This window comes from Emys orbicularis, chromosome 15 (genome assembly GCF_028017835.1).
Source record: "Emys orbicularis isolate rEmyOrb1 chromosome 15, rEmyOrb1.hap1, whole genome shotgun sequence".
Lineage (NCBI taxonomy): Eukaryota > Metazoa > Chordata > Testudines > Emydidae > Emys > Emys orbicularis.
In genome coordinates this window covers 30,808,855-30,949,092 of record NC_088697.1, presented here as the reverse complement: position 1 = coordinate 30,949,092, position 140,238 = coordinate 30,808,855, and the positions used below count along the sequence as shown (strand labels likewise).

At 50.9% G+C, this 140,238-nt stretch overlaps 7 protein-coding genes and 2 pseudogenes across 7 annotated transcripts in view; 5 read left to right on the top strand and 4 right to left on the bottom strand.

Annotated features, from left to right (window-relative positions):
* Positions 1–7,152: 7,152 nt before the first annotated feature.
* Positions 7,153–7,845, bottom strand: LOC135889440 (claudin-22-like). Its single transcript, XM_065417313.1, has one exon. It carries the CDS (start codon positions 7,843–7,845, stop codon positions 7,153–7,155), a length of 693 nt encoding a protein of 230 aa, XP_065273385.1.
* A 23,028-nt stretch (positions 7,846–30,873) lies between these two features.
* LOC135889278 (G protein-activated inward rectifier potassium channel 4-like) lies at positions 30,874–38,332 on the top strand. Its single transcript, XM_065417116.1, has 3 exons — positions 30,874–31,089; positions 32,768–34,022; positions 37,965–38,332. Exons 1-3 carry the CDS (start codon positions 30,874–30,876, stop codon positions 38,330–38,332), a joined length of 1,839 nt encoding a protein of 612 aa, XP_065273188.1.
* Positions 38,333–44,146: 5,814 nt separating this feature from the next.
* On the top strand, positions 44,147–46,825 carry LOC135889585 (centromere/kinetochore protein zw10 homolog). The gene is made up of 3 exons (XM_065417451.1): positions 44,147–44,176; positions 45,010–45,144; positions 46,631–46,825. The coding sequence occupies exons 2-3, from the start codon at positions 45,025–45,027 to the stop codon at positions 46,805–46,807; spliced, it is 297 nt and encodes a 98-aa protein (XP_065273523.1). The 5' UTR covers positions 44,147–44,176; positions 45,010–45,024; the 3' UTR covers positions 46,808–46,825.
* Positions 46,826–62,677: 15,852 nt separating this feature from the next.
* On the top strand, positions 62,678–79,747 carry LOC135889234 (transmembrane protease serine 5-like; annotated as a pseudogene).
* Positions 79,748–79,837: 90 nt separating this feature from the next.
* Positions 79,838–82,774, top strand: LOC135889233 (centromere/kinetochore protein zw10 homolog). The gene is made up of 3 exons (XM_065417062.1): positions 79,838–79,859; positions 80,694–80,828; positions 82,577–82,774. Exons 2-3 carry the CDS (start codon positions 80,709–80,711, stop codon positions 82,772–82,774), a joined length of 318 nt encoding a protein of 105 aa, XP_065273134.1. The 5' UTR covers positions 79,838–79,859; positions 80,694–80,708.
* Positions 82,775–89,592: 6,818 nt separating this feature from the next.
* LOC135889232 (centromere/kinetochore protein zw10 homolog) lies at positions 89,593–92,526 on the bottom strand. The gene is made up of 3 exons (XM_065417061.1): positions 92,505–92,526; positions 91,538–91,672; positions 89,593–89,790 (listed from the first exon to the last, which is right to left on the bottom strand). The coding sequence occupies exons 2-3, from the start codon at positions 91,655–91,657 to the stop codon at positions 89,593–89,595; spliced, it is 318 nt and encodes a 105-aa protein (XP_065273133.1). The 5' UTR covers positions 91,658–91,672; positions 92,505–92,526.
* A 1,034-nt stretch (positions 92,527–93,560) lies between these two features.
* Positions 93,561–113,530, bottom strand: LOC135889231 (transmembrane protease serine 5-like; annotated as a pseudogene).
* On the top strand, positions 113,529–130,884 carry ZW10 (zw10 kinetochore protein). The gene is made up of 16 exons (XM_065416949.1): positions 113,529–113,645; positions 114,425–114,559; positions 116,054–116,155; positions 117,060–117,137; positions 117,291–117,450; positions 119,078–119,227; positions 120,342–120,533; positions 121,510–121,673; positions 122,822–123,004; positions 123,543–123,781; positions 124,304–124,375; positions 125,476–125,645; positions 126,880–127,010; positions 127,542–127,673; positions 129,164–129,366; positions 130,696–130,884. Exons 1-16 carry the CDS (start codon positions 113,529–113,531, stop codon positions 130,814–130,816), a joined length of 2,349 nt encoding a protein of 782 aa, XP_065273021.1. The 3' UTR covers positions 130,817–130,884.
* Positions 130,885–137,898: 7,014 nt separating this feature from the next.
* TMPRSS5 (transmembrane serine protease 5) overlaps positions 137,899–140,238 on the bottom strand; it is an 18,299-nt gene continuing 15,959 nt past the window's right edge. Inside the window, 2 exon segments of the mRNA XM_065417060.1 lie at positions 137,899–138,193; positions 138,773–138,874. Of these exon segments, the coding sequence (XP_065273132.1) occupies positions 138,185–138,193; positions 138,773–138,874 (111 nt within the window). The 3' untranslated portion in view covers positions 137,899–138,184.

The window sequence follows — 140,238 nt, the reverse complement described above, 5'->3', positions numbered from 1 at the left end:
ATCTCCACAACAACAAAAAATGCACTGTCTCTCCGTTCCTTGCCCCTTTCTAAAATGTCCCTCAGGCAAGATACTTGGGACAGTGACAACAGCCGCACAAGAGAATGGTTCATTGACAAATCAGTGACACTTATTAGCTTGGTTCTGGCAAACACATCCACACCTTTCTAAATTCTTAGCTGAAAGAGCTTATAAATCCAGATCTTGGCAAAGTACGGCTGGCAGGAGTCTGAGTCGGGAGACTGAGAGACAGTGAGGATTGATGGCACACTGTGTATGTAAGACAGGCAGGCAGTCATGTGTGCAGCTACATATTTTAGTTGATTGAAGTCAAACAGGAAGTTAAGTTGCCTCTTGTTTTTTTAACAGTCAAACAAATATGTCTTGTTTTGAGACAGACAAAAGCAAATAGTGACAGTGTACACAATATCACTGTGCTAATAATTAGTAACTGGTTAAAGAAAACAAAATCCCCAAAGAGAATTCCCCTCCTGGATCTGAAAATATTTCCTCCTCCACCAAGGTTATTGATGAGAAAATTGAGCATTGGACACTAAGGTTAGCGTAAAAGCAGGGCCGGCTTTAGGCCAATTCAACCAATTCCCCTGAATCGGGCCCCGCGCCCAAGCCCCGGTACGGCGTACCGGCAAGAGCCAGTGTGCTGTACCCGGGCGGCCCGGCTTCCCCAGGGGGCAATTTAAAGGGCCCGGGGCTCCCAGCAGGGGCTGGAGCCCCCGGCCCTTTAAATTGCCACCAGAGCCCCCCTGCTGGAGCCCGGGGGTGGGGCTGTGGGGCTCTGGGGGCTATTGAAAAAGTCCGGGGCTCCCGCTGCCTCTACCGCCCCGGCCCTTTAACTAGCCGCTGGAGCCCCACCGCTTCCCCAGGGCTCCCGCGGCTATTTAAAGGGCCGGGGCGGTGGAAGCAGGGGAGCCCCGGGCCCTTTAAATAGCCCCCGAGCCCCGGGCTGCTGCTGCTACCCCGGTGGGGGAGGGAGGGAGGAGGAGGGGGCACTTACTGTACATGGTGGGCTGTACCTGCACCCTCTGCCTGCACCAGCCCCGCACCAGCCCCTGTCTCCAGCAAGCCCCGCACCCCCTGCCCTGCCTGCAGCCAGCCCCTGTCTCCAGCCAGCCCCACACCCCCTGCCCGCACCAGCCCTGCACCCCCTGCCCTGCCCGCACCAGCCTTGCACCCCCGTCCTGTCCGCAGCCAGCCCCACACCCCCTGCCCTGCCGCTGCCCGCAGCCAGCCCCGCACCCCCTGCCCTGCCGCTGCCCGCAGCCAGCCCCACACCCCCTGCCCGCAGCCAGCCCCACACCCCCTGCCCGCAGCCAGCCCCACACCCCCTGCCCGCAGCCAGCCCCACACCCCCTGCCCTGCCGCTGCCCGCAGCCAGCCCCACACCCCCTGCCCGCAGCCAGCCCCGCACCCCCTGCCCGCAGCCAGCCCCGCACCCCCTGCCCTGCCGCTGCCCGCAGCCAGCCCCACACCCCCTGCCCGCAGCCAGCCCCGCACCCCCTGCCCGCAGCCAACCCCTGCCGCACTCCCTGCCCAAAGCCAGCCCCTGCCGCACCCCCTGCCCTGTCTCCAGCCAACCCTTGCCGCACCCCCTGCCCTGTCTCCAGCCAACCCCTGCCGCACCCCCCTGCGGCCCTGCCCGAAGCCAGCCAGCCCCACACACACCCCTGCCCGCCCCAGCCCTGCACCCCCTGCCCTGCCTGTACCCAGCCCTGCACCCCCTGCCCTGTCTCCAGCCAACCCCTGCCGCACCCCCCTGCCTGAAGCCAGCCAGTCCCGCACTCCTCTGTCTCCAGCCCTGCCAACCCATGCCGCACCCCCCCGTCTCCCTGCCTGAAGCCAGCCAGCCCACCCCACACACCCCTGTCTTCAGCCAGCCCCGCACCCCTTGCCCTGCCTGCAGCCAGACCCTACCTCCAGTCAGCCCCTGCCCTGCCTCCAGCCAGCCCCATGTCCAGTGGTGCCCTGCAGTTCCCAGGGCAGTAACCCTGCACACCTGCTTCAATGAGGGGGGCAGGGAGCAGCTGGGACCCAAACATGTGCACACCCTAGGGTGACCAGACAGCAAGTGTGAAAAATTGGGACAGGGGGTTGGGGTAATAGGATCCTATATAAGAAAAAGACCCCAAAATCGGGACTGTCCCTATAAAATCAAGACATCTGGTCACCCTAGCACACCCCCAGGGAGTGGTGGGGACCCACACATGTGAAAAGGAGCTCATTTCTAGTTCAGGCCCATGTTTTTAAAAAAGAACTTTAGGTAGGGTTAACATACATCCGTATTTTCCCGAAATCGCCATCCGGGACGTATGGTAACCCTATTGGTACAAAAAATACATACTGTGGCACATCCCTTAAATCAGAACTTTTTATAGGGAACCGGTTGCTAAGAAATGAAAGGCTTTTTTTTTACATTTTTTTTTTTTTTTAGTCATCCCTGCCGGGGCCCCGCCGAAAATGTTTGAATTGGGCCCTGCACTTCCTAAAGCCGGCCCTGCGTAAAAGCATGTATATTTGTATTTTTTTTGTAAAAATGTACTGGGGGAATGAGGGGAAGAACCACAGTTGGACACTTTTTAAGGGCAGTCTGTGTTTTATTTGAATAGACAAAATTGTTTAAACCAAAATGTTCTGAATAAATGGGGAAGAGAATTCCTATTTGATAGGACTATGCAGGTTTTATAAATGTGCAATAAAAACATTTGTTTTATTTTAGAGTGAAATTGCTCCCTCTCTGTTTTATTTTCCTTTGCTGTCAAGTTTTAAAACACTTCTATGTCTTGGAAAGAACAGAAGAAATGAGAACATTGGCCCACAAGATCATTTTAAACTTTCTTAAATTACAAAGATCGGAACTTCAAGAAAGTTTTGAGGCTGACATACCAAACCTGTGCTAGTTCCTCAATGAAGAAAGAATGACACCTAGTGGCAGAGAGGTTTCTGTGCTTTGTTTTTTGCTGGGTGGTGTGTTGGGGATTTTCTCTCTCTCTCTCTCTCTCTCTCTCTCTCTCTCTGTGTATGTCTGTGTGTAAGAAGAGAGAGAAAATGGTTCTGTACAGTTTCTATCGTTAGACAAAGGTGGTACTGTTGTTTCAACCCATCATTCATCAACATTTAACAAATCTGTCACTAAAGACTTGGCAACACTATAGTTTGTAATCGCATATTAACATGCTGTAAATTGTAGTGTAGATAAAGAAAAAAATATGGTACAAGTCACGTTCTATCCTAGGGTTAAAAATGGCTAGCAACAAACCTAGGGTTTAAAAACAACTAGCATAAACATTTATTGTTTGTCTGCACTACAGTTTTCAATCTTGTTTAACGTGTTAAAAAATGATTACAAGTTACAGTGTAGCTGAATCTTTAGTGTATCAGAGTCTCTTGAGTTCTCTTAAATGTAAGTTAAATAAGGGTGGAGCTAGCTGTAGTTTTTGAGTAGCTTTGAGCTGTAGTTTTTCTCCTGACTTACTTTGTGTCCAGGTGTTGTGGGGTTTTTTTACTTCAAGATAAATAGTATAAGTGTAGTTGCACATTCCCTTTTGCTCTGAATTAGCTTTTCAGTAGGAGACAAATTTCAATAGGAGACAAATCCTTCCTGGTGGTTGTACTCTTTGTCCAGACGTACATCAGCCCATCTAGCAAGAATTGAGGTCTAGACAAATGGAGCCACTTGTAGAGAAGCTTTTTGTATCTTACTTCTGGGTGAAGTTCACCCACCTTGAGTACTGGGTCACCTAAGGCTCTTTCACCCGCCTGTCCTCCGCTGTACATATTCCAGAGACTTTGACACGCAGGTTGCTTATTTTGACAGGCCACCCAAGAGAAATTCCTTTAGAGAGCCCCACTTTGAACCCCTTTCTATTTCGAGTCGTTCTGCAGTTGGCTCTCTATATGCAGAATGCCTTCAGGAAACAGCCATTTCCAAGCACACAGCAGTGAGTAATTCACTTGGATTAAATTAGCAAAGAGGAGGGAGAAACACTGTAAGCTCCTGCAGCCAAACTGTTTATTCATTTGGGATTGAAATGTTTGAGTTTCATATTCAGTTGCTCACATAAATCTGCATTATCGCAGAACCATTACCCTTTTTATAGTTAAGCTTCTGTTAGCATTTCCCTAGCAAAACACAGATTTATTCCAACAGTTCAAAACACAGCTGTAAAAATAAAATAAAATACCTTCCAGATGGGGACTCGATGGGCAAATGGAAGATAGACATTTATAGGGCTGGGTTAAGAGTGCAAAATAGTAATAATTGGTGGAGTTCTGTTTGAATGCAGACAGGTGAGGATTAGTTGTCAATGACAGGGGTGACTCACTTTGCCTGTTTAACCCTCACCTGGTTATTTAACTTTGGAGTTGGGGTTCACCCTCTTTTTCCCCAGTTAACATAGAGTCAAAACTGAAAACACTCTTAAAGAAACCACCCTACCACTGTGCAGAGATAGTTACATACCATTACCTTTTTCAGGGGTGATGGTGGAGCCAAGGGCCTTTGATATTTCAACTTTGTGGCCTTATTTGTGTTTCATATTGTCCTAAATGGCTTGCTTTTGCAAGGTGGGATGGTGGTGATTCTCTTGTTTCCTGGCTACTCTCTGTTATCATCTAGTACCAAAACACTCAAGAGACCTCCGTTTTTGGTAGTTTCAAGTCTGGCTTGTTGGAGGAGTGGTGCATGGGGTTCTGAGATATCCCTAACGCTTTGTCTTCCCTGTCCCCGAAGTGCCTATCTGTTTTGCCATATAGGTAATTTCTCATCAAGTCTTTACTCCATGACCCTGCTAACAATATTTGCTGTTCACCGCCACTCTAGACTCCCTCATGTCCACTGTGCTATGTTGAGAGTTTAGTAGAGGGTGTGTAATTTTAAAGACCCCTCTGTGCAAGAACTAAACCAGTCATACCCCTGCAAAAAGCCAGTTTGGCTGCGACCGAATAGGATGTGATTGGGGGAAATCCTAATGTACACAGAGTGCCATTGTTCGTACAGTCATGGGGATATTTGTCCCATTAAACTACTACCAAAAATATATGAACAATAGACCTCCAACTCCACACACAGCAAAAACCAAATATTAGGAAATTAAAGGACTTGTTTACTGTAACACTAATCTGCTTGAAGAGCCCAATCCAGTGTCCAGTGAATTCCATTGAAATCTTTCCATTGACATTGGATCAGGCCTTAAAGCCACAAACGCATAAAGCGAGCCTACTGACGCTAAAAAATCTGGGCTGTCACCACAATTCTCTTCTCTCCCCCCTCACTCCCTATGTTGATTTCCCCAGGGTGCGGATGACAGTGACAGCCAACACCTAAGAGTCTCTTTTGCCTTTGGGGGTTTGTCAGGCCCCTGGAAAGCAGCGAACAGTTTGTGTAGAGCTTTGAAAAGCACATTCCACCAGCCAAGAATGTTGCCCTCCTGCCCCTGCGTTTTGCATCTCTTGATCCTTGTTACAGAAATCGGACTCTTGGCTGCTGCTCTTTACAGTTCCTAAACTGTCTGTCATCGACTAATTTCCACAGCAAGCAGCTGTGTTGCCACAAATACGGGATTTTGACTTGGTGTGGGGCAGCGGGAGAGAAAGGGGGAAGCTATTGGGAGGTGAAGGCAGCAGCAGCAACAAGCATTTTTTCGCACATACTTAACGGACAACTGGGAGCAGCAGAATTGGCTGAAGAAGAATGTCGTTCCGAATTTTCGGTGGGTTCCTTTCAGTTCTTTTTAACATGAATTTTAAGGTTCTAATATGTATGCACTTGGGACCTGATCCAAACCTATTAGAGAAAATGGGGAGACCTTCTGTTGACTTGGATCAGGCTGTGAGACCACATCCTGAATTATCCATACAAGCAAAGTTCCCATTCATGAAAGAAATACGTGCATCATTTCAAGTAGCGATTGGGAGATTTGAAAGGCTGATGGAGGATGGATTGTTCAGGAAGCTCGGGCGGGCTCCCTAAAGTTCATTTTTTGGCCTGTCCGCAAAGTTTCTAAAATGTCCTGGGTTCAGCCAGGCTAGGAAAATCTCTGCGAATAACCTTGCTCTCTGCATATTGGTATCTATGCTGGGACGAAGAGCAAATTGCAAAACCAAACTTTTTAAACCAAAAGTGAACTACTTTGATTCTCAAAAGAATTCTGGTTTTGGATGGGGGCTTCCTTGGATTGATCTCACTGTCACAGACATTGTAAGCAAAGGTTTTAAAAATAACAAAACAGAGTTGTTAAATAGTACTGTAGCATCAGATTTACTCCTGATCAGGCTAAAATGAGTATTTAACAGGTTTCTTATATATAACTCTATTAGTAGTAACAGTAAGTGAATACAAGCATTTTTTTGGGTAGCCAAATGAAAATTTAGGAGATCTTTAGAGGAACAGTTACATTCTAATTGTTATACACAAGTGATCTAAAAAAGAATTAAATTGGATAACATTCTAATTGGGTCTGATATTTTTATGATTTCACTGACTAATAAATATATGCCTCTGATTTTGCACCTTTCATGGATGTGGAAAATGCATTTTTTGTATAAACTGACTTTCTATAAGAAAATTTCGCTAGATGAACAAAAATACTGCAGCGTTGCTCTTTGTAGTTAAAATCCTGCATCCCCATCTTCTCCTTTTATGCTGTTCAAGATGCAGTTACTTTTTGAGAGCACAGAAACATGTTGCCATCAAATTGAATAATTTATGTGGTGGAATTTATCTCTGTGTATAGATAGATATTTCCTCACCCACCTTGTCTCCCTACAATGGACAGTTAAGGAGCGATAACCTTCAGAATTGTGTACAGATGTTACTATCCTATCAGAAATTTCCAAAGATGCTCAAATAGAATAATCAATAACATGCTGCATTTAAAATGTTGCTAGAAATATGAAGTGCTATTTAGTTTTCTGTGTTCACCTCACTGATTTTATAGTGCCAGGCTCAGTTTGCAAGAGTCTCAGAAAAAGCTTTTGCTCTTTAAAACTTACAAACACACAGGAAGACAAAACAAATAGCAAGACTTAATAATTTCTTATGGACAAAAAAGTAGCTAATCATCCTGTAAATCATTATGGGAATTGTCTCAAAATCTGAAAAGCTAGGGAGCAGTACAGAATTCTGTGCCGGAAGTCTTAGATTACCAGGTCAGCGTTTTTGGGGTGTGAACGTTGGCTCCAGTGTCGCATTGCTAATGGACCTTGCACCTGTGTTGGTTCACGGCAAGCTGCTAAAGGCATTGTTGGCATTTCCGTCCCTTTCAAACAGGCTGAGCAGATGGTGAGCAGCCCGCCTACTACAAGGAAAAATCCAGCAAACCAGCCCAGGAACATTGCTTCCCCAAATTCCCATCTAGGTACAATTTCTGGGACAGTTTCATCCCAGAATTCATTTACGGTGTTATAGGCGAGCCAGGAAACTGGAATGAGGGTCATAATTCCTGAGATGCCAAAAATCACTCCTCCGCAAAGCGTTAGTTGTTTCTTTAGAGCCGTTTTTTCTTCCCAGGCCTTGCAACAGTCCAGCCCACAACTGGAGATCAAGAATCCAAGAAGTCCCGATCCATTAGAGAGGAACATCAAAATCCTGGACACCCTGAGGTCAAATGGCAGAGCCAAGAAAGACTCATAGCTTTTACACTCCATAATACCTTCCTCTTGCATTACGCAGACTTGCCAAAGCCCCATGGTCCAGATCTCCATTTCATTCAAGTCCAGGTTGAGATTCTTCCAGAGTGGCACAAAAGTCGCAACGCAGGATGAGACCCATCCAAAGAATGAGAGAAATATTCCTCCCAGGTGAACCTTTGTGTTACAGCTCCAAGCCATGCTGATGCTGTGTGAGTGAGCCGTGTGCCGGTCAAGATGAATTTGGGTGTTTGAGCAGAAGCTTTTGGTATTAACTCTTTTGAAGCTGTGCTATAGAGTTGGTTTCCATGAATATGTTCTTTCAGTTGACGGGCTGTTGACTGAGAGCTATTATTTGTTTCTAGCATTCAGAGGAGTAGCGTGGGGGAAATTCAAGCTTATACCACTAATTCCTGGGTGTGGCAACAATTATTTTCATGTTTTGTTGGTTTTACTGGATTAAAAAAAAAAAATTCTGGCAGGAGTGTCTTCTAGCAGTCCAGCCAATTCAGTGCTGTGCAGTAGGGCATCAAATGATCAGCCCCTACCACAGTACGTAAGCATACACGAAAACAGCAGCTGTGGGACCCAGCCCAGTTCAGCACTTCGAGGCAGATTCAGCTGCTGCCAACAGGCTGGGAGGGTCTCCTGATAACTGCCGCTGAGATTCCAACATGCAAGTGGGTGTCCACAGTGCATTCAGCTACTGAGGGATGGACGTTGTGGTACTCGGATCAAATCTGGTCTTATGCTTGGTCATCAAGTGTTTTCTCTCCAGTCATTTAGTGCTCCTCACTTGGTGGTCATCTGGCATGGCTGGCCAGGCTTTTTAAGGTTAAAGTCAGTTCTATGAGCAATACTTAAAAGGCCCTCTGTTGACTTTTCTATCTGTACTACCTATTCAGTTGATCCTGCCATGAATCAACTCCTCCAGAAGCCAGGTGGAGTGAGCAACCCAAGTGCATTTCACCATTGATGAAAAGGGGGAGAGAGGGAAGCAGAGTAAAGGAAGAAGCAGGACAGAGAACTGGGAGAGCAGATGTGGGAAGGGGGAAGAAGGGGAATGTGGAGAGGAGGAGGCAGAGGAATTAGGGGGTCTGTGCCGGGTGGAGATCAGGATGGTAACGCAGAGAGGAAGAATGGAACTGGTGCAGTCAGATTGGTCTCAGACAACACATCTGAGAGGAGTTTTCCCTAAAAAAAGGTTCGGTGGGGAGAGGAGGGTCTGGCTGTCTGTGCAGACTGTGTCACAGTGCGCTAAAGTCTACCTAACTACAACGGGCAGCCAGTCCCATTTTGTTCTGGCCACCACTCCATACGCAAGACGGTTTAGCAAAAGACTGACTAACCCGCCCCCACCAGGCCTCAGAAACCCTGCAGTGAGAGGCTTGGCAGAGAAAGTAGCTCTGGACAAATGGTAGCTCCAAGAACGACTGGGATGGGGTGTTGAGAAGAACCCTTGAACAGCTAGAGAAGATGTGGAATACTTGAGCCAAACACCTTCCCCCCCCGCCCCCGTTAATGACTCCAGCCTGATGAATGACTCTTTATCCCATTCTCAGAGGCTTTTTAAAGTGTTGGCCATTATTCAATCATTAAATAAATATCAAAGGAGCTTGGTGTGCCACAGCAAGGAATCAATTGTGGGCAGGCCTTCACGAGAAATCCCGGCATCTGCATCTCCCGGGGCTCACTTGGCATGCAGAGGGGAAATGCAACCTGTTTGCTCAAGGCGGGGGTTGGAAAGGCTGCCGGCCGGGCAGCACTTTCGTAATAAGCGTAATGACAGCGATCAGTTCAACTGAAGTACTTTACCTTCAAGGAGCTCGAGGCCATTTACAAACTCTGGTGAATTACACCTTTTAATCTGCTCTAGTGGGAGATGGGGAGCACGTTCTGGGATCTGATGCCAGGGTGCTGGGCATGATGCAAGGAACAGCCGGCTGCCTTACCCGGACAGGGGAATGAAGGCAGAACGAAGCGAACTCACTTGCCTGAGGTCGCACCCCATGTCAATGACAGCTGTACATTCAGGAGTCCCAACTCCCCGTCCTGCTGCTTTAACCACTAGGGAAACTTCCTTTGATACATATACTTGAAAACAACTGTTTGAATTCATCTCTTTGTCTCGCCGGTGTCGTGGTTTTTGTAACCAGGCAGCGCCAGAGGGAGGGAGCCCATGGTCTGAGATCATTTAAGGTGAATGGGAACCGGCTCCCAATCAGAAAAATGTATCTGTTTGTTTTTGCATTACTCTATTATTGAGCCAGGCCCATTGGTCCCACCAGGTCCACCCTCCCCTACCCAGCAACGACTCCAGCCTGACGAATGACTGGTTAGCAATGGTCATTACCTGATGCTTCCAAGGAAGGTAAAACATCCGTCACACTGGTGGCCAACTTCTTCCTGCCCCCAGCTGATGAACGGCTTCTGGCTTGATGCTGTGTCCAAGGAGATGGTGGAACTCCATCATCTATGGTGGAACCCTTCCCCACTCTTCCTCCAGAGGCTGCAGAATCTGCCCTGCCACCGGAAACACTTGTCCATGTCCTATTCATAGGGTCCCAAAGAGCCAGCTTTTTGCCTTTGAAATACCTCAGGTAGCAGCAAATGTCGGGCAATCTAGAAGGGGAGACCACAGTGTTGTGGAGCCCCAACCTTCCCTTCTTTCTCAGTGGGATCCCAGAAGGTTCTGTGAATTGCAACCACATCTTTGGACTTAAACCCTAATGGCACGCCACATCCTCAGGAAATGATTTGCAAGCATTGATCCTCACGACAACCCAGTGACTGGTCCATGTTGTCATACCCATTTAAGGGACAGAACAACTGAGACACAGATTGGTGCAAATCTATCCCGGGAGTTGGTGGCAAAGCTGGGATTAGAATTGAGGAACTCCTAGATACAGGACATGTTTTGAGGCTGAAATAAAATACCCTGTTGTTTAAAAAATAAATGATGGAATACGTCATAGGGAAGGTCTTAAGTTTCCGTTTGCACTCACTCCCCATCTGTCCTTCCGTGCACAGACATATAAAGGGAACACAATGTCCAGCTTTTAGAATTCTGTCTTTATTGGGGGATTAGTGACTCTAATCTCTCACTCATCTGCCTCCTTTGTTATCGAGAAGGATATTAAGGGCCAAGGCTGGTAAATTACTGCGTCTCCCTCATTGTGGTGTTGGGGATACTGTGGTCTTCCAACTCCAATTGAAGGATTTAGTCCCAGATCCTCTGCCGCAGGCCTGCACAACATGCGGCCCGCGGGGGCTCACTGTGCGGCCTGCGGGCAAGTGGTGGGGGGAGCTGCCGGCTTCACCCCCTGCCCGGGGGCAGATCCGACCTCACAGCCCCGCCCGCTCATACCGCGCTCCGGCCGCTGAGAAGCGCGGCTGCCAGGTTTGCCCCCTGCCAGGGGGAGGGGAGGGGAGGGGGCCGACCTCACAGCCCCGCGCGTGCGCACCGCGCTCCGACCGGCCAGCCGGCGAGAAGCGCGGCTGCCGGGTTCGCCCCCTGCCGGGGGGAGGGGAAGGCCAACCTCACAGCCCCGCGCGTGAACGCCGCGCTCTGGCCGGCCGGCCGGCCGGTCAGAAGCGCGGCTGCAAGGTTCGCCCCCTGCCGGCGGGGGGGGGGAGCAGCAACCTCACAGCCCCGGCCGGTGAGAAGCGCGGCTGCTGGCTTCGTCCCCTGTCTGGGGGGGGCCAACCTCACAGCCCCGCATGCGCGTGCCGCGCTCCGACCGCCCGGACGGTCAGAAGCGCGCTCTAACCGCCCGAATGGCCAGAAGCGCGCACATGCGTGCACGTGTCTCCATCTACCGCTCCCCCTGCCTGGCGTACAGCGGGTGCGTCACTTCCGGGGCCTGCTGAGGCGGGAAGCGCTGGGCACGAGGCAGAGCCGGTAAGTGCGAGCGAGGGGAGGGGCGCCCGGCCTGGGCTCGAGCCGCAGCTGGGGGGGACTGGGCCGAGACCCCCCCCCCAAACCCCCTCTTCGGTTGGGGGTGGGGTGGCTACTGCACTGGTTGCTCCCAGGGCGGCCTCCGTAGTGATGGGGGGGGTTTGAACTGTCTGTGGGCAGCCGGGAAAACCCGGGGGGGAGGAGGGAGAGAGAGAGTGTGTGTGTGTGCGCGCAGGGACGGATTTAGGCTGATTCAACCGAGTCCCCTGAATCGGGCCCCACGCCCAAGCCCCGGTACAGCGTACCGGGGTGGCCCGGCTTCCCCAGGGGGCAATTTAAAGGGCCTGGGGCTTTGGAGCCCCAGGCCCTTTAAATAGCCCCCAGAGCCCTGGGATAGCGGGGGGCTCAGGGGCTATTTAAAGGGCCGGGGCTCCAGCTGCCTCTACTGCACCCCCTGCCCACACCACCCCGCACCCCCTGCCCTGCCCGCAGCCAGCCAGCCCCACACATGCCCCAGCCCCGCACCCCCTGCCCTGCCTGCAGCCAGACCCTACCTCCAGCCAGCCCCTGCCCTGCCTCCAGCCAGCCCCATGTCCACTGGTGCCCTGGAGTTCCCAGGGCAGTAACCCTGCACACCTGCTTCAATGAGGGGGGCAGGGAGCAGCTGGGACCCACACATGTGCACACCACTAGGGTGACCAGACAGCAAGTGTGAAAAACCAGAACAGGGGTGGGGGGTAATAGGAGCCTATATAAGAAAAAGACCCCAAAATTGGGACTGTCCCTATAAAATCGGGACATCTGGTCACCCTAGGACACCCCCAGGGAGTGGCGGGGACCCACACATGTGAAATGGAGCTCATTAATAACCGATCAACAGCATATATAACACAATGTACATAATATATAATTTTATTATTTATATAGTTATGGAAAGTAAATAATACATGGAAGAAATGAAAGGCTTTTTTTTACATGTTTTTTTTTCTTCTAGTCATCCCTGCTGGGGCCCCGCCGAAAATGTTCGAATTGGGCCCCGCACTTCCTAAAGCCGGCCCTGTGTGTGTGTGTGTTTTGCACCTGCCCTGCCCTGACTGCTGCCCCCTTCCCTGGTCCAGGGACCTTATCCCTTCCCGGCCCCTATCACACTGCCGCCCACCCCGGGCTCCCTGCGGCCCCTGTGCTTGTGTGTGGGACAGTCACATCCAATCCCTTCACACTGCTCCCCTTCCCCCTCCCCGGCTTAGTTCATACCCCCAGAAAATCTCTTCAAACTGTCCCCCTTTTCCCCTCCCCTTATTTCATGGGGGGATGATGAACCGAGCGGGCGGGCGGGTGGGCAGGTAGTGGCGGCGAGGCTTTATACTTGGGGGGAGGTGAGGAGGCGAGCGGCGAGTCGGTGGTTGGAAGGAGGCATCCATTTTCAGTATTTTAATTTTTGGTACTGCTGTGTGCAGTAATATAGTGACCCCTGGGGGTTAAAGAGGGGTGTAATGGTGGGGCCGAGCAGGGAGGGGGTGGGTCCTATTTTACTGCTGTGATCTGGTTACCCTATGCGCCCCGTTTCTTTCCCCCTCTACAGGCTTCCACAGACTGTCAGTGCCTTGCTAGTGTGCCACGCGCCGTGAGAGATCTCTTCTCTTTGTGTGTGACTGAGTGTTTCCCTTGTGTGTGAATTTATTCAACAAAATCTTGAGCTTCATAATGGATACCATGAGTGAAAAGAAAAAGAGAAAAATAGAATCAGATCACAGAGTTTTCAACACTGAATGGACAAATAAATACTTATGTACTGTTTCCAAAGACAAAATACTGTGCCTTGTGTGTCGCGAAACGTTAGCCGTTCCGAAAGAATACAACCTTCGGCAGCACTTTGAAACTAAACATCCCAATCTCGCCAAATTGAACCCAAATGAAAAAATAATTAAAGCAGCCAGTTTAGTGAAAAACCTTAGTGGAGAACAGCAAATTTTCAAGAAAGTGAGCACTGAGAATGATACAGTTACTAAAGTAAGCTTTCAAATTTCTAAGGAAATTGCTGCTGCTGGGAAATGCTTCACAGAAGGCGAGTTATTAAAAAAGTGTATGTTGATTGCTGTATCTGAGTTATGTCCAGAAAAGAGGGGAATATTTGAGAATGTCAGTCTATCACGCATGACTGTACAGAGAAGAATAGCTGACATTTCTACTAATCTAAGTGATCAGTTAAAGCAGAGAGTCAGTGAATTCTGCTTTTACTCCCTAGCTATGGATGAAAGCACCGATTTAAAAGACACCGCCCAACTTCTTATTTTTATTAGAGGTATTGATAAAAACTTTGAAATTACTGAAGAACTTGTTGGCATGTGCTCCATGACGGGTCACACAACCGGAAAAGAAATCTCCAGTGAAGTGATAAAGTGCATGAAGGATAAATTGGGATTAGATTTCGCAAACTTGGTGGCCATTTGTACTGATGGTGCTCCAGCTATGTGCGGAAATAATGTTGGAGCAGTTACTCTTCTTGAAGAATTTATCGGGAGACAAATAACCAAACATCACTGCATTATGCATCAGCAGGTTTTGTGTAGCAAAGTCTTAAAATTTGAGCATGTAATGTCAGTGGTAGTTTCCATTGTAAACCTCATCCGTTCTAGAGGACTAAAACATAGGACATTTCGAGCCTTTCTTGAAGGGGTAGACACCGAGTGCAATGACTTAATCTACCATACAGAAGTGAGGTGGTTGAGTCGAGGAAGAGTGCTCCAGCGTTTCGTTGCTTTGAAAGAGGAGATAGCAAAATTCCTAGAAAATGGGCCAATAAAATTCCCGGAGCTTGAAAATGAGTCCTGGAATCAAGATCTCTTTTTCTTTTGTGATATTACAGCACACCTGAATGATCTCAACATTCAACTTCAGGGAAAAAATCAACTTATATTTCAAATGTGTGCAGCAGTGAAAGCTTTCAAAATGAAATTGAAACTTTTCAGAAATCAGCTGTCAAAAGGTGAAATGTGTCACTTTCCCACTTGTGCACAGCGTATCCCTCAGCACAAAGTGGAGTAGAAAAGCTGAGCTGATTGGGGAAGCCGCTGCATCTGGGCCATGCCCCAATCAGGCCCCAGCTGGCCTGTATAAAAAGGCTGTGAGCCAGAGGAAGTCTCTCTCTGCTTGTAGAGAGAGAAGGGCCTGGCTGCTAGGGAGTTGAGCAGGGTACTGGGAGTGGAGCAGGGCTGGGGAAGGCTAGAGGAGCTGGGGAACTCCAGCCTGGAAAACCCCCAAGCTGCGGACCTAGCTAAGGGCCTAAGACCAGTACCAGGGCTGCAGAGGGGCAGCCCAGCTATAGAGGGAGGCAGCAGGTCCAAACCCAACCTTGCCTGTGATGAGTGGCTGATATACTGCAGTCTACCCCAGGGCGCGGGGGCTAGTTGGTGACTGGCAGTAGCCTTATACTGAGGTGAGGTGGGGATTAGAGGATTGGGGGTTCCCCAGAGAGAGGAGACCAAGAGCCAGAGTGTGGGGGTATTGCCAGGGGGCAGCACCCCAGATCAAAGGGCACCAGGGTCCAGGAGGGACACAGAGCCAGCGGCAGTGGGACACGGGCCTGCAGAGGTTGCTCCAACAGCTGGATGAGCTAATTCCCGAGAAGACCAGCAGGAGGCGCCGCCGGGGTGAGTCCTGCTTGCTTACACGGGGGCTGGGCGGCGCTGGGGGGGGACGGGGTTCGGCGGGGCTGGGTGGCGCTGATGGGGGGGGGGGGGCGTGTTTCAGCATGGCCGGGGGGTTTCGGCCCTCAGCTATTTTCTTTGGAGTAATATGGCCCTCGCCGCTTTACGAGTTGTGCAGGCCTGCTCTACCGCTTGGATTTACAAGTTGTGTCAGTGTTTCATGTCTGGTTCTCCCTCCAGTACCTTTGTTTTTAGGTGTGGATGGTGGGAAGTTATCTCAGCACTGAAAATCCACTTGTGACTGGAAGTTAGCCAGTGGAACTGAAGCTCCCGGACTGGCTCCCATGTTGTGTTTGGCACACTGAAGCCATTGGGCCTGCCTTTGTGAGGTGTTGGGGGCCCTTTGCGGGTTGAAGAGCACGCAGCATCTTGCAGGCTCAAGCCTTTGTGCTGCAGAAATTCCGAAGGGAAAACTCAGCTAGCTTAGCTGCCGCTTTGCGTTGGATTTTCAAGGGCTCAGCAACCACCACTGGGGCCAGGTTCTCTAAGGTGCTCAGTCCCCAGCAGCGCCCAGCGTCTGAAGAGTTCAGCACCCAGCGCGCCGAGCTCCTTAGACAATCTGGCCACTTACGTAGGAGCCTAAATGGGAGCTAAGCTCTTTTTGAAAGTCTGGCTCCAAGCGCTCTTGTCCTTCGGCTGGTACCGGTGGCTGCTATTTGGTAACTGCCAGGTGAATTTGGCATTGGTGCAAGCAGCTTGAAGGGGCCATGCCAACGGGGTGGTGAGGACTGATGCACCCTTCCCAATCAAAGGCACTGCCCTCATGCTCCAGATCCCTGTGCTGGAGCCATGGGAACCCCCACAGTAACAAACCCTTGAGCTGACAACTGAACCTCTCCGGCAAAGTATGGAGCACTTTAAAAAAATGTGTCAAGTATCAGAGGGGTAGCCGTGTTAGTCTGAATCTGTAAAAAGCAACAGAGGGACCTGTGGCACCTTTAAGACTAACAGAAGTATTGGGAGCATAAGCTTTCGTGGGTAAGAACCTCACTTCTTCAGATGCAAGTACTGGAAATCTCCAGAGGCAGGTATAAATCAGTATGGAGATAACGAGGTTAGTTCAATCAGGGAGGGTGAGGTGCTCTGCTAACAGTTGAGGTGTGAACACCAAGGGAGGAGAAACTGCTTCTGTAGTTGGATAGCCATTCACAGTCTTTGTTTAATCCTGATCTGATGGTGTCAAATTTGCAAATGAACTGGAGCTCAGCAGTTTCTCTTTGGAGTCTGGTCCTGAAGTTTTTTGCTGTAAGATGGCTACCTTTACATCTGCTATTGTATGGCCAGGGCGGTTGAAGTGTTCTCCTACAGGTTTTTGTATATTGCCATTCCTGATATCTGACTTGTCCATTTATCCTCTTGCGTAGTGACTGTCCAGTTTGGCCAATGTACATAGCAGAGGGGCATTGCTGGCACATGATGGCATATATAACATTGGTGGACGTGCAGGTGAATGAGCCGGTGATGTTGTAGCTGATCTGGTTAGGTCCTGTGATGGTGTTGCTGGTGTAGATATGTGGGCAGAGTTGGCATCGAGGTTTGTTGCATGGGTTGGTTCCTGAGTTAGAGTTGTTATGGTGCGGTGCGTGGTTGCTGGTGAGAATATGCTTAAGGTTGGCGGGTTGTCTGTGGGCGAGGACTAGCCTGCCTCCCAAGGTCTGTGAAAGTGAGGGATCATTGTCCAGGATGGGTTGTAGATCACTGATGATGCATTGGAGAGGTTTAAGCTGAGGACTGTAGGTGATGGCCAGTGGAGTTCTGTTGGTTTCTTTTTTGGGCCTGTCTTGTAGCAGGAGGCTTCTGGGTACACGTCTGGCTCTGTTGATTTGTTTCTTTATTTCCTTGTGTGGGTATCGTAGTTTTGAGAATGCTTGGTGAAGATCTTGTAGGTGTTGGTCTCTGTCTGAGGGGTTGGAGCAGATGCGGTTGTACCTCAGCGCTTGGCTGTAGACAATGGATCGTGTGGTGTGTCCGGGGTGGAAGCTGGAGGCATGAAGGTAGGCATAGCGGTCGGTGGGTTTTCGGTATAGGGTGGTGTTAACGTGGCCATCGCTTATTTGTACTGTGGTGTCTAGAAAGTGGACCTCCCATGTAGATTGGTCCAGGCTGAGGTTGATGGTGGGGTGGAAGCTGTTGAAATCATGGTGGAATTCTTCCAGGGTCTCCTTCCCATGGGTCCAGATGATGAAGATGTCATCAATGTAGCGTAGGTAGAAAAGGGGCGTGAGTGGACGAGAGCTGAGGAAGCGTTGTTCCAGGTCAGCCATAAAAATGTTGGCATATTGTGGGGCCATGCGGGTGCCCATAGCGGTGCCACTGGTCTGGAGGTATATATTGTCACCAAATTTGAAATAATTGTGCGTGAGGATAAAGTCACAGAGCTCAGCAATAAGTTGTGCTGTGTCATCATCAGGGATACTGTTCCTGACAGCTTGTATTCCATCTGTGTGTGGGATGTTTGTGTAGAGAGCCTCTACATCCATGGTGGCTAGGATGGTGTTTTCTGGGAGGTCACCAATGCATTGTAGTTTTCTCAGGAAATCTGTGGTGTCACGGAGATAGCTGGGAGTGCTGGTGGCGTAGGGTCTGAGTGGGGAGTCCACATATCCAGACAGTCCTTCAGTGAGAGTGCCAATGCCCGAGATGATGGGGCGTCCAGGATTTCCAGGTTTGTGGATCTTGGGTAGTAGATAGAATAACCCCGGTCGGGGCTCTAAGGGTATGTTGATTTGTTCCTGTGTTAGTGTAGGGAGTGTCCTGAGTAGATGGTGCAGTTTCTTAGTGTATTCCTCAGTGGTCAGACTACCAGAAGGAGGTTGCCAGACAACTCTCCAATACCAAATTCTACAGGCCACTTTCCTCAGATCCCACTGAGGAATACACTAAGAAACTGCACCATCTACTCAGGACACTCCCTACACTAACACAGGAACAAATCAACATACCCTTCAGCCCCTTAGGAAAGCTCAACTTTTGTCACTGTCAGGGTTCAATTTGTGGGGAACAAAAGGCCAGGCACAGCTGGGATTGGAGAGGGGGTACAGGTCTCTGCAGAGATTCCTCCCCCAGCTCATGGGCACACACGTGGCAGGTGTTTTGGGGGGAGTAAAATCCCCGCAGGACTTCTCAGAGTCAGGCCAGAGTGAAGCTGCCCAGCTGGGATGTCATTAAGTGCAGCTGAGCTCAGTGAAGATCAGAACCGCCTAGAGCATTGGGGGAAGGTGTGGAGGAGCTGCTGCCTAGAAGCTGATGCACTGTATTTGCTATTGAAGCATTTACACAAAAAGTCTCTTGTATTCTTTGCATGACAGAGCAAAGGCACCAGAACAATGAAGCTCCCAAGCAAATCCTCCATACCGATGCATTGGGCGTTGTCTTCTACTCCACTTGTGATCACAAGAAAGTCGTCAGAGAGATGGGCTCCAGGTGCATCTCCCCCCGGCCACGGGGAGAGGTAAAGGGGACTGGCCCGGTGCACGTACCCCAGTGACGTGTAAGTGCCATTGAACATGCATGGCGCACGAGAAGCCTGTTTCTCTTCATTTTTCAGTTCCTGCTGCCTGTCACTTCATTTGCAGCGTTGACATTTTGGCTCTTTGTCTCGCTCACCCGCCCACGCCTGCAGAGAGGGGCTGGCTCAGCCTCTTGGGGCTGTACTATTGCTGAAGAATGAAGAGAAGCAGGCTTCTCATCCTCCATGAGTGTTCCATGGCACCTCACTTGTCACTGGGGTGCACCCCCTCCTCAGTGCATGTAAAACCCCCCCACCATTCTGAGCTCAGGGGCAGCCCTGGGCCACTGGGACCCGGGGAGAAGAGGGGAATTGTTGGCCAGGGCGACAAAACCAACCCAACTATCTCCCTCCTCCAAAAGGCTCCTTCAGCGTTCACCTGGGACAGCTATAAGGGACCTGGCCTGGTGTTCCCCCGGGGATGGCACTGCACACCGTGGCCCTCTTTAGCTCCTTGCTGCACTGTCAGCGTTGGGTCTGTGCCCAATTTGTGGTGTGTGACTTGGCATCTCACTAATCCCAAGGGGAGGAAATTCTGCATTCTCTTCTGGCACAGGGACATGGGGCCTGGGCTTGGCAGCTGTTTGGTTAGAGCAAATGTCCTAAGGCCCAGAGTGTGCGTGGGGGGAGCGGTTTCTCCTGATCTCTGCAAGAGACTCCTGCTGCTCTTTGTCAGGGCTTGTCGAAGGGGAAGCAACCCCCAAGTTGTCACTGGACTACATCTGAGAGCAACCTGGGAGTCACTCTCTGCCACTGACATCACAGCGTGGGTCGCTCCAGTGCTACTGGAAGGGGGCGGACCAGGAGACTGAATCCCTCGGCACCCGTGGGACAGTTCCAGCACAGGCAACAGCAGTGCAAGCTCCCACCCCCTCTTCCTTCCCCCTGCCCCTTGCTATCCCTAACCCGAAGGCATCCCTCTGGTGCGAGATCTGTCTCCCTGGCCCCTTCTGTCCTCAGGGCCCCCAGCCATGCCACGGTGTTTGGGATGTGGACATGTGCTCTTTGGAACTGGATTTCACTTCACACAGGCTGCTGAGCAGCCAGCAGACGGCGGTGGCGACTTCCAGTTGCTACTGACCTGGGACGAATTTGACATACTGAACATTGAATCCAGCCGATACATCCCAGGCCCAATCCCTTGAGGCAGAACACTCGGGATTGTCACTTACTAGGAAACATGTTACCCAGGACTGTTTTGTTTATTTCCATGGCCTCCTTCATCCCCATGATCCCAAAGTGCATGCAGGTCTCCGTACTGTTGTTTGGGAGGGTAGGTTTAAACATACCAGCAAGGTATTAACCGGGGGGGAATTGTATTGTTTTCCAAACTGACCTGTAAATTAAGAATGAATTTGATGTCTTCAGACATCGTTTACCTGAACTCTGACTGCAAGTTACTAAGAGAGATTAAACTACTGTATTAATAACCCTCGAGCCGTTTAAGGCACTGGCTAAGCAGTTATTTATAACCGGGATGCTACCTGTGCTATGTTTAACTTTCTCTCTGTAGGGAACTAGGTTTAAATGTAGCATGTGGCTGCTTTTAACAGCCCCGGTAGCTTACGCTGCACTGAGGAGGTATTGATAGGCTGCAAGCTGTTAGTTACCAGTACCAGACAACACAACACGGTGGTGTTAGATCCTGAATCATTAGCAGAGTCGCTGGACAGGCCTATGCTATGTAATCACATGGTTGAATGAAACAGTCACAAAATGTCAGTTCTTTGTTTATGGACCTGATGAGAGCTGGCATTGTGGGGGGAATTGAGGGGTTGTGTTTCCTAGCAACAGCTGACCCCTCCCACCCAAAGATAGAGAGGGAATATAGTCCCTGATGGGTGGCATCATGAATGTTAGAGCAGGGAAAAATCCCCCTCGCAGAACTCCTTATTAGAGCTGGGAATGCCTTCTAGTCCTTGCCCTGCGGGCCAGGGGCCCGTCCGAGCTATGCTTTTGGTTAGACCACGTACTAGCACAGCCATTGCCCCGCGACCCCCCTCTGACTGCGGCTTGTTACTCACCTGCTGCATCTTGTTTTTAACTGAACTGGGAGCTCTTTGGGGCAGGGACCGTGTCCTCCTCTGGGTGGCGGAGGCGCCCATTCTGGCCAGGGCTTCTGGGTGCTAGACAGTACATAGTGCTCCCTTCAGGGAACGCAAGAGCTGTGTTGGGGAATCCCAGAGCAGGAAGGGGCTGAGCCTACAAGCCCTTCTCAGGAGTGGGTGACTGGGGCTACCCGCCATGCTGTGACCCCGTTTGATCCCCTATTAGAAACCGAAGAACGGTTCTTTCCCCAGCACTCCTTGTCTCAGTCCTTTCCCCTTTCTAGCACCGTACAGCGTCACAGGTAGGAGTGCGCGGAGCTCTGCGGTCCTGCTCGGAGGTAGGTGTTATCCCACAGTTCACATATGGGGAAATGCGGGGTAGGCTCTTCCCAAGGGTTTGTGCAGCACCTAGCACAGTGGGGTCCTGGTCCAGGAATGGGGCTAGTAGGTGCTACCACAGTACAAACAATAAATAACTGCTAATGTCTCAGAAGTAGAACTGAGGAGTCCTGTCTCACAGTGCTTTAGCCAGAACTATCTGTCGGCTGTCTGTCAGTGCGGTGCTGGGCAGAGCCGGGCTCGGGTCCTTGGGCGGGGGGTTAGCTAACGTTTTGCTCCAAGCCGGGGGAAGGGGAAGCCCCCTTCTGTGTGCTGCACACGCTGGAGCAGAAGCCCTGGGAGATTAACCCTGCAGGCTCCAGCATCCCCCAGGCAGCATGTCTCCTCCTTGCCCAAGCCTTCCTGATTAAATCATCTTGAGGTAATTCTGCGTGTCATTGAGACAGATTAACGGGTGACCTTCTTCTCCCAGAATGGGATTGGAAGCTGACGCCGAGCTCCCTTACTCTGCGCGCTGTGAGAGGATTTGCATCCAGAACTGATGGGAAGATGCGTGGAGGCGGATGGGATTCCAAACCTTAGGCTGGCCCCAGCCCAGTGACGAGGGTCCAGATTGCGTCGGGAAGGTCGGTGGGAGAGTCGGCTGGAAGGAGAGGGGTTGTACACCTTGGGCTCACCTGTTCCTGCCCTGGCAGGGCACTCAGTTGGAAAGATGAGGTAGGTGCATTGCTTCCCAGGAAGTCTGCAGGCTGTGGGCTTTGAGCTGCTATTGCATGGTTACCGTAGGGGTCCTCTTGGCTAACACCAATCTGGGGGGATTTGTCCCAAGGAGAAGGTGCCAGGACGAATGCCTGAGCCGACCTCTGTTAGGAAAACTCAAGCAGATCTGTAACATGAGTCTGTTCTACAATGGGAGTCTGGGGAAGGGAGCTGCACAAAGCATTCGGGGCGCTAAGTGTCGGCCAGAGGAAGATGATGCATGGAAGTGGGGTCCGCTAGGCAAGACAGAGTGGTTTGCATGGCCCTGTGCAGCAGGGATGTTGTTAAGCCGACAGCATCACCCTGGGAGACACTTACACAAAAGGCTTGTCAGACACCAGTCTCTCCAGTGTCAGCCAGTCTGGCCTCTCTGCAGTGCTGGAGGGAACGTGGATTGTCTCTAACTGATGGGCAGCTAGACTAAACTGCAGCTGGCTGCTGCCTGGAGGGAGATCAGAGGCAGAGTCATTTATCTGAACCCCAGCCCTGCAATCTGGGGCCCAAACTGCCCTAACTCAAAACCACATCGAGGAGCAAAACCAAAAATTCCCCCGTTTGGCCATTTCCACCTGCAGCACTGCATCCCTTGACTGTCTGAGTGACCAGTGAGTGCCTGGCTTCCGTGGGGTGCAGTGCGGGGACACCTCCCCTATAATCCCAGCTGATTCTCTGCCAGGTAGAGGCTATAGGACCCAGGTCATAGGCAGCATTGATTCAAGATATGCTGTTGGAGCTTAGGGGCTGGCCTTGTGGGCTCTGAAATACTCCGCAGGTTGGTGAACTTGGCTTGGTCCCAAGCAACTTGTAGCTCACCACTTAGTTTAGTATATAGTGGGCAAGACCAAGGGCTGAACAGAGCCTGCTGCTTCTGTCCTGCCAGGACAGGTGGATACTAGGCAATTGCATTAGTGGCAGTAGTTAGAACCTGGGTGCAATTCCCTGGCACTTCCCTAAATAGCAGCTTAAAGTACAGACTGAGTTCGTGTGGCAAGTTTCTTCCTTTCTTACGAAGTTTGAAATGTGTCTCATGGCCCATGTTATGTGTGGCCTAGAATCCTTCCCCAAATATATATTTGGGCCCAGTCCATCCACATTGGAATGACAGAACATGGCTGGAGGGAAAACAACCCCAGCTCCCTACCAACCTTGGGTTTCCACCAGTGGGGTGACTCTGACCCTTGGAAGAATTTTAAATAGCAACTCAAAGTAAATCTGCCCCTAGCTGGGATAGAAATGTACAGGGGCTATCAATCCTCATGCTTCAGGGCATAAACTGATCAGCATCTCAGAGGAATTGGAAGGGTGCTAGCCTGGGACTCAGCAGATCCAGGTTCAATTGTCTGCCCTGCCACAGACTTCCTGTGTCATCTTGGGCAAGTCACTTAGCCTCTCTCTGCCTCAGTTTCCCATCTGTAAAATGGGGGTGATAGCACTTCCCTACCACAGAAGGGTGTTGTGATATATTAATGATTGTGACGTATCCAGATCTTAATGAGGGCTAGATATTTACTTTAGACAGTCAGCACCTGGGAACAGGAAAGCGTTTCTCCCCGGGGTCTGCTGGTACTGGCCACTGTTGAGACAAGACAGAGCTAGATGGACCATTTTCTGGTTTCGAACGCCTCGCTAAATTACTGTATGTAGAACCCAACAGCACTCTAGCCAAGCAGCAGTGGGGAAGGACTTTCATTAGTAGCCAGGAGCCAGGCTAATCGTGTGGAGAGGAGACAGGCTGGCTGCTCTGCCAGACGATGACAGTAGCTGTTTAAAGTGTGGCGGGCATTTTCCAAATCCCAAAGAAGACCCACTCCCTGCGTACAGTCTAAAGAAAATGACCAATGATGACAGCCCTGTCTGCCCATTACTTTGCTGGAGTGTCCTTGGCTTTGGAGGTGGCTGGGGGGCTCTGTCTCCTTTCAGAGACCCCATGAATAAGCTTGCAAGTCCCTGAACACTTGGTAACTCAGGCCCATACAGAGCTCTCCTTCAGCTCTGTCTCAGCTTGAAAGCTTGTCTCTTTCACCAACAGAAGTTGGTCCAGTAAAAGATATGAGCTACCTTGTCTCTCCGAGATCCTGGGACCAACACGGCAAAGAGCCAGAGGGGACATTCTAACAGCCAGACGCACAGCTGCTCTGTATGTGAGTCTGAGCAAAAGGGCTCTGTCCCTTTTCACGCTGCAAGTCCAGTGCCGGTTCCCCTCTTTGTGTCTGAAGCTGATCACGATAGTAACTGGTTTGGGGCACTATAGAGAAACCAGCTAATGCTGGGGGTACAGCCGAGCCCTTCTCCCACCTGAGCACGGCTTGGCGTTTTGCTGCCTCACTTTCCAGGGCGGATTTCCAGGAACTTGGCATTTGGTAATATCTGCCTTGCTGGGATTAAACCTGAAACAGCTGAGCTGACTGTGAAAGAGAGGAGCTCAAAGCTGATTGGTGCCGAGTGGGACGGGTTGGATTTGAAGCACAATGCTGAGATGACAATTCTCAGCAAGGAGATGTGGCGGGGAGGGTGTTGGGACTCCAACTTGCCTTCTCAAGCGTAAGCAGGGGACGGTGAATCTTGTGAATGTTACTTTACAGCCAGGAGTGACTGATGGGGCAGGGAAACTGAGCTGAGTTCTTCCTTCATTGAGTGAGTGGGGCAAAGAGCAAGTCCTAGATGAGGCTAGCACAGCCAGGCTCCCAGGATCTTGGCCGAGGGGAAGCCGCTCCCAACCCAGCCCAGTTCTTTAACGCTAGCTGGTAAATGTTCAGAGGCTGAGGTGCTGTTTGGAGCTGGGCCTGGGCCTGCCCAGGCTTGCGGTGATAGGAACAAGGAAGCTGGGTGCTGCTGAGGTCTCCCTTTGCCACAGCAGAGAACACAACAGTCCGTGGGTCAAGCCAATTGTTCGCCAGTGCTGCCTGGCTGCTGGCAGGGTGGGAGAGCAGATGCCTGTGCCCTCACCGTGAGGTGTCCCTTCCCATCTGGCATTGCCAACCTGGGATGTTTCTCCCCTCACACCGCTTTGCTGTTTGGAGATGCCCGCCACATAAACCTCCCGTGTAGGTAGAATTTTCTCCTGATCCCCTCTCAGCCCTTTTGCTGCCTTTGGCCTTTTCTTAACCCACAGCCTTTAGCTCCTGTGCCTGTGACTCTCAGGAGATCTGCACAGCTTTGCCACAGACTGCCTGTGGGACCTCGGACAAGTCACTTAGCCTCTCTGTGCCTCGGTTCCCCATCCAAACCATGCAGATAATAGCCCTGTCCTACTTCGCAGGGGCCTTGGGGGGATGAATGCATGAATGATTGCAAGGAGCTAAGGCCCTACAAGGAAATGGGCTCATGTCAGGCCCTAGACACACAGGTAGTTATGGCCTCCATGTTCTCTGCCCTCTGGCTTGGTTTGAATTTCCCTGTGGGCTCGCTGGTTCTCTGGCCGGCAGGACTGGTATCACCATGTGGCATGACAGAGTAGGAGCCTCTGCTCCAGACGGGGCTAAGCTACCATGCCAGTGAGTCTGTGCCCTGACCTGCAACCTCCACTGCCAGGCACAGTTCCCTGCCACCAGCGTTTGGGCCAGGGGCTCTCGCAAAGCATTCCCCCTCAGCCTGGGACAAGCCCCCGTCCCATGAGGGGAGTGTGTTCCAGAAGGGAGCTCAGGGGCCTCCACTCAAACAGGAGGAGGCAGCGCCTCTCACCAAAGGGATTTATAGTCAGGATCCATTTTGCTGGACATGTTTATATCTTCCTCTGGGAAAATACCTTGAGTCTAGAGACTGCGTGGTCCAGGAAGGGTAGCAGGCTACTGCCATCATAGTGGGATCAGCACTTCTCCCACCAGGGAATTTCTTATTAACCCCCTGACATGCGGTGCAAACTCTGGGTCATTCCAGCTTAGTCCTGCCCAGCATGGGTGATCCAGCCAGGGAGAGGGTGATCCGATCAGAGGCAGGGAAATCACCTTGCCCTGGGCCCCCTCCCGCCCAGTATGGAGACCCAAGGTTACGATGGCCTCTGGCTCTCTGGGTGGGTAGAGACCAGGAGCTCAGTGAGATCAGTCCCTGGTAGGTAACACATCAGTGTGAATCAGGAGACCCACATCGACCAGTGTTTCATGGCCTCAGTAATGGGGTGTATCTGGGAGGTTAAGCTGGGTTTGGCCTGGTGCTCAGAGCTCTGTTGGGGACGTGGTGGACTCCCTCAAGGGAGGCAACACAGGTCTGTCTAGTTCAGAGCATCTACTGTGTTCTACAGGTCATTGACCTAGTTGCGTGCACAAGTGAAATTTAAAACTGGTAATACTGTGTTAGCTGTAATCCTCTGCTACACGTTAGAGCTGGATGGGCAGTATCGCTTGAACAGTTAGTGCGCCGCAAGCTGGGTGTCAATGTGAAGTGCTCTAGCCTGCCGCGCACTGTCTGTGTGGACCCTGCTGCCACACACTAACAGTCCCCTAGTGTGCATTGACCTACTCCCTTTTCAAAGCGGGAACTATTAGTGTGCGGTGGCAGGGTTCACGTGAACTGCTAGCATGCAATAGGCCAGTGCACTGCAGATTTACATCCTAGCTTACCACGCACTGACTGTTTGTCCAGACAAGCCCTTGGATTACAGCAGCACCTCAAAGCACTGATGAGCTAGATGTTGTACAAAACAGATTGCCAGGTCTAAAGAGCTTACTGTCTAAATAGACTAATGGAGGCAGGGGAAACAGAGGCACAAAGAGGTGAAGTGATTGGTCCAAGATCACACAGTCAGTCAGTGGCAGGATTAGAAGTGAGGTCTCCTGACTCCCAGTCCAGTGCTCTGTCTACTAGGCCATGCTGCCTTCTCTGACAGCCCTAGAAGGTGAATTTTCTACAAGAAAATTACCTCCTTGGCAGTGCAGGCTGTTGCCACTCTGACCCCTAGAGCGTGACCTTTCCAAGCAGGAGAGGCACATTTCCAAGTGATGTGTGTGCCACGCTTGCACATGTCTGTTCTCAGCTGGCCACTGCGGCCTGGAAGAGGGGAATAGTTAAGGCCGATAATTATTTCTGAGGTAAACTATCCACCCCAAAGCCTGAGAGACTTCCTCCCACCCACGTCCAGAGATGGGCAAACAGTGAGAGAGAGAAAGGACTCGGGGATATTTGTTGGCCATGTCTTTCACATCAGGAGCTTGCTTATTAAGCCGTGCTCCTCGCCGTTTTACCTGCACCCAGCCCTGTCTAGCGTGGTTTGCGTGTCAGTGCCCATCACTGCAGGATGGGAGTGCTCTGCTTTGAGGCCTGTGCCTACAAACATCACGTGAATTAGTTTACGGACTAGAATCAAAGCAGGGCAAAGCCTGGGCCAAACTACCCACTGCCAGACTCTGCCCACTCTCCGCCTCCCACAGACCCGAGAGCAGCTCCTGGGGAAGGCCAGCTTGCCTCGGCGGGACAGTAAGCACCCAGGGAGGCAGTCGCCTCCTGCTTTGATAGCTTGTGCCATGCTGTTATGTCACATAATTGGCTTAGCCATCTGGTATTGCACTGAAACCCCCCAGCCTCTCACCCCAAACTCTGTGCCCCAGCTCTGCCTTAAATCCATTATCTTAACACACTTTGCTGGCGGGGGTGGGGGGGATCCCCAACCCAAGGTTCAAAGCCAGACCCAAATCCCCAGAGCCACCTGGGGGCCAGACTCTCACGTCTGTTCTTCGGTGCCTTTGAACTGAGGCTCCCTTGGCAGTGCTGCTGGTGGGATGGAGCCCTGAAGAGCTAAGAATGGGGGATTTGCGGCTCCTGGGGAGGTGGTTGGCCCTGGCCCTTGGTGAATGTTTGCCAGGCACAGCTTGGAGGCTGCCAGTTGAGTTCTCCGCACACCCCTACCCCTAATCCTGCAGACCTGGCAGTGAGGAGGGGAGGGGGGATGTCAGAAACCGGGAGGATTGGGAGGGACTTGAAACACCAATACGCTTGGCAATTCGCAAATGTTTCAAGGACAGTTTGGAAACACCGTGTAGAGAGAGCGCTGCTAGGTCCATGGTGGTGTTCCTGTTAAGTGCTAAGTGTTTTTATTACTAATAGCAATAACTGTCATTCTTTGATGATTTGTACTAAGGTAGCAAATCGAGGCCCTGATCATGGATGGGATCCCCACTGTATAGGGCAAGTCACTTAGTCTTTCTGTATCTCAGTTTCCTATGGCTAAAATGGGGATAAAAGCATTTCTCTCCCTCGCAGGGGTGTAGTACCTCTTTGCCTCACACAGAAAAGGTTGTGAAGTGCTCAGAGACCACAGGAATTGGTGCCGTATGCGAACCATAGCCGGATAGAGGAGGTTGCGAACCACTCTGCTATGGCCCATGTTAGGTCGATCTGGATTTAAAACAAACTGGTTCTAACAAACACGCTTCTGTAGATGGCAGGCTTCCAGGTGGGAGGAAATGTAAGCAAACCCTGCCGTTCTCACCCAGAACCAAGCACCAAAGTCATTGTGACCTGCCCTTTGTGACATTTGTCTTGCTCTCCTTGGTGCTGTTTGTATTTCTAAGTAGCAGTTTGGGCTGCATCCAGCTTCCCTTTCTATGAAAACCTCTGTTAAAATAAACACAAGTTTTGGGAGTGAGCGAAACGTGATCTCAAGACAAAGCGCTGTGGCTCCATTGACGTCACTAACGCTGGCAAAGGATTTAGAGATCTATCAATGAAACCCTTCTTTTTTTTAACCTATGGCTTTGGGCAAATAGTGAGGCTGTCATTAGTGAATGGCCTGTCCCTTTTTTTCCCTCCACCGAAGCAATCATGCAGAATGACACGCTCAGGGGACTGATTTGCTGGGGATTTATGTCTTGCTTTGTTAATCCACCTCCAACCCCCACGTTGTGTCCTCCCCCCCCCCCCCAGATTGTGTCTGGATCTTGCGCAAGGTGCTGCTTGTGTGCTAATGAAAAGTCGGCAGTTCATCTGGGACTTGGCTTACTCCCTCAGAGTTCAGGACAGATGCTCTGTGTTATTAATACTGGGCGGCAGCACGAGGGGCGAACTACTGGTGAATTTCACTGAGGCCTTTTGGGGTGCTTTTAGCTCTGCTGCCTTAGCACATGTGCAGAGGAAGGTGAGGGGGACGTGTCAGGGCTCCCCAGTCATAGAGACTAGACCCAAACATTGGTGCTGGGGTAAGGCCCAGGGTAACATTTGCAAAAGGATCTAAGGGACTGAGGCACTTAAATCCCATTTTCAAAAGTGAGTTGGGCACCTGTGTCGACACTGCAAAAAACGACCCACAGCAACAAGTTTCAGAGCCCGGGTCAACTGACTCAGACTTGCAAGGCTCGCGTTAGGGGGCTAAACATAGTCGTGTAGACGTTGCCACTTGGGCTGGAGCTCAGGCTCTGAGTCCTCCTGCCCTGGCTGGCTTTCAGAGCCCGGGGTCCAGCCCAAGCGGGAACGCCTACACAGCTATTTTTAGCCCTGGAGCCTGGGCCCAAGTCAGTTGGACTGGGCTCTGAGACGTGCTGTCGCATTTTGTTGTTTTGTTTTTTGCAGTGTAGATGTCCCCTAGAAGCCCGAGGCCTGGTCTACACCTAAAACTTGGCTCGCCCTCGCTACGTCACTCAGGGCTGTGAAAAATGTCACGTGCCCTGTGCGGCGTAGTGAGATCGACCAATCCCCCCGGTAGACTCAGCTCGGTCGATGGCAGAATTCTTCTGTCCACCTCGCTGCCGCCTCTCAAGGGGGCGGATTCGGTGCAGTGATGGGAAAACCCCTCCCGCGGCTGTCGTACGTCTCTACACCCCAGGGATGTAGATGCAGCTGTGCCACTGGAACACTGGGAGGGTAGATGTACCAGGAGTCTGTCTGAAACTCACTGGACGTAGGCTTCTAGGCTCCTGGGACTTGGAGCTGCTCCCCTTGTCTATCTTGGGAGGGGGCTGCCCTGCTGTAGTTAAATCAGTGCCAGCCTCCCGTGTGGATGTGCCGAAGCTCCGTGTGAAGTGTCTATTATAATGCTACAGCATTATAGTTACATTGGTGCAAATTTCCCTAGGCTAGACAAGCCCTGAAATTGGCTATAACTGTTTCCCTTAGAGAGGAAGGGGTTAGGGCATTTGCCTGGAGACCTGGATTCCCATCCCTGTCCTGCCACAGCCTTCTTGTGTGACCTTGGGCAAGTCACTTAGCCTCTCTGTGCCTGTTTTTCAGAAAGGGGTGAAGGCTGCCTACCATCTGAAAATCAGGCCCCTCTAAGGGATCTCAGGGCATCCATGCTTCTGTCTCTTGTAGTGATTATCAGGAGATATTCAGCAATCTCCAGATCAAGAGACTGTGGTCTAGCAATTGGAACAAGTGACTGGGACACAGAAGACATGGATTCATGTCCCAGCTCTGCCACACACTCCGTGTGTGACCTTGGGCAAGTCACTTATTCTCTCTGGGCCTCAGTTCCATATCTGCAAAATGGGGACAATGATCCTTCCCTCTCTTGCAGGGGGGATGCAAGGATAAACCCATTGATATCTGTGGGGCACTTAGATATTGCAGTGACAAGGGCAACAGAAGCAGCTAGCTAGAGACAGACAGGTCAGCTGAACTTCCCCCCAGCTCAGGAATGCTGGGTTCAGACTCTATTCAGCTTCTGCAAGTTCAGGGGCTTCTCTGGAGTCTGTCTGAGAGCAAGCTGCCTCAAGGGACCGAGGACAGCCTTTGTTATATCCCCCCAGTGCACCCAGCTCCGGTCAGCGGGACAGGGGTGTGTCTGCAGCACTAAGCCATGCTCAGAGGTGAGCACCTAGGCTCTGCCAAGCCAGGCTGGCTCCCCTCTACCCTGAATCTGAACGGGGTACATGTACTACTGTCTGGAATGAGGACCCCAGCCCCATTGACAGTGAGCTGGCTTTTGGTACTGAACTTGCCCACTCACTCGTTAAAATAACCCCCCTCTTTGTGTTCTCACCCGGCAGGATTCCCCACCGGAGAAGGTGCAAAGCCCTGGGGTAGCGCCCCGGCCCCCGATCAGCCATGGTGCTGCCCATCGCCAGCAGCAGCATGGAGCTGCAGCAGGACAACGGGCTCTGTGTTCGCAACAACATCGGCGGCTGCCGGCTGAAGTACGAGGAGCCTCGGAGCCGGAGGAACTCCATCCCCCCCGTGCAGACTCCCACCGCCAAGCACATGCTTGCCTACCTGCCCCGGCCCCCGACGGACACCAGCAGATATGGCGCCTTCCCTCAGAAGGTAAGGCTGCTCCCATCATTAAAGGACATGGCGAGGCTGGGCACCTCCGTTTGACATGCAGCCCAGCCTGATGCAAGCAACAAAGAAATCCTGCCCCACCCCATCTCCCACAACAATCCTTCTGAGTCCTGATCACTCTTGTACCCACATAGCTAGGAAGGTAGACAATGGGACAGCCCAGCCCAGCTGGGGACAATGTTCTCCCAGCTCCTTTAGCTGAGAGGTTCTTGACACACCTGAGGGGTGTGTTAGCTCCAATCGTGGGTGATTTCATTCTGCCTCGCTCGCTTTACCCCCAACCTCCAGCCCAGTGTCAAATAGATCCAGGATTCTTCTTCTGTACTTCCTGTCCCGCGCTGCTGGGCAGCTGGAAATCAGCTGCCATGTTGCTCCCAAACGGGGGCTGCATTTCAGCAATGCTAGATAGGGACATATGTTTGCAAAACCCTCTGGCTGAAAGGCGCCATACAAATAATATGGGCTGCAGCCAGGACCATGGTATATTGACTAAAAGGTGGAGCCAATTGTTTGACTACACTTGCAGTTCATTCTTAAAAATGTTCAAGGGACCAAAATAGCCAAATTTCTTGGCTAGAGACAACGCAGTACAATGTGACAAGGAGACATACATACCCTCCTTCCAGAAAGCAATTCTTATCTTGCAAAAGATGTGCTTCAAAGATAGGTATTTCAGCTAGTAGTATCTACAGTATGATTTTTCAAGTTACACCATTCTCTACCCATCACTAAAATCCAACCCACCAGGTGGCAACACTTCCTTAACTTGTTCTTTTGTTCTGCACTTTTCTTATCTCTGCTTTGGATACTACATTGGAAACCAATTAGGTGCAGAGGTACTCCCAACCTGTGCTAGGACATACCATTCATGTGTCTTGGCCTTGACAGGCTTCCTATTTTCTAATGCCAAAACTGACGTCAGCTTCGCAAAGTGCTGTGGGATACCTGACATCATGGGTGAACAGAACTGTAGAGAGCGAATAATAGATTCAGCTAACGTAACTTCCCAACTCTTAAATCTGTCTAACGTATCTATCTAATGTATATGGTATTAATACCATATGTATAATACCCATTAATGCTACCCCGGACATATATAGATCAGCTAAGAGGTATCTAAGTGTTGTTTTTTGCAGTTTTCCCTCCTTCCTTCTTTACCTCTTGCTTCCTATCTCCCATCCCTCTAGTCTCCTCAGTCACTGGTTGTTCCTGCGCAGATGCTGCTACTGGGGTGGGAAAGGCTTTATCACAGAGATGAGGCTTTTATTTAACTCTCTCATGGTGAGGGCTGGGGACTCAGTCAGCTATCAGTACACCTCTACCCCGATATAACGCTGTCCTCGGGAGTCAAAAAATCTTACCACGTTATAGGTGAAACTGCGTTATATCGAACTTGCTTTGATCCACCGGAGTGCGCAGCCCCGTCCCCCCGGAGCACTGCTTTACCGCATTATATCCGAAGTCGTGTTATATCAGGTCGCGTTATATCGGGGTAGACGTGTATTAATAATTGTGTGTGTTAAAGTAGCACCTAGTGGCCCAGCGCCCCATTGTGCTGTACCATACACATGAAGAGCTTAAGGTTTAAATAGACCAGACAGACAAAGGATGGGAGGGAAAACAGGTGCATTTCTCTTGATTGGTTCTTTTCCCCTTGCAGCCTGAAATGATGGTCATCCCCATGGGCCTATCAGAAGAGAGCCAACAGCAAACAGACCCTGCGGCTGAAAAGAAAAATGCCCCGATGTCAAACTTTGTCCCCCACTCCTGTGGCTCAAACATCCCCAATGACAGATCAGTCCTTCAGAGGAGACTCAGTATGGTGGAGCAGACCAGCACAGGTGCGGTGGTACCCGTGAAGCACCGGCCCAGCGTCTCCATCAACACCGAAGATTTGCCCAAGTACCGCCGGGCATCGCGCAATGATCCCCTGCCTCCGCTCCGGGACATCAACACCCGGTGGTACCCACGGCATGCCCTCAGTGTGCCCAACATCCCCAACTCAGCACGGAAAAAAACGCCCACCCGGAGCATTGTCTCCGTGACCCCCTCAGAGAAACCTCAGAACCGGCGCTGCAAGCTCATGGACGACGATCGGCAGTTCAGCTCCGCCAGCAAGCAGCAGCGGCAGCGCTATGTGACCAAAATGGGCAAGTCCCAGGTGAATCTGGGCCGCATCCAGGAAAAGAAGAGGTTCCTGTCGGACATTTTCACCACCATTGTGGACCTCAAGTACCGCTGGTTCCTCTTTGTCTTCATGATGTGCTACATCATCACCTGGGTGGTCTTTGGCATCATCTACTTCTTCGATGCCTGGATTAGGGACGACGTCAACCACATAGGAGACCCGGAGTGGAAGCCTTGCATCGAGAATGTGGACAATTTCATATCTGCCTTACTTTTCTCCGTGGAAAGTCAAAGGACCATTGGTTATGGCTCCCGGATTGTGACAGCCGATTGTACCGAGGGCGTCATTTTGCTGATGGCCCAATCCATCGTTGGGTCCATGATAGATGCCCTCATGGTGGGATGCATGTTCGTCAAGATCTCCAGGCCCAAGAAGCGCGCCCAGACCTTAATATTCAGCAAGAAGTGCGTTGTCTCCCACCGGGATGAGAAACTCTGCCTGATGTTCCGCATTGGCGACCTCCGGGACAGCCACATGGTGGATGCGAAAATAAGGGCCAAACTGATCAAATCCAGACAAACCAAGGAAGGGGAGTTCATCCCCTTGGAGCAGTCGGAGCTGAACCTGGGCTATGACACAGGGGAGGACAGGCTCTTCTTGGTGGAGCCGCAGATCATCTGCCATGCCATCAATGACCACAGCCCCTTCTGGGAAATGACAGCAGAGTCGCTGAAGAGGGAGCAGTTTGAGATCATTGTGATCCTGGAGGGCATCGTGGAAGCCACAGGTGGGTGCTCTGAGGAGGGTACGCAGACCCCAGGTGGGCTTGGGAAGGTGTTATCCTCACCCCGCTCAGGGGCTGCTCCATACTACTAGACCCAGGGGCGCTGTGATTGGGTTTCCTTCCTTTCCCAAACTATCAGGTAATGGCCACCACAGGAGTCAGGGTGCAGCGCTGACAGGACACTCCGTTCTAATACTCCCTCCCTCCGTGTCCCCAGGCAAGTCTCTGAATCTCTCCTCCTCAGCTCCCCGCTCAGGACAATGAGCCTTCCCTGCCTCACAGACTGGGTTGGGGGGGGGGGTGATGTCGGTAGGGTCTGTAAGTGTGTTGAAGATGGAAAGCTGGGAGGTGATGAGTATTATTAACCCGTTGCTCTGATCTGGGGCAGCAGGACATTGGGGCCTTGCTCAGAAAGACAGCTGGCGGGGCAGGGGGCTAGAGGGCCCGGCAGTGTGATCTGCTCCAACAGGAGGTGCCATATCAGACTAAATGGCCCAGTCACCTGACCTAGTCCCACAGATTAGATCCCACACTCGTTGCTCTCTTCATCTGTTGTACTGAGGTGGAGAGTGTGGGGTACCAGCCTAGATGGTCTGTCCACCTGCTGCAGTGAGGTGGGATGCGGCATGACATGAACTTGGCTTGGTTATCTCCATCCCTGCGTTCCCCTAAACAGTTGCTTAACATACTGAGCTGACTCATGGATTTTGTGTGTTTGAAAGACATACAAAACCAACCACCCAGGCAGCCGTTGGCACCAACGGCTTCTCCCGCCCACACAGGGCGGGTGGGCGGACTTGGATCCCACACGTTACACTGAGCCTTGGCACCATCCCGGGAGAGTGGGAAAAGAGTAGTTGGGATACAGGCTGTCCTGAAAAGAGATGGTGCAGGTGGTACTGCAGGAAATGCCCATTCGCCTTCTAGGTGGAGCTGGGCAAAAACCAGATATTTTGGTTCACTGACAGTTTTGAAAAGGTGAAACAAATCATTTCAGGTCAGCCCAAAAATTAACCTTTAAAAAATTTTCAATGATTCAAAGAATTTAAAAAAAAAAAATCATTTCGGGTCAAACATTTGACCCACCAGTAAATGTCTGTTTGATTTTGAGCATTTTTAAATGTTTTAATTTTTTTAAACAAAAATAAATTCAAAGCAACTTTTTGTTTTGAAATTTCCTTTTAACTGAAAAGCTGGGAAATGTTTCATTTTGAAAATGTCAAAACCAAACGTTTTGATTTTTTTTTTCCTGAATGTTTTTTTGGGGGTTATTTTCAGAATGAACAATTTAGCGAAACGGACACGAATCTACAAAACATTTGTTTCACCAAATCAACCTTTTTTTTTTCCCACTGAAAAAAATATTTCGGTCAAAAAATGTCATGCAGCTCTAAATCCTACACAGTGTTAGCAAGAAAATTGCCTCTGTGCTACCACCTGTACAGCTGCAGCCATTTTCAGCAGCCTGTCAGGTAACCCTGCTCTGAGCCCCACTTACTGTATTGGCTGCTGGTGCAACATCCCTCAGCCCTGACTGTTAGGGGTGAGAAGGGAGTTCACAATCCATGGCCCAGTCAACCTGTGGCGTCTTTTCAGGATGCTACATTGGCAGACGAAGAATGAGCCAGAACATGCTCATCAGCCAGATGGCTCAGGGGACCAGGACTGAACCTTTCCCCTGGAGGTCACTGGCATGAATTGGGCACAAGTGAGTGACCAAAGGTCATTGCCATCGAATGGTTGCTGGGAGGCCATGAGGTGACCCAGGGGTGGCACAGTCCATTTATCAGTGGAGAGAGAGAGCTACATTTCAGAAACCATCATTGCAGTTGGTACTGACTGACCTCCTTGCTGGCAGTCTCAGCAAAAATGCTGTGGACCATGGAGACTAAACTCCCTTCTCCCCATTTAACGAGAGGTCCCTCCAGCTCGGGACTGTAGCCCAGTGTTGAGCTGACGTGGAGGAAGCCTGCTGTGGATTCCCCAAGGACCCAGAGGGGTCAGTCTGGCCCTTTTCACTAGCATGACATTCACTTAAAAATGGTAGGAAGCTACTGGAGGGAGAAAATATCCCCCAAACACTTAACATGCGTGTCAAAGAGACTAGTATGATTCAATGAAGACCACCAACTTCCCCACCTGTCTCTCTTCATTGGAAAGAACTGTTACAGTTGTTGCCAACTCTCATGATTTTTTGGGGGAGGGGTGGGAAGACCATTCTTAAAGCCCCAGATTGGAATCATGAGATGACATGAGAATCTCAGCTTCTGTTTGTATAAACACCCACTTTTTAGCCCTCACGGTTGTGGAGAAAAGCTTGAAATTGTGCACCCTAGAGATTCCAAACCCAGAAGACAACTTGAACAATCCAGAAATTGGTTATTTTTAAAAATCTCTTTATTTTTAAGCCCATCTCGTGTTCTTTTTTCTTTTCTGGGGGGGGCGAGGGGAGAAGAAGGGGCTGACTTGTGATTTTTTTAATGCTTGGGATTGGTGACATTGGAACTGTGTTAATTACAGGTTTGTGGATGGATGATTTGATGCAATGGTGCCCAGCTGCTTGATATGAAATTTTCATTTTGATGGTTTAAGCTTCATTTACCCCCCATCCCTTTTAAAAACCCTTGCTTTTTGTTGTTCTTTATCAGTTCTCCACCTCACTTCCCACTCTCTCTCTCTCACATACACACATGCACGCACTTCTCATGGAGCGCACACCCTTTCTCAATCTCACTCTGCCGCCCTTGCTGTACTATCCTTCATTGCTCCCAAATAGATTGTCAGCTGATTTGGGCTCCCTCTGCTGGTCTTTAGCTCTTGGGCTTGGGCTTTCCTAGAGTCAGAAAAATGGTGATTTAAAAACATGAGCTGCCAATTCCCACCCAGTGTTCAAACTTGTGCAAGATGGGGATGGGGCGGTAGAGGGACCTGGGTGTCTCCTCCCCTAGAGGGAAAGTTTGGGAAAACCTGCTGCCTTATAAAGCAGTTTGGCCCATTCCAAAGGCAAAAATATTGGTGCTTCACAAGTATTATTTTGAGGCCCAGGGATGAATCTTCTCGAGCAGGGACAATAGAACCATTTGCAGACCTAGTTCCTTGCTACCTCTATCAGGGGCAAGGAAATCACCCCTTGCAATCTGGAGACACTGTATTGATCAGGCATTCCCCAAAGCCCCTCCCAGTGTGTAACTGATCTAGTCGCTACCAGGGACCAGTGCACGATTGTTCCCTACAGTCTATCCTCCAGATAGAGTTCTTTTTAGCCTCGTTTCATGGTGAAACATTGGGGAGACAAACATGTATATGGAAAACTAAATAGCTACAGTCAGTCTACGTGAGTCAGACAGCAATCCTAGGATAGGTCAAACTTTGGGCTGAGAAGAGAGCCCTGCTGGCCTAGAATCACAGACACAGCAGACAGATTTGGTTTCATCTAGTCCATAGCCCTGGGAACCAGCACAGGACTGGGTTCTTATTGTATATTTATCAGTATATTGTCCAGCCTAGGTTAAATGTCCTGGTTTTGGTGCAGAGATTAGCACTGTCTGCTCCTTTCTAATACAGGTATTTATCTGGCTCCCACAGCTGTGCTTGTCTGAACCTAAATATCCATTTCACGTGCTTCAGTAACTGCGCAAATACCCATTCAGCACAGGAGACTTACCCTTCAGAGGCTGACCAGGCACATGGGAATTGCCAGATTGTGCAGACCCAGGGTTTAACCTAGTCCCGTATCCTGAGTCTAACACTCACCAGTACCAGCTGGCTCAGAGGAAGGTGCAAGAAACCCTGCAGCTATGGGATGACCTGTCCCCAGGCAAAGTTACCTCCTGACCCCATTAGTCAGCAGTTGTCCTCTGCCCATGAATCTATTCTGTATCCCTTTTTGCAATACAACCTGCCCAATTAATGGTCCTGACTGCATGTGCTTCTTTCTCACTGTAGGAATGACATGTCAAGCCCGGACCTCTTACATAGAGGATGAGATCCTTTGGGGATATCGGTTCGAGCCCTGCATGACCCTGGAGAAAGGAGCCTTTCGAGTAGACTACAGCAGGTTTGAGAAGACATTTGAGGTGCAGACCCCAGCAGCCAGCGCCAAGGAGATATACGAACTGAAGGAGATGGAACGTCAGGACCAGTCCACCCTGAGCTTGTACTGGGACCACCTGGTGCATCCCTGCTTCTCAGCCGAGCTGAATGATGTCTTGCAGGATGAGGGTCCCAGTGAGGAAACCCTGGCCAGGCTGGGCATCCCCAACATCACGGAGGAGGAAACGAGTGCCGAGTTCCAGAACCAGATCAGTGTCTGAGCTCCTCCCCAACACAGAGTGACAGGAGACACCCCAGTGCAGTCACTTGTCTGCCCCAAGTACAAGTGCTGCTGCTTTGCATCCGGAGATGTCCCTGGTGCAAGCGGGGGGAGAGGCCAGGGGAAAGGTGCACTGCTGCTCTCCGGCCAACCTGAACGTGCATTGACGTCTTCACCAGTGAGCTCTGTGGTGGAGCCATTGTGCTCGCTCTCTCTCCAATACGGGCAGTTGATGCTACCTTCCTATGGAGGAGGCGGTGGGGTTAGAGACCCCTGTAGCTCCCTACTCCAGGCTGGGGTAAGGGACCAGGGAAATGTGGAACAAGGGCTTGGGCCACACAGCCAGGAGGCTCATCAGCCATTGACTGTTATGTGGAGGAAATGTCACCTTCCCTGTGAGTATAAGGTGCTGCCCCGGGGTAGGCCATAAGCAGCAGAGATCCAGCTTGAGACCTCTAGATCTTACGGCCTGTGCTAAATGACCAGCTCTGCTAGCTCAAGGGCTGTAGCAGAGAGTGACAGAGAGCCCCCCTGTGTAGGTGTGGGTCACATGACAAGAATTAACAATCCCACCTTCAGACACCCCAGGGAGTGCCGCTTGGAGGGGGGCAGGGAACCCCTCTCCATAGTCTCTGGTTCCCATTATGTCCACATCAGGCACTTGAGGGTTTGTGCAGCCCTTTTGGTTTCACACGTTCTCCTGCCACCATGCCATGTCCTTCATGGACTGTAGGTACCCGGAGCTGGTGCTGCCCCCAGACGCAGCTCAGGCACTCACGTGGAAGTGTCTCCTACTGACAGTGCCATATGGAACTCTCTCTGTACGGTGTATCCCTGGCCCCTCCTTCCCTGCATCCTCTGATCGCTGTCCCCAACCTCTCAACACATCCCGCGTCTCCAGGTCGAGCTGCAGCTAAGTGGAATTATTTTTGCTAAATCTTTTGTAATAAGGTCATGGAAAAACAAAAAAAATTCAGCAGGTGATTAAAATCTCTGAAACCCATAGAGAGCAGTGTTTTATGGGTGTGTATAGGCATTGGGCATGTATGTGTTTGCATATGCAGGGGGTTCCTGCTCAGTCTACAGGGCCACTGCCTGGTGCAGGGGGCTGAGAATGGGAACGGGAGCCTTTTACCACTTCGATATTGTTTCAGATCTGAGCCCAGGTCCTCGAAAGTATTAGGCACCTAACTCCCACTGAAATTAACAGGAGTTAGGTGTGTAAATAGCTTGGAGAATCTGGCCCTTGATCCCTCACTCCCATGCTTAGGGGTGAGCTGGCTAGGGCAAGGACAGGGCATGCCCGCAGGGCTTTGTGGGGGAGAGGAGAAGCACTTCTGTAGCTGCTGTGCATGGTGCAGCATTCTAGGAATAACCAGAACCTGTTGGGCTCCAGCACTACAATCTGACACCTTTCACCAGCCTTGCGAATTTGCTTGTGATCAACTCTGTGCACAACCCCAACTCCCAAACTCAAAGATCCATGGGAAGCATCTTCTAGCCTTTCCCTCCATCTATTAATAGCAACAGGATTTTCCCCCTCCAGTGAATTAAAAAGGAGAAAATTCATCTGTATTGCCCCTTGCATCTGCCACCAGCCTCTGCAGGTCCTTGATCTTATATTATCAGTGGGAATGAGGTTATATTTTTCATCTTGTTTAACAACAATCTGGCTGTTCAGGCCAAACGTATAAAGCCACCAGTGAAGGCCATCAGATGCCCAAGTTTGTCTGCAAGAAACTCACTATTGCTTTGCAGCTAGGGCTGTAGACTGTTCTTCAGCTGGGGGTGATCCTGATGCTGGAATACAGGGATGGGAGATTATCTCCTACCAGTTATTTAATGAAAGTTCAGGGGAGACAAAGCTACCTGCTGATAAAATCTTACATGACCAAAGCAAGTGAGAAAGACGGCTGACTGCAGCATTAAGACTGGTGATTTCCCCCTCCAAGCAGTGTGGGAAGGCAAAGCAGCTGGGCTTGCCTGCTACTGCTTGTACGGTCTGAGATACTTGGCATCTCTGCACACTCAGTCTGGTAAATGCAGCAGGGTCAGGAGCAGCTGTCCAGATTAAATCTATACCTCTCCTGCATCCATTGCAAAGCAGAAATGCAGAGGAGGGAAACTGACAGCTGTTCTCAGGAGAGTTCCCTGCAGTTTCATAACAGAGCATGGAAAGTGGGTTAATCTGTTTCCTTTGCTGCTATTTCATATAATGAGAGTTAGCAAAGGGTATTATCTTAGTCATATGTTCCTTGTTGTGATTAGATCAAATATTTTGCAATCAGCCAAAAAGAACCCCATTTACCCCTCACTGATCCCCGGTTTACTTTGAGCTGTTTTTAGTATTTAATTGTACTGAAGTCTACAGGAAAAGAATTGCCAGTCTGTGATACAGCTACAATCTGGGCAGAGTAGCCAATGGTCAGCTATCTCTCTTTAGCTAATCCCCCATTCAGCTCCCACTCCACCTGAATAATATACTCCCACCAGCTGCATAGGATTGCTTTACTGATAGAAGTGTGGGGGAGCAGATAGATAAAATGCAGGTTAAAGACTTGGTAGGTCTCACTACTTTTGAAATGCAGTTTATAAACCCATTTTTGCATCCAGGTATAGAATCACAGGCTTAGAAGGGCTAATCACTACTACAAGCAACACCTCCACTGTAGGCATGGAAGGAGAAGACAAAAGGAACAAATTAACTGGGAATGGTCATCACATTATTTCACACTGGTTAATGGAGTAGCTCCTGTTGTGTGTGTGTGAGCAGATGAGGACAGCAGCAGGTTATAATGCAAACTTTTCCTCCACAGCTGTGTTGCTTCACCTCCCAGAGAGAAGGGAGTCTGAAGAAGGATGAATGTTAACTATTTTTCTATCTTTACCACAAGGGTGCAGGGCCTATTCTCCCTTTCAGTATGTTCTGCAGAGGACCAGGCCAGTGCCCGCAGTTCACATGGGCCTTAACTCTAAGCCATCATAGTTTTGGATTACTGAGGTACAGGCCTCTTGCAGCTTGCCCCCCTGAATCCAACTTGACAGCTGTGTTAATAAGCATGGGGCAGCAGCCCTTTGAGTTTAGAGGCTAGCAGTGTAGTTTCCTTAGGTGCTGGTGGCTTTGTGCAAGCAGAAAGGAAAGAGAACAGTACAGGCTTAGCCACTTACAAGAAAAATACAGAACTCTCCCCCAGAAATCTAAAAGGTGGCTATTCATTTATACTGCACCCAAACCAGGTGGTTGTTGCTACAATGGTGGGGGAATAAACCACAAAGTTTCTGCTCTGAAGAGCAGACATTTAATTGTAGCAATATCAGGAACACCAGAGCAGGTGGGAGAGGGAGAACAGCTCATTGTTATCCTATGAGATCACTTTGGTAGAGGGCTCTGCCCCTGTTTATAATAGCTGCAGAAGATCTACCTCTGTTTGGTCATAGAAATCAGTTCAGCCCTGAGGCTTCCAACTCCTGCAGCCTCATGCTTAATTAGGTGTAGTCCAGTCTGACTTTGGGAAGGTCCATTTACTGGAGCCACCAGCCACCTATCTTCCTGATGGCCTCACAGGGTAGCAGGCCTATGCTCTTTGCTCAACAATCTACTACTACTTGACAAGTCTCTCAAGCTACACTGCTCTGGTAAGTCTCCCCCACCCCATCCCTGGCATCCGCTCAGCCCATGGCAGTTCTCTCCTAGAGGCTGAGGTGAACCAGTATGTAAAGGTTACCTGTGGCGAATCCGGCATCCTTCACTTTTAGGGTATACCAATAGCCACAAAAGTTTAGCTCTAGAGCTGCAATACTCAGACAGGAGTGGTTCAGAAGCCCAATTAACAATAATTATCCCAAACATGCCCCAGTATTGTGAATTAATTGTTTAATTTACTACAGCTTTATATTTAAACAATATGACATAGGAAATCTTTAGTTTTTATATGTTGACAGCAACATCAATGGCTTTGTTCAAATTAATATAGGAAAAGCATCCTGAGTGATTAAATCAGTGTTTTAATAGGTGCTGCAAAGAGCTGCAGGAGACAAATTAAAGAGCTACTTGCAAGCTGCAGTCAGAGGATATCTGCTCTAGAGGTTGAGGTCTCAGAACATGGCTTCCCTGACCCTTGCTGGAGAACCAGGGGGATAGTGTTCTCAGGGATGTTGGCCAAGCAGTTGGGAAGGATTTTAAATCAAGCTCCAAAACCTCCAACTCAGAACCCCATAAGCAATGGGAGAACCACCACACTGTCACACATTGGAAGTTTTGCTACAAGCTTCTCTTCTACCCCCTCTCCCCAAAAGAAAAATCCAACACACTGGTGATTAAGTGGAAGCTTTTATTGGAAAACCAAAGACGATTGAAAACCATTTATTCCCCTTGTTTTTGCTTTTTTGAACAAAGTGAGAAAATGACAGGAAAGTAAAGTTTGTCTGGAAGGTCACACAGTAAGTCAAATACATTTCCCAACCAGATCCCCCAGGAGAGCCAATCCCCTCCAGGCAAGGGGAAAGGAAGCAAACATTCAGGTCACTGCCCCCTCCTGCAAAGAGGACAGGTGAGTGTGGGTGTCTCGGATGCAAAGCACGAGTAGACCTGGTTGGGGTCACCCTCTGGAGCAGGTAAGGGCAGGTGCAAAGCACTTCCCCTTCACAGACAGCTTTTCAGAAACCTCCAAAGGGCCCTTTCCCCTTTGGAGCTACCACTTCCTCAGCAGGCACTGGTGCAGGAGAAAGACCCCCGCCGCCACCAGCCCAGCCCCCCCCCCCCCGCCCGAGCAGCCCGCCGCCGCCAACCCACCTCCCCCCGCCCGAGCAGCCCGCCGCCGCCAACCCAGCCCCCCCCGCCCGAGCAGCCCGCCGCCCCCAACCCAGCCCCCCCCGCCCGAGCAGCCCGCCGCCCCCAACCCAGCCCCCCCCGCCCGAGCAGCCAGCGCCCCCAACCCAGCCCCCCCCGCCCGAGCAGCCAGCGCCCCCAACCCAGCCCCCCCCGCCCGAGCAGCCCAGCGCCCCCAACCCAGCCCCCCCCGCCCGAGCAGCCCAGCGCCCCCAACCCAGCCCCCCCCCGCCCGAGCAGCCAGCGCCCCCCCCGCCGCCGCCAACCCAGCCGCCACCGCCAACCCAGCCCCCCCCGCCCGAGCAGCCCGCCGCCGCCAACCCAGCCCCCCCACCCGCCCGAGCAGCCAGCGCCCCCCCCGCCGCCGCCAACCCAGCCGCCGCCGCCAACCCAGCCCCCCCCGCCCGAGCAGCCCGCCGCCGCCCCCGCCGCCACCAGCCCAGCCCCCCCCCCCGCCCGAGCAGCCAGCCGCCGCCAACCCAGCCCCCCCGCCCGAGCAGCCAGCGCCCCCCCCAACCCAGCCCCTCCCCGCCCGAGCAGCCAGCGCCCCCCCCCGCCGCCGCCAACCCAGCCCCCGCCGCCCGAGCAGCCCAGCCCCCCCCGCCGCCCGAGCAGCCCAGCCCCGGTCCGGCACCAGCGCCCAGATCCTTCTCCCGAGCCCCCCTCCCCGCAGCCTCTGGGCTGCTCCGGCGTTCTAGCCACAGCTGGCCCGCGGCACCCCCGGCCCGGGCCCCTCCCCCATCCGCCCCACTTACCGCCTTCGCTGCGCGGCCCAGCGGTAGCCCCCGTTCCCCCTGGCCGAGAGGCAACAGTTCTGGGGGTCCCGGTTTATATTCCCCGCCCCGCGGCAGCGGACCAATCAGACGGGGAGCTCGTTCACTCGCTCGGCGGCTGCGGACCAATAGAATGGCGGGGAAAGAGCAAAACGTTCGAAATAGGTTTGTCCCACGCCGCAGCTCGTAGGCCCGCCCTGCGTGGTGCACTCTGGGAGTTGTAGTCCCGCATGGGCCTCCTCAGGTACCTTCGTGGGACTTGGAGTCCCGCAGTAGGGGGCGGGCGGACTCACTTTCCCGTGGTGCCGCGCGGTGGCGGGCCGCTGATGACGGGTTGGCCGGGCGCTGGGTGCCCAGGGCTGCCCCGTCCCCGTCGCTGGTGGCTGCGGTGCTGGCGCCCTCGGGCCGGCTGGAGAAGGCGGATCTGGGGGCCCGGGCAGAGGGAGCGCTGGGGGAGGGGGGGCAGTTGGGCAGCCCGTTAAGGCGGGTTCGAAAGGCTGTCGGGGGGTCCGGAGAAGGGGGGGGCAGGGTGTGAGCGTGGTGGGGGTGACCCCGGCGTGTCGGGGCACCAGGCGTTAGGGGGCGGGTAACACTGAGGGGCGGTGCAGGAGGCTCTGGAGGGGGTGGTGCTTTGGGCCAGTGATTCCTGCTCATGTTTGCAGGGTGTCAGTGATGGGGGATCTGTGCTGCTCCCACCCTGGCCTGTGAGACGTTCCCTTGGAGCTACTTTCTTTGTCCCGCTACCTGGGAAATCATTCTGCCCATCTCAACGAGGTCGGGCTGCAGAGAGGGCTGCGATGGGGGTGGGAGGCTTTGGCCCCGTGGCCACGGCCTTGGGGTGTCTCTCTGTGGGTGTTTGGGGTTGCCAACCCTCCAGGATTGGCCTGGAGTCTCCCACAATTGGCATCAATCTCTTGGTGACTATTGAAAGCAACCTGGGAGGTTTTAATAGGCTATTTTAAGAACATGACATTTTGTCATATTGGAAAAAAAAATGTCCCTGGAATAGCTTCAGTCAGAGTTGGCAACGCTATGGGTGTTTGTTTTTCTGATGCTGAGTCCATCCCTTCTACCTAGGGTGAAGTCTGCAACATGATTAACAAGAAGTATAACGAGTTCCTCCCGAGCATGCAGAGCGCTGAGGACTTGGTGTCACAAGTGGACAGTCTGTCCGGCAACATCGACCTACTGAAATCCAGGATCGAAAATGAGGTGACGCAGCAGCGGTTTCACTTTATCTGTATCTAGCAGCTTTCATCCTGCATCATCCCAAAGCAGTACAACTCCACTGATGCGCAGCACAGGAAGGCAGGGGAGGAGGATCTTGGCTAAGGATTCCAGGATGAATCCCCGCCTGTTATAAAGAGTGCCCTTGACTGAAACATACCGATGTATGATGTATCAGACCTGGGATATAAATAAAGGGCGCGCTGTAGCTTATTCATTAATTATGTAGCTGAATGGTTTTCCGTGGTGCTCATCACTGTAGTTTCGGAGCCCCTCATGTATATTAATGCATTTATCTTCTAAGCCTCTCCGCATTGAGATAGGGAGGAATCATTCTTATTTTGCTGATGGGGAAACTGAGGCACAAAGAAGTGGAATGACTTGGCCAAGGTCACACAGAGATTCTGTGCAGAGCTGGGAATTGAGCCGAGATTTTCTGTATATTGAGTGCAAGACTGTCCTTCCTGTGGCCTGCTTATATTTTTTGTGTGTGTCGTTCTTTCTATACCCCTGGACTAATTCTCTTAGCTGTCCTCTGCCTTGCCACTCTGGCTTTGAAAGGTAAGTTAGAAAGGCTCTAATGCAGGTGGGATATAAATCTGGATTTTTTCTTTGCAAAGGAGAATGATCAACTCAAAAATCATACGATGTGAAAATAACTTTTACATCTGATACCAGTTATGCTATGTTAAAAGTGAGAGAATCTTAAACATCCACTTTACTTGTCTCTGTTTATTTGTTGCTGTGTATTTAATTTATGTATCTCAGGGTATACAATAACAATCAGTGACGTCAGTTACACTTGTCTGTAGTCAATTTCAGCTTTGGGTTCCTAGTGCTGCAGTATTTAAGGTACAAACAATGCAAGAGATTGTTGTTTTTTTGTTTATTTAACAGTTTGGGGATCTTTTTAAAAAAAAAGGGAAACACATCTATTGATCTTGCATGCCTATGGAAGCGTTTAAAATGTATAGTTAAACTGTACTTTCGGCTAAGTTCAAATTGACATTTATCTCATTTAAAAGTAGAGAATTGTTAAAGGCACTCTGGAATTTCATTCAAAGATCTGCAATTTGATATCGCCATGTTCTACTTTTTTTCAAAAATTCCCATACAATAATGCTTTTTGTTTGTTTGTTTGGGGGTTACGAGTTTTTCTTCTCCTCTGCTGTTTAAAAGGGTCTTTCTAGTGAGGTTAAAACAGTCTGATCATACAGACAAACTGAATATATACACATTTCTGTCAACTGCACTAGGTAAATACACTGGAGAAATAGAACCTTTTTTCCTTCTAATTTGTTTCCGTTATAATAATCTTAGGTGTTGTTTGTAACTTTGGGAGGTACGTGCGTTTCAGGCAGCACGCTGGTGTTGTCATGTCGGTGTTACTTTTGAAATAGAAATGGCTCTCATAGCCTTTGCTTACTGTAAATGAACTGCTGAAGGCTTGACGTCTGTGCTGCTGTTCTAGGTCCGGCAAGATCTGAATGTGGCCATTGCGGAATTTACTGAATTGAAGCAGCAGCTGGAGCGAGACTCGTTAGTTCTGAGTGTGCTGAAACAGCTGCAAGAGGTGAGGAAGGAGGCTGGGAAAATGGCTTCAGATCGCAAAGTGTTTCTGTATTTTGTTCCACCGACCTCTTCCTGAGTCTCCATTGTGAATAAATAATCATGACTCTTCTATCTCTATTCATATCATGTTTTTAAAAAGAGCTCTGTAATCTGAAACTTGTTTGTGTGTGATTACCGAATCATAGAAATGTAGGACTGGAAGGGACCTCAGTAGGTCATCTCATCCAGTTCCCTGCACTGAGGCAGGGCCAAGTATTATCTAGACCATCCCAGATAGGTGTTTGTCCAATCTGTTCTTAAAAACACTCCAATGATTCCACAATCTTCCTAGGATAAAAAACAGCTCATTTCTCTGATTTGAATGCAAATATTTCTATTGATCTCTGGTTACACAGCGCTTCAGAGATGACCATAGACCTCCATTTACATTCTTTACCCAAACCAACCTCCTGTAACAGGATTTTATTCTTGCTTCCAAATTAGCAACAGTATTCACCCTTGTGATCTGAGAGAATCTCCCATCCCAGAGCATGGAACTGATTCAGCTTTTTGTCTGTTCTTTAAACAGAGCCACTAGGAGCAAAGCAAGGGACAGGCTGAAGGAGCAGAGCTATCCCCAGGGTGACATGCCAAGCAAAGAAGAGTCCAGGACAAATGTATCCCCACTACGGAGCTTTGTCCCAGTTAATATGTAGTTACAGTGGATCGGCATGAGTTGAAAAGACGGAGGGAGCCGTCAAACTTGCCTGTTGCCAAGGCCTCTAAGGAGGCATCTCCAGCAGCCCAGGTGTGTTCTCTGGTGTAGCGTGAGGGGCAGCCTCTCTGCTTTTGCCTGTTGCAGCTGATCCATATTAAACAACTAGTGTTTGGGCAAAGGCTGCTACAGTCCTCCTGCTCTCATGCAATGGATTAGCCCCATGCTTGGGCTGTGCGTAAGGGGCGTTCAAATCTCCCCTCGGCTTGTGTTAAGAAGGACTTTGGATGGATGTCAAATGGAATCTTCCTGGGCGTCCCCTGAGCTATGGGGGGTTTCAGCTCTCTTGCCAGTGGAAGTTGTTCCACTTTAATTAAATGCTGTTTAGGCCAGCACCTTGCTTAGAGCCTCTCGGTAGCCCAGTGGTTAGGCTATGGGCTTGGCCTATGAGAGAAGGGGGTTCAAGTCTGCCGTGGTCCCTGTGCCCTCCACTTTGGGGAATAGGGATGGGCTTGCTCTCCTCTTGCCAGTTGAAGCTGCTCCACTTTAGTTAAATGTGCTCTGGGCCAGCCTCACGGCAACCCTCACTCTCTTGTCCAGTGGTTAGGATACTCGCCTGGGTTGTGGGAGATCCTGGTTCAAATCCCCCAGCTGCTTGTTCGGCAGGGATTTGCACAGGGATTTCCTGCCTCCTAGGCGACCGTCCTTTGCGGTGGGCCATCCTTGTCCGAACCCCCTCTCTTGCTCAAGAGGCCATTGTCTTCTTGGGCCGGAGAGGGGATTCGGACAGGGATCGCTCACCAGTGACTCTCCCCAGGAGGTGGCGGCCCCCAGTTCACACCCCTCAAAAGAGCAGGGGAGTGCCCTGGGGTCTGCCACAACCTGGGCGTGTATCCTGATCATGGTGGACAAGAGAGAGAGGGGGTTTTACTGCTCAGCAGCAAAGCCCCTTTAATGAAAAGAGCAAGAGGCCCTGTGACAGGCCTCTTGCTCAGCTAGGAGGGGTCTCCTCTCCCACCTCAGAGGCCCTCCTGTCCCACAGAGCAGGGATTTGAACCAGGGTCACTCACAATCCAAGCGAGCACTCTAACCCCCGTACCATAGAGGGACTTGAAAGGTTACCTTTCTCCGGTTAATATATAGTTAAAGTGGAAGGCTTGAGCGGTAAGAGATTGAGACGCCCATCTCATGGAAGGGATTTGAACCAGCACATCTTTGTTTCTTGGGTGAGTACCCAAACCACAGGACTATAGCGGGACTCACACACAGTGGCTGGCCCAATTCTTATGTAATAGTTACTGAATGTGTCCTACCTTCAACAGAAAGGACTGAGGGAGACCCCACAGCCCACTACCTCCTAGCCAGGGACTTAGGCCATTCGGTTGAGAGTTGGCCATCAACCTGCAAATCCCTTCTCAGGGAGCATAAAGGGGATTTGAACCGGCCTCTGCCCTTTTCTAAAGGCAAGCAGCCAAACCACTGGACCACAGAGGGATACACAGTGTAGGTGTGGCCCAGTGACTATTTAATTACCTAATGACATTGGCCCACCTTCAATAGGAAACACTGAGGGAGCCAGCACATTGGAATACCTCCTAGCCCAGCACTTAGAGCATTCACTTGCCAGGTAAGAGATCAAGGTTCAAATCCCGTCTCAGCCAGCATAAAGGGGGTTTGAACCCCAGCCTCCCACATGCTGGGCATACAGCCCAACCACTAGACCACTCTGGGCTGCTTGGGTGTGTGTGTGTTGGCCCAATGAATATGTAATGAAAGTGCAGCAGCTTCAACAGAAAAGAGCAAGGGAGCCCCAGGGGCAGAATACTGCCTAGCCCAGCACTTAGGCCATTCGCTTGACAGGTAAAAGATCAAGGTTCAAATCCCGTCTCAGCCAGCATAAAGGGGATTTGAACCCTAACCTTCCACAAGCTGACCACAACCCCAAACCACTAGGCCACACAGGGCTAGTTGCTAGACTTGCAACCCAATGAATATGTAATGAAAGTGGAACAACTGCAGCAGAAAAATTAGATGCTATCATCACCAGGCTCCAACTAGAATCCCTCTTAGTTCAGCAGCTGCATGTTCACCTTGAAGACAGGAGATGACTCTTCAAGTCCTTTCTCAGCAAGCTGAGGAAGGAGTTGAACCTGCATCATCCACATGCTGGGTAAGTACCCAAGCCACTGGACTACAGAGGGATTCATAGCAAGGGTTTTTCCCAATTGCTCTTTAATGAAAGTGGCACAGCCTCCAGCGCTCTAGCTGTATAACCAGGACACATACATGGGCTGCTGCTGCAGCAGGTCGCTCTTCCCACACACCCCTTTCGGGGGGTGGCAGAAAGGGTGATTTGAACCAGCAGGTCTCACAGCCCCCGGGAGGAGCCCAACCACTGGATTAGAGAGGGAGCCTCGCGTTTCACCTCACCTCACCCCAGTGCTATTTAAATAAAATGGAACAGCTTCAACAGGCACCATTGAGCAGCCCAGGACCCAATGATTGGGGCACTGCCCGCGCGGTAGGTGAGGCCTCTTCAAATCCCTTCTCAGCAGGCAAGGGGGAAATTAAGACCGTAAGAATGGCCACAATCAAAGGTGAGGACCCTAACCACTAGGCTGAAGGTTACATGATAGGCCTCAGTCTCACTCCCACTCTCTCTTCAGCTGTTTGGTGGGGCATTCGCAGGTACCGAACAAGCTCAAAAGAAACAGTTTAGTCCCCAGAAGGGTTCCTGGCCGTGGCTGGCAAGCAGCGTTCGGTACCGAGGAGGGGTAGACGCTGGTTCAATTTCCTTCTCCCTGCCCGATGAGACGGGATTTGAATAGGGCTCTGCATTGTTGCAAGTGTGAGCCCCAGTCAGGTCCGTAAGGGATAGTCGGCGCTGGGTTGCTCTTTGTAGCAGCTTGAGGCTGTGCCACTTTCATTAAAGAGCAGTTGGGCAAAAGAGTTATTATCAATCCCTTTGTAGTCCAGTGGCTCCCTCAGGAAGAGAGGCGAGTGGGCGAGACAGCTCATTGGCTCGGACGCAGTCTGGCCATTCTTACGGTCTTAATTTCCCCCTTGCCTGCTGAGAAGGGATTTGAAGAGGCCTCACCTACCGCGCGGGCAGTGCCCCAATCATTGGTTCCTGGGCTGCTCAATGGTGCCTGTTGAAGCTGTTCCATTTTATTTAAATAGCACTGGGGTGAGGTGAGGTGAAACGCGAGGCTCCCTCTCTAATCCAGTGGTTGGGCTCCTCCTGGGGGCTGTGAGACCTGCTGGTTCAAATCACCCTTTCTGCCACCCCCCGAAAGGGGTGTGTGGGAAGAGCGACCTGCTGCAGCAGCAGCCCATGTATGTGTCCTGGTTATACAGCTAGAGCGCTGGAGGCTGTGCCACTTTCATTAAAGAGCAATTGGGAAAAACCCTTGCTATGAATCCCTCTGTAGTCCAGTGGCTTGGGTAGTTACCCAGCATGTGGATGATGCAGGTTCAACTCCTTCCTCAGCTTGTTGAGAAAGGACTTGAAGAGTCATCTCCTGTCTTCAAGGTGAACATGCAGCTGCTGGACTAAGAGGGGTTCTAGTTGGAGCCTGGTGATGATAGCATCTAATTTTTCTGCTGCAGTTGTTCCACTTTCATTACATATTCATTGGGTCGCAAGTCTAGCAACTAGCTCTGTGTGGCCTAGTGGTTTGGGGTTGTGGTCAGCTTGCAGGAGGTTAGGGTTCAAATCCCCTTTATGCTGGCTGAGACGGGATTTGAACCTTGATCTTTTACCTGTCAAGCGAATGGCCTAAGTGCTGGGCTAGGCAGTATTCTGCCCCTGGGGCTCCCTTGCTCTTTTCTGTTGAAGCTGCTGCACTTTCATTACATATTCATTGGGCCAACACACACACACCCAAGCAGCCCAGAGTGGTCTAGTGGTTGGGCTGTATGCCCAGCATGTGGGAGGCTGGGGTTCAAACCCCCTTTATGCTGGCTGAGACGGGATTTGAACCTTGATCTCTTACCTGGCAAGTGAATGCTCTAAGTGCTGGGCTAGGAGGTATTCCAATGTGCTGGCTCCCTCAGTGTTTCCTATTGAAGGTGGGCCAATGTCATTAGGTAATTAAATAGTCACTGGGCCACACCTACACTGTGTATCCCTCTGTGGTCCAGTGGTTTGGCTGCTTGCCTTTAGAAAAGGGCAGAGGCCGGTTCAAATCCCCTTTATGCTCCCTGAGAAGGGATTTGCAGGTTGATGGCCAACTCTCAACCGAATGGCCTAAGTCCCTGGCTAGGAGGTAGTGGGCTGTGGGGTCTCCCTCAGTCCTTTCTGTTGAAGGTAGGACACATTCAGTAACTATTACATAAGAATTGGGCCAGCCACTGTGTGTGAGTCCCGCTATAGTCCTGTGGTTTGGGTACTCACCCAAGAAACAAAGATGTGCTGGTTCAAATCCCTTCCATGAGATGGGCGTCTCAATCTCTTACCGCTCAAGCCTTCCACTTTAACTATATATTAACCGGAGAAAGGTAACCTTTCAAGTCCCTCTATGGTACGGGGGTTAGAGTGCTCGCTTGGATTGTGAGTGACCCTGGTTCAAATCCCTGCTCTGTGGGACAGGAGGGCCTCTGAGGTGGGAGAGGAGACCCCTCCTAGCTGAGCAAGAGGCCTGTCACAGGGCCTCTTGCTCCTTTCATTAAAGGGGCTTTGCTGCTGAGCAGTAAAACCCCCTCTCTCTCTTGTCCACCATGATCAGGATACACGCCCAGGTTGTGGCAGACCCCAGGGCACTCCCCTGCTCTTTTGAGGGGTGTGAACTGGGGGCCGCCACCTCCTGGGGAGAGTCACTGGTGAGCGATCCCTGTCCGAATCCCCTCTCCGGCCCAAGAAGACAATGGCCTCTTGAGCAAGAGAGGGGGTTCGGACAAGGATGGCCCACCGCAAAGGACGGTCGCCTAGGAGGCAGGAAATCCCTGTGCAAATCCCTGCCGAACAAGCAGCTGGGGGATTTGAACCAGGATCTCCCACAACCCAGGCGAGTATCCTAACCACTGGACAAGAGAGTGAGGGTTGCCGTGAGGCTGGCCCAGAGCACATTTAACTAAAGTGGAGCAGCTTCAACTGGCAAGAGGAGAGCAAGCCCATCCCTATTCCCCAAAGTGGAGGGCACAGGGACCACGGCAGACTTGAACCCCCTTCTCTCATAGGCCAAGCCCATAGCCTAACCACTGGGCTACCGAGAGGCTCTAAGCAAGGTGCTGGCCTAAACAGCATTTAATTAAAGTGGAACAACTTCCACTGGCAAGAGAGCTGAAACCCCCCATAGCTCAGGGGACGCCCAGGAAGATTCCATTTGACATCCATCCAAAGTCCTTCTTAACACAAGCCGAGGGGAGATTTGAACGCCCCTTACGCACAGCCCAAGCATGGGGCTAATCCATTGCATGAGAGCAGGAGGACTGTAGCAGCCTTTGCCCAAACACTAGTTGTTTAATATGGATCAGCTGCAACAGGCAAAAGCAGAGAGGCTGCCCCTCACGCTACACCAGAGAACACACCTGGGCTGCTGGAGATGCCTCCTTAGAGGCCTTGGCAACAGGCAAGTTTGACGGCTCCCTCCGTCTTTTCAACTCATGCCGATCCACTGTAACTACATATTAACTGGGACAAAGCTCCGTAGTGGGGATACATTTGTCCTGGACTCTTCTTTGCTTGGCATGTCACCCTGGGGATAGCTCTGCTCCTTCAGCCTGTCCCTTGCTTTGCTCCTAGTGGCTCTGTTTAAAGAACAGACAAAAAGCTGAATCAGTTCCATGCTCTGGGATGGGAGATTCTCTCAGATCACAAGGGTGAATACTGTTGCTAATTTGGAAGCAAGAATAAAATCCTGTTACAGGAGGTTGGTTTGGGTAAAGAATGTAAATGGAGGTCTATGGTCATCTCTGAAGCTCTGTGTAACCAGAGATCTATAGAAATATTTGCATTCAAATCAGAGAAATGAGCTGTTTTTTATCCTAGGAAGATTGTGGAATCATTGGAGTGTTTTTAAGAACAGATTGGACAAACACCTATCTGGGATGGTCTAGATAATACTTGGCCCTGCCTCAGTGCAGGGAACTGGATGAGATGACCTACTGAGGTCCCTTCCAGTCCTACATTTCTATGATTCGGTAATCACACACAAACGAGTTTCAGATTACAGAGCTCTTTTTAAAAACATGATATGAATAGAGATAGAAGAGTCATGATTATTTATTCACTATGGAGACCCAGGAAGAGGTCAGTGGAACAAAATACAGAAACACTTTGCGATCTGAAGCCATTTTCCCAGCCTCCTTCCTCACCTCTTGCAGCTGTTTCAGCACACTCAGAACCAACGAGTCTCGCTCCAGCTGCTGCTTCAATTCAGTAAATTCCGCAATGGCCACATTCAGATCTTGCCGGACCTAGAACAGCAGCACAGACGTCAAGCCTTCAGCAGTTCATTTACTGTAAGCAAAGGCTATGAGAGCCATTTCTATTTCAAAAGTAACACCGACATGACAACACCAGCGTGCTGCCTGAAACGCACGTACCTCCCAAAGTTACAAACAACACCTAAGATTATTATAACGGAAACAAATTAGAAGGAAAAAAGGTTCTATTTCTCCAGTGTATTTACCTAGTGCAGTTGACAGAAATGTGTATATATTCAGTTTGTCTGTATGATCAGACTGTTTTAACCTCACTAGAAAGACCCTTTTAAACAGCAGAGGAGAAGAAAAACTCGTAACCCCCAAACAAACAAACAAAAAGCATTATTGTATGGGAATTTTTGAAAAAAAGTAGAACATGGCGATATCAAATTGCAGATCTTTGAATGAAATTCCAGAGTGCCTTTAACAATTCTCTACTTTTAAATGAGATAAATGTCAATTTGAACTTAGCCGAAAGTACAGTTTAACTATACATTTTAAACGCTTCCATAGGCATGCAAGATCAATAGATGTGTTTCCCTTTTTTTTAAAAAAGATCCCCAAACTGTTAAATAAACAAACAAACAACAATCTCTTGCATTGTTTGTACCTTAAATACTGCAGCACTAGGAACCCAAAGCTGAAATTGACTACAGACAAGTGTAACTGACGTCACTGATTGTTATTGTATACCCTGAGATACATAAATTAAATACACAGCAACAAATAAACAGAGACAAGTAAAGTGGATGTTTAAGATTCTCTCACTTTTAACGTAGCATAACTGGTATCAGATGTAAAAGTTATTTTCACATCGTATGATTTTTGAGTTGATCACTCTCCATTGCGAAGAAAAAATCCAGATTTATATCCCACCTGCATTAGAGCCTTTCTAACTTACCTTTCAAAGCCAGGGTGGCAAGGCAGAGGCCAGCTAAGAGAATTAGTCCAGGGATATAGATAGGACGACACACACAAAAAATATAAGCAGGCCACGGGAAGGACAGTCTTGCACTCAATATATAGAAAATCTGGGCTCAATTCCCAGCTCTGCACAGAATCTTCTGTGCCATAGGACTCTTTGTTGCTTTTTACAGATCCAGACTAACACGGCTACCCCTCTGATTCTTGGCCAAGGTCATTCCACTTCTTTGTGCCTCAGTTTCCCCATCAGCAAAATAAGAATGATTCCTCCCTATCTCAATGCGGAGAGGCTTAGAAGATAAATGCATTAATATACATGAGGGGCTCCGAAACTACAGTGATGAGCACCACGGAAAACCATTCAGCTACATAATTAATGAATAAGCTACAGCGCGCCCTTTATTTATATCCCAGGTCTGATACATCATACACTGGTATGTTTCAGTCAAGGGCACTCTTTATAAGAGGCGGGGATTCATCCTGGAATCCTTAGCCAAGATCCTCCTCCCCTGCCTTCCTGTGCTGCGCATCAGTGGAGTTGTACTGCTTTGGGATGATGCAGGATGAAAGCTGCTAGATACAGATAAAGTGAAACCGCTGCTGCGTCACCTCATTTCGATCCTGGATTTCAGTAGGTCGATGTTGCCGGACAGACTGTCCACTTGTGACACCAAGTCCTCAGCACTCTGCATGCTCGGGAGGAACTCGTTGTATTTCTTGTTAATCATGTTGCAGACTTCGCCCTAGGTAGAAGGGATGGACTCAGCATCAGAAAAACAAACACCCATAGCGTTGCCAACTCTGACTGAAGCTATTCCGGTAGATTTTTCCCCCCCCCCCAACATGACTAATGTCATGTTCTTAAAATAGCCTATTAAAAACCTCCCTGGTTGCTTTCAATAGTCACCAAGAGATTGATGCCGATTGTGGGAGACTCCAGGCCAATCCTGGAGGGTTGGCAACCCTAAACACCCACAGAGAGAAACCCCAAGGCCGTGGCCACGGGGCCAAAGCCTCCCACCCCCATCGCAGCCCTCTCTGCAGCCCGACATGGTTGAGATGGGCAGTGTCACCACCACCATGCTCACACCCTGTCCCTTCCCTTTTCTGGAACCCCCCCCCCCCCGACAGCCTTTCTAACCCTCCTTAATTTACTCCCACAATCATCCCCTGCCCCCAGCACTCCCTCTCCCCCGTCCAGGGTCCCCTTCTCTCCCTCCCCCCTTCCCAGCACCCCTGTTCTGCCCCTATCAACACACATACACACACTGGGGTCCCCCCATGCTCCAGTCCCTGGATCGCCCCTGCCCCCCTGGATCTCCCCCACACCCCCGCCCTGGATTCCCGCTCTGCCCCCCGGGTCCCCCCCACACCCAGCTCCCCTGGATCCCACCTCTGCCCCCCCCCACACCCAGCTCCCTGGATCCCCCCTCTGCCCCCCCACGCCCCGCTACCCTGGATCCCACCTGACCCCGTAGACCCGCCCCACATCCAGCCCCCCGATCTCCTCCCCCGGGGCCACCTTCAGCTCCTCCACGCGGCGGGAGAGCCGGGCGATCCGGGTGCCCAGATCCTCCTTCTCCAGCCGGCCCGAGGGCGCCAGCACCGCAGCCACCAGCGAGGGGGACGGGGCAGCCCTGGGCACCCAGCGCCCGGCCACCCCCTCATCAGCGGCCCGTCACCGCGCGGCACCCCGGGAAAGTGAGTCCGCCCGCCCCCTACTGCGGGACTCCAAGTCCCACGAAGGTACCTGAGGAGGCCCGTGCGGGACTACAAGTCCCAGAGTACAGCACGCAGGGCGGGCCTACGAGCTGCGGCGTGGGACAAACCTATTTCGAACGTTTTGCTCTTTCCCCGCCATTCTATTGGTCCGCAACCATCGAGCGAGTGAACGAGCTCCCCGTCTGATTGGTCCGCTGCCGCGGGGCGGGGAATATAAACCGGGACCCCCAGAGCTGTTGCCTCTCGGCCAGGGGGAACGGGGGCTACCGCTGGGCCGCGCAGCGAAGGCGGTAAGTGGGGCGACGGGGGAGGGGCCGGGCCGGGGGTGCCGCGGGCCAGCTGTGGCTAGAACGCCGGAGCCGCCCAGAGGCTGCGGGGAGGGGGGCTCGGGCAGGGGCGCTGGGCTGGTGCCATAGCGGCCCTGGGGGAGGGAGAGAACGGGCAAGGCCGGGGCCATGGGGGGGGGGGGGCTGGGGCCGGGGCCATGGGGGGGGGGGGGCTGGGGCCGGGGCCGCGGGGGGGAAGGCTGGGGCCGGGGCCATGGGGGGGGGGGGAAGGCTGGGGCCGGGGCCATGGGGGGGGGGGGGAAGGCTGGGGCCGGGGCCATGGGGGGGAGGGGGGAAGGCTGGGCCGGGGCCATGGGGGGGGGGGGAAGGCTGGGGCGGGGCCATGGGGGGGGGGGGGAAGGCTGGGGCCGGGGCCATGGGGGGGGGGGGGGGAAGGCTGGTGCCGGGGCCATGGGGGGGGGGGGGGAAAGGCTGGTGCCGGGGCCATGGGGGGGGGGGCGGAAGGCTGGTGCCGGGGCCATGGGGGGGGGGCGGGAAGGCTGGTGCCGGGGCCATGGGGGGTGGGGGGGAAAGGCTGGTGCCGGGGCATGGGGGGGGGGGCGGGAAAGGCTGGTGCCGGGGCCATGGGGGGGGGGGGAAGGCTGGTGCCGGGGCCATGGGGGGGGGGGGGCGGGAAGGCTGGTGCCGGGGCCATGGGGGGGGGGGGCGGGAAGGCTGGTGCCGGGGCCATGGGGGGGGGGGCGGGAAGGCTGGTGCCGGGGCCATGGGGGGGGGGGGGCGGGAAGGCTGGTGCCGGGGCCATGGGGGGGGGGGCGGGAAAGGCTGGTGCCGGGGCCATGGGGGGGGGGGGGGCGGGAAAGGCTGGTGCCGGGGCCATGGGGGGGGGGGGGGCGGGAAGGGCTGGTGCCGGGGCCATGGGGGGGGGGGGGCGGGAAGGCTGGTGCCGGGGCCATGGGGGGGGGGCGGGAAAGGCTGGTGCCGGGGCCATGGGGGGGGGGCGGGAAAGGCTGGTGCCGGGGCCATGGGGGGGGGGGGCGGGAAGGCTGGTGCCGGGGCCATGGGGGGGGGGCGGGAAAGGCTGGTGCCGGGGCCATGGGGGGGGGGGGCGGGAAGGCTGGTGCCGGGGCCATGGGGGGGGGGGGCGGGAAGGCTGGTGCCGGGGGCCATGGGGGGGGGGGGGCGGGAAGGCTGGTGCCGGGGCCATGGGGGGGGGGGGGAAGGCTGGTGCCGGGGCCATGGGGGGGGGGGGAAGGCTGGTGCCGGGGCCATGGGGGGGGGGGAAGGCTGGTGCCGGGGCTTCCTTCTGCACCAGCGCCTGCTGGGGAAGTGGCAGCTGCGAAGGGGAAAGGGCCCTTTGGAGGCTTCTGAAAAGCTGCCTGTGAAGGGGAAGCGCTTTGCACCTGCTCCAGAGGCTGGCTCCAGCCAGGTCTTCTATTGCTTTGCATCCAAGACACCCACTCACTTGTCCTCTTTGCAGGAGGGGGCAGTGGCCTGAATGTTTGCTTCCTTTCCTCTTGCCTGGAGGGGATTGGCTCTCCGGGGGATCTGGTTGGGAAATGGATTTGACTTACTGTGTGACCTTGCAGACAAACTTTACTTTCCTGTCTTTTTCTCACTTTTTGAAAAGGCAAGAACAAGGGAAATAAATGGTTTTTGGGGGTCTTTGGTTTTCCAATAAAAGCTTCCACTTAATCACCAGTGTGTTGGATCTTTCTTTTGGGGAGAGGGGGTAGAAGAGAAGCTTGTAGCAAAACTTCCAATGTGTGACAGTGTGGTGGTTCTCCCATTGCTTATGGGGTTCTGAGTTGGAGGTTTTGGAGCTTGATTTTAAATCCCTCCCCGCTGCTTGGCCAATCTCCCTAAGAATACTATCCTCCTAGTTCTCTAGCAAGTGTCAGGGAAGCCATGTTTGGAAACCTCAAACTCTAGAGCAGATATCCTCTGACTGCAGCTTGCAAGCTGCAAGTAGCTCTTTAATTTGTCTCCTGCAGCTCTTTGCAGCACCTCTTAAAACACTGATTTAATTAATCACTCAGGATGCTTTTCCTATATTAATTTGCTCAAAGCCATTGATGTTGCTGTGAACATATAAAAATTAAAGATTTCCCATGTCATACTGTTTAAATATGAATCTACAGTAAATGAAACTATGAATTCACACCACTGGGGCTCTTTTACAGTTATGATTGCTAATTTGGCTTGTGAACCACTGAGGTCTGAGTATCGCTGCTCTACAGCGAAACTTTTGAGGCATTTGCATACTCTAAAAGTGCAGAATGCAGGATTCTGTATAGGTAACCTTTACATGCTGGTTGACCTTTGCCTCTCACAGGGAGAGCAGAGAACTGGGCTATGGGCTGATGGGGGGCCCCAGAGAAGGGGTGGGGGAGACTTGTCAAGTAGTAGTAGATTGTTGAGCAAAGAGCATAGGCTTGCTACCCTGCAAGACTATCAGGAAGATAGGTGGGTGCTGGCTCCAGTAAATGGACCTTCCCAAAGAGTCAGACTGGACTACACCTAATTAAGTATGAGGCTGCAGGAGTTGGAAGCCTTAGGGTTGAACTACCTGTGTTTGGTGGTAGAAATCAGCTCTACTGCAACTATCTAAACAGCTGCAGAGCCCTCTAACAAACTGATCTCCTAGGATAACCACTAGCTGTTCTCCCTCTCCCACCAGGTCTGGTGTTCCTGACATATCTAAAATTGTCTGCACTTCAGAGCAGAAACATTGTGTGGTTTGTCCCCCACCATTGCCACAACACAAATGCCCCCAAGGTAGGTGTTTGGGTGCTGTATAAATGAATATATACCCACCTTTTGCACTTCTGGGGGAAACCTGCTAACATTCACCCTTCTTCAGCCTTAGTTCTCTCTGGGAGGTGAAGCAACACAGCATGTCTGCTGGAGAAAAGATTGCATTATAACCCGCTGCTGTCCTCATTTGCTCACACACAAAACAGGAGCTAATTCATCAACCAGTGTGAAATAATGTGATGACCATTACCAGTTAATTTGTTCCTTTTGTTTTCCCCTTCCATACTGGAGGTGTTTGTAGTAATAATTTAGCCCTTCTAAGCCTGTGATTCTATACCTGGATGCAGAAAAGGGCTGCTAAACTGCCTTTCAAAAGTAGTGAGATGTAGCAAGTCTTTAACCTGCATTTTATCTGCTCCCCCACACTTCTATCAGTAAAACACTCCCCCAGCTGCATAGGATTGCATTTTTTTCAGGTGGAATGGGAGATGAATGGGGGATTAGCTAAAGAGAGCCAGCTGATGGGAGTTGGGGTTGCACACAGAGTTGATCACAAGCAAATTCGCAAGGCTGGTGAAAGGTGTCAGATTGTAGTGCTGGAGCCTAACAGGTTCTGGTTATTCCTAGAATGCTGCACCATGCACAGCAGCTACAGCAGCGCTTCTCCTCTCCCCCACAAAGCCCTGCGGGCATGCCCTGTCCTTGCCCCAGCCAGCTCACCCCTAAGCATGGGAGTGAGGGATCAAGGGCCAGATCCTCCAATGCAGGGGTTCTGAAAATGGGGGTTGGGACCCCTCAAGGGGCCATGAGGTTATTACATGGGGGGGTTGAGTTGTCAGCCTCCACCCCAAACCTCACTTTGCCTCCAGCATTTATAATGGTAATAAATATATGGAAAAGTGTTTTTCATGTATAAGGGGGGTTGCACTCAGAGGCTTGCTGTGTGAAAGGGGTCACCAGTACAAAAGTCTGAGAACCCCTGCTCCAAGCTATTTACACACCTAACTCCTGTTAATTTCAGTGGGAGTTAGCTGCCTAATACTTTTGAGGACCTGGGCTTAGATCTGAAACAATATCTAAGTGGTAAAAGGCTCCAGTTCCCATTCTCAGCCCCCTGCACCAGGCAGTGGCCCTATAGACTGAGCAGGAACCCCCAGCATATGCAAACACATACATGCCCAGTGCCTATACACACCCACAAAACACTGCTCTCTAGGGGTTTCAGAGATTTTAATCACCCGCTGAATTTTTTGTTTTTCCATGACCTTATTACAAAAGACATTGCAAAAATAATTCCACTTAGCTGCAGCTCGACCTGGAGACACGGGATGTGTTGAGAGGTTAGGGACAGCGATCAGAGGACGCAGGGAAGAAGGGGCGAGGGATACACGGTACAGAGAGAGAGTTCCATATGGCACTGTCAGTAGGAGACACTTCCACGTGAGTGCCCGAGCTGCGTCTGGGGGAAACACCAGCTCCGGGTACCTACAATCCAAGAAGGACATGGCATGGTGGCAGGAGAACGTGTGAAACTGAAAGGGCTGCACAAACCCTAAAGTGCCTGATGTGGACATAATGGGAACCAGAGACTATGGAGAGGGGTTCCCTGCCCCCTTTCAAGCAGCACTCCCTGGGGTGTCTGAAGGTGGGATTGTTAATTCTTGTGTCATGTGACCCACACCTACACAGTGGGGCGCTCTGTCACTCTCTGCTACACCCCTTGAGCTAGCAGAGCTGGTCATTTAGCACAGGCTGTAAGATCTAGAGGTCTCAAGTGGGATCCCTGTTGCCTATGGCCTATCCCGGGGCAGCACCTTATACTCACAGGGAAGGTGACATTTCCTCCACATAACAGTCAATGGCTGATGAGCCTCCTGGCTGTGTGGCCCAAGCCCTTGTTCTACTTTTCCCTGGTCCCTTACCCCAGCCTGGAGTAGGGAGCTACAGGGGTCTCTAACCCCACCGCCTCCTCCATAGGAAGGTAGTATCAACTGTCCGTATTGGAGAGAGAGAGCACAATGGCTCCACCACAGAGCTCACTGGTGAAGATGTCAATGCATGTTCAGGTTGGCCGGAGAGCAGCAGTGCACCTTTCCCTGGCCTCTCCACCTGCTTGCACCAGGGACATCTCCGGATGCAAAGCAGCAGCACTTTTCCTTGGGGCAGACAAGTGACTGCACTGGGGTGTCTCCTGTCACTCTGTGTTGGGGAGGAGCTCAGACACCGATCTGCTTCTGGAAGTCGGCACTCGTTTCCTCCTCCATGATGTTGGGGATGCCCAGCCTGGCCAGGGTTTCCTCACTGGGACCCTCATCCTGCAAGACATCATTCAGCTCGGCTGAGAAGCACCAGGTGGTCCCAGTACAAGCTCAGGGTGGACTGGTCCAATCTCTGGGGCTGTGGCATCACAGTAGTGTTGGGGTCCACTAGGCATAGCTACCAGGTAACTCGGGAGAGCGGAAGACCAAAGTGTCGATGAAACTCTCTTGCTCTGGGCCTATCTGAACCTCCAAACTCCATCTTGTGAACTCTCACCTACTTCTGTGTTTACTGCTTTACATGCTCTGAAGCAGGCTGAAGCAGAAATGTATTGGTCAGCGTTTCTAGCAGATGGCTGCAGTTTCACTCACACTAGCAGAAATAATAGAGATAAGGAGCAGGGGTAGTTAGTTTACAGGCGTCTAACTCAAGGTCGCAGAGACTGGGAAAGTTTTCTCAGGAGCTTATTGTAACAGTTGTCTGGTAGGGAGGGGTGGGGGAATAGCCAGACAAAGGCTTACACAAAAACAGTTTGGGGTATAAAAGGTAAAAGTTATTTGTATTTGTTGCACTGGATTTGAGACATGCTGGTCTCCTAGTGCCATTTCAGAGCTCTGAAATAAACTTGGCTTGCTTTCGCCCCTCGGTGTCTTTATTGGTGCTAAGCACACCGGGCCACGGACCTTTGATGTCCCCTCGAGCCCCTTGTGCGGCCAACAGTTTTGGCGTCCCTGGGTGGGCTCGAGGCTGAAATTTAGCCTTGCCCGGATCCCTCCTGGTGGCCGACGGATTACGACGACGACCGACGCCCAGAGCGCTCACCGGTGACTTCATCGGGGGCCTCGGCAGAGACGTGGTTTGTTCGGCCCCAGAGGGCACAATGGTGCAACGCACACAGACAGTGGAGAAGCAGCTGCGGGCGACGGTGGGGAACCGGTCCCGTGGATAGGGCGACGGTGCAGAACCGGACCCTTGGATAAGGTAGGAACAGTCCAGTGGGGACTTTATCTGTTTTGACCTGGGGACGCCCAGTGTCTGCCTGTTGTGACTTGGGGACGCCCAGAGTCTCCCTCAGTATGGGGCAGGGACAGAGTACAGCCGGCAGGGTACAGTGTACACCCTTAGAATGCATTCTGGTGAACTGGAAAGTGTTTGGATCTGATCAGTTGATTAAAAGTAAATTGAAAAGGTTCTGTACAGTTGATTGGCCTCAGTACCAGCTGGAGTGCCAAGAAAGGTGGCCACCGGAAGGATCACTTAATTACAACACGATCCTTCAGTTGCTTTTGTTTTGTCAGAGAACAGGTAAATGGAATGAACATCTCTATGCGTATACGTTTATGGTGTTAAGAAATAGGACTGATATTTTGCTCAAGTGCCATTTGACTCCGACAGGCTCGGTAGTATTGGCTGCTAAACCCCAGAACCCTCCCACTGTTGTAATGCCAGAATCGGTGTCCCCTTCGGCTCCTCCACCCCCACAGTCTCCAGAGAGTACCCCCCCCCCCCCGTGGGATTGTATCCGTTGATTACTGAGAGTGTGGTAGCCCGTCCAGGAACACAATAAATCTTTGAAGGTTGTTTAGCTAGCCATAAGCCTGACTGGGATGATTGTAATATACTTATGAGAACCCTGTTGTCTGAAGTGGAGCGGATTCAGGTTATAGCCAAGGCTAAGAAGGAAGACAGAGAAGGCATTTAAGGTTTAAAAGGGAAAGCTATTGGACTCCAGAGGTTGTACAGAGTGGAATCCTCAGAAGTGAGTGTGCTCATCCTGGTTTGTTGCTTCAAAGCTCTGTATAGAAGTTATGTTACTGGAAAGGTGTATGATGGCAATGTGTATGTGTTAATGGTTGGAGGAAAGGTGTATAAGTGAAGAGTGGAAGGTTCCTTTGGAAGTTAGAAGAAGCTGAGAAAGGGAGAAGAGGAAAAAGCACAGAATGAGTTAACTGAGAGGAAAATACAGCTAGCAGGCTCATCCAAGGACAGTGTACACAGCTAAGACTTGGCTGACAACCAAGAGAAAGGGGGCCTGAATGTGCCCAAGCAACTCTGAGATCAGCAAAATACTGCCAGGCATAATGAAGACAACAGAAGGGTTAAAAAGCAGGTTTGCTGGATAGTATTGGCCCAGGGATTTAAAAATTCCCCCACTCTGTTCGGACAGGCTTTGGCCAGAGACTTGGAGGAGTGGGATAATTCAGACAGAGCCCTCCTGCTGCAATATGTAGATGACTTGTTGATTGCTGCTGTGGGTCTAATCCCTTGTCTCAGAGCTACTGTGAGTCTCCTAAACTTTATTGGATTGCGAGGATACAGGGTATCTCAAAGCAAAGCCCAAATTGCTCTTTCAGAGGTTCAATATCTGGGATTTCACATCAGGCAGGGAGAGAGACAGCTCTCAAATGAAAGAAAGGAGGCTATCTGCCAAGTTCCCATCCCCAGCAACCGTAAACGGCTTAGAGCATTCCTGGGCATGGCAGGTTTTTGCAGAATATGGATTCCAGAGTTTGGACTGTGGGCTAAACCTCTGTATGAATGTGTTAAGGGAGCGGATCAAGACCCTTTTCACTGGTCCCCAGAAGCGGACAGGGCATTTCAGCTATTAGGTGCCTGGAAGCGTCCTGTGACATACTTTTCTAAACAACTGGATCAAGTTTCAAAGGGATGGCCAGCCTGTTTGAGGGCGGTCGCAGCTACTGCTCTAGTGCTTGGGGAAGCTGAAAGCTGACACTGGGAGGAACTGTGCAAGTGTATGTTCCCCATATGGTCCGAGCCTTGCTGGACACTAAGGGTGGTCTTTGGCTCACACAGGCTCGGGTTGCTCGGTACCAGGCGAAGCTGTTAGAGAATCCTGAAGTCACCCTACAGATCTGTCCCTCCCTTAATCCAGCTACACTGCTACCAGAGACAGAAAAGCAGGAACATGACTGTCTAGAAATCATAGATGTTCAGTATTCTAGCCGCCCAGATCTAAAAGATCAGCCACTCCCAAATGCTGACTTGGAATGGTATACAGATGGAAGTAGTACTGTTGTGGATGGGCAAAGGAGGGCTGGTTATGCTATTGTGTCTCTTCATGATACCGTGGAAGCTGAGAGTTTACCGGCAGGAACGTCTGCCCAGCTTGCTGAACTAGTGGCCCTGACTCATGCACTTGACCTGGCAAAAGACAAACGGGTTAATATCTTTACTGATTCAAAGTATGCTTTTGGGGTATTGCATGCTCACGCTGGTTTGTGGAAGCAAAGGGGAATGCTAACAGCCCAAGGCTCTCCAGTCAAGCATGGGTCTCAAATTCTCCGGCATTTAGAAGCAGTACAATTCCCCTCAGCAGTAGCAGTGGTGCATTGCAAAGCCCATCAAAGGGAAGATCAAGATGTAACCAGGGGCAATGCCAGAGCAGACAGGGAAGCTAAGCGAGCTGCTACCCTGAAATCACCAACAGAGGAGAATGCCCAAATGCATGCCCTCATCCCATCAGTGGGTGAACTTGCAGCCCCTCAGTACTCCCAAGAGGACAGAAACCTGGCTGACAGTCTCGGTCTCCAGGAAAAGGAGGGATGGCTTTATTCCACAGAGGGAAAAATCCTCCTGCCCAAGGGCCTGATTCGACCAGTGTTGCAGAAACTGCATCAAACCACACACGCAGGCAGAGAGGCTCTTACCCAGCTCATGAATAAATATTTTCTAACCTCTGTACTTAAACCCCTAGCATCACAGGTACAAGCTGAATGTTTAATCTGCCAAAAGAATAACCCACGACCAGGAGTAGCAGTGCCACCAGCCACCCTGGAACCTACCCCAGGCCCAGGATTGGTGTGGCAAATAGACTTTACTGAGTTTCCCAGGACCCAAGGGTACAGGTACCTTCTTGTCTTAGTGGATTGATTCAGAGGATGGCCTGAAGCCTTCCCATGTCGCAACAACACTGCCAAAACAGTGGCTCTTAAGTTTGTCAAGGAAATCATTCCTTGCTTCGGCCTCCCCCAGTGGATGGAATCTGATAATGGAACACACTTCACCTCTCAAATTGTTCAAAAGATATCAAGTGCTCTGCAAATCCCCTGGAAACTCCACACACCCTGGCGACCACAAGCCAGTGGAGTAGTGGAACGCACAAATCAGACACTCAAGCGACACCTCTCAAAGGTCTGTCAGGAGGCCTCTCTTAAGTGGCCTGATGCCTTGCCCCTTGTGTTACTTCGCATTCGTGCTCTCCCTAAGGGTAGGATAGGGCTTAGTCCCTTCGAGATTATGTTTGGAAGGGCATGGCCTATGAATGGTACCCCAGTTCTGGCAGGGGAATGGGAAGTGGGGTGTGGTTTCTTGTCTCAGTACATGTGCCCTCTGTCTGCTGTTCTTTCTTTTCTTCACAGGTATACCAAAGATTCACAGCCTCTTCTGCTGGATACCTCGGGTCCACTCCCTGCAGCCTGGTGACTCCGTTCTCGTGCGGACCTGGAAGGACGAGCCTCTCCAAGAGAAGTGGAAGGGACCTCACACCGTCCTGCTTGTCACCCATACAGCGGCAAAGGTCGAAGGACACAAGAACTGGATTCATCACTCCCGACTGAAAGCAGTGCCCGCTCCTAAACAGTGGACTGTCCAGCCTGCGGAGAAGACTGCTAACGACGATTTGGGACTTAAGCTGCTATTCAAAAAACAGTAAGGGTCGCTGGGAATGCATTGTGATCTCTCTGAACAGTCACAGCATACTCCCCGCGAAAACCCTGAGCATTGGTTTTATTTTCTCACAGAAGGCCGACCTGGCTTATGTATTTGGTCTTGTTATTTTTTTGACTTGTTTAGTGTCAATAATTCTTTTTGTCTTCTGGGCATTTAGGTTGTTGTAAACACAATATGGGTTCAGGTTTAGGGTCTCTCACTGTTCCTTTACTGAATGCCACCGGTTGGCAAACCGGAGCTGCATTCTTTACCCTTTCCCCACAAGCCACCCTACGGGACTCACAAGGTAACAATGGAAAGGCTAGTTATGGTGAAGCCTTTTGGGTTTGTGGTACTAGTGCCTACAAATGGCTCCCTCATGGTTGGCATGGTAGCTGTTACAAAGGCTATCTTGCTCCTCCCCTCCGCATTCTACCCAAGGCTCCCTCAGGTCGTCCCAGGTACTATCGGTCCTTGAGAGCTACCTTAGAACCCATCAGTGAAGGAGACAGGTTTGGGATGATAGCCCTCCCTTCCTATGGGGTGGGACGGCTAACCCAACTTTACAGAAGACTGTCTAAATTTCTCACCCAGTTTGCCAATGATACCCTGGCCATAGAGAAAAGCATAAGTTCTGAGCTGTACCAGTTTCGACTGCTGGCTTTGCAGAACTGTCAGGCCCTAGATTATGTGTTAGCCTCACGAGGCGGGGTCTGTGCCCTTATTGGAGAAGAGTGTTGTACCTATGTCCCAGAGTTTTCACAGGACATTAACAAGCACATCTTGTCAGCTGAACGGGCCTTTAACCAGTGGAAGGCCCAGGAAGGGGAACCCACTATTTTGGATTCCCTTGGGGTTGGATACCTGGTTTAGGGGAACTAGGGGATATAGGGGGAAGCATTGTTCGCATCTTGCTCACAGGTGTGGTGATATGTTTTGTTCTTGTTCTTTTGCTCATTTGCTGTAAAGTGCTCATATGTAAGATTTGTACCTCCCCCTCCCCAGAGGTTCCTTTATACCCTCTTATTGATAATCCTGATTGTATGGAGCTTAATCGCATTTTGTCTTTAGAGTATGAGAAAACTCTGACAAAGGTTTGTTGAGTGTTCTCAAAGGAGGGATTGTTGGGGTCCACTAGGCATAGCTACCAGGTAACTCGGGAGAGCGGAAGACCAAAGTGTCGATGAAACTCTCTTGCTCTGGGCCTATCTGAACCCCCAAACTCCATCTTGTGAACTCTCACCTACTTCTGTGTTTACTGCTTTACATGCTCTGAAGCAGGCTGAAGCAGAAATGTATTGGTCAGCGTTTCTAGCAGATGGCTGCAGTTTCACTCACACTAGCAGAAATAATAGAGATAAGGAGCGGGGTAGTTAGTTTACAGGCGTCTAACTCAAGGTCGCAGAGACTGGGAAAGTTTTCTCAGGAGCTTATTGTAACAGTTGTCTGGAAGGGAGGGGTGGGGGAATAGCCAGACAAAGGCTTACACAAAAACAGTTTGGGGTATAAAAGGTAAAAGTTATTTGTATGTGTTGCACTGGATTTGAGACATGCTGGTCTCCTAGTGCCATTTCAGAGCTCTGAAATAAACTTGGCTTGCTTTCTCCCCTCGGTGTCTTTATTGGTGCTAAGCACACCGGGCCACGGACCTTTGATGTCACCTCGAGCCCCTTGTGCGGCCAACAGTAGCAACTTGACAGCTGAGCCCAGTGGTTAAAGGGGAGCAAAGCAGGAGGAGGAGTGGGGAGGAAGTACTGTTTACCCAAGCCAGGGAGAGGAGAGGGAGCTCTCTCTCCGTTCTGAGCAGAGGAGCAGGGAGTTGGACCCCTCCTTACTGACCCCCTGATTTTGACCCCCCCCCCAAAGTGGGGGATGAGCAGATTGTGAGCTGTGGTTCAAATTCAGCAGTGACGCCAACGATGGTGTAAATGACTTTCCCGCGTCCCTCGCTAGTCACTGGGACTTTATTGTGTTTAGCTTTGGCCTTTGCAAAGAGCTGGTCGCAAGGACGCTTGCAGGACGTTTTAAATAAAATGGTTTTAGTATCTTTCAGAATAAACACGGGAAACTTCTTGTTGGAAGTGCAGGTGGAAGGCAGGCCCGGCTGGCTCCTGGCATGTCACGAGCGGTGGAATCTCTCCCTGGGGACTCTGATCTGTAGGCAGCTGGGATATCTCCAGTAAGTGATGCTCCTCTCAGCTTAGACCTAGTCGGCCAGTCTCAGGTACAGGTCTTTGATTTGCCATTTTTATGAAGATCTTGCAGAAGTAATGTGATCAGAACACAGGACTGGGAGCCAGGGACCGTAGAGTTACTGATATTCATTTGCATTATACTGGGGCCTAGATTCAGCTGAGAATGGGGTCCCATTGTGCCAGTCCCATTTCTCACCCTTTTTCTATGTTGCCACTGGGAAAGGGAGGAAAGCCCCCAAATCAAACCATTTGGGGGTTGGAATTTTCACTGCAAAATTTAAATTTTTTCACCTGATATATTGTTTTAAATGAAAAAATTTCCTGTGGGGGAAAAACAATCTGCATTTTTTTGACCCACGCTAGATGTACTGTAGCTTGGGTTTATTTCCCGAGACTTTTATAGCAGCTTCCCAAGCTTACAGAATCATGGACTGTGGAATTATCTTTCCATCGGCTTCCCTGGAAGTTGGGTTAAGCCCTTATATCATCCCTGTCTATAGAGTCACTCCCAGATATGTCACTGTTCTCCTATCCACTGCTGTTCTGTGGCTGTGCCTTTACCCTGAACATCACCATAGAGATGAGGAGGATGGTTTTCTGGCATAAATGAGAAGCAGGACTCCTGGGTTCTAATTGTACCTCCTCTACTCCCTTGTGACCTCTATTCTCTGTGCCTCATTTCCCCCATCTTTCAAACAAGGATCATAATATTCACCTCTTTCCCAGGTGAGGATGAACTCGTTCATGTTTGGAGCATGTTTTGAGATCCGCACTTGGAAGGTGTTAGCGAAGGACACAGTATTATTACTTCTCCTTTTGTACTCATACACTGTTGACACTGCAAGGCTACCAAAGGGATGGTAGCATCTGAAAATACACTTTAGTGATGCAAGCAAACCTATTTCCTGATTTTGGCATTAGAGTGTAAAGTAAGGGCTGGGTTATGTTCATTTGCAATATTATTATTTAGCCACTAGATGTTCCTGTGTGCTGTACAGTTCCAGACAGGGCATTGCCCCTGGTAAATGAGAGAGACAAAACTGGAACTCAAGTTGCGTGCGTGGAAGCCTTTTTGTGTGTGTCTGTAGTTGGTAGCCCTCCTGTTTAAGACTGTGATTCCATGAAACATGGCAGGGTAAAGGTTTAGTCCTCCCAGTGGGTGATGGCTATTATATTTAACCCTTTCATCTCTTGTGAGCAGTGGCCAGAATTAGCATGTATAAACTAGAGTACAATGGTCTATGCAGAAGAGAGGAAGGAAGTGCCCATAAGAACGCTGTCCTGTCAGAAGCACGGGTGAGCTCTCAGATCTCTCTCTGTGTTTAGGTGATGACATTTGCTGTTGCTTCTGCAGACTCGCCCATCACAAAGGAGTGAACCTGACAGATGTCCAGGTGAACGAGACGCAAGAGTTTGTTCAGATTGTGCCCAACCAGAAAGAGCAGCATTGAAGCCGTGTGGCAGGTCAGGTGGGTGACGGAGCTGGGGAGAGCAGGACTGGCACTGCGGGGACTGAACAGAAGGGCCCTTCACTGCTATATTGTCTGAGAACAAGTCTCCATGGTTCTGGAGGTGACTGCCAGGCTCTGCACAGCTGGCAGCGACTCTGCTCAGCAAACACGGAGGGAGGGAGAAAATCTGAGCTGGCAACGAAATGACGCCCAATGGGAACACACATAGCCCAGCGACGGCACTGACAGGAGCCAGCACTGCCGGGAGGGTCACAGTGTTCGGTGCTTCGCCATTCCTAGGGGAGCTGCCATAGAACCCCATGATGGGCCATCTCTGTGTTTCCTGGCTGCAGAGTTCTGGGAGAGCTTTATTTCAAACCCTGATTTTATTCTTGTGCAGGAGCAGCTGTGCTTCAGGGCGAATTGTGGCTCTGAAGTGCTCCGGTAAGTGCTTTGCCCTGTCCTCACATTGCACTGGGGTCTCTTGCATTCCTTGTGCTATTATAGACCCTCTGTTAATTAGCAAAAGCCCCAGGTCGGCTAGACACCGAGCGCCCTGCACTCAGCATGGCCCTGGTGTTCGTTTGCAAAGCCTGTGTCATTCTTCCCCCATCCCGCAGCCCCAGTGTTGGGTGGTCTGCAAGAAGCAGCGTTACTCAGTGAGGCAGCTCCAGCCCTCTTGAGCAACCCTGCAGTAACAAGCCAGCACAAACCAGCTGGTCTGGATGGGAGGAAGATTTAGCTTCCCAGCTGGCTGAGTAGCAAAAAAAAAAAAAAAAAAAAAAAAAAAGTGGTTTTGAAGCCCCCGGAGCAGCCCCTTTGTCCGTGTGATTTCATAGCTGGGGTCTGCTTGCAGCGGCAGCAGTGACATGACCGGCAGCTCCCAAATCCCTCCTGTCCATATGGCATAGCTACTGTGTAATTAACAGCACGTGCAATCAATGCCCCCGCCCCCCGCAGTATCTAAAACCCTAATGCTCTCAGCAGCCCCTTCTTCTCAAGGAAGGCAGCTGTGGCCCGGAACTGCCCCCCTGAGGCCCAGGGCTATTGCTGGGCAAGCGGCAAGCCCAGAGAAGGCCCAGGTGGAGAGGTGGGACTCCTGCGTTCCTCTCTGTTCTCTCTTGCTCCCTCTCCACTCTGGCTTAGTGGTGCTGGCTGGGGGAGGAGACTCCGTTTAGGTCACTGGGTGGGCAGGCAGAGGTCCTGGAACTAGTTCGGAGCACACAGAAGGGGTTAGAGTGGGTTTCTCTTTGTTATTTCACATGGGGAACAGCACAGGTGGCAAAAGAAATGGAGAAAGCTGGGGCCACCCTGAATCCCTGACATCCTGTGGGGGGTGAGCCAGGGACTTGGGCCGAGCAGGGGCTCACAGCCCGGAGACAGGAGCACGCCTGGGGAATGACTCCTGTCAGCTGCTTCCCTCTGCTGCCTGCTTTCCCTTTCTTTCCTCCCATTTCCTGCCTCTTTGTTCTCCTGCTCCCTCAGGCTTGGTGCTCAGAGCCCTTCCCTCTCTCCCTTGGGCCCAGGGCCGGCTCTAACTTTTTTGCCGCCCCAGGCAAAAAAGAAGAGCGCCGCCCGCCGTAACATCCCCCCCCCCCCCCCCCAGCACTGCACCACCCAAATCCCTGGAGCGCCGGGCGCAGAACTACGCCCCCCCTCGAGCGTCGCGCCGGGCCACCAAACTCCCCCCCAGCACCACGCCAGTCTGCTGAACCCCCCCCCCCCGAGCGCCGGGCCGCCCAAACCCCTGCCCCACCAAGCGCCGCGCCGGGCTGCCCAGACCCCCCGAGCGTCACGCCAGGCCGGCCTACCCCCCCCCCCGAGCGCCGCGCCGGCCAACCCCCCCGCCCCCCTTGCCTCGCCGGGTCGGCCAAACCCCCGGAGCGCGGGGCCGGCCAACCTCCCCGAGTGCCGGGCGGCCCAAACCCCCGGAGCGCTGCGCCGGCCAAACCCCCGCCCCCCCCCCCTCCCCCCGAGCGCCACTCCGGGCCGCCCAACCCCCCTGAGCACCAGGCCAGCCAAACCCCGGCCCCCCCCCCAGAGCGCCGCCCTGGGCCGGCCAAACCCCCCGGAGCGCCGCGCTGGGCCGGCCAAATCCCCGCCCCCCCGAGCGCGGGGCCGGCCAAACCCCCGTCCCCCCCCCAGCGCCGCGCCGCCCAAACCGCCAGAGCGCCGGGCCGCGCCTCCAAATCCTCCCCCCCCCCCCCCAGCGCCGCGTCGCCAAAACACCCCTGCGCTGCCCGGCCGAAAAAAAGGAAAAGAAAAAACCCTTGAGCGCCGCCCTGCCAAACAAAACGAACAAAACAAAAAAAACCCACCGCGAGCGCCCCCCGCCACCCCAACATTGGTCACCCCTTCTCAGGTGCCGCCACAAGCATGTGCTTGGTCGGCTGGTGCCTGGAGCCGGCCCTGCTTGGGCCCCAAGGCAAAGCTCCGCTCAGCTCCTGGGGAGGGCCGGGTTTCTCGGACACCCTTTGCTGCCCATCCCTCCCCCACTCTCAGGTGGTGTTTGGGGGCACCGGGTTCACGTGTCTCCCCCTTTGCAGAGTGCGGCGTGCGCTCCAGGGCAGCCCGGATCGTGGGCGGAAGCGACGCCCCATTGGGACGCTGGCCGTGGCAGGTCAGCCTGTACCTCAACTCCAGACACGTCTGCGGAGGCTCCGTGGTGGCGCACGACTGGATCGTCATGGCCGCTCACTGCGTGCACAAGTGAGTCTGGGAACGGCAGAGCCTGAGGCCTTGGCGGGGGGCCTAGCGCAGAGCCCGGCTGTTCCCCCAGCAGGGGAGGGAGTGGGGAATTGGCCACCCCAGCAATACTGCAGCCCCAGAGGAACAGGTTGGCCATGTCTCTGCTCAGTTACAGGTGGCCTGAGGTCTCCAGCTGGCTGGTCTTTGCCGGGATTATCGCCCAGGTGTCAGTCCCACAGCAGGCCGGGGCAGCAGTGGAGAAAATCATCTACCACCCCCGCTATGACGACAGGAGTCACGACTATGACATCGCACTGATGAAACTCAGTGCCCTTGAACTTCTCTGGTGAGACCCTTCTCTTCAGCCATCTCCCCCTTGCAGGGGACAGAGGATCCCCCCAGAACAGCCCCATGGCTTCCATTCGCAAGGGAGCCACCCACCAACGGTCTGATTCCCACGCCGGTGGCCTGTGTCGATCCCAGGGGCAGTGCCAGTACGGGGGTTGGTCCAGCTGTGGAGGGAGGGGGCAGCAGAGAGAAAACATTCCCCAGGCAAGTCCCGGGGCCTCTGCTGATGGCACATGGGACAGAACGCTCGCAAGACCTTATCTCCCATGGATGCAGTGAAATAAATGGGCAGATTTGTAAAGAGCTGGGATCTGGCTGTAAAGGTCACAGTGGGAGCCGAGCTCTTTGGAGAATCCGGCCCCTGGAGCCAGAGGAGCTGCAAGGATGTTTCGCTTGCACTTCTCAGGACTAGATCACCCCTGCTCGCTCTAGGCCGGCTGCTCCTGGGAGCCGCTCTCAATTTGTTTGCGCTGTGCGTGGGGAGGGGCGTCCCCAGCTGGCGCTGCTCTAACACGTGTCTCTCTCCCCAGATGCCGTCCGTGCAGTGTGTTTACCGCTGTACCAGCAGGATTTCCCCCACGGCACCCACTGCTGGATCTCCGGCTGGGGCTACACCAGACCTGAACACGGTGAGCAGCTCCAGGAGGCAAGGAGAGCTCTCGCGTAGCTCCCTTTTAAAACAAAGACGGGCGAAGGCTGCATCTCACCGAGGGGATGTTTGAGTCTACAGGAGAGTATTGAATTCTGATCTGCAAACCTACTGCAGTCCTCAGTCCCAACCCGCAGCCCCTGCTGCTATTGCAGGCTGGGGCCCCTTACACCCCCACAGCTCTGCTGATCCCCCCAATCCCCACTGCTAGTCCAATGACCCCTCTCCTCCTCCCAACACCCAGAGCCCTGGAGATAGTGTGTGTCTATAATGCTCCATTTCCCACTGTGCCTTGAGTGCAAACCCCAGCATCTAGCCACCAGGGCAGCAGGTTAAACTGTCTCTCTTGTTTGTTTTTCCTCACATCAGTTCCTGTTGCTGAGATGCTGAAGGAAGCTATTGTTCCCTTAATCAGCACCAAGAAATGCAACAGCTCCTGCATGTACTCTGGTGAGCTCACCCCCAGGATGCTGTGTGCTGGCTACCTGGACGGGAAAGTAGATGCCTGCCAGGTGAGAGCAGGGAGAAAACAACCCCTGTTAATAGGCCGTGGGGGATTGAGTCCTTCCCCCACTGAGGAGCAGTGTGATGCTGCTTACTGTGGGCTGGATCCCACACGGTGTCTATCACGTACATGAAAATGGGGAAGAGAGTGGGAAACGTGGCTCCCCATCTAAATGAAGAGGGGTCCCCCCTCTAGCCCCTTACTGGAGAGGGCATGGCAGGGCAGGGGCATGTGAAGGGTGAGGTGGGAGGGTCTTAGGGGCAGAGCAGGGGCACGTTGGGGGTGTGCTGGTGCCCTGTGCAGAACTAGTGAGAGGCTGTGGGTGTCAGGGCGGGGGCATGACGGGGTTTGATCAGACCCTTTGTCGAACCTGTGAGGGGGTGTCAGAGGTGGGGATGGGGGCATGGCAGGGGTGTGCTTAGAGCTAATGCACAGGCCCCCTTCATCCTGGGGAACAGCGGGTCACTAGAATGTAGAAGTGCAGCCACCGCCATGGTTTAGGTTAATGCCCCTTTACACAGAGAGGGCAGCTGCACCACTGCGCCAGCGTACCAAGCTGCAGCGAGCATGCTTTTTCTCTTCAGCTCTGCTAGCTCAAGGGCTGTAGCAGACGGCACATGTCTAGGAGAGAGTGACAGAGAGCCCCACGGTGTAGGTGTGGGTCACATGACACAAGAATTAACAATCCCACCTTCAGACACCCCAGGGAATGCTGCTTGGAGGGGGGCAGGGAACCCCTCTCCATAGTCTCTGTTTCCCATTATGTCCACATCAGGCACTTGAGGGTTTGTGCAGCCCTTTCGGTTTCACACATTCTCTTGCCACCATGCCATGTCCTTCATGGACTGTAGGTACCCGGAGCTGGTGCTTCCCCCCCAGACGCAGCTCAGGCACTCATGTGGAAGTGTCTCCTACTGACAATGCCATATGGAACTCTCTCTCTGTACGGTGTATCCCTCGCCCCTTCTTCCCTGCATGCTCTGATCGCTGTCCCTAACCTCGCAACACATCCTGCGTCTCCAGGTCGAGCTGCAGCTAAGTGGAATTATTTTTGCAATGTCTTTTGTAATAAGGTCATGGAAAAACAAAATTCAGCGGGTGATTAAAATCTCTGAAACCCATAGAGAGCAGTGTTTTGTGGGTGTGTATAGGCACTGGGCATGTATATGTTTGCATATGCGGGGGATTCCTGCTCAGTCTACAGGGCCACTGCCTGGTGCAGGGGGCTGAGAATGGGAACGGGAGCCTTTTACCACTTAGATATTGTTTCAGATCTGAGCCCAGGTCCTCGAAAGTATTAGGCACCTAACTCCCATTGAAATTAACAGGAGTTAGGTGTGTAAATAGCTTGGAGGATCTGGCCCTTGATCCCTCACTCCCATGCTTAGGGGTGAGCAGGCTGGGGCAAGGACAGGGCATGCCCGCAGGGCTTTGTGGGGGAGAGGAGAAGCGCTTCTGTGCATGGTGCAGCATTCTAGGAATAACCAGAACCTGTTAGGCTCCAGCACTACAATCTGACACCTTTCACCAGCCTTGCGAATTTGCTTGTGATCAACTCTGTGCACAACCCCAACTCCCAAACTCAAAGATCCATGGGAAGCATCTTCTAGCCTTTCCCTCCATCTATTAATAGCAACAGGATTTTCCCCCTCCAGTGAATTAAAAAGGAGCAAGTTCATCTGTATTGCCCCTTCCATCTGCCACCAGCCTCTGCAGGTCCTTGATCTTATATTATCAGTGGGAATGAGGTTATATTTTTCATCTTGTTTAACAACAATCTGGCTGTTCAGGCCAAATGGATAAAGCCAACAGTGAAGGCCATCAGATGCCCAAGTTTGTCTGCAAGAAACTCACTGTTGCTTTGCAGCTAGGGCTGTAGCCTGTTCTTCAGCTGGGGGTGATCCTGATGCTGGAATACAGGGATGGGAGATTATCTCCTACCAGTTATTTAATGAAAGTTCAGGGGAGACAAAGATACCTGCTGATAAAATCTTACATGACCCAAGCAAGTGAGAAAGACAGCTGACTGCAGCATTAAGACTGGTGACTTCCCTCTCCAAGCAGTGTGGGAAGGCAAAGCAGCTGGGCTTGCCTGCTACTGCTTGTACGGTCTGAGATACTTGGCATCTCTGCACACGCAGTCTGGTAAATGCAGCAGGGTCACGGGCAGCTGTCCAGATTAATGCTATACCTCTCCTGCATCCATTGCAAAGCAGAATAGCAGAGGAGGGAAACTGACAGCTGTTCTCAGGAGAGTTCCCCACAGTTGCATAACAGAGCATGGAAAGTGGGTTAATCTGTTTCCTTTGCTGCTATTTCATAAAATGAGAGATTGCTAAGGGTATTATCTCAGTCATATGTTCCTTGTTGTGATTAGATCAAATATTATGCAATCAGCCAAAAAGAACCCCATTTACCACTCACTGACGCCAGGTTTACTTTGAGCTGTTTTAAATATTTAATTGTACTGAAGTCTACAGGAAAAGAATTGCCAGTCTGTGATACAATCTGGGCAGAGTAGCCAGTGGTCAGCTGGCTCTCTTTAGCTAATCCCCTATTCATCTCCCACTCCACCTGAAAATTATGCTCCCACCAGCTGCATATGATTGATTTTCTGATAGAAGTGTGGGGGAGCAGATAAAATGCAGGTTAAAGACTTTGAAATGCAGTTTATCAGCCCTTTTTCTGCATCTATGTATAGAATCAGAGGCTGAGAAGGGCTAATTATTACTACAAGCAGCACCTCCACTGTAGTTATGGAAGGAGAAGATGAAAGGAACCAATTAACTGGGAATGGTCATCTCATTATTTCACACTGGTTAATGGATTAGCTCCTGTTGTGTGTGTGAGCAGATGAGGACAGCAGCAGGTTATAATGCAATCTTTTCCTCCACAGTTGTGTTGCTTCACCTCCCAGAGAGAAGTCAGTCTGAAGAAGGGTGAATGTTAACTATATTTCTACCTTTACCACATGGGTGTAGGGCCTATTCTCCCTTTCAGTATCTTCTGCAGAGAGGACCAGGCCAGTGCTGGCAGTTCACATGGGCCTTAGTTCCAAGATGTCATAGTTTTGGATTACTGAGGTACAGGCCTCTTGCAGCTTGCCCTCCTGAACCCTAGTTGAGCTAATTTGGGGGATCTTTCTCTGCAGCTGTGTTAAGCATAGGGCAGCAGCCATTTGAGTTTGGAGGCTAGCAGTGTAGTTTCCTTAGATGGTGGTGGCTTTGTGCAAGCAGAAAGGAGAGAGAACAGTACAGGCTTAGCCACTTACAAGAAAAATACTCAACTCTCCCCCAGAAATCCACAAGGTGGGTACATATTCATTTATACTGCACCTAAATAGGGTGTTTGTGTTGCTACAATGGTACAGGACAAACCAAAATGTTTCTGCTCTGAAGGGCAGGCATTTAATTTTAGCTATAGGCGGAACACTAGAGCTGGTGGGAGAGGGAGAACAGCTAGTGGTTATCCTAGGAGATCAGTTTGGTAGAGGGCCCTGCAGCTGTTTAGATAGATCTACTGCAACTGATTTCTACCACCACACAGAGGTAGTTCAACCCTAAGGCTTCCAAGTCTTGCAGCCTCATGCTTAATTAGGTATAGTCCAGTCTGACTCTCTGGGAAGGTCCATTTACTGGAGCCCCCCTATCTGCCTGTTGGCCTCACAGGGTAGCAAGCCCATGCTCTTTGCTCAACAATCTACTACTACTTGGCAAGTCTCCCCCATGCCTTCTCTGGGGTCTCATTAGCCCATGGGTCAGTTCTCTGCTCTCCCTGCAGGAGGGAGAGGTCAACCAGCATCCTTCACTTTTAGAGTATACCAATAGCCTGAAAGGCTTAGCTCTAGCACAGCTATACTGAGATCTCAGTGCCTCAGGAGCCAAATTCGCAATCATTACCCCCAAAAAGCCCCCATGCTGTGAGTTCATTGTTTTTTTACAATAGATCCATCTTTAAACAGTAGGAGATGGAAAACAGCAACATCAATGGCTTTGTGCAAATGAATATAGTAAGAGCATTCTGAGCGATTAATTAAATCAGTGTTTTAATAGGTGCTGCAAAGAGTTACTTGTAGCTTGCAAGTTGCAGTCAGAGTATATTTGCTCTAGAATTTGATGTCTGAGAACATGGCTTCCCTCACCCTTGCTGGAGAACCAGGGGGATAGTGTTCTCAGGGACATTGGCCAAGCAGCTGGGAGGGATTTTAAATCAAGCTCCAACTCAACCTCCTAAGCAATGGGAGAACCACCACACTATAGCTCCAAGCTTCACCTCTTCTCTCCCCCTGCCCCCCATCTCCCCAAAAGCAAAATTCAAGACTTGTGATTAAAAGTAGATGCTTTTATTGGAAAAACACAGACCCTTGAAAACTATTTATTCCCCTTTTTCTTGAGAAATTTACAAGAAAGTAAAGTTTGTCTGGAAGGTAGGGTGACCAGAGAGGAAGTGTGAAAAATCAAGACGGGGTGGGGGATAATAGGAGCCTATGTAAGAAAAAGCCCCAAATTTCAGGATATCTGATCACCCTACTGGAAGGTCACACAGTAAGTCAGATACATTTCCCAACCTGATCTTCCAGGAGAGCCAATCCCCTCCAGGGGAAAGCAAACGAAGCAAACATTCAGGTCACTGCCCCCTCCTGCAAAGAGAACAGGTGAGTGTGGGTGTCTCTGATACAAAGCAGGAGTAGACCTGGCTAGGGGCAGCCTCCGGAGCAGGTAAGGGCAGGTGCAAAGCGCTTCCCCTTCACAGGCAGCTTTTCAGAAGCCTCCAAAGGGCCCTTTCCCCTTTGCAGCTGCCACCTCCCGAGCAGGCGCTGGTGCAGAAGGAAGCGCCCCCCCCGGCATGTGGCACCAGCCCCGGCCGAGAGCCGCCTCCCCCCCACCCACCCCCGCTCCGGCACCAGCCCAGCGCCTCCGCCCGAGCCCCACACAGGGCCGCCCAGAGGGGGAGCAATTTGCCCCGGGCCCCGTGAGCCCTGGCCCGGCGGCGGTCCGGGTCTTCGGGGGCATTTCGGCAGCGGGGGGCCCGGACCGCCGCCGGGTGAGTACAAGCGCCGCAGCTCCGCCGCTTTGCCCCAGGCCCCCCTCTCCCTCCCGAGCCCCGCCCGAGCCCCGCCGCCAGCCGAGCGCGCCCCCCTCCCCCCGGGGCCCGCTGGCAGCCCAGGGTCTATGCACAGGGCCGGCTCCTTCTCCCGAGCCCCCCTCCCCGCAGCCTCTGGGCGGCTCCGGCGTTCTAGCCACAGCTGGCCCGCGGCACCCCCGGCCCGGGCCCCTCCCCCATCCGCCCCACTTACCGCCTTCGCTGCGCGGCCCAGCAGCAGCCCCCGTTCCCCCTGGCCGAGAGGCAACAGTTCTGGGGGTCCCGGTTTATATTCCCCGCCCCGCGGCAGCGGACCAATCAAACGGGGAGCTCGTTCACTCGCTCGGCGGCTGCGGACCAATAGAATGGCGGGGAAGGAGCAAAACGTTCGAAATAGGTTTGTCCCACGCCGCAGCTCGTAGGCCCGCCCTGCGTGGTGCACTCTGGGAGTTGTAGTCCCGCATGGGCCTCCTCAGGTACCTTCGTGGGACTTGGAGTCCCGCAGTAGGGGGCGGGCGGACTCACTTTCCCGTGGTGCCGCGCCGTGGCGGGCCGCTGATGAGGGGGTGGCCGGGCGCTGGGTGCCCAGGGCTGCCCCGTCCCCGTCGCTGGTGGCTGCGGTGCTGGCGCCCTCGGGCCGGCTGGAGAAGGCGGATCTGGGGGCCCGGGCAGAGGGAGCGCTGGGGGAGGGGGGGCAGTTGGGCAGCCCGTTAAGGCGGGTTCGAAAGGCTGTCGGGGGGTCCGGAGAAGGGGGGGGCAGGGTGTGAGCGTGGTGGGGGTGACCCCGGCGTGTCGGGGCACCAGGCGTTAGGGGGCGGGTAACACTGAGGGGCGGTGCAGGAGGCTCTGGAGGGGGTGGTGCTTTGGGCCAGTGATTCCTGCTCATGTTTGCAGGGTGTCAGTGATGGGGGATCTGTGCTGCTCCCACCCTGGCCTGTGAGACGTTCCCTTGGAGCTACTTTCTTTGTCCCGCTACCTGGGAAATCATTCTGCCCATCTCAACGAGGTCGGGCTGCAGAGAGGGCTGCGATGGGGGTGGGAGGCTTTGGCCCCGTGGCCACGGCCTTGGGGTGTCTCTCTGTGGGTGTTTGGGGTTGCCAACCCTCTCCAGGATTGGCCTGGAGTCTCCCACAATCGGCATCAATCTCTTGGTGACTATTGAAAGCAACCTGGGAGGTTTTAATAGGCTATTTTAAGAACATGACATTATGTCATATTGGAAAAAAAATGTCCCTGGAATAGCTTCAGTCAGAGTTGGCAACGCTATGGGTGTTTGTTTTTCTGATGCTGAGTCCATCCCTTCTACCTAGGGTGAAGTCTGCAACATGATTAACAAGAAGTATAACGAGTTCCTCCCGAGCATGCAGAGCGCTGAGGACTTGGTGTCACAAGTGGACAGTCTGTCCGGCAACATCGACCTACTGAAATCCAGGATCGAAAATGAGGTGACGCAGCAGCGGTTTCACTTTATCTGTATCTAGCAGCTTTCATCCTGCATCATCCCAAAGCAGTACAACTCCACTGATGCGCAGCACAGGAAGGCAGGGGAGGAGGATCTTGGCTAAGGATTCCAGGATGAATCCCCGCCTCTTATAAAGAGTGCCCTTGACTGAAACATACCGATGTATGATGTATCAGACCTGGGATATAAATAAAGGGCGGGCTATAGCTTATTCAGTAATTATGTAGCTGAATGGTTTTCCGTGGTGCTCATCACAGTAGTTTCGGAGCCCCTCGAGTATATTAATGCATTTATCTTCTAAGCCTCTCCGCATTGAGATAGGGAGGAATCATTCTTATTTTGCTGATGGGGAAACTGAGGCACAAAGAAGTGGAATGACCTTGGCCAAGAATCAGAGGGGTAGCCGTGTTAGTCTGGATCTGTAAAAAGCAACAAAGAGTCCTATGGCACAGAAGATTCTGTGCAGAGCTGGGAATTGAGCCCAGATTTTCTGTATATTGAGTGCAAGACTGTCCTTCCCGTGGCCTGCTTATATTTTTTGTGTGTGTCGTCCTATCTATACCCCTGGACTAATTCTCTTAGCTGGCCTCTGCCTTGCCACCCTGGCTTTGAAAGGTAAGTTAGAAAGGCTCTAATGCAGGTGGGATATAAATCTGGATTTTTTTCTTCGCAATGGAGAGTGATCAACTCAAAAATCATACGATGTGAAAATAACTTTTACATCTGATACCAGTTATGCTATGTTAAAAGTGAGAGAATCTTAAACATCCACTTTACTTGTCTCTGTTTATTTGTTGCTGTGTATTTAATTTATAGGTTTCAGAGTAGCAGCCGTGTTAGTCTGTATCCTCAAAAATAACAGGAGTACTTGTGGCACCTTAGAGACTAACAAATTTATTAGAGCATAAGCTTTCGTGGGCTACAACCCACTTTGGGTTGTAGCCCACGAAAGCTTATGCTCTAATAAATTTGTTAGTCTCTAAGGTGCCACAAGTACTCCTGTTATTTAATTTATGTATCTCAGGGTATACAATAACAATCAGTGACGTCAGTTACACTTGTCTGTAGTCAATTTCAGCTTTGGGTTCCTAGTGCTGCAGTATTTAAGGTACAAACAATGCAAGAGATTGTTGTTTGTTTATTTAACAGTTTGGGGATCTTTTTTAAAAAAAAGGGAAACACGTCTATTGATCTTGCATGCCTATGGAAGCGTTTAAAATGTATAGTTAAACTACTTTCGGCTAAGTTCAAATTGACATTTATCTCATTTAAAAGTAGAGAATTGTTAAAGGCACTCTGGGATTTCATTCAAAGATCTGCAATTTGATATCGCCATGTTCTACTTTTTTTCAAAAATTCCCGTACAATAATGCTTTTTGTTTGTTTGTTTGTTTGGGGGTTTTCTTTACGAGTTTTTCTTCTCCTCTGCTGTTTAAAAGGGTCTTTCTAGTGAGGTTAAAACAGTCTGATCATACAGACAAACTGAATATATACACATTTCTGTCAACTGCACTAGGTAAATACACTGGGGAAATAGAACCTTTTTTCCTTCTAATTTGTTTCCGTTATAATAACCTTAGGTGTTGTTTGTAACTTTGGGAGGTACGTGCGTTTCAGGCAGCACGCTGGTGTTGTCATGTCGGTGTTACTTTTGAAATAGAAATGGCTCTCATAGCCTTTGCTTACTGTAAATGAACTGCTGAAGGCTTGACGTCTGTGCTGCTGTTCTAGGTCCGGCAAGATCTGAATGTGGCCATTGCGGAATTTACTGAATTGAAGCAGCAGCTGGAGCGAGACTCGTTGGTTCTGAGTGTGCTGAAACAGCTGCAAGAGGTGAGGAAGGAGGCTGGGAAAATGGCTTCAGATCGCAAAGTGTTTCTGTATTTTGTTCCACTGACCTCTTCCTGGGTCTCCATCGTGAATAAATAATCATGACTCTTCTATCTCTATTCATATCATGTTTTTAAAAAGAGCTCTGTAATCTGAAACTTGTTTGTGTGTGATTACCGAATCATAGAAATGTAGGACTGGAAGGGACCTCAGTAGGTCATCTCATCCAGTTCCCTGCACTGAGGCAGGGCCAAGTATTATCTAGACCATCCCAGATAGGTGTTTGTCCAATCTGTTCTTAAAAACACTCCAATGATTCCACAATCTTCCTAGGATAAAAAACAGCTCATTTCTCTGATGTGAATGCAAATATTTCTATTGATCTCTGGTTACACAGAGCTTCAGAGATGACCATCGACCTCCATTTACATTCTTTACACAAACCAACCTCCTGTAACAGGATTTTATTCTTGCTTCCAAATTAGCAACAGTATTCACCCTTGTGATCTGAGAGAATCTCCCATCCCAGAGCATGGAACTGATTCAGCTTTTTGTCTGTTCTTTAAACAGAGCCACTAGGAGCAAAGCAAGGGACAGGCTGAAGGAGCAGAGCTATCCCCAGGGTGACATGCCAAGCAAAGAAGAGTCCAGGACAAATGTATCCCCACTAGGGAGCTTTGTCCCAGTTAATATGTAGTTACAGTGGATCGGCATGAGTTGAAAAGACGGAGGGAGCCGTCAAACCTGCCTGTTGCCAAGGCCTCTAAGGAGGCATCTCCAGCAGCCCAGGTGTGTTCTCTGGTGTAGCGTGAGGGGCAGCCTCTCTGCTTTTGCCTGTTGCAGCTGATCCATATTAAACAACTAGTGTTTGGGCAAAGGCTGCTACAGTCCTCCTGCTCTCGTGCAATGGATTAGCCCCATGCTTGGGCTGTGCGTAAGGGCCGTTCAAATCTCCCCTCGGCTTGTGTTAAGAAGGACTTTGGATGGATGTCAAATGGAATCTTCCTGCGCGTCCCCTGAGCTATGGGGGGTTTCAGCTCTCTTGCCAGTGGAAGTTGTTCCACTTTAATTAAATGCTGTTTAGGCCAGCACCTTGCTTAGAGCCTCTCGGTAGCCCAGTGGTTAGGCTATGGGCTTGGCTTATGAGAGATGGGGGTTCAAGTCTGCCGTGGTCCCTGTGCCCTCCACTTTGGGGAATAGGGATGGGCTTGCTCTCCTCTTGCCAGTTGAAGCTGTTCCACTTTAGTTAAATGTGCTCTGGGCCAGCCTCACGGCAACCCTCACTCTCTTGTCCAGTGGTTAGGATACTCGCCTGGGTTGTGGGAGATCCTGGTTCAAATCCCCCAGCTGCTTGTTCGGCAGAGATTTGCACAGGGATTTCCTGCCTCCTCGGCGACCGTCCTTTGCGGTGGGCCATCCTTGTCCGAACCCCCTCTCTTGCTCAAGAGGCCATTGTCTTCTTGGGCCGGAGAGGGGATTCGGACAGGGATCGCTCACCAGTGACTCTCCCCAGGAGGTGGCGGCCCCCAGTTCACACCCCTCAAAAGAGCAGGGGAGTGCCCTGGGGTCTGCCACAACCTGGGCGTGTATCCTGATCATGGTGGACAAGAGAGAGAGGGGGTTTTACTGCTCAGCAGCAAAGCCCCTTTAATGAAAAGAGCAAGAGGCCCTGTGACAGGCCTCTTGCTCAGCTAGGAGGGGGTATCCTCTCCCACCTCAGAGGCCCTCCTGTCCCACAGAGCAGGGATTTGAACCAGGGTCACTCACAATCCAAGCGAGCACTCTAACCCCCGTACCATAGAGGGACTTGAAAGGTTACCTTTCTCCGGTTAATATATAGTTAAAGTGGACCGCTTGAGCGGTAAGAGATTGAGACGCCCATCTCATGGAAGGGATTTGAACCAGCACATCTTTGTTTCTTGGGTGAGTACCCAAACCACAGGACTATAGCAGGACTCACACACAGTGGCTGGCCCAATTCTCATGTAATAGTTACTGAATGTGGCCTACCTTCAACAGAAAGGACTGAGGGAGACCCCACAGCCCACTACCTCCTAGCCAGGCACTTAGGCCATTCGGTTGAGAGGTAGGCCATCAACCTGCAAATCCCTTCTCAGGGAGCATAAAGGGGATTTGAACCGGCCTCTGCCCTTTTCTAAAGGCAAGCAGCCAAACCACTGGACCACAGAGGGATACACAGTGTAGGTGTGGCCCAGTGACTATTTAATTACCTAATGACATTGGCCCACCTTCAATAGGAAACACTAAGGGAGCCAGCACATTGGAATACCTCCTAGCCCAGCACTTAGAGCATTCACTTGCCAGGTAAGAGATCAAGGTTCAAATCCCGTCTCAGCCAGCATAAAGGGGGTTTGAACCCCAGCCTCCCACATGCTGGGTATACAGCCCAACCACTAGACCACTCTGGGCTGCTTGTGTGTGTGTGTTGGCCCAATGAATATGTAATGAAAGTGCAGCAGCTTCAACAGAAAAGAGCAAGGGAGCCCCAGGGGCAGAATACTGCCTAGCCCAGCACTTAGGCCATTCGCTTGACAGGTAAAAGATCAAGGTTCAAATCCCGTCTCAGCCAGCATAAAGGGGATTTGAACCCTAACCTCCTGCAAGCTGACCACAACCCCAAACCACTAGGCCACACAGAGCTAGTTGCTAGACTTGCGACCCAATGAATATGTAATGAAAGTGGAACAACTGCAGCAGAAAAATTAGATGCTATCATCACCAGGCTCCAACTAGAACCCCTCTTAGTCCAGCAGCTGCATGTTCACCTTGAAGACAGGAGATGACTCTTCAAGTCCTTTCTCAACAAGCTGAGGAAGGAGTTGAACCTGCATCATCCACATGCTGGGTAACTACCCAAGCCACTGGACTACAGAGGGATTCATAGCAAGGGTTTTTCCCAATTGCTCTTTAATGAAAGTGGCACAGCCTCCAGCGCTCTAGCTGTATAACCAGGACACATACATGGGCTGCTGCTGCAGCAGGTCGCTCTTCCCACACACCCCTTTCGGGGGGTGGCAGAAAGGGTGATTTGAACCAGCAGGTCTCACAGCCCCCAGGAGGAGCCCAACCACTGGATTAGAGAGGGAGCCTCGCGTTTCACCTCACCTCACCCCAGTGCTATTTAAATAAAATGGAACAGCTTCAACAGGCACCATTGAGCAGCCCAGGAACCAATGATTGGGGCACTGCCCGCGCGGTAGGTGAGGCCTCTTCAAATCCCTTCTCAGCAGGCAAGGGGGAAATTAAGACCGTAAGAATGGCCAGACTGCGTCCGAGCCAATGAGCTGTCTCGCCCACTCGCCTCTCTTCCTGAGGGAGCCACTGGACTACAAAGGGATTGATAATAACTCTTTTGCCCAACTGCTCTTTAATGAAAGTGGCACAGCCTCAAGCTGCTACAAAGAGCAACCCAGCGCCGACTATCCCTTACGGACCTGACTGGGGCTCACACTTGCAACAATGCAGAGCCCTATTCAAATCCCGTCTCATCGGGCAGGGAGAAGGAAATTGAACCAGCGTCTACCCGTCCCCGGTACCGAATGCTGCTTGCCAGCCACGGCCAGGAACCCCTCAGGGGACTAAACCGTTTCTTTTGAGCTTGTTCGGTACCTGCGAATGCCCCACCAAACAGCTGAAGAGAGAGTGGGAGTGAGACTGAGGCCTATCATGTAACCTTCAGCCTAGTGGTTAGGGTCCTCACCTTTGATTGTGGCCATTCTTACGGTCTTAATTTCCCCCTTGCCTGCTGAGAAGGGATTTGAAGAGGCCTCACCTACCGCGCGGGCAGTGCCCCAATCATTGGGTCCTGGGCTGCTCAATGGTGCCTGTTGAAGCTGTTCCATTTTATTTAAATAGCACTGGGGTGAGGTGAGGTGAAACGCGAGGCTCCCTCTCTAATCCAGTGGTTGGGCTCCTCCTGGGGGCTGTGAGACCTGCTGGTTCAAATCACCCTTTCTGCCACCCCCCGAAAGGGGTGTGTGGGAAGAGCGACCTGCTGCAGCAGCAGCCCATGTATGTGTCCTGGTTATACAGCTAGAGCGCTGGAGGCTGTGCCACTTTCATTAAAGAGCAATTGGGAAAAACCCTTGCTATGAATCCCTCTGTAGTCCAGTGGCTTAGGTACTTACCCAGCATGTGGATGATGCAGGTTCAACTCCTTCCTCAGCTTGCTGAGAAAGGACTTGAAGAGTCATCTCCTGTCTTCAAGGTGAACATGCAGCTGCTGAACTAAGAGGGATTCTAGTTGGAGCCTGGTGATGATAGCATCTAATTTTTCTGCTGCAGTTGTTCCACTTTCATTACATATTCATTGGGTTGCAAATCTAGCAACTAGCCCTGTGTGGCCTAGTGGTTTGGGGTTGTGGTCAGCTTGTGGAAGGTTAGGGTTCAAATCCCCTTTATGCTGGCTGAGACGGGATTTGAACCTTGATCTTTTACCTGTCAAGCGAATGGCCTAAGTGCTGGGCTAGGCAGTATTCTGCCCCTGGGGCTCCCTTGCTCTTTTCTGTTGAAGCTGCTGCACTTTCATTACATATTCATTGGGCCAACACACACACACCCAAGCAGCCCAGAGTGGTCTAGTGGTTGGGCTGTATGCCCAGCATGTGGGAGGCTGGGGTTCAAACCCCCTTTATGCTGGCTGAGACGGGATTTGAACCTTGATCTCTTACCTGGCAAGTGAATGCTCTAAGTGCTGGGCTAGGAGGTATTCCAATGTGCTGGCTCCCTTAGTGTTTCCTATTGAAGGTGGGCCAATGTCATTAGGTAATTAAATAGTCACTGGGCCACACCTACACTGTGTATCCCTCTGTGGTCCAGTGGTTTGGCTGCTTGCCTTTAGAAAAGGGCAGAGGCCGGTTCAAATCCCCTTTATGCTCCCTGAGAAGGGATTTGCAGGTTGATGGCCTACCTCTCAACCGAATGGCCTAAGTGCCTGGCTAGGAGGTAGTGGGCTGTGGGGTCTCCCTCAGTCCTTTCTGTTGAAGGTAGGCCACATTCAGTAACTATTACATGAGAATTGGGCCAGCCACTGTGTGTGAGTCCTGCTATAGTCCTGTGGTTTGGGTACTCACCCAAGAAACAAAGATGTGCTGGTTCAAATCCCTTCCATGAGATGGGCGTCTCAATCTCTTACCGCTCAAGCGGTCCACTTTAACTATATATTAACCGGAGAAAGGTAACCTTTCAAGTCCCTCTATGGTACGGGGGTTAGAGTGCTCGCTTGGATTGTGAGTGACCCTGGTTCAAATCCCTGCTCTGTGGGACAGGAGGGCCTCTGAGGTGGGAGAGGATACCCCCTCCTAGCTGAGCAAGAGGCCTGTCACAGGGCCTCTTGCTCTTTTCATTAAAGGGGCTTTGCTGCTGAGCAGTAAAACCCCCTCTCTCTCTTGTCCACCATGATCAGGATACACGCCCAGGTTGTGGCAGACCCCAGGGCACTCCCCTGCTCTTTTGAGGGGTGTGAACTGGGGGCCGCCACCTCCTGGGGAGAGTCACTGGTGAGCGATCCCTGTCCGAATCCCCTCTCCGGCCCAAGAAGACAATGGCCTCTTGAGCAAGAGAGGGGGTTCGGACAAGGATGGCCCACCGCAAAGGACGGTCGCCGAGGAGGCAGGAAATCCCTGTGCAAATCTCTGCCGAACAAGCAGCTGGGGGATTTGAACCAGGATCTCCCACAACCCAGGCGAGTATCCTAACCACTGGACAAGAGAGTGAGGGTTGCCGTGAGGCTGGCCCAGAGCACATTTAACTAAAGTGGAACAGCTTCAACTGGCAAGAGGAGAGCAAGCCCATCCCTATTCCCCAAAGTGGAGGGCACAGGGACCACGGCAGACTTGAACCCCCATCTCTCATAAGCCAAGCCCATAGCCTAACCACTGGGCTACCGAGAGGCTCTAAGCAAGGTGCTGGCCTAAACAGCATTTAATTAAAGTGGAACAACTTCCACTGGCAAGAGAGCTGAAACCCCCCATAGCTCAGGGGACGCGCAGGAAGATTCCATTTGACATCCATCCAAAGTCCTTCTTAACACAAGCCGAGGGGAGATTTGAACGGCCCTTACGCACAGCCCAAGCATGGGGCTAATCCATTGCACGAGAGCAGGAGGACTGTAGCAGCCTTTGCCCAAACACTAGTTGTTTAATATGGATCAGCTGCAACAGGCAAAAGCAGAGAGGCTGCCCCTCACGCTACACCAGAGAACACACCTGGGCTGCTGGAGATGCCTCCTTAGAGGCCTTGGCAACAGGCAGGTTTGACGGCTCCCTCCGTCTTTTCAACTCATGCCGATCCACTGTAACTACATATTAACTGGGACAAAGCTCCCTAGTGGGGATACATTTGTCCTGGACTCTTCTTTGCTTGGCATGTCACCCTGGGGATAGCTCTGCTCCTTCAGCCTGTCCCTTGCTTTGCTCCTAGTGGCTCTGTTTAAAGAACAGACAAAAAGCTGAATCAGTTCCATGCTCTGGGATGGGAGATTCTCTCAGATCACAAGGGTGAATACTGTTGCTAATTTGGAAGCAAGAATAAAATCCTGTTACAGGAGGTTGGTTTGTGTAAAGAATGTAAATGGAGGTCGATGGTCATCTCTGAAGCTCTGTGTAACCAGAGATCAATAGAAATATTTGCATTCACATCAGAGAAATGAGCTGTTTTTTATCCTAGGAAGATTGTGGAATCATTGGAGTGTTTTTAAGAACAGATTGGACAAACACCTATCTGGGATGGTCTAGATAATACTTGGCCCTGCCTCAGTGCAGGGAACTGGATGAGATGACCTACTGAGGTCCCTTCCAGTCCTACATTTCTATGATTCGGTAATCACACACAAACAAGTTTCAGATTACAGAGCTCTTTTTAAAAACATGATATGAATAGAGATAGAAGAGTCATGATTATTTATTCACGATGGAGACCCAGGAAGAGGTCAGTGGAACAAAATACAGAAACACTTTGCGATCTGAAGCCATTTTCCCAGCCTCCTTCCTCACCTCTTGCAGCTGTTTCAGCACACTCAGAACCAACGAGTCTCGCTCCAGCTGCTGCTTCAATTCAGTAAATTCCGCAATGGCCACATTCAGATCTTGCCGGACCTAGAACAGCAGCACAGACGTCAAGCCTTCAGCAGTTCATTTACAGTAAGCAAAGGCTATGAGAGCCATTTCTATTTCAAAAGTAACACCGACATGACAACACCAGCGTGCTGCCTGAAACGCACGTACCTCCCAAAGTTACAAACAACACCTAAGGTTATTATAACGGAAACAAATTAGAAGGAAAAAAGGTTCTATTTCCCCAGTGTATTTACCTAGTGCAGTTGACAGAAATGTGTATATATTCAGTTTGTCTGTATGATCAGACTGTTTTAACCTCACTAGAAAGACCCTTTTAAACAGCAGAGGAGAAGAAAAACTCGTAAAGAAAACCCCCAAACAAACAAACAAACAAAAAGCATTATTGTACGGGAATTTTTGAAAAAAAGTAGAACATGGCGATATCAAATTGCAGATCTTTGAATGAAATCCCAGAGTGCCTTTAACAATTCTCTACTTTTAAATGAGATAAATGTCAATTTGAACTTAGCCGAAAGTAGTTTAACTATACATTTTAAACGCTTCCATAGGCATGCAAGATCAATAGACGTGTTTCCCTTTTTTTTAAAAAAGATCCCCAAACTGTTAAATAAACAAACAACAATCTCTTGCATTGTTTGTACCTTAAATACTGCAGCACTAGGAACCCAAAGCTGAAATTGACTACAGACAAGTGTAACTGACGTCACTGATTGTTATTGTATACCCTGAGATACATAAATTAAATAACAGGAGTACTTGTGGCACCTTAGAGACTAACAAATTTATTAGAGCATAAGCTTTCGTGGGCTACAACCCAAAGTGGGTTGTAGCCCACGAAAGCTTATGCTCTAATAAATTTGTTAGTCTCTAAGGTGCCACAAGTACTCCTGTTATTTTTGAGGATACAGACTAACACGGCTGCTACTCTGAAACCTATAAATTAAATACACAGCAACAAATAAACAGAGACAAGTAAAGTGGATGTTTAAGATTCTCTCACTTTTAACATAGCATAACTGGTATCAGATGTAAAAGTTATTTTCACATCGTATGATTTTTGAGTTGATCACTCTCCATTGCGAAGAAAAAATCCAGATTTATATCCCACCTGCATTAGAGCCTTTCTAACTTACCTTTCAAAGCCAGGGTGGCAAGGCAGAGGCCAGCTAAGAGAATTAGTCCAGGGGTATAGATAGGACGACACACACAAAAAATATAAGCAGGCCACGGGAAGGACAGTCTTGCACTCAATATACAGAAAATCTGGGCTCAATTCCCAGCTCTGCACAGAATCTTCTGTGCCATAGGACTCTTTGTTGCTTTTTACAGATCCAGACTAACACGGCTACCCCTCTGATTCTTGGCCAAGGTCATTCCACTTCTTTGTGCCTCAGTTTCCCCATCAGCAAAATAAGAATGATTCCTCCCTATCTCAATGCGGAGAGGCTTAGAAGATAAATGCATTAATATACATGAGGGGCTCCGAAACTACAGTGATGAGCACCACGGAAAACCATTCAGCTACATAATTAATGAATAAGCTACAGCGCGCCCTTTATTTATATCCCAGGTCTGATACATCATACATCGGTATGTTTCAGTCAAGGGCACTCTTTATAACAGGCGGGGATTCATCCTGGAATCCTTAGCCAAGATCCTCCTCCCCTGCCTTCCTGTGCTGCGCATCAGTGGAGTTGTACTGCTTTGGGATGATGCAGGATGAAAGCTGCTAGATACAGATAAAGTGAAACCGCTGCTGCGTCACCTCATTTTCGATCCTGGATTTCAGTAGGTCGATGTTGCCGGACAGACTGTCCACTTGTGACACCAAGTCCTCAGCGCTCTGCATGCTCGGGAGGAACTCGTTATACTTCTTGTTAATCATGTTGCAGACTTCACCCTAGGTAGAAGGGATGGACTCAGCATCAGAAAAACAAACACCCATAGCGTTGCCAACTCTGACTGAAGCTATTCCAGGGACATTTTTTTTCCAATATGACAAAATGTCATGTTCTTAAAATAGCCTATTAAAACCTCCCAGGTTGCTTTCAATAGTCACCAAGAGATTGATGCCAATTGTGGGAGAGTCCAGGCCAATCCTGGAGGGTTGGCAACCCCAAACACCCACAGAGAGACACCCCAAGGCCGTGGCCACGGGGCCAAAGCCTCCCACCCCCATCGCAGCCCTCTCTGCAGCCCGACCTCGTTGAGATGGGCAGAATGATTTCCCAGGTAGCGGGACAAAGAAAGTAGCTCCAAGGGAACGTCTCACAGGCCAGGGTGGGAGCAGCACAGATCCCCCATCACTGACACCCTGCAAACATGAGCAGGAATCACTGGCCCAAAGCACCGCCCCCTCCAGAGCCTCCTGCACCGCCCCTCAGTGTTACCCGCCCCCTAACGCCTGGTGCCCCGACACGCCGGGGTCACCCCCACCACGCTCACACCCTGCCCCCCCCTTCTCCGGACCCCCCGACAGCCTTTCGAACCCGCCTTAACGGGCTGCCCAACTGCCCCCCCTCCCCCAGCGCTCCCTCTGCCCGGGCCCCCAGATCCGCCTTCTCCAGCCGGCCCGAGGGCGCCAGCACCGCAGCCACCAGCGAGGGGGACGGGGCAGCCCTGGGCACCCAGCGCCCGGCCACCCCCTCATCAGCGGCCCGTCACCGCGCGGCACCACGGGAAAGTGAGTCCGCCCGCCCCCTACTGCGGGACTCCAAGTCCCACGAAGGTACCTGAGGAGGCCCATGCGGGACTACAACTCCCAGAGTGCACCACGCAGGGCGGGCCTACGAGCTGCGGCGTGGGACAAACCTATTTCGAACGTTTTGCTCTTTCCTCGCCATTCTATTGGTCCGCAGCCGCCGAGCGAATGAACGAGCTCCCCGTCTGATTGGTCCGCTGCCGCGGGGCGGGGAATATAAACCGGGACCCCCAGAACTGTCCCCTCTCGGCCAGGGGGAACGGGGGCTACCCCTGGGCCGCGCAGCGAAGGCGGTAAGTGGGGCGGATGGGGGAGGGGCCCGGGCCGGGGGTGCCGCGGGCCAGCTGTGGCTAGAACGCCGGAGCCGCCCAGAGGCTGCGGGGAGGGGGGCTCGGGAGAAGGATCTGGGGGCTGCTCGGGCAGGGGGGGCTCGGCTGGTGGTGGCGGGGGGGCGGCTGCTCGGGCAGGGGGGGGCTCGGCTGGTGGTGGCGGGGGGGGGCTGCTCGGGCAGGGGGGGCTCGGCTGGTGGTGGCGGGGGGGGGCTGCTCGGGCAGGGGGGGCTCGGCTGGTGGTGGCGGGGGGGGGCTGCTCGGGCAGGGGGGGCTCGGCTGGTGGTGGCGGGGGGGGGCTGCTCGGGCAGGGGGGGCTCGGCTGGTGGCGGCGGGGGGGGCTGCTCGGGCAGGGGGGGCTCGGCTGGTGGCGGCGGGGGGGGCTGCTCGGGCAGGGGGGGCTCGGCTGGTGGTGGCGGCGGGGGGGGGCTGGCTCGGGCAGGGGGGGCTCGGCTGGTGGTGGCGGCGGGGGGGGGCTGGCTCGGGCAGGGGGGGCTCGGCTGGTGGTGGCGGCGGGGGGGGGCTCGGCTGGTGGTGGCGGAGGGGGGGGGCTGGCTCGGGCAGGGGGGGCTCGGCTGGTGGTGGCGGCGGGGGGGGCTGGCTCGGGCAGGGGGGGCTCGGCTGGTGGTGGCGGGGGGGGGCTGGCTCGGGCAGGGGGGCTCGGCTGGTGGTGGCGGGGGGGGGCTGGCTCGGGCAGGGGGGGCTCGGCTGGTGGTGGCGGGGGGGCTCGGCTGGTGGTGGCGGGGGGGGAACGGGGGCTACCGCTGGGCTGCGCAGCGAAGGCGGTAAGTGGGGCGGACGGGGGAGAGGCCGGGGGTGCCGCGGGCAGCTGTGGCTAGAACGCCGGAGCAGCCCAGAGGCTGCGGTGAGAGGGGCTCGGGAGAAGGACCGGGGGGCGCAGCGGCGCTGGGCTGGTGCCGGAGCGGTGGGGCGGGACGCCTCTCGGGCAGGGGCGCTGGGCTGGTGCCGCAGCTGGGGGATGGGGATGGGGAGCTGGGCTGGTGCTATGGGCGGGTGGGGGCTTCCTCCTGCACCAGCGCCTGCTGGGGAGGTGGCAGCTGTAAAGGCCCCTTTGGAGGCTTCTGAAAAGCTGTCTGAAGGGGAAGCGCTTTGCACCTCCTCTTACCTGCTCCAGAGGAGGCTGACCCCAGCCAGGACTACTCGTGCTTTGTATCAGAGACACCCACACTCACCTGTCGTCTTTGCAGGAGGGGGCAGTGACCTGAATGTTTGCTTCCTTTCCTCTTGCCTGTAGGGGATTGGCTCTCCGGGGGATCTGGTTGGGGAATGTATCTGACTTACTGTGTGACCTTCCAGACAAACTTTACTTTCCTGTCATTTTCTCACTTTGTTCGAAAAAGCAAAAACAAGGGGAATAAATGGTTTTCAAGGGTCTTTGGTTTTCCAATAAAAGCTTTCACTTAAACACAAGTGTTGGATTTTTCTTTTGGGGAAATCGGGGTGGAAGAGAAGCTTGTAGCAAAACTTCCAACCTGGGACAATGTGGTGGTTCTCCCATTGCTTTTGAGGTTCTGAATTGGAGGTTTTGGAGCTTGATTTTAAATCGCTCCCAGCTGCTTGGCCAACCTCCCTAAGAACACTCTCCCCCTGGTTCTCTAGCAAGGGTCAGGGAAGCCATGTTCTGAAACCTCAAACTCTAGAGCAGTGATGCTCAGACTGCTTGGAAGCTGCAAGTAGTTCTTTGCAGCACCTATTAAAACACTGATTTAATTAACCACTCAAGATGCTTTTTCTATATTAATTTGCACAAAGCCATTGATGTTGTTGTGAACATATAAAACCTAAAGCTTTCCCCTCTCATACTGTTTAAATATGAAGCTATAGTAAATGAAAATTAATTCACACCACTGGGGCATTTTTAGAGTAACAATTGCTAATTTGGCTCCTGAACCTCTGAGATCTGAGTATTACTGCTCTAGAGCTAAACTTTTGAGGCTATTTGTAGACCCTAACAGTGAAGGATGCGGGATTCTCCACAGGTAACCTTAACTTGCTTGTTGACCTCAGCTTCTCATAGGGATAGCAGAGAACTAAGCCATGGGCTGACGGGACCCCAGAGCAGTGTAGCTTGAGGGACTTGTCAAGGAGTAGTACATTGCTGAGCAAAGAGCATGGGCCTGCTACCAGAAATGGACCCTTCCAACATCAGACTGGACTACACCAAATTAAGTATAGGAGTTGGAAGTCTCAGGGTTGAAGGTTTGGTAGTAGAAATCTGATCTACTGCAACTATCCAAGCAGCTGTAGTGCTCTCTACCGAAGTGATCTCCTAGTGTAACCACTAGCTGTTCTCCCTCTCCCACGGGCTCTGATCTTCCTGATATAGCTAAAATTAAATGTCTGCTCTTCAGAGCAGAAACATTGTGGCTTGTCCCCTACTCTTGGGGCAACACACACACGGTGCAGTATAAATAATCCACACACACGGGCCCCATCTTCAGCTCCTCCACGCTGTGGGAGAGCCGGGTGATGCAGGTGCCCTGATCCTTCTCTAGTGTGCCAGCACTGCAGCCACCAGCGAGGGGGATGGGGCAGCCACGGGGACCCAGTGCCTGGTCACAGACCCCCGGCCACCACCTCATCAGTGGTCCACTATTGTGTGGCACCATGCGTTTAAAAGGCTGGAGATCCCCATGCCCTTCCCCGGCACTGCCCAACTTCAGGTACTTCTCTAGCTTCTGGCTCAGCCCCCTTATCAGAGCCAGCTGGGCCCTAACTGAGCTGATTACAGCTGTGTACCATCCAGAAACCTATGTAAGGAAAAGGTTATTTTCATGTTTTGTCAGCAGAGGAGTTAAGACTGTCATATCTTTAGCTCATACCCAATCCATCTCACTTTCTGTTAGAATAATAACTGTTGTTCAGAACACCACAAGGCTAACAGGTACGGCACTTGGCAGCTCTCAGAAACTGCTAATGGTTAGAATTCACTACCTGTAGCAGTAAGAGGTGCAACTTTGCTTTAAAAAAGGCCATGGGATGTAGCTGATTCCTACAGAAGAATTCGCTTCATCACATTGCAGTGCTACAGGTAGCAGCACATCCCTATAGTTTGCAGTTTCATACACGTGTGTGAAAATGCTACCTGTAGGACTGTGCTACCCGCAGCAGTGAAAGGTCAAACTTTGCACACACACAAAAAGGCATTTCAAGCAGTCTCACATGTAAAACCAACCTGATAGCTTTCTTTAACAGTGTAACAAGCCTACAAGCAGTAGATGTGGTACATCTTGCCTTTACTAAGGCTTTTGATACTGTCTTCCATGACCTTCTCATAAACCAACTACGGAAATGAAACCTAGATGGGCATAACAAGTGGGGTTCTCCAGGGATAAGTTCTGGATATGTTTCTATTCAAAATCTTAATGATTGAGAGAATGGCACAGAACGGTGGTAACAGTTTTCAAGCATGTACAAATAAAGTATCTTTTTAGAGAAGCTGTTTCTTACCATCTATCCGTATCACTAACTGCTACAGATAGCACATTTCTACACGTAGCAATTTCACATACACTATAGTGCACGGAACTGCTATCTGTGGGCATTTGCTACATCAGGGAGCAGTTTCATACAATAGCAGCTTCGAACACTCTATACCTATCGGAAAGTGCTACCGGTAGCACATTCCTACGAGGAGCAGTATCCTTCACTACACCTGTAGGGGCAGCCATGGGGACCCAGCGCCCGGCCACCCCCTCATCAGCGACCCGCTACCGCGCGGCGCCACGGGAAAGTGACTCCGCCCGCCCCCTACTGCGGGACTCCTATTCCCAGGCACCTGTCTGAGGAGGCCCGGGCGGGCCTACAACTCCCAGAGTGCACCACGCAGGGCGGGCCTACGAGCTGCGGCGTGGGACAAACCTATTTCGAACGTTTTGCTCCTTCCCCGCCATTCTATTGGTCCGCAGCCGCCGAGCGAATGAACGAGCTCCCCGTTTGATTGGTCCGCTGCCGCGGGGCGGGGAATATAAACCGGGACCCCCAGAACTGTTGCCTCTCGGCCAGGGGGAACGGGGGCTACCGCTGGGCCGCGCAGCGAAGGCGGTAAGTGGGGCGGATGGGGGAGGGGCCCGGGCCGGGGGTGCCGCGGGCCAGCTGTGGCTAGAACGCCGGAGCCGCCCAGAGGCTGCGGGGAGGGGGGCTCGGGAGAAGGAGCCGGCCCTGTGCATAGACCCTGGGCTGCCAGCGGGCCCCGGGGGGAGGGGGGGCGCTCGGCTGGCGGCGGGGCTCGGGAGGGAGAGGGGGGCCTGGGGCAAAGCGGCCGAGCTGCGGCGCTTGTACTCACCCGGCGGCGGTCCGGGTCTTCCGCCGCACTGAAGGGCCCCCCGCTGCCGAAATGCCCCCGAAGACCCGGACCGCCGCCGGGCCAGGGCTCACGGGGCCCGGGGCAAATTGCTCCCCCTCTGGGCGGCCCTGTGTGGGGCTCGGGCGGAGGCGCTGGGCTGGTGCCGGAGCGGGGATGGGGGGGGCGGGGCGGCTCTCGGCCGGGGCTGGTGCCACATGCCGGGGGGGCGCTTCCTTCTGCACCGGCGCCTGCTCGGGAAGTGGCAGCTGCAAAGGGGAAAGGGCCCTTTGGAGGCTTCTGAAAAGCTGCCTGTGAAGGGGAAGCGCTTTGCACCTCCTCTTACCTGCTCCGGAGGCTGCCCCTAGCCAGGTCTACTCCTGCTTTGTATCAGAGATACCCACACTCACCTGTTCTCTTTGCAGGAGGGGGCAGTGACCTGAATGTTTGCTTCGTTTGCTTTCCCCTGGAGGGGATTGGCTCTCCTGGAAGATCAGGTTGGGAAATGTATCTGACTTCCTGTGTGACTTCCAGTACGGTGATCAGATAACCTGATATTTGGGGCTTTTTCTTACATAGGCTCCTATTATTCCCCACCCCCGTCTTGATTTTTCACACTTCCTCTCTGGTCACCCTACCTTCCAGACAAACTTTACTTTCTTGTAAATTTCTCAAGAAAAAGGGGAATAAAGAGTTTCCAAGGGTCTGTGTTTTTCCAATAAAAGCATCTACTTTTAATCACAAGTCTTGAATTTTGCTTTGGGGGAGATGGGGGGCAGGGGGAGAGAAGAGGTGAAGCTTGAAGCTATAGTGTGGTGGTTCTCCCATTGCTTAGGAGGTTGAGTTGGAGCTTGATTTAAAATCCCTCTCAGCTGCTTGGCCAATGTCCCTGAGAACACTATCCCCCTGGTTCTCCAGCAAGGGTGAGGGAAGCCATGTTCTCAGACATCAAACTCTAGAGCAAATATACTCTGACTGCAACTTGCAAGCTACAAGTAACTCTTTGCAGCACCTATTAAAACACTGATTTAATTAATCGCTCAGAATGCTCTTACTATATTCATTTGCACAAAGCCATTGATGTTGCTGTTTTCCATCTCCTACTGTTTAAAGATGGATCTATAGTAAAAAACCAATGAACTCACAGCATGGGGGCTTTTTGGGGGTAATGATTGCTAATTTGGCTCCTGATGCACTGAGATTTCAGTATAGCTGTGCTAGAGCTAAGCCTTTCAGGCTATTGGTATACTCTAAAAGTGAAGGATGCTGGTTGACCTCGCCCTCCTGCAGGGAGAGCAGAGAACTGACCCATGGGCTAATGGGACCCCAGAGAAGGCATGGGGGAGACTTGCCAAGTAGTAGTAGATTGTTGAGCAAAGAGCATGGGCTTGCTACCCTGTGAGGCCAACAGACAGATAGGGGGGCTCCAGTAAATGGACCTTCCCAAAGAGTCAGACTGGACTACACCTAATTAAGCATGAGGCTGCAAGACTTGGAAGCCTTAGGGTTGAACTACCTCTGTGTGGTGGTAGAAATCAGTTGCAGTAGATCTATCTAAACAGCTGCAGGGCCCTCTACCAAACTGATCTCCTAGGATAACCACCAGCTCTAGTGTTCCGCCTATAGCTGAAATTAAATGCCTGCCCTTCAGAGCAGAAACATTGTGGTTTGTCCTGTACCATTGTAGCAACACAAACACCCTATTTGGGTGCAGTATAAATGAATATGTACCCACCTTGTGGATTTCTGGGGGAGAGTTGAGTATTTTTCTTGTAAGTGGCTAAGCCTGTACTGTTCTCTCTCCTTTCTGCTTGCACAAAGCCACCACCATCTAAGGAAACTACACTGCTAGCCTCCAAACTCAAATGGCTGCTGCCCTATGCTTAACACAGCTGCAGAGAAAGATCCCCCAAATTAGCTCAACTAGGGTTCAGGAGGGCAAGCTGCAAGAGGCCTGTACCTCAGTAATCCAAAACTATGACATCTTGGAACTAAGGCCCATGTGAACTGCCAGCACTGGCCTGGTCCTCTCTGCAGAAGATACTGAAAGGGAGAATAGGCCCTACACCCATGTGGTAAAGGTAGAAATATAGTTAACATTCACCCTTCTTCAGACTGACTTCTCTCTGGGAGGTGAAGCAACACAGCTGTGGAGGAAAAGATTGCATTATAACCTGCTGCTGTCCTCATTTGCTCTCACACACAACAGGAGCTAATCCATCAACCAGTGTGAAATAATGAGATGACCATTGCCAGTTAATTGGTTCCTTTCATCTTCTCCTTCCATAACTACAGTGGAGGTGCTGCTTGTAGTAATAATTAGCCCTTCTCAGCCTCTGATTCTATACATAGATGCAGAAAAAGGGCTGATAAACTGCATTTCAAAGTCTTTAACCTGCATTTTATCTGCTTCCCCCACACTTCTATCAGAAAATCAATCATATGCAGCTGGTGGGAGCATAATTTTCAGGTGGAGTGGGAGATGAATAGGGGATTAGCTAAAGAGAGCCAGCTGACCACTGGCTACTCTGCCCAGATTGTATCACAGACTGGCAATTCTTTTCCTGTAGACTTCAGTACAATTAAATATTTAAAACATCTCAAAGTAAACCTGGGGTCAGTGAGTGGTAAATGGGGTTCTTTTTGGCTGATTGCATAATATTTGAGCTAATCACAACAAGGAACATATGACTGAGATAATACCCTTAGCAATCTCTCATTTTATGAAATAGCAGCAAAGGAAACAGATTAACCCACTTTCCATGCTCTGTTATGCAACTGTGGGGAACTCTCCTGAGAACAGCTGTCAGTTTCCCTCCTCTGCATTTCTGCTTTGCAATGGATGCAGGAGAGGTATAGAGTTAATCTGGACAGCTGCTCCTGACCCTGCTGCATTTACCAGACTGAGTGTGCAGAGATGCCAAGTATCTCAGACCGTACAAGCAGTAGCAGGCAAGCCCAGCTGCTTTGCCTTCCCACACTGCTTGGAGGGGGAAGTCACCAGTCTTAATGCTGCAGTCAGCCGTCTTTCTCACTTGCTTTGGTCATGTAAGATTTTATCAGCAGGTATCTTTGTCTCCCCTGAACTTTGATTAAATAACTGGTAGGAGATAATCTCCCATCCCTGTATTCCAGCATCAGGATCACCCCCAGCTGAAGAACAGTCTACAGCCCTAGCTGCAAAGCAACAGTGAGTTTCTTGCAGACAAACTTGGGCATCTGATGGCCTTCACTGGTGGCTTTATCCATTTGGCCTGAACAGCCAGATTGTTGTTAAACAAGATGAAAAATATAACCTCATTCCCACTGATATTATAAGATCAAGGACCTGCAGAGGCTGGTGGCAGATGGAAGGGGCAATACAGATGAACTTGCTCCTTTTTAATTCACTGGAGGGGGAAAATCCTGTTGCTATTAATAGATGGAGTGAAAGGCTAGAAGATGCTTCCCATGGATCTTTGAGTTTGGGAGTTGGGGTTGTGCACAGAGTTGATCACAAGCAAATTCGCAAGGCTGGTGAAAGGTGTCAGATTGTAGTGCTGGAGCCTAACAGGTTCTGGTTATTCCTAGAATGCTGCACCATGCACAGAAGCGCTTCTCTCCCCCACAAAGCCCTGCGGGCATGCCCTGTCCTTGCCCCAGCCTGCTCTCCCCTAAGCATGGGAGTGAGGGATCAAGGGCCAGATTCTCCAAGCTATTTACACACCTAACTCCTGTTAATTTCAATGGGAGTTAGGTGCCTAATACTTTCGAGGACCTGGGCTCAGATCTGAAACAATATCGAAGTGGTAAAAGGCTCCCGTTCCCATTCTCAGCCCCCTGCACCAGGCAGTGGCCCTGTAGACTGAGCAGGAACCCCCTGCATATGCAAACATATACATGCCCAGTGCCTATACTCCCCCACAAAACACTGCTCTCTAGGGGTTTCAGAGATTTTAATCACCCGCTGAATTTTGTTTTTCCATGACCTTATTACAAAAGACATTGCAAAAACAATTCCACTTAGCTGCAGCTCGACCTGGAGACGCAGGATGTGTTGCGAGGTTGGGGACAGCGATCAGAGCATGCAGGGAAGAAGGGGCGAGGGATACACCGTACAGAGAGAGAGTTCCATATGGCATTGTCAGTAGGAGACACTTCCACATGAGTGCCTGAGCTGCGTCTGGGGGGAAGCACCAGCTCCGGGTACCTACAGTCCATGAAGGACATGGCATGGTGGCAGGAGAACGTGTGAAACCAAAAGGGCTGCACAAACCCTCAAGTGCCTGATGTGGACATAATGGGAACCAGAGACTATGGAGAGGGGTTCCCTGCCCCGCTCCAAGCAGCACTCCCTGGGGTGTCTGAAGGTGGGATTGTTAATTCTTGTGTCATGTGACCCACACCTACACCGTGGGGCTCTCTGTCACTCTCTCCTAGACATGTGCCGTCTGCTACAGCCCTTGAGCTAGCAGAGCTGAAGAGAAAAAGCACGCTCGCTGCAGCTTGGTACGCTGGCGCAGTGGTGCAGCTGCCCTCTCTGTGTAAAGGGGCATTAACCTAAACCATGGCGGTGGCTGCACTTCTACATTCTAGTGACCCGCTGTTCCCCAGGATGAAGGGGGCCTGTGCATTAGCTCTAAGCACACCCCTGCCATGCCCCCATCCCCACCTCTGACACCCCCTCACAGGTTCGACAAAGGGTCTGATCAAACCCCGTCATGCCCCCGCCCTGACACCCACAGCCTCTCACTAGTTCTGCACAGGGCACCAGCACACCCGCAACGTGCCCCTGCTCTGCCCCTAAAACCCTCCCACCTCACCCTTCACATGCCCCTGCCATGCCCTCTCCGGTAAGGGGCTAGAGGGGGGACCCCTCTTCATTTAGATGGGGAGCCACGTTTCCCACTCTCTTCCCCATTTTCATGTACGTGATCGACACCGTGTGGGATCCAGCCCACAGTAAGCAGCATCACCCTGCTCCTCAGTGGGGGAAGGACTCGATCCCCCACGGCCTATTAACAACAGGGGTTGTTTTCTCCCTGCTCTCACCTGGCAGGCATCTACTTTCCCGTCCAGGTAGCCAGCACACAGCATCCTGGGGGTGAGCTCACCAGAGTACATGCAGGAGCTGTTGCATTTCTTGGTGCTGATTAAGGGAACAATAGCTTCCTTCAGCATCTCAACAACAGGAACTGGATGTGAGGAAAACAAACAAGAGAGACAGTTTAACCTGCTGCCCTGGTGGCTAGATGCTGGGGTTTGCACTCAAGGCACAGTGGGAAATGGAGCATTATAGACACACACTATCTCCAGGGCTCTGGGTGTTGGGAGGAGGAGAGGGGTCATTGGACTAGCAGTGGATTGGGGGGATCAGCAGAGCTGTGGGGGTGTAAGGGGCCCCAGCCTGCAATAGCAGCAGGGGCTGCGGGTTGGGACTGAGGACTGCAGTAGGTTTGCAGATCAGAATTCAATACTCTCCTCTAGACTCAAACATCCCCTCGGTGAGATGCAGCCTTCGCCCGTCTTTGTTTTAAAAGGGAGCTACGCGAGAGCTCTCCTTGCCTCCTGGAGCTGCTCACCGTGTTCAGGTCTGGTGTAGCCCCAGCCGGAGATCCAGCAGTGGGTGCCGTGGGGGAAATCCTGCTGGTACAGCGGTAAACACACTGCACGGACGGCATCTGGGGAGAGAGACACGTGTTAGAGCAGCGCCAGCTGGGAACGCCCCTCCCCACGCACAGCGCAAACAAATTGAGAGCGGCTCCCAGGAGCAGCCGGCCTGGAGCGAGCAGGGGTGATCTAGTCCTGAGAAGTGCAAGCGAAACACCCTTGCAGCCCCGCTCCCTCTGGCTCCAGGGGCCGGATTCTCCAAAGAGCTCAGCTCCCACTGTGACCTTTACAGCCAGATCCCAGCTCTTTACAAATCTGCCCATTTATTTCACTGCATCCATGGGAGATAAGGTCTTGCGAGCGTTCTGTCCCATGTGCCATCAGCAGAGGCCCCGGGACTTGCCTGGGGAATGTTTTCTCTCTGCTGCCCCCTCCCTCCACAGCTGGACCAACCCCCGTACTGGCACTGCCCCTGGGATCGACACAGGCCACCGGCGTGGGAATCAGACCGTTGGTGGGTGGCTCCCTTGTGAATGGAAGCCATGGGGCTGTTCTGGGGGGATCCTCTGTCCCCTGCAAGGGGGAGATGGCTGAAGAGAAGGGTCTCACCAGAGAAGTTCAAGGGCACTGAGTTTCATCAGTGCGATGTCATAGTCGTGACTCCTGTCGTCATAGCGGGGGTGGTAGATGATTTTCTCCACCGCTGCCCCGGCCTGCTGTGGGACTGACACCTGGGCGATAATCCCGGCAAAGACCAGCCAGCTGGAGACCTCAGGCCACCTGTAACTGAGCAGAGACATGGCCAACCTGTTCCTCTGGGGCTGCAGTATTGCTGGGGTGGCCAATTCCCCACTCCCTCCCCTGCTGGGGGAAGAGCCGGGCTCTGCGCTAGGCCCCCCGCCAAGGCCTCCGGCTCTGCCGTTCCCAGACTCACTTGTGCACGCAGTGAGCGGCCGTGACGATCCAGTCGTGCGCCACCACGGAGCCTCCGCAGACGTGTCTGGAGTTGAGGTACAGGCTGACCTGCCACGGCCAGCGTCCCAACGGGGCGTCGCTTCCGCCCACGATCCGGGCTGCCCTGGAGCGCACGCCGCACTCTGCAAAGGGGGAGACACGTGAACCCGGTGCCCCCAAACACCACCTGAGAGTGGGGGAGGGATGGGCAGCAAAGGGTGTCCGAGAAACCCAGCCCTCCCCAGGAGCTGAGCAGAGCTTTGCCTTGGGGCCCAAGCAGGGCCGGCTCCAGGCACCAGCCGACCAAGCACATGCTTGTGGCGGCACCTGAGAAGGGGTGGCCAATGTTGGGGTGGCGGGGGGCGCTCGCGGTGGGTTTTTTTTGTTTTGTTTTGTTTTGTTTGGCAGGGCGGCGCTCGAGGGTTTTTTCTTTACTTTTTTTTCGGCCGGGCAGCGCAGGGGTGTTTTGGCGGTGCGGCACTGGGGGGTGGGGGGGGATTTGGAGGCGCGGCCCGGCGCTCTGGCGGTTTGGGCGGCGCGGCGCTGGGGGGGGGAGGGGACGGGGGTTTGGCCGGCCCCGCGCTCGGGGGGGCGGGGATTTGGCCGGCCTGGCATGACGCTCGGGGGGTTTGGCCGGCCTGGCCCGGCCCGGCGCTCCGGGGGGTTTGGCCGGCCCAGAGCGGCGCGGCACTCGAGGGGGGGCCCGGAGTTTGGCTGGCCTGGCGCTCGGTGGAGGGTTGGGCGGCCCGGCGTGGTGCTCGGGGGAGCGGGGGTTTGGCCGGCGCAGCGCTCCGGGGGTTTGGGCAGCCCGGCACTCGGGGAGGTTGGCCGGCCCCGCGCTCCGGGGGTTTGGCCGACCCGGCGAGGCAAGGGGGGCGGGGGGGTTGGCTGGCGCGGCGCTCGGGGCGGGGGGGGGTAGGCCGGCCTGGCGTGACGCTCAGGGGGTCTGGGCAGCCCGGCGCGGCGCTTGGTGGGGCAGGGGTTTGGGCGGCCCGGCGCTCGGGGGGGGCAGGGGTTTGGGCGGCCCGGCGGGGGGGGAGGGTTCAGCGGACTGGCGTGGCGCTGGGGGGGAGTTTGGTGGCCCGGCGCGACGCTCGAGGGGGGGCGTAGTTCTGCGCCCAGCGCTCCGGGGGTTTGGGTGGCGCAGCGCTGGGGGGGGGAGGGGGGATGTTACGGCGGGCGGCGCTCTTCTTTTTTGCCTGGGGCGGCAAAAAAGTTAGAGCCGGCCCTGGGCCCAAGGGAGAGAGGGAAGGTCTTTGAGCACCAAGCCTGAGGGAGCAGGAGAACAAAGAGGCAGGAAATGGGAGGAAAGAAAGGGAAAGCAGCAGCAGAGGGAAGCAGCTGACAGGAGTCATTCCCCAGGCGTGCTCCTGCCTCAGGGCTGTGAGCCCCTGCTCGGCCCAAGTCCCTGGCTCACCCCCCACAGGATGTCAGGGATTCAGGGTGGCCCCAGCTTTCTCCATTTCTTTTGCCACCTGTGCTGTTCCCCATGTGAAATAACAAAGAGAAGCCCACTCTAACCCCTTCTGTGTGCTCCGAGCTAGTTCCAGGACCTCTGCCTGCCCACCCAGTGACCTAAACGGAGTCTCCTCCCCCAGCCAGCACCACTAAGCCAGAGTGGAGAGGGAGCAAGAGAGAACAGAGAGGAACGCAGGAGTTCCACCTCTCCACCTGGGCCTTCTCTGGGCTTGCCGCTTGCCAGGCAAGAGCCCTGGGCCTCAGGGGCGGGGTTCCGGGCCACAGCTGCCTTCCCTGACAAGAAGGGGCTGCTGAGAGCATTAGGGTTTTAGATACTGGGGGGGGGGGGGCGGGGGCATTGATTGCACGTGCTGTTAATTACACAGTAGCTATGCCATAAGGACAGGAGAGATTTGGGAGCTGACGGTCATGTCACTGCTGCCGCTGCAAGCAGACCCCAGCTATGAAATCACACGGACAAAGGGGCTGCTCCGGGGGCTTCAAAACCACTTTTTTTTTTTTGCTACTCAGCCAGCTGGGAAGCTAAATCTTCCTCCCACCCAGACCAGCTGGTTTGTGCTGGCTTGTTACTGCAGGGTTGCTCAAGAGGGCTGGAGCTGCCTCACTGAGTAAAGCTGCTGCTTGCAGACCACCCAACACTGGGGCTGCGGGATGGGGGAAGAATGACACAGGCTTTGCAAACGAACACCAGGGCCATGCTGAGTGCAGGGCGCTCGGTGTCTAGCCGACCTGGGGCTTTTGCTAATTAACACAGGGTCTATAATAGCACAAGGAATGCAAGAGACCCCAGTGCAATATGAGGACAGGGCAAAGCACTTACCGGAGCACTTCAGAGCCACAAGTGCAGTGCAGACATCCCCGCTGTGGAAGCATCAAGCTGGCTGAAGTCCTATTTTAGCGGCATGACCGAAGCACCGAACACTGTGACCCTCCCGGCAGTGCTCGCTCCTGTCAGTGCAGTCGCTGGGCTATTTGTGTTCCCATTTGGCGTCATTTCGTTGCCAGCTCAGATTTTCTCCCTCCCTCCAGGTTTGCTGATCAGAGTCGCTGCCAGCTGCGCAGAGCCTGGCAGTCACCTCCAGAACCATGGAGACTTGTTCTCAGACAATATAGCAGTGAAGGGCCCTTCTGTTCAGTCCCCCCAGTGCCAGTCCTGCTCTCCCCAGCTCCGTCACCCACCTGACCTGCCACACGGCTTCAATGCTGCTCTTCTGGTTGGGCACAATCTGAACAAACTCTTGCGTCTCGTTCACCTGGACATCGGTCAGGTTCACTCCTTTGTGATGGGCGAGTCTGCAGAAGCAACAGCAAATGTCATCACCTAAACACAGAGCGATCTGAGAGCTCACCCGTGCTTCTGACAGGACAGCGTTCTTATGGGCACTTCCTTCCTCTCTTCTGCATAGACCATTGTACTCTAGTTTATACATGCTAATTCTGGCCACTGCTCACAAGAGATGAAAGGGTTAAATATAATAGCCATCACCCACTGGGAGGACTAAACCTTTACCCTGCCATGTTTCATGGAATCACAGTGCTTAAACAGGAGGGCTACCAACTACAGACACACAAAAACAGGCTTCCACGCACGCAACTTGAGTTCCAGTTTTGTCTCTCTCATTTACCAGGGGCAATGCCCTGTCTGGAACTGTACAGCACACAGGGACATCTAGTGGCTAAATAATAATACTGCAAATGAACATAACCCAGCCCTTACTTTACACTCTAATGCCAAAATCAGGAAATAGGTTTGCTTGCATCACTAAAGTGTATTTTCAGATGCTACCATCCCTTTGGTAGCCTTGCAGTGTCAACAGTGTATGAGTACAAAAGGAGAAGTAATAATACTGTGTCCTTCGCTAACACCTTCCAAGTGCGGATCTCAAAACACGCTCCAAACATGAACGAGTTCATCCTCACCTGGGAAAGAGGTGAATATTATGATCCTTGTTTGAAAGATGGGGGAAATGAGGCACAGAGAATAGAGGTCACAAGGGAGTAGAGGAGGTACAATTAGAACCCAGGAGTCCTGCTTCTCATTTATGCCAGAAAACCATCCTCCTCATCTCTATGGTGATGTTCAGGGGAAAGGCACAGCCACAGAACAGCAGTGGATAGGAGAACAGTGACATATCTGGGAGTGACTCTATAGACAGGGATGATATAAGGGCTTAACCCAACTTCCAGGGAAGCCGATGGAAAGATAATTCCACAGTCCATGATTCTCTAAGCTTGGGAAGCTGCTATAAAAGTCTCGGGAAATAAACCCAAGCTACAGTACATCTAGCGTGGGTCAAAAAAATGCAGATTGTTTTTCCCCCACAGGAAATTTTTTCATTTAAAACAATATATCAGGTGAAAAAATTTAAATTTTGCAGTGAAAATTCCAACCCCCAAATGGTTTGATTTGGGGGGTTTCCTCCCTTTCCCAGTGGCAAAATAGAAAAAGGGTGAGAAATGGGACTGGCACAATGGGACCCCATTCTCAGCTGAATCTAGGCCCCAGTATAATGCAAATGAATATCAGTAACTCTACGGTCCCTGGCTCCCAGTCCTGTGTTCTGATCACATTACTTCTGCAAGATCTTCATAAAAATGGCAAATCAAAGACCTGTACCTGAGACTGGCCGACTAGGTCTAAGCTGAGAGGAGCATCACTTACTGGAGATATCCCAGCTGCCTACAGATCAGAGTCCCCAGGGAGAGATTCCACCGCTCGTGACATGCCAGGAGCCAGCCGGGCCTGCCTTCCACCTGCACTTCCAACAAGAAGTTTCCCGTGTTTATTCTGAAAGACACTAAAACCGTTTTATTTAAAACGTCCTGCAAGCGTCCTTGCGACCAGCTCTTTGCAAAGGCCAAAGCTAAACACAATAAAGTCCCAGTGACTAGCGAGGGACGCGGGAAAGTCATTTACACCATCGTTGGCGTCACTGCTGAATTTGAACCACAGCTCACAATCTGCTCATCCCCCACTTTGGGGGGGGGGTCAAAATCAGGGGGTCAGTAAGGAGGGGTCCAACTCCCTGCTCCTCTGCTCAGAACGGAGAGAGAGCTCCCCCTCCTCTCCCTGGCTTGGGTAAACAGTACTTCCTCCCCACTCCTCCTCCTGCTTTGCTCCCCTTTAACCACTGGGCTCAGCTGTCAAGTTGCTACTGTTGGCCGCACAAGGGGCTCGAGGTGACATCAAAGGTCCGTGGCCCGGTGTGCTTAGCACCAATAAAGACACCGAGGGGCGAAAGCAAGCCAAGTTTATTTCAGAGCTCTGAAATGGCACTAGGAGACCAGCATGTCTCAAATCCAGTGCAACAAATACAAATAACTTTTACCTTTTATACCCCAAACTGTTTTTGTGTAAGCCTTTGTCTGGCTATTCCCCCACCCCTCCCTTCCAGACAACTGTTACAATAAGCTCCTGAGAAAACTTTCCCAGTCTCTGCGACCTTGAGTTAGACGCCTGTAAACTAACTACCCCTGCTCCTTATCTCTATTATTTCTGCTAGTGTGAGTGAAACTGCAGCCATCTGCTAGAAACGCTGACCAATACATTTCTGCTTCAGCCTGCTTCAGAGCATGTAAAGCAGTAAACACAGAAGTAGGTGAGAGTTCACAAGATGGAGTTTGGGGGTTCAGATAGGCCCAGAGCAAGAGAGTTTCATCGACACTTTGGTCTTCCGCTCTCCCGAGTTACCTGGTAGCTATGCCTAGTGGACCCCAACACTACTGTGATGCCACAGCCCCAGAGATTGGACCAGTCCACCCTGAGCTTGTACTGGGACCACCTGGTGCTTCTCAGCCGAGCTGAATGATGTCTTGCAGGATGAGGGTCCCAGTGAGGAAACCCTGGCCAGGCTGGGCATCCCCAACATCACGGAGGAGGAAACGAGTGCCGAGTTCCAGAAGCAGATCGGTGTCTGAGCTCCTCCCCAACACAGAGTGACAGGAGACACCCCAGTGCAGTCACTTGTCTGCCCCAAGTACAAGTGCTGCTGCTTTGCATCCGGAGATGTCCCTGGTGCAAGCGGTGGGAGAGGCCAGGGAAAGGTGCACTGCTGCTCTCCGGCCAACCTGAACATGCATTGACGTCTTCACCAGCGAGCTCTGTGGTGGAGCCATTGTGCTCGCTCTCTCTCTCCAATACAGACAGTTGATACTACCTTCCTATGGAGGAGGCAGTGGGGTTAGAGACCCCTGTAGCTCCCTACTCCAGGCTGGGGTAAGGGACCAGGGAAAAGTAGAACAAGGGCTTGGGCCACACAGCCAGGAGGCTCATCAGCCATTGACTGTTATGTGGAGGAAATGTCACCTTCCCTGTGAGTATAAGGTGCTGCCCCGGGATAGGCCATAGGCAACAGGGATCCCACTTGAGACCTCTAGATCTTACAGCCTGTGCTAAATGACCAGCTCTGCTAGCTCAAGGGCTGTAGCAGAGAGTGACAGAGCGCCCCACGGTGTAGGTGTGGGTCACATGACACAAGAATTAACAATCCCACCTTCAGACACCCCAGGGAGTGCTGCTTGAAAGGGGGCAGGGAACCCCTCTCCATAGTCTCTGGTTCCCATTATGTCCACATCAGGCACTTTAGGGTTCGTGCAGCCCTTTCAGTTTCACACGTTCTCCTGCCACCATGCCATGTCCTTCTTGGATTGTAGGTACCCGGAGCTGGTGTTTCCTCCAGACGCAGCTCGGGCACTCACGTGGAAGTGTCTCCTACTGACAGTGCCATATGGAACTCTCTCTCTGTACGGTGTATCCCTCGCCCCTCCTTCCCTGCGTCCTCTGATCGCTGTCCCTAACCTCTCAACACATCCCGCGTCTCCAGGTCGAGCTGCAGCTAAGTGGAATTATTTTTGCAATGTCTTTTGTAATAAGGTCATGGAAAAACAAAAAATTCAGCAGGTGATTAAAATCTCTGAAACCCCTAGAGAGCAGTGTTTTGTGGGTGAGTATAGGCACTGGGCATGTATGTGTTTGCATATGCTGGGGGTTCCTGCTCAGTCTATAGGGCCACTGCCTGGTGCAGGGGGCTGAGAATGGGAACTGGAGCCTTTTACCACTTAGATATTGTTTCAGATCTAAGCCCAGGTCCTCAAAAGTATTAGGCAGCTAACTCCCACTGAAATTAACAGGAGTTACGTGTGTAAATAGCTTGGAGCAGGGGTTCTCAGACTTTTGTACTGGTGACCCCTTTCACACAGCAAGCCTCTGAGTACAACCCCCCTTATGCATGAAAAACACTTTTTCATATATTTATTACCATTATAAATGCTGGAGGCAAAGTGAGGTTTGGGGTGGAGGCTGACAACTCAACCCCCCCATGTAATAACCTCATGGCCCCTTGAGGGGTCCCAACCCCCATTTTCAGAACCCCTGCATTGGAGGATCTGGCCCTTAATCCCTCACTCCCATGCTTAGGGGTGAGCAGGCTGGAGCACGGATGGGGCATACCCACAGGGCTTTGTGGGGGAGAGGAGAAGCGCTGCTGTAGCTGCTGTGCATGGTGCAGCATTCTAGGAATAACCAGAACCTGTTAGGCTCCAGCACTACAATCTGACACCTTTCACCAGCCTTGCCAATTTGCTTGTGATCAACTCTGTGTGCAACCCCAACTCCCAAACGCCATCAGCTGGCTCTCTTTAGCTAATCCCCCATTCATCTCCCATTCCACCTGAAAAAAAATACACTCCCCCAGCTGCATAGGATTGCTTTACTGATAGAAGTGTGGGGGAGCAGATAAAATGCAGGTTAAAGACTTGCTACATCTCACTACTTTTGAAAGGCAGTTTAGCAGCCCTTTTCTGCATCCAGGTATAGAATCACAGGCTTAGAAGGGCTAAATTATTACTACAAACACCTCCAGTGTAGTTATGGAAGGGGAAAACAAAAGGAACAAATTAACTGGTAATGGTCATCACATTATTTCACACTGGTTGATGAATTAGCTCCTGTTTTGTGTGTGAGCAAATGAGGACAGCAACGGGTTATAATGCAATCTTTTCTCCAGCAGACATGCTGTGTTGCTTCACCTCCCAGAGAGAACTAAGGCTGAAGAAGGGTGAATGTTAGCAGGTTTCCCCCAGAAGTGCAAAAGGTGGGTATATATTCATTTATACAGCACCCAAACACCTACCTTGGGGGCATTTGTGTTGTGGCAATGGTGGGGGACAAACCACACAATGTTTCTGCTCTGAAGTGCAGACAATTTTAGATATGTCAGGAACACCAGACCTGGTGGGAGAGGGAGAACAGCTAGTGGTTATCCTAGGAGATCAGTTTGTTAGAGGGCTCTGCAGCTGTTTAGATAGTTGCAGTAGAGCTGATTTCTACCACCAAACACAGGTAGTTCAACCCTAAGGCTTCCAACTCCTGCAGCCTCATACTTAATTAGGTGTAGTCCTGTCTGACTCTGGGAAGGTCCATTTACTGGAGCCAGCACCCACCTATCTTCCTGATAGCCTTGCAGGGTAGCAAGCCTATGCTCTTTGCTCAACAATCTACTACTACTTGACAAGTCTCCCCCACCCCTTCGCTGGGGCCCCATCAGCCCATAGCCCAGTTCTCTGCCCTCCCTGTGAGAGGCAAAGGTCAACCAGCATGTAAAGGTTACCTATAGAGAATCCTGCATTCTGCACTTTTAGAGTATACAAATGGCTCAAAAGTTTAGCTGTAGAGCAGCGATACTCAGACCTCAGTGGTTCAGAAGCCAAATTAGCAATCATTACTGTAAAAGAGCCCCAGGGGTGTGAATTCATAGTTTCATTTACTGTAGATTCATATTTAAACAGTATGACATGGGAAATCTTTAATTTTTATATGTTCACAGCAACATCAATGGCTTTGAGCAAATTAATATAGGAAAAGCATCCTGAGTGATTAATTAAATCAGTGTTTTAAGAGGTGCTGCAAAGAGCTGCAGGAGACAAATTAAAGAGCTACTTGCAGCTTGCAAGCTGCAGTCAGAGGATATCTGCTCTAGAGTTTGAGGTTTCTGAACATGGCTTCCCTGACACTTGCTAGAGAACCAGGAGGATAGTGTTCTTAGGGAGATTGGCCAAGCAGCGGGGAGGGATTTAAAATCAAGCTCCAAAACCTCCAACTCAGAACCCCATAAGCAATGGGAGAACCACCACACTGTCACACATTGGAAGTTTTGCTACAAGCTTCTCTTCTACCCCCTCTCCCCAAAAGAAAGATCCAACACACTGGTGATTAAGTGGAAGCTTTTATTGGAAAACCAAAGACCCCCAAAAACCATTTATTCCCCTTGTTCTTGCCTTTTCAAAAAGTGAGAAAAAGACAGGAAAGTAAAGTTTGTCTGGAAGGTCACACAGTAAGTCAGATACATTCCCCAACCAGATTCCCCGGAGAGCCAATCCCCTCCAGGCAAGAGGAAAGGAAGCAAACATTCAGGTCACTGCCCCCTCCTGCAAAGAGGACAAGTGAGTGGGTGTCTTGGATGCAAAGCAATAGAAGACCTGGCTGGAGCCAGCCTCTGGAGCAGGTGCAAAGCGCTTCCCCTTCACAGGCAGCTTTTCAGAAGCCTCGAAAGGGCCCTTTCCCCTTTGCAGCTGCCACTTCCCCAGCAGGCGCCGGTGCAGAAGGAAGCCCCGGCACCAGCCTTCCCCCCCCTCCCATGGCCCCGGCCCCAGCCCCCTCCCCATGGCCCCGGCCCCAGCCTTCCCCCCCCTCCCATGGCCCCGGCCCCAGCCCCCTCCCCATGGCCATGGCCCCGGCCCCAGCCCCCTCCCCCAGCCCCCCCCCATGGCCCCGGCCCCAGCCCCCCCCCCCCCCATGGCCCCGGCCCCAGCCCCCCCCCCCCCCCCATGGCCCCGGCCCCAGCCCCCCCCCCCCCCCATGGCCCCGGCCCCAGCCTTGCCCGTTCTCTCCCTCCCCCAGGGCCGCTATGGCACCAGCCCAGCGCCCCTGCCCGAGCCCCCCTCCCCGCAGCCTCTGGGCGGCTCCGGCGTTCTAGCCACAGCTGCCCGCGGCACCCCCGGCCCGGGCCCCTCCCCCATCCGCCCCACTTACCGCCTTCGCTGCGCGGCCCAGCGGTAGCCCCCGTTCCCCCTGGCCGAGAGGCAGCAGTTCTGCCGGTCCCGGTTTATATTCCCGCCCCGCGGCAGCGGACCAATCAGACGGGGAGCTCGTTCACTCGCTCGGCGGCTGCGGACCAATAGAATGGCGGGGAAACAGCAAAACGTTCGAAATAGGTTTGTCCCACGCCGCAGCTCGTAGGCCCGCCCTGCGTGGTGCACTCTGGGACTTGTAGTCCCGCACGGGCCTCCTCAGGTACCTTCGTGGGACTTGGAGTCCCGCAGTAGGGGGCGGGCGGACTCACTTTCCCGTGGCGCCGCGCGGTGGCGGGCCGCTGATGAGGTGGTGGCCGGGCGCTGGGTCTCCATGGCTGCCCCGTCCCCGTCGCTGGTGGCTGCGGTGCTGGCGCACTCGGGCCGGCTGGAGAAGGAGGATCTGGGCACCCGGATCGCCCGGCTCTCCCGCCGCGTGGAGGAGCTGAAGGTGGCCCCGGGGAGGAGATCGGGGGGCTGGATGTGGGGCGGGTCTACGGGGTCAGGTGGGATGCAGGGTAGCGGGGCGTGGGGGGGCAGAGGGGGGATCCAAGGGAGCTGGGTGTGTGGGGGGGGGGCAGAGGGGGGATCCAGGGGAGCTGGATGTGGGGGGGACCCGGGGGGCAGAGCGGGAATCCAGGGCGGGGGTGTGGGGGAGATCCAGGGGGGCAGGGGCGATCCAGGGACTGGAGCATGGGGGGACCCCAGTGTGTGTATGTGTGTTGATAGGGGCAGAACAGGGGTGCTGGGAAGGGGGGAGGAGAGAAGGGGACCCTGGACGGGGGAGAGGGAGTGCTGGGGGCAGGGGATGATTGTGGGAGTAAATTAAGGAGGGTTAGAAAGGCTGTCGGGGGGGGGGGGTTCCAGAAAAGGGAAGGGACAGGGTGTGAGCATGGTGGTGGTGACACTGCCCATCTCAACCATGTCGGGCTGCAGAGAGGGCTGCGATGGGGGTGGGAGGCTTTGGCCCCGTGGCCACGGCCTTGGGGTTTCTCTCTGTGGGTGTTTAGAGTTGCCAACCCTCCAGGATTGGCCTGGAGTCTCCCACAATCAGCATCAATCTCTTGGTGACTATTGAAAGCAACCAGGGAGGTTTTAATAGGCTATTTTAAGAACATGACATTAAGTCATGTTGGGGGAAAAAAAAAATCTCCCGGAATAGCTTCAGTCAGAGTTGGCAACGCTATGGGTGTTTGTTTTTCTGATCCTGAGTCCATCCCTTCTACCTAGGGCGAAGTCTGCAACATGATTAACAAGAAATACAATGAGTTCCTCCCGAGCATGCAGAGCGCTGAGGACTTGGTGTCACAAGTGGACAGTCTGTCCGGCAACATCGACCTACTGAAATCCAGGATCGAAAATGAGGTGACGCAGCAGCGGTTTCACTTTATCTGTATCTAGCAGCTTTCATCCTGCATCATCCCAAAGCAGTACAACTCCACTGATGCGCAGCACAGGAAGGCAGGGGAGGAGGATCTTGGCTAAGGATTCCAGGATGAATCCCCGCCTCTTATAAAGAGTGCCCTTGACTGAAACATACCAGTGTATGATGTATCAGACCTGGGATATAAATAAAGGGCGGGCTGTAGCTTATTCAGTAATTATGTAGCTGAATGGTTTTCCGTGGTGCTCATCACAGTAGCTTCGGAGCTCCTCGAGTATATTAATGCATTTATCTTCTAAGCCTTTCCGCATTGAGATAGGGAGGAATCATTCTTATTTTGCTGATGGGGAAACTGAGGCACAAATAAGTGGAATGACTTGGCCAAGGTCACACGGAGATTCTGTGCAGAGCTGGGAATTGAGCCCAGATTTTCTGTATATTGATTGCAAGACTGTCCTTCCCGTGGCCTGCTTATATTTTTTGTGTGTGTCGTTCTTTCTATACCCCTGGACTAATTCTCTTAGCTGTCCTCTGCCTTGCCACTCTGGCTTTGAAAGGTAAGTTAGAAAGGCTCTAATGCAGGTGGGATATAAATCTGGATTTTTTTCTTCGCAATGGAGAGTGATCAGCTCAAAAATCATACGATGTGAAAATAACTTTTACATCTGATACCAGTTATGCTATGTTAAAAGTGAGAGAATCTTAAACATCCACTTTACTTGTCTCTGTTTATTTGTTGCTGTGTATTTAATTTATGTATCTCAGGGTATACAATAACAATCAGTGACGTCAGTTACACTTGTCTGTAGTCAATTTCAGCTTTGGGTTCCTAGTGCTGCAGTATTTAAGGTACAAACAATGCAGAAGATTGTTTGTTTATTTAACAGTTTGGGGATCTTTTTTTAAAAAAAGGGAAACACATCTATTGATCTTGCATGCCTATGGAAGCGTTTAAAATGTATAGTTAAACTGTACTTTTGGTTAAGTTCAAATTGACATTTATCTAATTTAAAATTGGAGAACTGTTAAAGGCACTCTGGAATCTTTTGACTTGAATAATTTTTTTTTTTAAAGATCTGCAATTTGATATCGCCACGCTCTACTTTTTTTCAAAAATTCCCGTACAATAATGCTTTTAATTTTTTTTTACGAGATTTTCTTCTCCTCTGCTGTTTAAAAGGGTCTTTCTAGTGAGGTTAAAACAGTCTGATCATACAGACAAACTGAATATATACACATTTCTGTCAACTGCACTGGGTAAATACACTGGGGAAATAGAACGTTTTTTCCTTCTAATTTGTTTCAGTTATAATAATCTTAGATGTTGTTTGTAACTTTGGGAGGTACGTACGTTTCAGGCAGCACGCTGGTGTTGTCATGTACCTGGTGTTACTTTTGAAATAGAAATGGCTCTCATAGCCTTTGCTTACTGTAAATGAACTGCTGAAGGCTTGACGTCTGTGCTGCTGTTCTAGGTCCGGCAAGATCTGAATGTGGCCATTGCGGAATTTACTGAATTGAAGCAGCAGCTGGAGCGAGACTCGTTAGTTCTGAGTGTGCTGAAACAGCTGCAAGAGGTGAGGAAGGAGGCTGGGAAAGTGGCTTCAGATCGCAAAGTGTTTCTGTATTTTGTTCCACTGACCTCTTCCTGGGTCTCCATAGTGAATAAATAATCATGACTCTTCTATCTCTATTCATATCATGTTTTGAAAAAGAGCTCTGTAATCTTAGAGCTGAAACTTGTTTGTGTGTGATTACCGAATCATAGAAATGTAGGACTGGAAGGGACCTCAGTAGGTCATCTCATCCAGTTCCCTACATTGAGGCAGGGCCAAGTATTATCTAGACCATCCCAGATAGGTGTTTATCCAAGCTGTTCTTAAGAACACTCCAATGACAGAGATTCCACAACCAGCCTAGGTAATTTGTTCCAGTGCTTAACTATCTTTACAGTTAGGAATTTTTTCCTAATGTCCAACCTAAATCTCCCTTGCTGCAATTTAAGCCCATTGCTTCTTGTCCTGTCCCCCTTCGGCCTTCTCTTCTCCAGACTAACCAAACCCAGGGTTGGTTTTTTTTTTCTCCCAATCTTTTCTCATTGATCATGTTTTATTGACCTTTAATTATTTTTGTTGTTTTCTCCAAATTGTCCACATCTTTCCTGAAGTGTAGTGCCCTGAACTGGACACAGTACTCCAGTTGAGGCCTTATCAGTGCTGAGTAGAGCGGAAGAATTACTTCTCGTGTCTTGCTTACAACACTCCTCCTAATACATCCCAAAATGATGTTCACTTTTTATTTGCAACTGTGTTACACTGCTGACTCATAGTTAGTTTCTGATCCACTATAACCCCCAGATCCCTTTCCGCAGTACTCTTTCCTTGGTAGTAATATCCCATTTTGTATTTGTGCAACTGATTATTCCTTCCTGAGTGTAGTACGTTGTATTTGTTTTATTTAACTTGTATTGAACTCTTTCAGTTTGATAGGGCTATTAAAGACTATAGCACTGCATTACTGGAAAAGAAGTATGTTGCAGCAGCTCGCCATCTGGAAAAGGTAGTAACAAGCTTCTCAAGTATATGTAAATATATCTCTTATGAATATCGTCAATAAATATCCCGTGATTCCCTTATGTTAGCACTTGCATGCCATCGGATCAATTTGCCTGGTCCCGTGCTCTGGGTATAACTGTCTTCCTCTTATTGCTAGGCACGAAGTAGTCTGAAAATGCTAGAATCCCGCAAAGGCTTTGAGCTGAAGGTTCTGAAGGCCCTAGGCACGGAGCTGACGGTGCAGACACAGAACATGCTCTATCACCTGGGAGAAGAGTGGCGGCAAATGGTTTTGTGGAAGCTTCCTCCGTCAAAAGGTGCTGAACATCTTAGTTTGGTTCAGTGACAGAAATGATCCTGGCTCGAAAAGCTCTTCAGAGCTAAGAAGTTAGTTAAGATAGGTGAGCTAGGATGGATTCAGCTAGCTCTTCCTGCCCGCGGCATATTCCTAAGCGAGTAGGATTGACTGGAGGCAGCGCTCTTTGAATTTCACAGCATAGGCAGGTGGTTTGGAGCTATCCCAGGCAGCTTGATACATTCAGTGGCTCTTAAAATTTATTTGAAATGTTTCTTCTGGCGCATACAGCAGTATTTCCTAGTGAGTGAGACAGAGAAGCCCGGAGAGTTCTCAGCCTCTAGCTCCTTTCTCGGTCATGATGCAAAACCTGAGAGGTCGTAGGATTTCCCCATATCTAATGTGTTGCTCATCTGCTCCTGAGGAAACCAGCTTGAACAATATCAGATTGTGCGTTATTGAGAAACTGACTTGGCCCATTACCTGGGTGAGGCTTCTGAAACCTTTCGTCAAGATGAACGTGCTCACCCAGCATAGACTCGTTTGGCAAGTTACACCCCCTCTCTCCTGTTCCTTGGAGCCCGCTCTAGTCCCAGGGTGAGGAGGCAATGAGGGAATAATGAAGTGCTGTTTTAAATGAAAAAGTGTAGTTCTGTTGAGGAATAAAATAGAAAGGATTAGTTTCCTCTGACCTATTTATGATAGAAATTGGGCTTAGTTTGCCAGATTGTTGCACAGGTAATTGAAATGGAAAACTGCTGGTAATTGAAGCTATGTCTGAAGTGATACTGATTCTTTAGTCCCTGTGGGGTGTTACAGCTTCCTCTGTGCCATGTAAGGATACCCCCTCCATACCCACATATTAGTGTCTCTGTTCGGAGCAAGCTGTGAGTGTGCAGCATGCCTGATGCACAAGGATTTTTCCAATTCGGTTTTCTGAGGAAGGTCTCATCAGTTAGATCTTTCAAGTGACAGTTTCATTTTCTTGTATATAACTATAGCTCCTTGAGCATGTCAGGAAATCCAGATTGCTTTAGCTCAGCCTTGCAAATTCATCATGAATTCATTCATCACCCACTCTTACCATGACAATTATGAACACACTAATGATATTTGAATTCCGATGAGTAGAATTTTGCCAAGCTGCTTTAGATATTTAGGAAGATGTAAACAACTGACACCTAGCCAGTGCCCAAATGTATGTATCTCAGTACCCTCTGTACCACAGAAATTCCTCATTTAAAAAACAAGCTCATGCCTCAGTTGAGTTTATAGTGGAGGAGGGAAAGTAATTATGGCCAAAATGTTCTTTACATCTTAAATTTGCACAGAACTTGAAATAGGGAAATTGCATCAAGACCCGTGTAAAAGACCAACGCAAGCAGTTTGCAATATGCTGACATTCAGGAGATAATGTTTCCGGTGCCAACTCCCAAGGCCGGCAAGGGCTGATCATTAGATGGGGGCCAGGAGCGTGACACCGTATCCCAGCCACCCTTGAGATCTCCCTGGCTTATGGTCAGGGAAATGAGGTGAAGAAAGGAGAGCTTAATGGTTTGTTTTAGCGCCAATCCAAGAAGTCCTGTAGACTGTCAGCTCCTCTCTAGCCCAGTTCGCATTGTAATGGAGATGGTTATGCTCTCTCTTAGAAATCAGCAGTGCAGAGACAGTGATGCAGACGGAGTTGCACTTACGCACCATGCCATTGAAGGAAGATCAGATCGCTGGACCACCTGTTGCTTCTGTGCTCCAGGCATTTGCTGTCCTAGGAGAACTGCACACCAGGCTTAAACTTTTTGGTAAGACAGGCCTTTGTGTCCCATTAAAACGAGCTGTAGAGAGGCCTGCTGTTAGATAGTGAATTTGTTTCAAGAATCTGCCAGCATGGGACTGGGTCCCATTGTCAGTTCAAAATACGGAACAGAATGTGGGAAGAGGGAGGCATTTAGAGTCATAGACTTTAAGGTCAGAAGGGACCATTGTGATCATCTAGTCTGACCTCCTGCACAACGCAGGCCACGGAATCTCATCCACCCACATTTTGTTGATGGCCTTAGCGCTTGGTCAGATAATTCAGCCCTTCCCTTGTCACACTGGCCTCTTCCCAAGGCCTGGGTTGACTTTCAGCAGGCAGCACCTCTCTGAGGAGTCACTCTCTCTGGTAGGATGTATGTTTTGTTTTCTTCCTCTGTCACATTTTTATTGTCCCACTCTCCCATCCCCTTGCCATTCTCTTTGTCCAGCGCTGCTGGTGGTGGTGGTAGCAGTAGTATTGCTACCCTAGTGTGACAGCCCTCTGGGCTGGTCAGAGTTGTGGAATTGCGGGTGCGCAGGGATTCCCATACCGAAATGAAGCCCTCAGATAGAAGCATCCTTCCACATCCTCTAGGACCAGGTTACCCCATGGCACGTGAGAATGGAATCCCATGACTCCTATTAATGTGCAATTGCCCTGAATTATTGATGCCTCCCTGTCAAGTTGGTTTATTACTTCATTTTGATCTGTGGTTTTGTGGCTCGATGGGCTCGTATATAAAACTTTTTTCTGGTTGTAGTCCCCTCCCAGCCAGGCGTTAGTTTCAGGCTGTTCCAGGTGATTATAACCGCAGGTCGTAGTAAAGCAATTAGCGAGCTCTGCCAGTTGCCGGCATACAGTTTCACATGGCTAGTTTTGTAAATAGTTTATCATTTGATTTATAAAATCATAGGCTCTATGCCTGAGTCCCCAGGCTTAAACCAAACACGCTGCCTCAAGAACACTCCTGATTTTACAGCTACCCCAGGGGAGTGTTCCTCATCCCGAATTTGAGCAATCCTAAAACCAAGGTGCCGCTCATAGCTAGTCCCTCTTGGGCAAACAGCCTACTTGACTGCATACTGATGCTGAAGATCATCTTTCTCTTCCTTTGTCAGGCCAATTACTGCTAAAGTACATCCTCAAGCCACTGATTTCTTATCCCTCCCTTCGCCCCCTGCTGGAGGAGCAGCCTGACACCGTCGTCTTGCACTTTGAGTCTGCGGAGCCTAATCTGGAGCATCCATCCCCAATGGAGGTCTTTGGCAAGATCACGCTGGTGCTTGAAGTTCTTCACAAACACTTGCTGAGTAGGTAGTTCTTCCCCTGAGAATTAGCGTGAGATGCTGCTCTCCACAGCTGGCTCATCTAGCTGTTGCGGAGAGCTCTTGGAATGTTTAGCAGTAAAGCAGCACTGGTTTACGCCAGGGAGCCGCTGCTCTCTGTAATACTACGGTGGCAGTGCCCTGGGATGGGCTGTTGTAGGTCAGTGAGGCTTTGCAATGCTTGGGCAGCTTTGAACACTGCAAAACTGCACTTGGTTCCCTCTCCTTTGGGACCCTTTAATCTTCCCAGCTCTGTTGTGCTTCCTCACCGTGGCTCTGCAGACTGTCTTACCTCCTCTTTTCGTGAGACGTGTGTGGTGTATGGGGAGGGTATTGAGACTACAGGAAGATGGGAATTCCTGAGCGAGGAGTCACTTCTTGAAGACTCGTTTAATTTCCTGGTCTCTTTGAGGGAGCAGCCAGCAGCACTGAAATGAGAAAGTGGGGTTTGAGTGACAGCAGCTGCAGTGACTCGGAGCATTCGGGAGAAACCCAGACCGTGAAAATGAAGCACAAAGAGTATTTAGCATGTAGGCCGTCGAAGAAATGCTTTATTTCTCGGTAGAAAGAGTTGTTCTCAGATGACCAGTATTGCTAAATCATTGCTTTGTGAGAAGCTCTGGGGAACTTGAGGAAGAAAGCTAGAATGCATGATACAATCTGCGGGAAATTCTGTATAGGACTAGTCCCGGTGGAGGATCTCTTCACAAAGCGTGAATGGGGCACATTCCAGGCACTGAGCAAACTCACTGGGGACACAGGTTCAGTCTACATTTAAAATCTGTGAGTGGTTCAGGAGGCAGGGAATTCCTGTACATGGCCTGAGACCAGAGACCGTCCGATGAAATGGAACCATTGACAGTTCCTGTTCTGAGCTCCCAATGGGGTGTGGAAGGGATCGAGAGCTTTGCCCCCTGGAGCATATTTCAAAACCCATTTGTGTTCTTTCTTTTGAATCCAGATGTGTCTCTCGATGAGTGTGGGGAAAATGACAAGGACTCCAGAGTGGTATTGGCAGAGATGCTGGGTGACATGGTCTGGGAGGAGGTATCTGGCTGCCTCATTCAGGAATGTCTGGTGTACTCGATTCCAGCAAACAGCAGCAAACTAGAGCAGTACGTCGAGGTAGGACTCAAAGTATTTAAAATCCATGCAACGTAAACCCTGGAAAGGCAGATTCTGCAATAACTGGAATTGTCTCTGATCTTTATCCTCTGCCACAATAGGAACTTTCAAAGTCAGTCTCTGCCTTAAGCCGTGTCTCATATTCCTGCGGTGCCAATAATGGTGCAATGTGTTTAACTAGGTATTTTGCTCTCTTCTGTATCCCAGCATAAAAATCAGTCAGATGCAGTTGACGATAGCAGTACTGAGTCCGAACAGCAGCTCGAACTAGCTTAAGACCTCTTGCTTTTGCTAAACAAGCTGCAATCAGCACAAACATTCTCATTATAAGAAGAGAGGGTGGCAACGAGGGCTGGGACTTACTCCCTCCTTGGTCCAAAATAGAACAGATTTGGTGACTCGCAGGGCATGCTGCTGAGGGCATTCTTCCTAGACGATGAGGAAGATCGGTAGCTGGCTGACTGGCCAAGTTCCTGTGGAACTGATTTCAGTGCTGCCGAGACTTAATTTAATTGTGTTTACTGTATGATTAATTGTGTTACAGCTCTTAAAGCCCTGGGCAAGGGTCTTTATTATTTTAAACCTAAATAAATAAAATAGAACTTGGTCCCAGTTCACAAATGGTATTTAGTGTCTAACTCCTGTTGAAATCAATGGGAGTTAGGCACTTAAATACCTTTGAGGTTCTGGGCCCTAGTGCTGGTGAAAGGTGCCAGACTGACAGCTGGACTCTGGAGTCTTTTTCCCAGAAGAGCCAGTAGCAGCAAAGCTTCTCCCAGGCCGCTTTTCCGCAGGGAGCCCCTCTCTTTTCCGTTTCGTTCACTCCTTGGCACTGCAGTTGAGATTGCCAACAAAGGGGGAACAGTTAGTGTCCACTGTAATATTTTTGTTCTGGACACATGTTCATGGGCCCTCAACTGAAACAGACATCTCACAAGGGCCACTGAAGTGCTGTCAAGTGGTTACAGTTTGGGGTCATTACTGACTGGAACCAGATTCAAAGCTCTTCCGACCCTTGTACTTCCTTTGTATCCACTCTGTGCTTTCCGTTGAGCTGGAGGATGTCTAGCTGCTTTTGATCCTGCTTCTTGATTATTATAACTCACAATAATAGCGTGGAAACGATTTGTGTTTAACTCTCTTCTCAGGTGATTAAATCCACGGAGGAATTTGAAAAAAGCTTGAAGAACATGGGGTTTTTAAAAGGAGATGCCACGGACTTACTGAAATACGCCCGCAATGTCAATTCCCACTTCGCTAACAAAAAATGCCAGGACGTGATCGTGGCAGCCAGAAAGTTGATGACCGCAGAAATACACAACACTGTAAAGGTGCTAGAGATCGCAATTTACAATGCGTATTTGTAAGAAACCTATTGAAGGAGAACAGCTTAAAAACACTGAGTCTGGTTTTTATAGAGGATTGGTTTGGTTTTGTTATTTGTGTGAACTCTGCAGGAAATGGTTGCTTCTTAAAGCTTTGGGTAGCCCTCAAGTGCATTTTCCATAGGGCTGATATTCTAACTAACAAGCTGAATATGATTTTTAAAATAATGGAATGAAGCCTTCCTCAGAACGAGATAGCTGGTTTTACGCATTTTTCTGAGGATCATTACAGCTAATAGAAATGTAAAGAGAAAAGATCCTTTAGATGGTGCTTAAGAATGAGATAGTTGCCTACTATGAATTACACATTCAGCTGTTATCATGCCATATACATTCGTGAGCCCCTCAGACTAGCTCCGGTGGAGTCCATGGAATTCACAGCCTGGTGTGCACATAGGGTCTGTGTAATTCACTGTTAAACTGCCTTATGCTGTCTCCATTCTCTGGGAACTGAGTTGTGATGTGTGCCTCGTTTCCTCCTTAGATCACACCTGATTCCTCGGTAGCGATACCAAAACTGCCTGACCCTGGGGCAGGTGATAATTTAAAAATGCAAAAAGCCTCCAAAATACTGCACAACGAGCTGATAAATTTGGAGAATGAGACCAAACTGAGCCAGCAAACATTCTCTCTGCCTACCTGCCACATCAGTGTGTCTGTGGAGAAATTGATGGAGTTGGCTTATCAGACCCTGGTGGAGGCTACAACCAGCACAGATCAGTGGTAAGAACTCTGAATTGGTGAGTAGAGCCCAAGGGACGCTCTCAGTGTCAGGACACCTGGTGCCTGTAGGCACCAATACTAGAAAGGGCAGAACATGTAATTCGCTTAAAAATAATCAAGGTTAAATGGTTAATGAAAGCTGCTGATTTGCCACTTGGAGACTGAATCCCCGGATTAATCCAGCAAACAGGAACAGCTGCCATGCAGCCTTTCTGGCAGCCCTGGTGGCGCAACGTCTAGTGGTGATGGCCTCTAAGGGTGTGTTGAAATGGGCTTTATTTAGCTAACATGGTAATTGACACATGGTAAAATGCTAGTGTGGACAAGGCAGTTCGTAGTTTTCAATCATATTAGCAGATCAGGATAAAAACCGGTGCCTTGTCCATGCTAAAATCTTACCATGTGTTAGCTGACAATTGGTGAAAAGCCCTTTTTTTCCCCAGCCAAGACAAGGTGTAAGGCTTGCTGCATGCATTAGTTCCAACTGGAAGATTGTTAACATGAACTTTATTTGCCTTGCAGTTGTATCCAGCTCTTTTACTCTGTGCGAAATATCTTCCATTTGTTCTATGACGTCGTGCCAATTTACCACAAGTAAGTGTGTGAGTGTTACACAGGGGCCTGCTTTTTTGGGTGGGGAGCCAAGCTATTTATTTATAATACTCCTACTCACTCCTGTGCTTGTCCTGGGTGGTCTTTGGTTTGGTGGACGGATACTCCCTTCTCCTTTGGGAAAAATAGCACTCCATCTCTTTAAAAAAACCCTCATGTAATAATAATACATAGCTTTTATATAGTACTTGTCATTAATAGAATCACTGCCCATAGCCTTTCAACCCAAGTGTGGCTTGTAAGACTGTTTCATGGTGTGCTTCCCTGCCCCCACCTGCTGGTGTCTTTCCCTTGGGGAGAAGCAGTGGTAGGAAAGGGTTAAAATCCACGGCTACAACTGGATTTGAGGACCCTTAGCTCTGGTGGCCCTGCCACAACCCAGTGCTTTCCTCTCCTTTTGGCACAGTTGAGAGTTTCTTGTTGCCTCCCTCTTGATTTCACCTTCCTGCTATCATCAAATGGCTTTCCTGCTTCTAAGTCTTCACATTAACGATCATTTGAATCTAGACATGGCTAGAGTGTGGGCATGACTACACTGAAAACACTACAGCCGCAGACCTGGGCCACTGCAGTGCTTCAGTGTGGACACTGCCTACCGGATGGGAGGGGTTCCCCTGTCGGCCTGGGTAATCCACCTCCTCGAGAGGCGGTAGCTAGGGTGATGGAAGAATTCAACCTAGTGCTGTCTATATAAGGACTTAGGGCGACTTAACTACACTGCTCGGGGGTGTGGACTTTTCACCCCACCTGAACATCGTAGCTATGCCGAGACCAGGTCTACAGAGGTGATGATGTTGTGCTACCCTCTCAACATGTAATGTCCATGGTGTGTGAGAGTCAAGAGGCCACATGCTTTTATTCTCGCTAACTGTCCCCCATGATGCATGTTGCTTTTGATTAGTTAGCAGCAGCATTGATCTAGGAGTGGACGTAGCCTCTTGCCTATTGAGTGTCTGACCTGTGGAGCATTTCTGAAGTCTAGAACAATATCAGGATATTTATTTTATTTTTAGAGGCCCAGATCTGATTTAAAAAATGTCTCTTTATTTCTTCCCTTCTCTTCCTCCTCCTTCCTTGGGTAGAGAGAACCTTCAGAAACTACCCCAGCTCGCTGCCATTCATCACAACAACTGTATGTACATTGCCCACCACTTGCTGACCCTGGGGCATCAGTTCCGATACTGCCTTACCAACATACTGTATGATGGAGCAGCTACTTTCGTAGATCTGGTACCTGGCTTTAGGAGACTTGGTAATTTTACCTTTGAAACTGAAACATACTGACTAGCATCTCATCCCAGTATTTGTAATTGAGCGATTTATAATTTAAATGTGACTTGGTGGTAAAAGCAGTGGACTGGGCATTAGGAATCTTGGCACTGTGTGACCCTCAGCAAGTCACTTAACTTCTTTGTCCCTCCTTTTTGTTATCTGTATAAGGAGGCAATGCTTCAATGAGAGGGGGGGCTAGCTGTGAGGCTTAATTAAGCTTTATAGAGCATTAGACGAAAGGTGCTACAGAAGTGCTGAGTATGATTAATATTACACAGAGTAATATTGGTCATAACGTGGTTTATTCTACATCAATATCCAATGTGATTTGTTAGTCCTATTGATTTCAGTGGGAGTTTGCGTACCCAGGTTTACATTTTCAGTTCCCTGATGCTGTCAGCAAGGAAGTTGCTGTGCCAGAGTATGTCTTTGCCAACTTTCAGGTAGCATTTGAGGTATAGCGGAGGAATTCCCAGAGTGCAGAATCCTAACGTTTGGTCTGTGGCCATTCCGGTAATGCCAAGGCGTGGTCTCCTGCTCTGCTCTGGCTTGATTAGAGCAGCCTTCTTCATTGGCTATTGGTGGTATGAATCCTTATTCTGAGATTACATATTATACCCCCTGCATCTGATGAGAAGGCTGCTCTGTCTGCTAGAGCCCTCTGCCGCTTCACAAGGTGGCAAGGTAGCCTTGATTGTCCCTTTCTGTATAATGGTGCACAGTTCCCGGAATGATTTTTTGTACAGTGAGACCCCAAGCTCACATGGACACTCTGGAAGCTGCTGTTCTGAGCATTTGCTAGATTGTTGTAAGAAGCCAAAGAAACAAAATGCAGGAAAAAAACTTTCAATGTGTTGATCTGACAAAAGCAGGGAATCCATAGTTAATGCTGCTGCTCAGAGTTTCAAGTTGTTTATTTTATCTTGCCCTGTAGGAATCAGAAGTGTGTGAGATCTCACATGCTGTGGGTGGGTGGATTACGGGAGCAGTTCCCTCTTCCCTGGCTGTGTGTGCCTGGCAGAATGGTACCATGTGGCTGTTCTATGAAACTGGAAAAGGCAAATGTATTAGTCTTATAAAACTTGATCCTAATTTTATGGCAGGTTTATGATTCCAGTGCTGAATGTCTCAGAATAGGCAAATCAGATTTAATGCTGACATCATCTGAGGCTGTGGAATAAATGGCTTCTTCCTCCTCTCATTTGCTCCTGCAGGCCTGGAGTGTTTTCTGGCCCAGATGCGTGTGCAGAAAGGAGAGCTCCTGGACAGATTGTCAAGTGCAAGGAATTTTTCCAATATGGACAATGAGGAAAACTATTCTGCAGCAAAGAAAGCAGCAAGGCAGGTGAGTGATACCAACCAAAGGGCTGTACAGACCCTAGTGTAATGTATCTGTGTGGTTTTCCCCTTTTAGTAGCAGTAAGAATTCTTAGCACGGATATAATGCCTGGCATTCAAATACAGTGGAACTGAAATAACTTTTTTTTTTTGATTTTTTCTCCCCATGCTTTCTTTCCTTTTTATAAAAACTGGAAAATGTTCATTTTGATTCCATTCACTTCAACTCAACATGAAAGATATTTTATTTTTATTTGAATTGCTTTCTCCAAAAATTAGAGGATTTTGGTAAAAAAATTTTTTTTTTTTTTTTTATTTTGTTTGAATTTTTTCTGGGAAAAGAGCTTTTTTTGGGGGGTGGGGGGTGGGGAACCACCTCTAGATCCAAGCTTAAAAATACTAGTTTTTTTCTTAATATGATACCTTAAATTGCCTTCTCCTGCCTTTGAAAGCTAGTTTATAACTGTGTAATTGCCTTATCATCTTTACTGTCTATCTTTTTTATGATTCTGGATAAGATGGAGTTGTTATCTTCCAGGTTCTGCACCAGCTAAAGAGACTTGGCAAAGTATGGCAAGATGTGCTTCCAGTCAACATCTACTGCAAGGCCATGGGGACCTTACTGAACACAGCACTCAGTGAGATCATTAATAAAATCACTGCCCTAGAGGTAAGGGGGGATCGCATGTACTCTGCATACCAAGGATCAAATGTTGTTCTAAATAAGGCACTTGTTTACCTTACAGATGAGCCTTCAAGAACCAACTTTCAGGGCCACTCTTGACTTTCACTGATATCTAGGATCCAGTGCAACAGAAATACTTCAAGCTTCCATCATCCAGAACCAACTGCGACCACACACACAAACAAGGTGAAATCCTGGCACCACTGAAGCCAATGGAAAAACTCCTATTCCCTTTAGTGGAGTAGCTGGATTTCACCTTTTAGTGTTGAATTGAGTGTGTGGTGCACCTTAGGACTTGGCAAAGTGTAGTAGGATGATGGAGTTTGTAATGTGTTTGCAAAGTTTCAGAGTGGTTTATCTGAGTCTTGCTTAGAGCAGATTTAGTCATTTTGAAATTTCCTGCAAACCAGGGAATCTGAAAATTTTTGTTTCAGAAACATCAAAAACACAAGGATTCCAAAATGAAATATACTTCTGGGATCTCCAGCAGCTGCTCAGAGAAATGGACATAAATCATGTCAGTTTCACTGCTGCCCACTATTGAATAGCAGCTGTTAATCTGATATGAATCGTATCAGCTACTGCTGGGTATCCCAGGGCTTCCAAACTCCCAGGCCAGCTGGCTCCCCAACTCATGCAGGCTGGGGAGCCAGCTGGCCTGGGAGTCCTGCTCAGTGGCAGGGAGCCTGGAAACCCTGAGAGCCCCAGCTCCCTGCTGCAGTGCTTGGGGGCCATACATGAATCTAGCTTCATCCTATCTAGGCACCACATACTGCATGATCTCAATCCCAAATTTTGCTCTGCTTAAATAATCTGGTTGTTTTTACCTCTCTCTCTCTTTATTTCCCTATTCTATGTCTGTTAAGCGATTGGCAGGTTATGCTGGGACAAGTAGTAAAATGAGCATATTCAATCGTTTAAAGGAAATACCGTTTCATACCAAATGACTGAAATGTGTTTATCCATCTGATCCAATTGTGATCTGTACACAAGTCTACCTGAAAAGAATTAAACCGATAATGCATCTCTTCTTTGTATGAGCTTCTTTACAGGAAGATTGCTACGGCTGTGTCTGCCAATAAACATAAAGCTTACATTTATTAGGCCGGCACAGTCTGAGCGATTTCCCTATAAAGTGTTCAAACCTTTATAATAATGTTCCTTGCTTCTCAGCAAGATGTTCTGCATTCCATTAAGACATATGTGCTCTTTGAAGCAGACACAGATACTGTGCTGAGCAGATGCCAAGAGCTTGTTGAAATGCACACATTCATAAATAAGTCCTTTCGGCCTAGGAAGAGTGGCAGATAGGAAGCTGAAGAAACCTAGTGTCTCCCGTGGTATGTTAAGTATGGTTCAGATCACTGATTTATCTTCACAAAGCTTTCTGGTCCTTTCATGTCACTTTCTGCTCTAAGCACCAGAAAATGCTTAATTGTTCCTTTGAATAGTGCTCCCCGTTTGTGCAATTCCAGGATATCTCTGCTGAGGACGCCGACAGATTGCACTCCCTGTGCAGGATCATGCTGGAAGAAGGACCTCTGGTGTTCACTCCATTACTGGAAGAGAACAAAAATAAGAAATACCAAGAGGAGGTTCCAGTCTATGTGCAGAAATGGATGATGTTCAAAGAGCTGATGATTATCCTGCAGGCCAATCTCCAAGAAATAGTAGATCGGTAGGTGTCTTTCCTTCCTCCCAAAACCCACAGGAATTCTTTCACAAATGTATGGGGTTGATAGGTAATGTCGTCACACCTGCAGTGTTCTCAGTTGAAGGAACGCTGTCCGCTTGAAATCGAGTTAGTTTTAATAAACGCATGTAAAGTACTTTTGGATATTGCACCTGCCAATATTCTCCCCTTTTTGTATCTTGTGATTTTTGTGCATTTTCCCTGTTTCTTTGCGAAAGACCAACTCAAATGGGAAAATGACGGACTGTACAGGGGAGGAGTGAAAGTGACTATCCACACAATACTGCCCAATGCCCAAAGGCAGAAAAGTGTAAAACCTGACCAATATGTTTCTCTCTCTTCTCTCATGAGTCAGCGTAATCTTAGGCCTGCCTTGTGTATCTCATTGCAGCCACCTTGGTGCTCTGCCCATCACTTGTGATGTTATCTGTGCCTACTTGCTGTTTACTGCAGTTTTACCAAAGAGTCAGGCTTTCCTGTGTGGCCAGGCTTGCTCCTTTAGACTGGCTTGGGAGACTCGCATGAATTTTACATGAGGGTGGGGCCCACATACCTCTGAGTGCAACACTAACTGGCAGTAGATGTCTGGAACCAGACAGTCCCCATCCACAATTGCGCTACAAGCACCTTTGAAGGGTGTGGATCGCCTACTGTCTTCGGCAGCCTTCGCTTAGAGGCCCAAAGCATGTGGCGAGCAAACAGAAAAATCAGCTTCTCCCCTGTATCAAAGAGCTCTGTCACAGCCTGCACTGTGAGCTACTTACAGCTGCTGTGGGAACAATTGGAGATATTTCGGAATGCTCTGATTCCACCCCAGGCCCTGCAGTCCCAAGAGCTGCTGACTTCGTTGGACCCAGGAAATACATGCAGAGCAGGCTGTAAGTTTAGTCTGAGCTAGATGCAAAGCAGAGAGAGCCCTATCTGTAGTGAAAATCCCCAAGAGCAGGTCCTGCTGTTACATCGGTTGCTTTATAAATATGACTCTTTTAATAGTGGACAGGTGGTTAGCGGGTCCGTAATCAGATACATTTGAAGCTGTTGGAACAGGCAGTGGCTCCTTGCCCTAGAATTAGTTGTAACAATACCCAAACTTCATATCACTGGAGTGAGAGGAAGTTATGCAGGCGAGAACTGTGCTTGTAAACTAAGCAGAGTTGAACTATTCAGGAGTGTAGGACTGGTTGTGGGGAGCAAGATCCGGAGAACTGCATTGGTTTCATTAAAGGGGTCAGAAGAGTTGTGGTAGAAATAGACATTGGTATTAACCTGTAGTTGTACAGCTCAGTCAAACGATTGCCTTTTCCTCTCTTCCAGATGGGTGGACGGCAAAGGGCCCCTTGCAGCTGAATTCTCCCCCACTGAGGTAAAGAGTTTAATCCGAGCCTTGTTCCAGAACACCGAGAGGAGAGCGGCGGCCCTTGCGAAAATTAAATAGCCTTGTGTTTACTCCTGTACAATAGACCTTTTCCTGGAAAAGCAACAGTAAATCAGATTTCAAACTGTTATTTGGATTTAACCCTTTTTTCTAATAAGTTTAGCTTTATGAAAGCACTTCCTAAAGACCTGGCCAATGGGGAAAAAACTTCACCCAGCTCAGCATCTATACAATCAATGTAGCAATTTAACGCAGCGTGGCCTCCAAAAGCAAAGGAGAGTAACTCCTTGGCACTAGCTGTTGCTACTTCGTCCACTCCCCAGAGAAGGGCTGTGCTGTAAAACTCTGGCGCCTGACATGTAGTCTACCAGCCCGGACCCATTTCGGGCAATAAGGGATAACTTATCAGCTAGAAAAATTTCATTGCTACCATGTTAAGCACATTTGTGGAGGTCATCACTGTGATGGCGGTAGATTCTGGAAGTGGTGCCGTTTTTCTAGATCACACAATGTTTAAATGGGACCGGGCACCAAAGTTGAAAAAATCTGAAAATCACAAAAAGGGCCGTAACTCAGATGCATAGTTTAATTTTGACCAAAACCGTCAGTCTTCTAAATACAAATCGTACTGTTTGGGAAGGTTTGGGAAACATTTAGCCCCAGGTGATCAGTTTTATGCATGTCCCTGTACTCTTTTACCTTTGGTTAAAGCAAGTCTGTAGTCACGCGACAGTAAGAGCTTGTTTGTACCATATAAAAATCATTGTCATTATTTGTAGAATAGACTGATCTGAGAAGTTTTTTCTGTCTGCTATTTTTATTAAGTTATACAGATGACAAGACCCCCACCCTCTAATTATAAAACACAGATTGATGATGTTGTCTGCTCGGCCAGAGACATAAGCCTAGAGTACACATGGTACAGATATAATTTCAATAATAATACATGTGAACTCCTTAGAGAACAGTAATGACTCTTAGTAGAAGGGCTGTAGAATGTGTTGTATGAATAGGTCGTGTGAATAACAAAGCATAGCCATGTGCTGTCAATGTAACCCCTACATCTAACGACGGGCTATTGAATGGCTAATGCAGCACCCCTTCGAGCTATATTTACTCACAAACATAGTCTCAGTAATTTGCAGATAGTTGAAACATTTCTGCTCCCCCCCGCAGAGTCTCTGCCGTGTTCGATACTCTGCTGCTACACTCGTGCCTGTCGCGGCTGCGTGCAGGGGAGCACAGCAAATCTTCCCTGCGGCGGTCGCATCTCCTCGTTGCACGGGGGCTCTCACAGCCACGCTGCACAAAGGGGAGGTGGCTTTTGGAGCCAGCGGCAGCACCACCATGGTAGGGACGAGACGTCCCCTGCTGTCTGTCACCCATAGGGAGTGCCCCAATCATTGGGTCCTGGGCTGCTCGATGGTGCCTGTTGAAGCTGTTCCACTTTATTTAAATAGCACTGGGGTGAGGTGAGGTGAAACGTGAGGCTACCTCTCTAATCCAGTGGTTGGGCTTCTCCTGGGGGCTGTGAGAGCTGCTGGTTCAAATCACCCTTTCTGCCACCCCCTGAAAGGGGTGTGCGAGAAGAGCGACCTGCTGCAGCAGCAGCCCATGTATGTGTCCTGGTTATACAGCTAGAGTGCTGGAGGCTGTGCCACTTTCGTTAAAGAGCAACCGGGAAAGGTATTTACTATGAATCCCTCTGTAGTCCAGTGGCTTGGGTACTTACCCAGCATGTGGATGATGCAGGTTCAACTCCTTCCTCAGTTTGCTGAGAAGGGACTTGAACAGCTGCCTCCAAGGTGAACATGTAGCTGCTGGACTAAGAGGGGTTCTCATTGGGGGGGGGTGGTGGTGGTAGCATCCAATTTTTCTGCTGCAGTTGTTCCACTTTCGTTACATATTCATATTCATTGGGTTGCTTAGCAAGCAGCCGTGTGTGGTCTAGGGGTTTGAGGTTGTAGCCAGCCTGTGGGACATTGGGGTTCAAACCCCCTTTATGCTGGCTGAGACGGGATTTGAACCTTGATCTCTTACCTGGCAAGTGAATGCTCTAAGTGCTGGGCTAGGCAGTATTCTGCCCCTGGGGCTCCCTTCCTCTTTTCTGGTGAAGCTGCTGCACTTTCCTTACACAAGGGGAGTTCAGAACTCCCCTCGGCCTGTGTTAGATCGGACTTTGGAGGGATGTCAAATGGAATCTTCCTGCGCGTCCCCTGTGGGGCTTCATCTTTCTTGCTGGTTGAAGTTGTTCCACTTTAATTAAATGCTGTTTAGGTCAGCCCTTTCTTCAGGTCCCCTCTGTAGCCAAGTGGTTGGGCTATGGGCTTGGCCTGTGAGAGATGGGGGTTCAAGACTGCCCTGGTGCCTGTGCCCTCCACTTTGGGGAATAGGGATGGGCTTGCTCTCCTCTTGCTGGTTGAAGCTGTTCCACTTTAGTTAAATGTGCTCTGGGCCAGCCTCACGGCAACCCTCACTCTCTTGTCCAGTGGTTAGGATACTCGCCTGGGTTGTGGGAGATCCTGGTTCAAATCCCCCAGCTGCTTGTTCGGCAGGGATTTGCACAGGGATTTCCTGCCTCCTCGGCGACCGTCCTTTGCGGTGGGCCATCCTTGTCCGAACCCCCTCTCTTGCTCAAGAGGCCATTGTCTTCTTGGGCCGGAGAGGGGATTCGGACAGGGATCGCTCACCAGTGACTCTCCCCAGGAGGTGGCGGCCCCCAGTTCACACCCCTCAAAAGAGCAGGGGAGTGCCCTGGGGTCTGCCACAACCTGGGCGTGTATCCTGATCATGGTGGACAAGAGAGAGAGGGGGTTTTACTGCTCAGCAGCAAAGCCCCTTTAATGAAAAGAGCAAGAGGCCCTGTGACAGGCCTCTTGCTCAGCTAGGAGGGGTCTCCTCTCCCACCTCAGAGGCCCTCCTGTCCCACAGAGCAGGGATTTGAACCAGGGTCACTCACAATCCAAGCGAGCACTCTAACCCCCGTACCATAGAGGGACTTGAAAGGTTACTTTTCTCCGGTTAATATATAGTTAAAGTGGACCGCTTGAGCGGTAAGAGATTGAGACGCCCATCTCATGGAAGGGATTTGAACCAGCACATCTTTGTTTCTTGGGTGAGTACCCAAACCACAGGACTATAGCGGGACTCACACACAGTGGCTGGCCCAATTCTCATGTAATAGTTACTGAATGTGGCCTACCTTCAACAGAAAGGACTGAGGGAGACCCCACAGCCCACTACCTCCTAGCCAGGCACTTAGGCCATTCGGTTGAGAGGTAGGCCATCAACCTGCAAATCCCTTCTCAGGAAGCATAAAGGGGATTTGAACCGGCCTCTGCCCTTTTCTAAAGGCAAGCAGCCAAACCACTGGACCACAGAGGGATACACAGTGTTGGTGTGGCCCAGTGACTATTTAATTACCTAATGACATTGGCCCACCTTCAATAGGAAACACTAAGGGAGCCAGCACATTGGAATACCTCCTAGCCCAGCACTTAGAGCATTCACTTGCCAGGTAAGAGATCAAGGTTCAAATCCCGTCTCAGCCAGCATAAAGGGGGTTTGAACCCCAGCCTCCCACATGCTGGGCACACACCCCAACCACTAGACCACACTGGGCTGCTTGTGTGGGTGTTGGCCCAATGAATATGTAATGAAAGTGTAGCAGCTTCAACAGAAAAGAGCAAGGGAGCCCCAGGGGCAGAATACTGCCTAGCCCAGCACTTAGGCCATTCGCTTGACAGGTAAAAGATCAAGGTTCAAATCCCGTCTCAGCCAGCATAAAGGGGATTTGAACCTTAACCTCCCACAAGCTGACCACAACCCCAAACCACTAGGCCACACAGGGGTAGTTGCTAGACTTGCGACCCAATGAATATGTAATGAAAGTGGAACAACTGCAGCAGAAAAATTAGATGCTATCATCACCAGGCTCCAACTAGAACCCCTCTTAGTCCAGCAGCTGCATGTTCATTCACCTTGGAGACAGGAGATGGCTGTTCAAGTCCCTTCTCAGCAAGCTGAGGAAGGAGTTGAACCTGCATCATCCACATGCTGGGTAAGTACCCAAGCCACTGGACTACAGAGGGATTCATAGCAAGGGTTTTTCCCAATTGCTCTTTAATGAAAGTGGCACAGCCTCCAGCACTCTAGCTGTATAACCAGGACACATACATGGGCTGCTGCTGCAGCAGGTCGCTCTTCCCACACACCCCTTTCGGGGGGTGGCAGAAAGGGTGATTTGAACCAGCAGCTCTCACAGCCCCCAGGAGGAGCCCAACCTCGGGATTAGAGAGGGAGCCTCGCGTTTCACCTCACCTCACCCCAGTGCTATTTAATTAAAGTGGAACAGCTTCAACAGGCACCATTGAGCAGCCCGGGACCCAATGATTGGGGCACTGCCCGCGCGGTAGGTGAGGCCTCTTCAAATCCCTTCTCAGCAGGCCAGGGGGAAATTAAGACCGTAAGAATGGCCAGACTGGGTCCGAGCCAATGAGCCATCTAGCCCAGTCGCCTCTCTTCCCACAGTGGCAGATGCTTCAAAGGCAATGAACAGAAGAGGACAATTAGCCAGTGAGCCATGCTCTGTGGGCCACGCCCACCGTCTGGCAGTCTTGAGGTCTCGGGATGCCCGGCGCACTGGGCTGCGTCCCTGACCGTCCTGGCTAATAGCTGTTGGTGGAGCTATTCTCCACAAACTCGCTCATTCTTTTTGACCCCACTTACAGTTTGGCCTTCACCACATCAACTGGCAACGAGCTCCACAGGCCGACCGCGCGTTGTGGGAAGACGTGCGGCCTTTGGTTTGATTTAATGTTTGGTATTCATGTCCTCCGGTCACCCCGACTCGTGTGCTACGTGCAGGGGTAACTAACACGTCCTTAGTCACTTCACACTTTTTATAGAGCTCTGTCATCGCCCGCTTCGGCATGGCTCGTCCAAGCTTAAATGAGAACAGGGCCCCCTCCCACAATCAAAGGTGAGGACCCTAACCACTAGGCTGAAGGTTACATGATAGGCCTCAGTCTCACTCCCACTCTCTCTTCAGCTGTTTGGTGGGGCATTCGCAGGTACCGAACAAGCTCAAAAGAAACAGTTTAGTCCCCAGAAGGGTTCCTGGCCGTGGCTGGCAAGCAGCGTTCGGTACCGAGGAGGGGTAGACGCTGGTTCAATTTCCTTCTCCCTGCCCGATGAGACGGGATTTGAATAGGGCTCTGCATTGTTGCAAGTGTGAGCCCCAGTCAGGGCCGTAAGGGATAGTCGGAGCTGGGTTGCTCTTTGTAGCAGCCTGAGGCTGTGTCACTTTCATTAAAAAGCAGTTGGGCAAAGGACCTGCCATGAATCCCTCTGTAGTCCAGTGGCTTGGGTGCTTACCCAGCATGTGGATGATGTAGGTTCAACTCCTTCCTCAGTTTGCTGAGAAGGGACTTGAACAGCCATCTCCTGTCTCCAAAGTAAACATGCAACTGCTGGATTAAGAGGGGTTCTCATTGTGGCCTGGAAGCTGCATCCAATTTTTCTGCTGCAGTTGTTCCACTTTCGTTACATATTTATTAGGTCGCAAACTTAGCAAGCAGCTGTGTATGGCCTAGTGGTTTGGGGTTGTGGCCAACCTGTAGGAGATTGGGGTTCAAATCCCCTTTATGCTGGCTGAGACGGGATTTGAACCTTGATCTCTTACCTGGCAAGTGAATGCTCTAAGTGCTGGGCTAGGAGGTATTCCAATATGCTGGCTCCCTCAGTGTTTCCTATTGAAGGTGGGCCAATGTCATTAGGTAATTAAACAGTCACTGGGCCATTCTCACACTGTGAATCCCTCTGTGGTCCAGTGGTTTGGATGCCCTTCCTTGGAAAAGAGCAGGTGCTGGTTCAAATCCTCTTTATGCTCCCTGAGAAGGGATTTGCAGGTTGATGGCCTACCTCTCAACCGAATGGCCTAAGTGCCTGGCTAGGAGGTAGTGGGCTGTGGGGTCTCCCTCAGTCCTTTCTGTTGAAGGTAGGACACATTCAGTAACTATTACATGAGAATTGGGCCAGCCACTGTGTGTGAGTCCTGCTATAGTCCTGTGGTTTGGGTACTCACCCAAGAAACAAAGATGTGCTGGTTCAAATCCCTTCCATGAGCTGGGCGTCTCAATCTCTTACCGCTCAAGCGGTCCACTTTAACTATATATTAACCGGAGAAAGGTAACCTTTCAAATCCCTCTATGGTACGGGGGTTAGAGTGCTCGCTTGGATTGTGAGTGACCCTGGTTCAAATCCCTGCTCTGTGGGACAGGAGGGCCTCTGAGGTGGGAGAGGAGACCCCTCCTAGCTGAGCAAGAGGCCTGTCACAGGGCCTCTTGCTCTTTTCATTAAAGGGGCTTTGCTGCTGAGCAGTAAAACCCCCTCTCTCTCTTGTCCACCATGATCAGGATACACGCCCAGGTTGTGGCAGACCCCAGGGCACTCCCCTGCTCTTTTGAGGGGTGTGAACTGGGGGCCGCCACCTCCTGGGGAGAGTCACTGGTGAGCGATCCCTGTCCGAATCCCCTCTCCGGCCCAAGAAGACAATGGCCTCTTGAGCAAGAGAGGGGGTTCGGACAAGGATGGCCCACCGTAAAGGACGGTCGCCTAGGAGGCGGGAAATCCCTGTGCAAATCCCTGCCGAACAAGCAGCTGGGGGATTTGAACCAGGATCTCCCACAACCCAGGCGAGTATCCTAACCACTGGACAAGAGAGTGAGGGTTGCCGTGAGGCTGGCCCAGAGCACATTTAACTAAAGTGGAACAGCTTCAACCAGCAAGAGGAGAGCAAGCCCATCCCTATTCCCCAAAGCGGAGGGCACAGGGACCACGGCAGACTTGAACCCCCATCTCTCATAGGCCAAGCCCATAGCCTAACCACTGGGCTACCGAGAGACTCTAAGCAAGCTGCTGGCCTAAACAGCATTTAATTAAAGTGGAACAACTTCCACTGGCAAGAGAGCTGAAACCCCCCATAGCTCAGGGGACGCGTAGGAAGATTCCATTTGACATCCATCCAAAGTCCTTCTTAACACAAGCCGAGGGGAGATTTGAACGCCCCTTACGCACAGCCCAAGCATGGAGCTAAACCATTGCACTAGAGCAGAAGAACTGTAGCAGTCTTTGCCCAAACACTAGTTGTTTAATATGGATCAGCTGCAACAGGCAAAAGCAGAGAGGCTGCCCCTCACGCTACACCAGAGAACACACCTGGGCTGCTGGAGATGCCTCCTTACAGGCCTTGGCAACAGGCAGGTTTGACGGCTCCCTCCGTCTTTTCAACTCATGCCGATCCACTGTAACTACATATTAACTGGGACAAAGCTCCCTAGTGGGGATACATTTGTCCTGGACTCTTCTTTGCTTGGCATGTCACCCTGGGGATAGCTCTGCTCCTTCAGCCTGTCCCTTGCTTTGCTCCTAGTGGCTCTGTTTAAAGAACAGACAAAAAGCTGAATCAGTTCCATGCTCTGGGATGGGAGATTCTCTCAGATCACAAGGGTGAATACTGTTGCTAATTTGGAAGCAAGAATAAAATCCTGTTACAGGAGGTTGGTTTGGGTAAAGAATGTAAATGGAGGTCGATGGTCATCTCTGAAGCTCTGTGTAACCGGAGATCAATAGAAATATTTGCATTCAAATCAGAGAAATGAGCTGTTTTCATCCTAGGAAGATTGTGGAATCTCTGTCATTGGAGTGTTTTTAAGAACAGATTGGACAAACACCTATCTGGGATGGTCTAGATAATACTTGGCCCTGCCTCAGTGCAGGGAACTGGATGAGATGACCTACTGAGGTCCCTTCCAGTCCTACATTTCTATGATTCGGTAATCACACACAAACAAGTTTCAGCTCTAAGATTACAGAGCTCTTTTTAAAAACATGATATGAATAGAGATAGAAGAGTCATGATTATTTATTCACTATGGAGACCCAGGAAGAGGTCAGTGGAACAAAATACAGAAACACTTTGCGATCTGAAGCCACTTTCCCAGCCTCCTTCCTCACCTCTTGCAGCTGTTTCAGCACACTCAGAACCAATGAGTCTCGCTCCAGCTGCTGCTTCAATTCAGTAAATTCCGCAATGGCCACATTCAGATCTTGCCGGACCTAGAACAGCAGCACAGACGTCAAGCCTTCAGCAGTTCATTTACAGTAAACAAAGGCTATGAGAGCCATTTCTATTTCAAAAGTAACACCGACATGACAACACCAGCGTGCTGCCTGAAACGTACGTACCTCCCAAAGTTACAAACAACACCTAAGGTTATTATAACGGAAAGAAATTAGAAGGAAAAAAGGTTCTATTTCCCCAGTGTATTTACCTAGTGCAGTTGACAAAAATGTGTATATATTCAGTTTCTCTGTATGATCAGACTGTTTTAACCTCACTAGAAAGACCCTTTTAAACAGCAGAGGAGAAGAAAAACTCGTAAAAAAAAATTAAAAGCATTATTGTACGGGAATTTTTGAAAAAAAGTAGAGCGTGGCGATATCAAATTGCAGATCTTTAAAAAAAAATTATTCAAGTCAAAAAATTCCAGAGTGCCTTTAACAATTCTCTACTTTTAAATGAGATAAATGTCAATTTGAACTTAGCCGAAAGTACAGTTTAACTATACATTTTAAACGCTTCCATAGGCATGCAAGATCAATAGATGTGTTTCCCTTTTTTTTTAAAAAGATCCCCAAACTGTTAAATAAACAAACAAACAACAATCTCTTGCATTGTTTGTACCTTAAATTCTGCAGCACTAGGAACCCAAAGCTGAAACTGACTACAGACAAGTGTAACTGACGTCACTGATTGTTATTGTATACCCTGAGATACATAAATTAAATACACAGCAACAAATAAACAGAGACAAGTAAAGTGGATGTTTAAGATTCTCTCACTTTTAACATAGCATAACTGGTATCAGATGTAAAAGTTATTTTCACATCGTATGATTTTTGAGCTGATCATTCTCCTTTGCGAAGAACAAATCCAGATTTATATCCCACCTGCATTAGAGTCTTTCTAACTTACCTTTCAAAGCCAGGGTGGCAAGGCAGAGGACAGCTAAGAGAATTAGTCCAGGGGTATAGAAAGGACGACACACACAAAAAATATAAGCAGGCCACGGGAAGGACAATCTTACAATCAATATACAGAAAATCTGGGCTCAGTTCCCAGCTCTGCACAGAATCTCTGTGTGACCTTGGCCAAGGTCATTCCACTTCTTTGTGCCTCAGTTTCCCCACCAGCAAAATAAGAATGATTCCTCCCTATCTCAATGCAGAGAGGCTTAGAAGATAAATGCATTAATATACTCGAGGAACTCCGAAGCTACTGTGATGAGCACCACGGAAAACCATTCAGCTACATAATTATTGAACAAGCTACAGCGCGCCCTTTATTTATATCCCAGGTCTGATACATCATACATCGGTATGTTTCAGTCAAGGGCACTCTTTATAAGAGGCGGCGATTC

Coding starts and splice junctions, on each gene's coding strand:
- LOC135889585 (XM_065417451.1), top strand. CDS start 45,025: ATGATTAACAAGAAGTATAACGAGTTCCTCCCGAGCATGCAGAGCGCT. Junction 45,145..46,630: donor AATCCAGGATCGAAAATGAG/GTGACGCAGCAG, acceptor CTGCTGTTCTAG/GTCCGGCAAGATCTGAATGT.
- LOC135889440 (XM_065417313.1), bottom strand. CDS start 7,845: ATGGCTTGGAGCTGTAACACAAAGGTTCACCTGGGAGGAATATTTCTC.
- ZW10 (XM_065416949.1), top strand. CDS start 113,529: ATGGCTGCCCCGTCCCCGTCGCTGGTGGCTGCGGTGCTGGCGCACTCG. Junction 124,376..125,475: donor GTCGTGCCAATTTACCACAA/GTAAGTGTGTGA, acceptor TTCCTTGGGTAG/AGAGAACCTTCAGAAACTAC. Junction 127,674..129,163: donor ATAAAATCACTGCCCTAGAG/GTAAGGGGGGAT, acceptor GTGCAATTCCAG/GATATCTCTGCTGAGGACGC.
- LOC135889233 (XM_065417062.1), top strand. CDS start 80,709: ATGATTAACAAGAAGTATAACGAGTTCCTCCCGAGCATGCAGAGCGCT. Junction 80,829..82,576: donor AATCCAGGATCGAAAATGAG/GTGACGCAGCAG, acceptor CTGCTGTTCTAG/GTCCGGCAAGATCTGAATGT.
- LOC135889278 (XM_065417116.1), top strand. CDS start 30,874: ATGGTGCTGCCCATCGCCAGCAGCAGCATGGAGCTGCAGCAGGACAAC. Junction 31,090..32,767: donor ATGGCGCCTTCCCTCAGAAG/GTAAGGCTGCTC, acceptor TTCCCCTTGCAG/CCTGAAATGATGGTCATCCC. Junction 34,023..37,964: donor GGGCATCGTGGAAGCCACAG/GTGGGTGCTCTG, acceptor TTCTCACTGTAG/GAATGACATGTCAAGCCCGG.
- LOC135889232 (XM_065417061.1), bottom strand. CDS start 91,657: ATGATTAACAAGAAGTATAACGAGTTCCTCCCGAGCATGCAGAGCGCT. Junction 89,791..91,537: donor AATCCAGGATCGAAAATGAG/GTGACGCAGCAG, acceptor CTGCTGTTCTAG/GTCCGGCAAGATCTGAATGT.